General features: G+C 36.8%; 4 protein-coding genes across 8 annotated transcripts; 2 read left to right on the forward strand and 2 right to left on the reverse strand.

The window, feature by feature from the left end:
- Nucleotides 1–27,345: 27,345 nt before the first annotated feature.
- On the reverse strand, nucleotides 27,346–30,941 carry EMC10_1 (ER membrane protein complex subunit 10; the record flags this gene model as incomplete). Of its 2 annotated transcripts, XM_035729476.2 has the most annotated exons (7): nucleotides 27,346–27,447; nucleotides 30,185–30,281; nucleotides 30,312–30,496; nucleotides 30,528–30,608; nucleotides 30,639–30,748; nucleotides 30,781–30,826; nucleotides 30,861–30,941. In XM_035729476.2, coding segments are annotated over 7 exons (702 nt in total), but the record flags the coding sequence as incomplete, so codon positions are not given. The 2 variants fall into 2 exon arrangements, with proteins under 2 accessions (XP_035586577.1, XP_051069924.1); XM_051213904.1 differs by lacking the exon at nucleotides 27,346–27,447 and having other exon boundaries at nucleotides 30,639–30,941.
- Nucleotides 30,942–43,437: 12,496 nt separating this feature from the next.
- EEA1_1 (early endosome antigen 1) lies at nucleotides 43,438–76,875 on the forward strand. Of its 2 annotated transcripts, XM_051213906.1 has the most exons (15): nucleotides 43,438–43,694; nucleotides 43,726–43,826; nucleotides 47,218–47,260; nucleotides 47,299–47,384; nucleotides 48,796–48,854; nucleotides 53,923–54,001; nucleotides 57,067–57,144; nucleotides 57,209–57,286; nucleotides 59,879–59,989; nucleotides 62,610–62,894; nucleotides 67,155–67,326; nucleotides 70,001–70,046; nucleotides 71,292–71,412; nucleotides 72,052–72,150; nucleotides 76,300–76,875. In XM_051213906.1, exons 1-15 carry the CDS (start codon nucleotides 43,682–43,684, stop codon nucleotides 76,432–76,434), a joined length of 1,506 nt encoding a protein of 501 aa, XP_051069926.1. In that variant the 5' UTR covers nucleotides 43,438–43,681; the 3' UTR covers nucleotides 76,435–76,875. The 2 variants fall into 2 exon arrangements, with proteins under 2 accessions (XP_051069926.1, XP_051069925.1); XM_051213905.1 differs by having other exon boundaries at nucleotides 53,923–57,286; nucleotides 71,292–76,875.
- Nucleotides 76,876–81,056: 4,181 nt separating this feature from the next.
- On the reverse strand, nucleotides 81,057–83,112 carry MS3_00000146 (uncharacterized protein; the record flags this gene model as incomplete). Its single annotated transcript, XM_051208031.1, has 1 exon — nucleotides 81,057–83,112. A coding segment is annotated over one exon (621 nt), but the record flags the coding sequence as incomplete, so codon positions are not given.
- A 4,683-nt stretch (nucleotides 83,113–87,795) lies between these two features.
- POLR2J_1 (DNA-directed RNA polymerase II subunit RPB11-a) lies at nucleotides 87,796–110,879 on the forward strand. 3 transcript variants are annotated; one of them, XM_051213910.1, is made up of 5 exons: nucleotides 87,796–88,110; nucleotides 90,313–90,487; nucleotides 101,599–101,799; nucleotides 109,281–109,365; nucleotides 109,477–110,879. In XM_051213910.1, exons 1-3 carry the CDS (start codon nucleotides 88,058–88,060, stop codon nucleotides 101,767–101,769), a joined length of 399 nt encoding a protein of 132 aa, XP_051069929.1. In that variant the 5' UTR covers nucleotides 87,796–88,057; the 3' UTR covers nucleotides 101,770–101,799; nucleotides 109,281–109,365; nucleotides 109,477–110,879. The 3 variants fall into 3 exon arrangements, with proteins under 3 accessions (XP_051069929.1, XP_051069928.1, XP_051069930.1); XM_051213909.1 differs by lacking the exons at nucleotides 101,599–101,799; nucleotides 109,281–109,365; nucleotides 109,477–110,879 and adding exons at nucleotides 88,142–88,231; nucleotides 90,526–96,778; XM_051213911.1 differs by lacking the exons at nucleotides 109,281–109,365; nucleotides 109,477–110,879 and adding an exon at nucleotides 88,142–88,231 and having other exon boundaries at nucleotides 88,036–88,110.
- Nucleotides 110,880–115,807: the final 4,928 nt, after the last annotated feature.

Raw genomic sequence — 115,807 nt, forward strand, 5'->3', positions numbered from 1 at the left:
GATACCATCATTAACAGCTTACTGTAAGAGAGGACAAACCAGCTTCCAGAAGAGGAGGAAATTAGGAAAAGATGTTGAAAGTGGATAGGACATACATTTAGGAAATATTTCATAACGAGGCAAGTGCTAACTTTAATTCCTGAGTGGAAACGTAAAAGAGGAAGACCAAAGAACTCACTATGTTGGGAATTGGAAGTAGACATGAAAAGAATGAATAGCAACCGGAAACAAGTAGAAAGGGTTGCACAGGACAGGATTGGATGGAGAATGCTGGTGAGCAGCTTATGCTCCTCTGCGATGATTAGATATGTATATAAGTAAGTTGTTATTTAGTAAACAGTGATTTCATTTTGTTTATTTCAACTTAGATCCAGTATGAGATGTTTGATTGCCATAGATTTAACAAATCTAATAAAACTAATGTTTGATTGTCGATTAATTAACTCAAAATATTTCGATTCATCAGAATGATAACTTGTGTCAAAAAGAGATTTCTTGAACTCACATTTATGAAATCTTTGAATTCGTTTATTCTAATATCAATCAGCCATAAGTTTTTTTTAGAATCGAGCATAGATCTTTCTGTTTTTCGATCAGTGTAACTACATTAAAAGATTTATTTACACCATTGCTAAGAACAATTGCTAATACAATCGAGGCAATTTTAAGTGAAGTATAGAGTTCACAGAATACAAAACGATTGTTAAAATACTTCCATTATACTACAAATTTCCTTTCATACACATAGTTCCGTTTATCATTTTGAAAAGAGCAAGAACAAACATTCTAACAGAATAACATGAATTCATTTTTATTTCGTCTGGTTCTCGTCAGTTGCTTACAACCTGTGATATTTAAAATCATAATTACATAATGGGTTGAAATGACTTACATGAAAGAGTTTGATTGGAAGTTATATTAAAGACATATTCGTATAGTATAGCAAGGGTGTAAATAAATTTAATAGACTGATTATTGTAAATATATACCTTGTGTGAAAGTACATTCTACAACATTGATTGTGACTACTGTTCAGAGGGCTAGAAACAAGTGATTTCATAAAGAGTAAACATTGATAGGAATAAAATGAGTAGAATTCAGTTGATAAAATATGATTATTAATTTGGAAGATAGTTGGAATAAAACTCAATGATGTAATAAATGTGAGAAAGAGTCTAAAGAAAAAGAAAAAAACTCAGCGAAAGAGTATTTGTCACCAAGGCAAGGAAAGATTAATAACCATCTCCTATTGAACACATAAATCAGGTTCATGCTATTCTGCTAGAATGTTTGTTCTTGCTCTTTTCAAAAATGATAAAGGGAACTATGTGTATGAAAAGTTTTAATTTACCAATCCTTGGGATATTTTGATGTCATATTCATTATTTATTCAATCTGTAGAGTATTTTGTTGAATTATCATAGATTCGTGCCTATGAATTACTGACTATTATCCAACCCCTCAAACATTTTGGACTGTATGTATGTTCTGAGGCTTTTTGAACAAGAGAAAGAAAGACTCTAAATAGTGCAATCACCAAACATCTCCTTGATACAGGATATCAGGTCGATACCCTACAATCATTCAAGGTGATTAGTAAGCAGCCAAACTCCAGTCTTCTGAAGTTTCCTGAAGTAGTTTCTATCAAACGCCGAAAACCTGATTTATGTGTTCAAAAGGAGATGGTTATTAATCTTTCCTTGCCTTATTTATTTATTTATTTGAACACATAAATATTGGTACAAGAGTGCGCCAAATATATATGCGCTACACAAAACAATGAGAATTTAAAGAGAAGGAAAAAAGGTAAGGAGCGTAAAACGAAAATGGAGAACAATAACGAAGAGATTGGTGTAAGGTAGTGTAATAATAATAATAGCAATAATGGGGGAACATCATTGAGTTTTTATTTCAATTATTTTTCAGCTTAGTAATCTTATCTTGTTAAGTGAGCTCCACTCATTTCATTCTTATCAACATTAACTCCTGGCCGTTTGAACTGTTGTCACAATCAATGTTGTAAAATGTTCTTTCGCATAAGGTATATATTTACAATATTCAATCTAGTCAATTTATTTACATTCTTGCTATACTATACGAATATGTCTTCAATATAACTTCTAACCAAACTCTTTCATGTAAGTCATTTCAACCCATTATGTAATTATGATTTTAAATATCACAGGTTGTAAGCAACTGACGAGAACCAGACGAAATAAAAATGAATTCATGCTATTCTGCTAAAATCTTTTGTTCTTGCTCTTTTCAAAATTTCCTTTCATCATCTTATGGCAAACTATATTTTAAAGCAATTAGTCCCTTCGATAAACTTCGATAATATAATAAGAAGACGAAGTTTATCAGAACTATGTGATGGTATATTAGCGCAATACATTTCGAATAATCTGATCCCTCATAATATACTTCTTCAGAACATTTATATATAAAAATAAAAGATCATCTAGACTAGAAATGGAGGGTAAGAAGACATAAGGATATTAAGGAAAGTAATAATGTTAACACAATTTTGAAACTTAATCACTTTGGATAATAAGCCAATATTACCAGGGTAGGTTTAAGATGAGAACAAACGGGTTTTGAATACACAAAGGGAGTTTAAATTTTCTTATGGCTATGTCTTAAATAAACCTTAGTATACTCCCTTTTACACTTTAGTACAACACTACAAAAGTCGAATTAAGATCAATCTTATGACCCGTTTCAATTGTGTTTGGTAATAGAGGATGATGGATGTTTATCCTCTGCTCTTATTGGGTCATTTGATTCTATTTCTTTTTGTAACTATTTAGGTACATAAATAAATAATATATTTGTAATATCCCAATGAGTAGAAAAACTAGATTTTCTGACGTTTCGTGACAAAGAAAAGAGAGTAGCTGAAGCGTTTCATTTAATGCTTAACCTTAATGCTCTCAATAGAAGAGAAGGCTTTACCATAAATCCTACTTGGACTATCTATTCTAGCCTTCTAGTTTGATAGTATTTACAATTCACATTATTATCTTACAAATTAAACTCTATCCTTTCTCACCATAAAGGTCATACATCTTTCATCCTTAACAATGCACAAATACATACACACTAATTTACATACATGTCGCTTATGAATCACCTTGACGGAAATGACATGACATTAATTTATTTAGACCTTTTTTGATTGATCACACATAATATTCTTGTTGTTCCGTTGTATTATTTAAACTTGGATTAATTTTAAATTCACTTGGTATGGTTTTGCTTTTATCTTCCCATTGAGGTTTTAAGACTGCAATTGATCAGTCTGTTATTGGCATATGTGCATACTGTCCCAGAGTGAACATCAACTCTGTGATGCAGGTACATCCAGCTAACGAGTCTCAAATGGAACGAAACGCGCGTCTTGGATTCCGCTGCTAACCACTATCCATCTTTGCTTGGATTAATTTTGATTTGGTTATTTATTTACTCTGAAGAAGTGGCTTACACTGAGTTACGAAACGTCTGAAAATCTAATTTTTCTACTCAGGATATTACAAATATATTTATTTATTTATGACAATCTACGCAATGCTTAATTTATTCGAAATTTTCAAGTCAAATCTTGATAATGATATCTAGGTATATGTTCGCACGCTCTAATTTTGAGATCACGATTACTGTCCCCTATGTACGTGTGACCATACACACAGTTAAATCGGTAGACACAGTGGGATATGACACTATCATTTTCTTATCTTTTAGGTTTTCCATGAAGCATGAACCTTGTTCTTTCCTCGATAATGACTTTCACAACTCATTCCTTGTATCCTCTTATCCACCATTTCTAGTCTAGTTGACTTTTATTTTTACATATAAATGTTCTTACCAAGTATATTTTATGTGATCAGATTGTTCGAAATATATTGCGTTGATATATCATCACACAGTTCTGATAATCTTCGTCTTCATATTACATTATTAGAACTATCTGGATTTTTTTCAATTTAGTGAGAAGCAGAGACCAGTGGAGTTCAACCGGGTCAGTTGTGAGATAGTAACTCAATGATGACAACGGTGGATGTGTCGCTCAATTTCGTGGATTAGATGCAGTTAGACATTAACACCGTTGGATGCCGGCCGGCTCGGTGGTCTAGTTGGTTAAGCGCCTGGTGCGAGGCCGATAGGTCGTGGGTTGGAATCCCGTAAGACGGGATCGTGGATGCACACTGCTGAGGAGTCCCACAATAGAATGGAACGGCCGTCCAGTGCCTAAAGGTTTTCCATGGTGGTCTAGCTTCAGTTGACTCATGATCTCAACTGTTGAAATTACTACAATCTCCACAAAACTCCTTCTGATACTTTTCAATTTATATCAGTGAATACATTCGCATTTTTCTTTTACGCTAAATTCAGGAACTTCTTATGAACATTTTATAACTCGTCCCACAAGTCGTCTCACATTTTTTCAATATTCTTTTCTTGGGCCGAGTTTATTATATTTCAATTGTTATATTTCTCATCAACCGTGTTAACCGGGCCTGTACATGGGTTACATTATATCCCTTTTAAATTTTAAAATCATTTGAATCGCCTTTAACACTTCTCAATTAACCCATCATAGTCGTCATTGCTATACGTATTTGGGTTTATGAACTGGTCTATCATACTGGTCAATTATAAAAGACGTACATAGATTTAGATACTATTGTAATAAACAAGAACACGAATGGCAACAACCGAATGTGTTTGAGCATGAAAATTACAGAACATCTCAGTAAAATCTGATAACCACACAGTAAATAGTTAATTTGCAAAATATCAATCAATTGTCTCAAAGTTGACTGTTCCTCTTGCAAACATCAATCCATCGTCTCAGATTTCATTGTTCATGCATTTTCATACCAACTGCTCTTCGTTTCCGTTCTTTCCCTCTCGATCTTCCACTGAAGTATATTCAATGTCTGATCATCGTTATATACTACTTATATGAATATAAGTAGCTCACACCACACTATTATATTGCACTAGTACAATAACTAAACGACCAGATAATTGTTGATCAAACAAACATAATGGAAAAAGCATTTATAGCGGAAGTATAATTTCATTTCATCTTCTCGTATTTTAAACAACCTTATGATATCTAAACACCATTTTGAGATCTCATAATGCTTGTACCATCGGAGACTCTTTGATAAACACAGTGTCGAAGGTCAATTATCTTGGTGTTACATTTTCCTCTGATCTCTCTTGGCCTTCCGACGTTTTATTGTTATCGAAGAAGGTTTTCCGCCTGACTTACTACATAAAAAGACTGCATGCTCTTGGGATTATTTGTCACTTACTCTTACAATTTGTTAATTCTTGCATATTACCTATTATTCTTTACTGTTCTCCATTATTCTTTCCCGGGCTTTTGAGAAAAGACTTTGCTGTATTGCGGAGAGTGCTGAAGGCAGATAGCAAGGTGTGTAGCGAATTTTTCGAGGTCATAATTATTATGGTTGTGGATAGACACCTAAAGTGATGCAAACTCCTGACAGGTGTTATTTTATCAGATACTAACCATCCAATTCACTCTTATCTTTCTCCTTGTATATCTTCTGGTAGAACGAGACGTAGTTACATTAAAATCCATGCACGCAAGCAAAAGTGTAAAAGTTCTATAATACCTTACCTAGCAAATATACTTTGTGATGAACAGGTTGTTAGAGTTAACCTAGTCAACAACCTGCATTCTTAAAATGTCTCTAACTTGAAAAGTTGCACAGTTTTTCGGTTTTTTAAACCTTTTTTCCCCTTTTTTGTCTTTGTTTCTGTTTTCTTTGTGTAAGAAACTTGTTGAAATACCCTGTGCTGAGAATTCTATATTGTACCAAAATACAATATTGAATAAAGCGATTAATAATAATAATAATCTGAACTTCTCAGATCACCTACCACTTTTATCCCACACACACCAACAAATTCAAGTGAAGACAGCCAGTGCAACAGACGCCTCTACATCAGTAGGCTTCAACACACGCAAAGGAAAAAGCGATATCATGAAATATAAGACAATGAACACCAACCCAATCACATTTGATGGGAATGCTCTGTAAGAGATAGAAAGCTTTACTTACCTCAGCAGTAGTATCATCGATAAACATGGAGGATCCAATGCAGACGTAAAGGCAAAGATTGGCAAAACATGGGCCTCATTCTTACAGCTGAATAACATATGCAACTGAAAACAATTGTCTGAAAGCCAACATCCAGTCAGAATATTCAATAAGAATGTCAACACAGTTCTACTACATGGAACTATCACAACCATTATAAAAAATGTACAAATATTTATAAACAATTGTCTACGTAAGATATTGAATGTCTTTTGGCCGGATACCATCAGCAACAGCCTACTGTGGGAGGGAATAGATTAGATTCTGGTTGAAGTGGGAATTAGTAAAAGACGTTGTAGGTGAACAGGAAACACATTGAAGAAATCATAAAACTGCATCACGAGGCAAGCTGTAACTTGGAATGGTGAAAGGAAATGAAAAAGAGAAAGACCAAAGAACACACTGTGCCGAAAATTAGAAACATACATGAAAAGGATTGTCCAGGACAGGGTTGGTTGGAGAATGCTGGTGGTTGGCCTTTGCACCTCGACGAGGTGTTGCAGGCGTAAGTAATAAGTATGGATAAACAATATTTCATAGTTCATATCCATACAGTTTTCAGATATTTTTCACCCTTTTCCTTTCTTTGTTGTTGTTGTTGGGTTTTTTTGTAAAAGAAACTTGTTGAAATACCCTGTGCTGAGAATTCTATATTGTACCAAAATATAATATTGAATAAAGCGATTAATAATAATCTAACCATTTGAATTGGTGATTACGTTTTTTTGTTTTTGGTATAGTTGTCAAGTTACTAATAGTTTTATTATAAATTACTGTTAAATTATGTTTAGTTTCCCGGGTGTTTTTTTCGGGGGGGGTTAAATTTTACAAATTGCATTCTCAGTCATAAATAGTATTATCAATTATAATCATTAATATTTTGACAGTATCATGTGAGTAATGAATATCTATGTATATCTATATCTATCTATCTATCTATCTATCTATCTATATATATATATATATATATATATATATATATATATATATATATAGTATAAAGTATATTCAGAATTTATCAATATTGTACTCATTTCCCCAACATATTAAACTAATGGTTGATAATATTAACTCCAAAATGTTATTTCTCCTTTTATATATGATATCATGGTAATATGTGTCAACTGTGGGGTTACTTTTTCTTTCTCTTTACACATTAGTAATTCTGTTGTTTGTTTTTTGTTGCTACGGCAAATCTGTATAATTTTCAAATTGGGTTTCTTTTTGTTGTTTTCGTTGTCGTTGTTGCTTTCGTGATAGTTTTTCTCGAATTTTTTTAACACAGTAATAAAAGGGAAAACTAAACAAAGTATAATATAAATGCTTTACGAATATTTTTGTTTTTGATTGAGATCATGAACCGATTGAGGTTAGACCACCATTGAAAACCTGGAAGCACTGGACGGCCGTTTCGTCCCATTGCGGGACTCCTCAGCACTGTGCATCCATGATTCAATGGAAACCGCCAAAAAATTTTAGGAATCAAACGGATTATTATTATTATTATTATTATTATTATTACAAGGACTTGATAAAACATTATTATAAAAGTATTGGTCTTGAACAAAAACCAATTCGGCAATATAAAGTGAATCGTAGATGAAATGAGAAGAACAAAACACGATAATTTGGAAAATCAAAAAAAAAAAATAATTGATTTATGTTTTTGATTGAGATAATGAACTTATTGATGTTAGATTACTATTAAAAACCCTGGAAGCATTGGATGGTTGTTTCGTTCTATTGTGGGATTCCTCAGTAGTACGCATCCATGATTCCAGTCCAGGGCCTTCGGTCTCATGCGCGAACTCTTAAACTCTAGACAATTGAATCGGCATCCAACGGTGTTCAAGTCTAACGTCAACCAATCCACGGACTTGCGCGACCATCGTCAATTTTACTGACGAAGATACCTGTATTTACGTGACACGGGTTAGTTTACTTTTCTCTTCCTATAGGTTTCAGTTGAGGGTTATCGAATTCTAAAATTTACATCATGGACCGATGTTTGTTAGACAATCATTGGAAACACAAAAATGCTGGACAAGCGTTCTGTCAACGTTTTAGACTACCCAGAAATTTGAAACCATATAACTACTAGGGATCGAACTCAAGAATTTTAGGTCACCCTAGGTGCTCTTAATCTTCAGAGCATTAGTTTACTAGCCAATAGTTTATGTGTTTAATTTCAGTCAATTCATGTCATTACTCAAGAGTCTTTGAATGTCCTTGATAGGTAAGTAGCTAGCTGCCTTCTGAATTGTTATAAGACTTTCTCTGTGATGTAAAAGCCTTTTACAAATACATAGAATTTAATGATACGCTAACTTTGAAAGCATCTAACATCTAAATATTGTACACATAATATCTCAGGAATTAGAGTGTGGATCACATTTTAACTTGATTGACCGAATTCAATCATCATTGAGGACTATACAAGTATTTGTCTACTATATAAATCATTTCAAATTATTATACTATTTGTTATTATGAGTGTAGATGCATCAAGACATGTGAAATGTCAAACAAAGAGGTTTTTGGTCGGTTAGTTTGTATTTAAAAGATGATTTGAATAAATCATACTTGTAAATTCATAGTTGTTTTGGATGCATTTTTTTAACTGTGCCAAAAACATATAGATAATTGGGAAGCTTCTATTTTATTCTTAGACGATATCGTCAGATCAACTCTAAAGTATAACTCATTTTGTCGTTGATAAATAAAAAATGAACGATTTTCAACCAAAATAATCTAATTCAAAGAACATAACAATCTATTATATTATATCTAGAACTTAATTTCTTATTATACCATGTACAACTTGAGCACTCGAACACTAGAACCCTCCCAAGTTGGAACTGAAAAGACAGAAGACAAGTGAAAGGAATGCTTTACCCAAACAGTATCAATTATGGTACAAAACTGTCAGGTATTTATACTTTTCAGTAAAAACAAAATCATCATTATAGTTATCCAATCTGCCTACAATCTGTTATTAGGGAGAGAGTATAGGTTATGGGCGACCTTTGGGCGCCGACAAAGTGACTCTGAGAGTGTCTACCTACTTACTAGGACTAAATAAGGGTTATAAAGCAGTTTGAAGAATAAGGATTATGATTTACAGTTGATTGTTAGGGTTAGGAATTAGATATAGGGTTTTCATCACGAACTAATATCACCTATAATGCCAAGACTCTATTTGGCTAAATGAGTGAATAAATTTCGTGCCAAAAACCTAAGACCTCTTATTGAAAATCTGATTGATTCGTTCATAAATTATAGTCTCACCGTTATCACCATTTGTCCAATAGGAAACCTACACTTTGAGATTTTGGAATGTTCTTCCAAATGATGATTGGATAGAATATCTTCAGCTGTTTCTGAACTTCTTAAAGTTTCTTTGAGTTCACCTGTGGGCTATCCATATATCACTGTCATTTTAAAATATAATGATAGAATTGCTCTATAGTTGAATAGTGCTTCAGTTTTATTCTCTAATGAGATTTTTTTTCTATTTAAAGAAAAATAAATATGACATTAGAAATATGAAAACTGTCTTATGTCTTATGATCCGACGGTATGTTTAACTACTATAATGAAACATTGAAATTTATCATTTCACAATTCAAGTAAGAAAATAATTAAATTGCCCAAAAATTGCGTGTTAATTATTCACCCAGAAAATTTCTCACCGTTTTTAATTTAATTTTTATTCATAATTTCAATGGATTACATAATAATATTCTAAGTTAGTATCAGAAGGGGTTTTGTGGAGATTGTAGTAATTTCAACAGTTGAGATCATGAGTCAATTGAAGCTAGACCACTACCATGGAAAACCCGGAAGCACTGGACGGCCGTTTTGTCCTATTGTGGGACTGACAGTTCCTGGGTTCGAATCCCGCAAGGCGGGGTCGTGGATGAGGAGTCCCACAATGGGATGAAACAGTCGGCCAGTACTTCCAGGTTTTCAATAGTGGTCTAAAATCAATCAGTTCATGATCTTAATCAAAAACTTAATAATCTCCACAATCGTATACTGATAAAAACTTAAGCTTGTTTACTGAAACAATGGAACGAACTGTGGATTGATTTAATTAGTACTAAATCAGATCATTTATTTACATATGTACTTATTAGACTTTTTCAAAGATATCTTTATTATTGATAAAGTGTATGTAAAATGTATCATTTTCAAGTAATAAACAATACCTGTCAACACTTCACTCTGAGGTAATTTATTCCTTTATGTATATTAAAAGGCGCATTCATGATAAAGTTTGATGTAGTAAATAAGCCGAAACTGCTGTCCAGTGCATCCAAGTTTTCCATGGTAATAGTCTAGCCTCAATTGACTTATGAATTCAACGATATGAAATTAATAAAATCTCCACAAAACCCCTTTTGATAATAATATACATTTGTCAATATGTGATATAATATAGTTATCGAATAATATTGTTATGGTGATGTTTTAATTTCAGCATGATGACTCCACAGTTCATTTGTAGTGGCTTTGCTTCGTTAATCGATTACCCTTGTTACCGTTATGATATAAACCTCAACGGTGTTTGAAATCAGAAGGCAAAGAGAAGCAAGAACTACAGCTTATTAGTGGATAGCACAGACTACAAAGCTATAAGCACATCGAGCGTATTTGAAGTGGAGAGGCGAATGTGTATATGTGAACAATTTATAGTCAAATCGAATAAGAGCTCAGCAAGGCAAGGCAAGGACTATTAATAGGATTTTAGTACATATGTATATGAGGAAGAGGATGAATGATCGAGTGATATTTAAGCAGCCAGCATTTAAGCTAAAGTCTGTTATGTGCTCTAGTGATCGTTGCGGTACAAAGAAACATGCGAATTGTTATTGTTCAAATAATATTGTTTGTGAAGTAAGTTAATAATATGACTTAGCCAAAACTGACCATAGTCGAAATTGGTTGTAGAATAGTTGCTATACATCACCTCGTACCAATATGATAAGCAAACTATTTCAAATCTGATTAAGATGGTTTAATGATTTAATCTTATTTTGTTTTGTATGTACATACTACCAAGGTGTCTCAAACTATGTAGAAGATGTACAGTACTCCACAGTTCTGAATAACTTTCCAGATGATAATCTGTAATGTAAACTATTATTTCTAAATAAATTAATCTACTCAAATTATGTAACTAATATTTTCCTTTCATTGAATATAAAGTATCCTAGAACAAATTCTAAATCTTCATGAGATCAATTTCAATATCAAAACTCAGTGGGTTTCTTAGTTTTCCTGTCAAGCTTGCCATAGCGAATACCAGAATCAAAACTTACGTAACATTAACTACAAAATTCAAAAGATTAGCCGAGTAAAATGAATAATGTTCAAGTGAAATCTAAAAATAAAAAAACGGGTAGAAAATTGAAGGGATGAGAAAAGGTGTTAAATAGCTAAGTGTTTTGGGAGAAAGAACAAACCAGATCCCAACGGAGGAAGAAATTAGGAAGAAGCGCTGGAAGTGGATAGGACACACATTGAGGAAAGTACCCAATTGCGTTACAAGACAAGCCCTCACATGGAATTCTCAAGGCCAAAGGAAAAAAGGAAGACCAAAGAACACATTACGCCGAGAAATGGAGATAGACATGAGAAAAATGAATAAGAATTGGATGAAGTTAGAAAAGAAGGCGGAGGACAGAGTGGGTTGGAGAATGCTGGTCGGCGGCCTATGTTCCATTAGGAGTAACAGGAATAAGTAAGTAAGTAAGCTAAGTGTTTTGATAGTGGAAGTAAGCAAGGAAATGTAGAATTGACAATAATCAATTTTTGAATAAACACATTCGGTTTAAGAATTTAAATAACTTTAGTTACAGCAAAATGCAAATTCATTTGAAGTCACTTGTCAGAATTGATTGGTCATTGGGTGGTGATTACTGTCATGTGTGTCATGTCCTTATTTAGTGCAGGTCGAATGTTGTCGACCATGTTGCAATGTGGCCTGGGAGCACCAATTCCCTCAAGATTACAGACACACCTTGCTGACGAGTGCCAAGTAGCACGAAACTCGGGTCCAGGGTTTCCTGTCGACTACTTCCAACCACCATCTGAAGTCACTTGTTTATAGATTATTCTGAAAGACATTAAAATGTCAACAAGATGTCCATTATCAGGCAAATGATTTGCAACCATATTGTTGAAAGCAAGTTGAAGACTTAGTTTTAATTACTATGATATAAGCTCGGAGCATTAACTCTTCATACTATCTCTCTAATTTATGTACATACAGACTGGTAAACCAATTTGGAGGTGATATGTGGCAGATATATGTCCACTAATGACTATCTTATTGAATAATTTATCGAGGTACGTTACGTCGGTCAAATAGATAGAAGAGTTTATCTTAATTTTTTCTAATATGTTCTAACAAGCCTTCGTTCAAGAGGATCAAGTACATTAAGTGGCATAGTTTTTTTTGACATCTACCAAACACAAGACACCATGAAACAATCTATCTCTAGCCTTGCAAAATTTATTGCCATAAAACCTTCGATGCTTGTTTTAATTATCTAAAACAAGGGAACAATTATCCATTTCACTTCAGTCTGGTAACATAATTTCCATTTAATTACATCATTTTTTCAACTCTTTGGCTCATTTGATCATTTTTTAAAGTCATTTTATTTTTTTGTCCACCATTCGTTAAAACTAATTTATGTTTAGTTACCTGTTTCATTCGTCTTATTTCTAAATGTCATTAGGGTTTGTACATTGCATAACTACTATTCAGAATTTTCTTCAGGATATTCTCTGGATCTTTGCCACACTATGCTAATATGTGTTTGTATTATCTTGGGACTGAATTACTGTCTCACATAAAGAGTTGTGGACACTGTCGAATTTTGTTGAGGTCACGACTCAGTTTGAATTAAAGCATCACTGAATTCCTGAAAGCAGTAGACAGTTGTTTCATTCTAGAATGGGACTTATCAGTATTGGAAATCCACGACTCCGTTACCAGAGACTAAACTCAGAACTTTAGGTATCGCGCGCAAACGTTTACTCCCTAGACCACTGAGCCAAGATCTAGTAGTGTACATTCTAGAATTTAAGTGTCCACTCATGAGCTCGAAGGTTCATGCTTCAGTCCATAGGGTTGGGATCGTGAATGCACACTATTCAGGAGTTCCATCTTTGGACGAAACTGCTTTACAGCAATTCCAAGTTCTCAATAATTCTCTAAATTGTATCGCGTAAATAACATAATCAGTTCAAACATTATTCTCATATACAGTGATTATGAATAATATTTGGTTTAGATAAATGTATTTCACAACATATGTCCACAAAGTGAAATAATTCAATCTTCCTATCGTTTTAGTAGCCCTTTGATAAATATTCTGACTGAACGTTTGAATTGGTTGTCTAAGCTTTTCTAATAAGCTCAGACTAAATCTACACGATAACTTGAACTCGACAGAAAAGGCGCGAAATATGCAAAGAACGCTTTAATCCAAGGTTAGTTTATGTACATATGACCTTGGGCTTCTGCAAAGTTCTGGAACTATATTGAACATAACATCGGGATAGGTAATCATCCAATCAGAAATATGACACGTGACGTTTTACTCTCTAGGTGTTTCTGAAAAACTTCTACTGAATGCTAATTGGATAAAATGTTTTCCAGCGTTTTCAGGCCCCATCTGGGCTTTTTTGAGGAATATTCTGGATCTCTTCAACACATTTCTTTTTACATTGGATCAAATTTGAGTTACCTTTGTTAAATATTGTCTCATTTAAGATAAAGGAATAAACATGACACCTGCTTGTGTGTTGAATAAACTCTAAATGCGATTATTATGAAGATATATTTTCTGAACTAATATTCTGGATGCTACTGAACAAGTTAATAGGCCGGTGACACTTCTATCAAACAAACTAACTAGTTTTTGACATTTTAACAGGTTGAGACAAATTCATACGTCACAGAATTGTCAAGAATGATTTTTTTCACTCATTGAGTTCTTAGAAACTGATAGCGATCGAATAGATAATCAAATGTAATATCATTCAAAAAACGTTGTCGATTCCAATAAATACTCATGACATATCAGGAAGTGTTACTGTATAGCAGTTGTTTAAGTATCTTCACTCTTCATCAAAGATAATCGTGATCTGCAATTAAGGGTGGGTGAACACATACCTAAATGGCTACAGAAACAAATGAATTACAATGATCAAGTAAGATCACAGGATAGACATCATCCTTCATTGAGAAACATTTGATTGAGACTAGTCATAAGGTTGACATCAAGTCAGCATTTGTAATGTTGTACAAAAACTTTCAAGAGCGCATACTAAGGTTTATTGAAGCCTTGGCTATACGGAAACTGAAACCCTTTTTATGTGTTCAAAATACTGATTTATCATCCAAAGTGGTTATCACATTATTTTTGTGTACTTTATTATTATGTAATAAATAATATAAATATTAATTTATTCTGTCTTTAATCAATAATGGAAGTGGATAGGACATACACTACGGAAATTACCAAACTGCATCATGAGACAAGCACTAATTTGGAATCCTGTAGGGAAGCGGAAAAGAGAAAGGCCAAATAATACATTACGTCAGGAAATAGAAGCAGATATGAAAAGGATAAATAACAAGTGAAAAGAACTGGAGGGGATTGCTCAGAACAGGCTTGGATGGAGAGTGTTGGTGGTCGGCCTATGCTCCTCCACGAGGAGTAACAGACAGAAGTAAGTTAGTGAATAAATTATTAGATAAACTGAAGTACAAAATATTATTGTTTGACTTATTACTGTTCACTACTAAACGGATTCGATTCTTGCTAAGATCGAAAATTGTATAGAACTTCCTGAAAATTATGTCACTAATGATCCAAACCGATTCACCTGGTAGATTTGCTTCAAAAAAACTGGTCTCACAATCGCTTGATCACCAGTTTCATATCTGAAGAGAATGACCCGAGAACATTGTGATAATAATAATTTTTAATTCATACAACAGATATGACTGCTTACAAAGGCGTATTATGAAAAGTATTTTATTTGCAGAGGCTATTAGTCACTAGTTAACATCAATTGAAGTACAGTTGAAAACTAAGAAGCACTGGATAGTAGTGCCCATTCAAGGCAAAAACTGTGGTCATATCCATATCCTTCAGTTCCCATTTGAATATCAGATAACTGACCTGGCATCCAAATGTCCAATCAGTTCGTCATATCTTACAACCATAACCCACTGGGACTGATAATACTTATCTAACCATCAACATATTTTAATTACACATTTCACAACTTTTCTCTAGAGTATCGGGAACTCATCTCAAATGTTTATTTTACCAGGAAAATATATCATCGAGATCACGAAACTACGTAAGTAGGGGAACCGGTGGAAAGAAGTAAGTACTGATTATGGGCTTCGTATCATTACGGGGCTCCTCAGCAGTGCAAATCCACGATCCTAATAGGACTAAACACAGAAACGTTGTCTTGCAGCAAGTGCTTAATATTTGGACCACCAACCCAGTCTTCAGTGATTCACATATATACTGTTATGCAACCATCCCTAGTCATCTTAAGCGGGTAAGTGCATAACACCATACTCCACTGTTTAGAACATCCCGAAAGATTTGTGAGTGCGCACTGCCGAGGAGTTTCGTTCTCGGGCAAAGCTGTTGTTTAGTACTTCCTGCTTTTCAACGATTTTCTAACATAGTTTGATTTATAATTCCAATAATATTCAACGGTTTTCACAATTCACCCTAGTGAAAACAATAATTGTCAAAGCTCAAAGTGTTATTCTATTATTACTCCAATAAATATTGTTATTTCTAAACATTCACTATCATTTCACTACTCAGCACTGAAAGATGATGCAGGAATCATATATTAATGTTTAGAAGTTATAAAACTTATTGTTCATGTATCTTGAAATTTAGGGATATGCATCCAAATTTAATGAATATAGTGAATACATGTCAGAAAACATTTAAATTTCATAGATAACTGAATTACGTCCATGTTCAAGTGTGGGTTTACTGAGTAGTATGCATCCTCATATCCTTCCAGAATTAAATTACTTACTTACTTATGCCTGTTGCTCCTCATGAAGGAGCATGGGCCGTTCACCAGCATTCTCCATCCAACCCTGTCCTAGGCAATCCTTTCCAGCTCTTTCCAGTTGCTATTCATCCTTTTCATATCTACTTCTATTTCCTGACGTAATGTATTATTTGGCATTCCTCTTTTCCGCTTCCCTTCAGGATTCCAAGTTAGGGCTTACCTCGTGATGCAGTTTGATGATTTGCGCAATGTATGTCCTATCCATTTCCATCGTCTTTTCCTAATTTCTTCTTCAGCTAGCTGGAAGCTGGTTTGTTCTCTCCCACAGAAGGCTGTTGCTGATGGATGAATAAAATTATTATGGAAACCAAGTTAACCTCAGTAATATGAATAGTCTTTATTTGTCAATGTTGAACGTCCGTTAATTCTTGATAATTCATAAATTATACCGCATACTATTAGCCATCCATTCTTGTCAACTAAACAATAGACCACTAGATGAAATATAGAAATTGATTAGATAAACCGTTCATTACAAATATACCTTAAATCTTAAAGATAATAACTGAACTAACTAATTCACTGACTCACTGATTTGCGAAATATCTAAAGAATTACTTCGAAAATTCTGTATTAAATTACCATTGTAAAATTAAAATTATCATTTAGGAATTTTACTAGTTGAGATCATGAGTCAATTGAAGCTAGACCACCACCATGGAAAACCTGGAAGTAATTTACGGCCGTTTCATCCTATTGTGGAACTCGTCATCAGTGCGCATCCACGATCCTGCCTAGCGAGATTGCAGCCCAGGACCTATCGGTCTCGCACGCGAACGCGAGGATTTTATGTATATTTAAACCACCCTCTTCACTTATACATTCCCACTCACTCAGTTCTCTTAAATTATGTTGCATTCATCAAATCTTGTTTAATTATTATGTAACCCGTCTTACCAGTTACATAATTTCAAGAATCTTGTGCAAACCCTTCATTACCTCTATAATTATCAGACAATTGATCTTATCTGTCTCTCAAACTCACTCAATTATTATATCACTCACCCTTCAGTGTTTTTTGATTCCGACACCAAATGACCTCCGACCTGTTCTTGGACACACACATATATATGGTTATTATTGATAACCTTTATCATTCTAATTCTTTGCATTCATTTATGTCAATTGTTTCACACTATATCTTATCTCGATGTAAAATTTCAATGCATATTTGGTTGCAATCAGCTAATGAGAAATCACGATCTATAATGAATTCACATTATTCTTAATCCAGGTTCGTTCTTTACTTATTTAATTCCTCTAAATGACTGATTTCACAAATTGTGGAATTCTAATACAGCACCAAGAAATACATCTCAAATCCAATTACTAATTATTTATCAACATCAATAAAAGGCATAAGGCCTTACTCGTTAACCATGATATAAGAAAAAGTACATCAAAGATCAACTAATCATTTGCTTTATATTTCTTTGTAAATAAAATCACATTTATATTCAGTTTTAATAATCACTGACGCCTTTTAAAAATAGACATTGTGTTAAGAAATTAGGCACAGGAAAAACGTCAGACCCTTTCAAAGCTGCCCGCCGTTCCGTTTCAACGATCTTGAACGGCCTCACAAGAGGCGGTCATTCCGTATTTCAAATGTTGTGGGTTTGTTGGGTATCCGTTGGGTTGCACGAATACCAAGTGTTCTCATATTTAAGTGGTCTTTCGCTGCGGAAAAACCAAAAAATCATTGTGGAGACCATTAATTAAGCTCTCTATGTCTTGTAGTGCACACGTTGGATCGATTGTTACTTCATAACTTTCCAATCCCCCCATTTTAGGGAAAATTTTGCCCGATTTCGGTAAATTTTGGGGATAATTCTGGTCGAGGGCGTCCTGTTCTGTTTGCCCGGAAGCAAAACTTTTGCAAGTAGATGTAACCTGAATCGTGGATAAATTGGGACATACGGTGTCCTTGCTGTCATATTCTTCCGGGATACATAAGAAGACGAACTCTTCTAGGCAAGCTCGATCAATTACGAAATATAAACTGTATAGTTCATCATATTCTTAAACATTGCAGTCGATGGAGGATAGATAACACTTACATCTTCCATAATAAGAACAATTCCACCACCAAGACGAAGCAAACCGTATGTACAGATTCGAGGAAGCCTATTTTTGCTTACGAATCACCAATAAGTAGGTAAGACTGTGGTTTCTCTAACTCTTGTCTTCGTGAAGTATTCTTTACGATATAAAATATGGATCGGAATACAACAGGGTGTGGAGAGGTGACAGGAACTGTTTATTAAAAGATTTTTTTGTAATAGTATTTTTAACTTAACTATATATCCAACTTGTAAACTGATTTTTCTATATCAAATGTTGCTCTTCCTGTACCAGTAATAATGATGCATCAATAAACTTTTACCCAATTTTTATCTTCATCTTCTCCGTAGTATCATAGGAAGATATACTGATAATCTTAACGGGTAACTGTTTATGAGAATTAAAAACAACTAAGTGTTTGCTTTATAAGTACCTGTGTTGTTAGGAAAACTTGTAGTACTGCATGAGTTTAGACGCTTCGCTAGAATGTTGTGTTGTATAAATGAGTTTCTTCACTGTGATAGTGTATTCGGATGGATACTTGTGGTGGATAGAACTGTTTATGGCTTTATATCAACAAGTTATATAACATAAATAGTTTAACGCTTCATTGCTTCAACCTACATTTTATAAACAACTACCAACATCCATGTTCATCACCACCATAATTAGGGATCAAAGGTCTTAGAGCTCAGTTTTGCATAAAACTCTGATTGTGGTATATTTTTGGCTTGTTAATTGGTGAATTTCACTTGCCCGAGTTTGTATTGTTACAAATAACCTCATTAAACTGACTAAACATTCATCCAGGTTGTAAGCAACAAATACGTTAAACTACTAGTAAGCTAGAATAAAAGCCATGTAACAAGCACAAACATTACGAAAATTGACGTGTGACCGAAAAAATGCTGTTAATAGCTGATGAATAACGACATCCTAAAATCCTCGACAATATGTAACATATGCGCGAGAACTTATGGCTTAACGTTCTGACAGTGCCAAGACGTCATAAAACATCAGTTTATAACTGGCTCCTTAAAATTAGTTTTATTCATCAAGAAATTTTGTTTTTCTTGACTTTTTTTGTGATTATTTTCATAGATGTGTAAAAAGCAAGCCGATTGAAATTTATAAGTAATGTAAATAGTTACATTGATATCTATAATAACTCTAGTTCCAGTTTACTTGAATTACTGATTTCAGCAACCAAAGTTGTCTTAATTGACACTGGTTTGTAGTGTGGAGTCAAGTCGCGTTTGACTATGATCACCACTACAAGAAGATTGCGTACCAGAACAGGCTAAACCTCCGAATAAACCAGAAAGCAGAAGGCGATTGAAGGTTGTAGTAAGATATATTTGTTGGCAATCTCGTGATATCAAAATAATATCGAGATCGTGCAGAAAGAGTACAAGTGGAACTACTGAGCAAACGTAAGTTCGTGCAAGGTCACAAGCAAAGGGAGAGTGTCTGTCTTTAGTATAGTTAAACAAACAAGTACGGTAAAACAATCGCTGGTACAACTGGTTATAATAATAATTGTTTCAATTATACCAATCGCGTTCCCTTGATAAAAGTAGGTCACTACAAGTTATATGTAGGTGAAAAACATTTAACTGATGTATTTTATATAGAAATATATGGAAATATAAATCCCTACATGAAGATGAAGAACAGTAGGGTTATTCCGACTGATCTGACTTGATTTATTTTGATATAAAGCCTCAGCGAATGTTTACTTTAATGGAGTGTGATTATAATCACTCATCCCTAAATGGGGTATTGCATCACATCCATTTTTTTAAAGGTATATAATCCTTTCAGTAAAATGAATAAACACATAAATGACATTCTATTCAATAATTTAAACATTCATCTATACTATCTAGAATTTCGTGCTCAAACCATTCAAATAAGTTACATCACCGGTATAATATTCACTATCTATTCCACCCAATAATAATAATAATAATGCATCACCAACTCTGCCTTTGTCATTACTAGAAATTCAAGTTTAGTTAATAGGAGAATATAATTTGAACAAAATAACACACCTATTCAGTACACATGATGAATGGCATTACAGACTAAATGGTGAGTAACAGTATGTATGTTTTCTAGTAATCGATTTAATTAAATAATTTGAGAAGACAAACGAAAACTACTGATCGGGTTATCCATCAAATCACATGAAATTTGATCGACAGGATATAGTCATATTGCCGAGACTATAATTTATGAATGAATCAATCAGATTTACGATAATAGGTCCTGAATTTTGGAGCGAAATTAATTCATTCATTTGGTTAAATAGAGTCAGTTCTTGATGAAAATCTTATATCTAATTCCTAACCCTAACAATCAACTGTAAATACTAATCCTAATTCTTCACATTGGTTTATAACCCTCATATAGCCGTAGTATATAGGTGGACATTCTCAAGGTGCCTAACTTCAACATCATGAAATGAGAAGTCAAAATATGAACAGATATGGGATAATGTATTTCAAGTGGATCAGAAAAGTGAATAAGACAGAGACAACAATGCAGCGTTAAAAATAAGCCGGAACTAAGTTAACATCCAATAAAGTAACAAACGAATAAAAAAGTGTATATTTATCAAAAGTTCAACTGTATATTTATGAGTACGTAAAATAAGGCTGCAACAATTGTATAGAAACCAAAAACGGTATTTACTGACTAAACCTACCTTGATAAGTAACTAAAAAAATATTCCCAATAGACAAGATCTCAAAGGAACCATTTGATATATCAAGAATGTAATAAGATAAGATGGATTCAGCTATTCAATAGTTGTTCCTATAAGTTTAATGTAAATTATGCTTTGTTTAAATAGATTGATGGTTGAAATGTTGGTGGCATTTTTAAAAGTATTTCACAAATTAGAAGATAATTGCTTGATTTTAATATCGAATACAATTAGGTATAGTAAATAATTTAGTAGAAATTATATTTGTTTGGAGAAGCGCTGGAAGTGGATAGGACACACATTGAGGAAAGCACCCAATTGCGTCACAAGACTAGCCCTCACATGGAATCCACAAGGTCAAAGGAAAAGAGGAAGACGGAAGAAGACATTACGCCGGGAAATGGTGATAGACATGAGAAGAATAAACAAGAATTGGATGGAACTAGAAAAGAAGGCCCAGGACTGAGTGAGTTGGAGAATGCTGGTTGGCGGCTTATGCTCCATTAGGAGTAACAGGCCTTAGAAATAGAATAGAAAATATTTGTTTGAATAATTTAAATATATTGAAACATATTTTGAAACAATGGGATTACAAAGCTTGCAAAATAAGATCTTGTCCAACCACATTTGTAAACAATGTATTCACTCCGTTTGTTGTATTAGATGACATATCAAGTACGCCATTCCATTGTAAATTGGTTATTATGTTACTTGATTGAACTTCACCAAATGTTTAGTTCTTGGTTGTTATGGAACCAATCTGTAGCAGTAATTAAATCCCCCAAATCAATAGCTTTGTAAATCTTCGATATTTGATGCTGACCACATTAGTTTTAATGGACTCACCTAGCTGAAGGTACTCAGTCGTGCTTCCTCACCCGATCACGTGTGGGTACTCTGTGCTCAACTTATCCTACGATCGCTAGCCAGTTTAGATCGGTCACTTTTCGATAAATCGATAACCTATCAAATATATCTTCGAAGCTATTCACTTCTGACTTCACTGGGTTGACACGTTTTGATTATAGGTTTTACTGATTAAGGTGTTGTCAAACTCCACATACTTGTGAAATCTTTGAATCTATTTAATTGAAATAATATTGTATATTATTTACTCATATGAACATCAATAATACTTCAATAACCCGTAACATTTCAACTTAAAGTTGGAAACACTGAATGTAGTCCCGTTAGGTTGATGTGATGTTGAACTTATATGATCATTGTAAGTCTGGAACCAATGAATTTAGAAGCAATAAAATTATCATTTTCTAAATTATATTATTACAGTTCAAATTAATGTCCAATTAACTGAACTACTTATATGTGTATATATTAGTTAATTATCCCTTCTCAACTTAAATCAGAAGTATAAACTGATATTTATTCTCAGAAGAGGGGTTTTGTGGATATTTTAGTAATTTCAATTGTTGCCGGCCCACTGATCTAGTGGTCAAGTGCTTGCGAGAGAGACCAGTAGGTCCTGGGTTCGAACCCCGAGGGACGGGATCGTGGATGCGCAATACTGAGGAGTTCCATAATAGGACGAAACGGCCGTCCAATGCTTCCAGGTTTTCCATGGTGGTGGTCTAGCTTCAATTGACTCATGATCTCAACAATTGATATTTATTCATTCGTACATAAAATATTCCGTTGACAAAACATGATAAAACATTTCATGAATAACAAAATAATGTTGCATTTTCAAGGATGGTTTGAAAGCAAATACTATTATATCTTTACTGGGGCTAACTCACAGATCATCAATATGATGTAGTTTAGACATAAATTTCGGGAGTAATATAGATACGAAGTAATCCCAATCGTTGACTTTAGTGATACTGAACACTGTTTCTTTCGTAGTTACCTTACATAGATCGTTAAATCCAGTTCAACTATGTTTCAGATCCAACCAGTATAGGGTAAACAGTACATCATTTTATTTTCTCATTCGACTAGTTTAAGCCAAAATGGCTTATTATACTTCACTTGGTGTTATCTGACCACGAGTAATCAACCATGATATTTAAACAGAATTCCTCACACTATTATAATATCGATGCACCAATAGCGTCAATTAAATCTTCTCAACAGATCGAAATTGTACTATTTCTTGCACAATCTTCAGAAGCCATGAAACAAAAATGAACAACTGGAATATGTATTGAGCCATTTCCTAAAGATTTGTTATTCCTATTAACTTGATATTATATTCTCCTTAAATTAATGAATTGTCATTTATGATCAATCAGCACAATTTGTTGTTGTTCCACTCTACGTTGATATGAAATGTAAAGATACATACTTCCGTGAACTTGTATACAAGTTTAGACTATGCATGTGATTATTAAGTGTAATGACTAAATTCTATGGGTTATCTTGATCCCAGTTATGTGATTAGTTCTAAGTCTTTTTCTATGTACCTGCCCGTCTATCTTATTTCTCTAGTTTATTAATATTCGAAATACTTAAATTACTGAACATATTTCAGTAGGTTACACTTCCATTCAGATTATACTCGCCTAATATAATTCCAGATTGATTTCATCACATTATCACTGCTTGTAATTGTAGTACTTGTCATTATAATTAAAGTACGGTTATGAGGTCTAATTCTAGTGTTAAGCAAATACTATCATTACTGCAGTATGGTCTAGTGTCCATTCGTTCTCATTACACTTCAGTTCTGTACATTATTGATGTACACGTCAGTTAGCTTAATTATATAAATATGCATTCAGTAATACTGTTAAATTCTAATCTATTTCTCATCGAATTGTTATCAAGTTTAATTTAGTGATAATTATTGTTTGAGATCGCTTAAAGAATATTTTGGGGTCACTTTAAATCTAAATAACAATGCTCTAGGATGCAATAACTTGGGATAATTAATAAGTATAAGCTCCTGTCATTATTTTCTTACTTTTACGAACTTGAGGATATCAATTTTCTAGACGAAATTTAGTGGTTGTGAACAATGAATCAAACATTCTAGCAACTTAATCACTGAGAAATGAACAGTATTATGAAAGCAAACAAATTAGAGCTAGTTAAGTTACAAGAAATGAAGAGGGTTGGTTTCATGATAGAATCCAAGAGAAACATTTTACGATTGATATTTGTCGATATTCTCTACACTAGTCAGTGTACACTTTTTAGTAGCTTTACATTGCATGGACTGAACATTTTAATGAACTCTGTACAGTCATTAAGTTAAACAGACTACTTTAAGATGGTGGAGAAGATTTGTAGCTCAGGTGGATGATTTTGGTGGAGTTTCGTTCTCTGAGCTGGATGGTTTGGTCGTGGAGCTTTCATCATCACCAATCAGAAAAATCATGCACAAACATAAGAACAAAAATCAAAACAATGGGAAACACAACCAAAACAAAGAAGTAAACAACGACAAATTTAAGGTCAATAAGAACCAATCAACGTCGAGATGCACAGAACAAGCTTTGAGACACATATGGAGAAATTCAAACACTTCACTCCTATCTGAAGTTTGTGCTGATGATGTCGTTCAGAAGAACGATGAAAGCTCCCCGACCAAACCATCCAGCTCAGAGAACGAAACTCCACCAAAAGACTACTTTAACTTGTCTGTACTATAGCCTTTTTCACGTACAACTGAACATTTAATCTAATAACGTACTCGACGTATGTCTTGAATGTATACACTGCTTCCGCCTGTTTTAAATTCGATCTGCTGATTGGTTGTAACTGAAATAAATCATTTCACGAAGCCTCGTACCTGGCTTTACGACACCACGCTGTTAACAATGGTTGATTTAACAGCGGCTTTAACCTGGGAAGACGATCAAAATTAGTCGGGACCTTTCACCTTTGGATTCAAGTTAGATCGTCGATACGAAAACTCCCTTTGAATTAAATCCTCCTGGTACAATAATATCTGATAAAACCAGTCTCACTAAGGTGATGAGTGAAACTGAACTTGCTGCGGGCACTCCTGTTGCGTAACATGATGTCGACAATGTTTCAAAATGGCACTTGGTAGACTAGATGATTTCCCGTGAAACATGAAATTAAATCCTCACTGAGCTCTTGAAAACCCATGTCTACAGACTAGGCAGGAAGAAAATCGTCCACAGATTTTTAAAGTAAGTATACTTCTCAGTTTTTTGTTTATCTATGTATATGTATCCTTAATTATGAGATGTTGTGGCTATTAATAGCGTATCCGTGCTAGTAACTAGAACGAGCACAATTATTGGGGTAGCTATCCATAACTCTTCCTATTTGTCAAGTGATGAATACCAGACGAGCATAAATGGACAACTTGTGGGTTGGACACTATCATGTTATGCTGACTTTCGTTGCTTTAGGCTTATTACGGTTCCAACAGCTCCGATCAGAATTAATATGTACATATCTAATGTCCGATTTAGGCTGTTGCTGGATGATCCACAAAAAGTTGTGGATGTGTGACCGAGTACCTCGTGAGTGTTCCTTTCATAATTCTCCTCAAACACTGCAAGTGACTTGGTCAACTTACACCTGTGTCAGATCCATTCTTTATAATTAGCTGACATGCTAAGAAATTATTGCTGAGTACATTACCTCCACAACTGATTTTGGGTGTTTTATTAGTGACTATAAACAGATAAATATCACTATGTCCCCAAAGCGTTCACCTTATTTTCACTCATCTTCGCAAGCGCCCGTGTCAGAAAATACGTTACAACTACTTTGACTGACTTTAAAAGCACCAAAAGTGTCTTTATGAATCAACTTTTACAAAAACGACGGAGCAGAAAGGGGATGTAACCAAACAAGTTTAGACAAATTGGAGAATAAAATGATACAGTTAAAGCAAGATACAGTGGAGGGACCATAATTTATGGACGAACCAATCAGGTCTTGGATTTTGGCGCGAAATTCGTTCATCCGTTTGCCTAAATAGCATTTTGGCATTATAGCTTATGTCAGCTTATGATGAAAAACCCCATTTACTTATTTGAACACATAAATATTGGTACAAGGCGGCACCAGATATATATGCGCCACACAAAACAATGAGAATGGGAAGATAAAAAGAATTTAGGGTGCGTATAAGAAAAAAAGAGAGAACAATAAGGACTACAGGTTAGTGTATGGAAATGAAATAACAATAATAATAGTGGGGGAAACGGGAAGGTACAACCAGAAGAATTATTTCAGTTAGGGGAGTTACAAACACTTTTTACGAAGAAAGTAAAAGAAGGTTACAGCACGATAGCCACTGGATTCTATTCTGAGCCATATCTGATAACGTTCCTAGCCAATGTGTTGCACCATCTCTCGGACCCCAGCCAGGGAGTCATGAACGACCAACAGAAGCCACTCCTTTGCAGCTTTCTTTCATACTACGACACCATGTCATACACTGACCACCTCTTCGATTTTTCCAACCAGTCCCAGAGTCGCCAAATAATGCACGACGTGGAATTCTATGGGACGACGTTCGTAGAACATGTCCAAGCCACCAAAGTCAATGTTTCAGGATGGTGACACCAATTGCATTATCATCTCTGTGCCCGAACACACGATGCCGAACTTCTGCATTACTAACATGGTGTTGCCACTGGATGTCAGCAATCCTTCGGAGACAACGATAATCGAACACGGAGTCGTCTGACATCCTCAACTCGGAGAGGCCAGGTTTCACAAGCATAGAGCAAAACTGCTCTCACCGACGCGTCGTAGATCCGGCCTTTTACAGCCAGACTAACATCACGAAGGTGCCAAAGGTGGCGCAGATTGGCATAAGCCGCTCTGGCTTTCACTATATGTGAATCGATCTCATCATCTCATCTCAAGAAAAACCCCAAATCTAACGTACAAGTGTAAATCCTAGTAAGTAGGTGGATATTTTAAAGGTCACTTAATTATCGTTTTAAGGTTGTCCATAAATCAGCCTCACCAATATTATATGTAAAAGACGTTGAATCAATGTTAACTTAACACAATCAACTTGAACACCTGACTCTCGAACACACATTCCTATCTCTCTTTTGAAAAACGACAATTATTTATAAATATTAAGTCTGATAGAACGCAACATTGAATTATTTTGTTTTTTAGGATATCTACAAAAGTAATCGGCGATATAACCGGGCAAATTACAAGTATTTTATGTAAACATTCAAAAGAAATAAATTCCAAATTAGAATTCATTATCAACAAAATGAAAAATAACATATAAAATAAACATACAAGTATTGTTAAAACCAAATATAATTTACAAAATACTTAAACAGTATTATGGGTTGATATCTATTAAGTTTTCGTCTACTGTTGATTACCACCCCCAATATTTCCTCCAGCTGCATTAGGATCTTGCATACTGGAGAACAGGATGAATAAGAAAACTGCTGGAATAATGTAGGTCCACTGGAATCAATGAGAAAAATAGGAAGTATTGCAAATTAATTACTAATCAATCATTTAACTGGATGAAAAAAATGAAGCTTCATTTATCTTGATTCCATTATTAAATTTACAATTATTTTAAACTAAAAGTTCGATGGCATAACTGAGTGTAATCGTTATCAACGAGTAACTACTAACGTTTGAATAACATACAGATTACCGAGCTAATGGAGAAGGTCGTTCAGCCTGCAATTTTTTAACATTTATCTCATTTGAAGTGATCTGTGGATTTTTAGTCATCTTGATCCATACCTTTGATAGTCTGTAGAAAACGGGACACTGAAAAATTACTAATTGATCAGCTATAAGCAACGTAAAATCTGGAAAACATGTTTACCGGTTCAAATTGTGACACAATATCACAATGATGTGAAATTATCAAGATTATTAACAACAAGGGTTTAAACCCTTGTCACTAAATCTCTTCAATCAGTTCGGTTAAAGTTTGATTTATAATATGTTTCTAGACTTGAGTATATTCTGCCGGTTTGTAGAAATCTGCCACATTTAGAATTATACTACTGGTATTTCCTCAGTATTTTGCTAGATCCACTGAATTTCAATTATAAGTCCTAGAGTCTGTGTTGTGGTTGATTTTACTGTCTGATATAGACCTCGTGTAAATAAGCACAGATCGTCAAACAAGGTAAAAAATCAACTAGACGTAATAATCTTGGTGTCTACAGTCGATCTAATTCTTAGATCAATTAGTCGAGTCTAAACACTACAACAGCTGATTCATAGTCAGTGAAATGAAATTCAGACGAAAGGCCAGTGAATCTATATGTTTAAGATAATAAACTCAACGAACTCTTATTTTATAGTGAGGGGGCGTTTGGAGCAGATAGTGTTAACCAATAAAAGAATGATAAGATGAATTTCAATCATAATGCAGTTAGAGTGATAAAAAGTAAATTGTACGGAAAGTACTTGTAAATGAACTGAAGTCTGATAGCCCCGATTTAAAGAAACACCGACAGGAATGGCTGACTAAACGAGACATCACATACGATAACAAAAAAATAAAACTTCAACGGGTTTTAGGATAACCAAACTTTGGGAACTAATGATGCTGAAACCTGTGTAAACACGTCATTTGGATACAAAGCTTGTATACGGCTTTTGAACATATGTTTGTAGTCTTAGATTTAATTCTGTGAACCAGAGTGGTCATTGGACGTGTTATGTTCAGCCGATGTAGTCATGACTGAGACGTGTATTATACGTGAACTTGGAAAAACTATGAAGTTGTCGGGATAAAGCCATATGCTGCATGACAGAAGCAGATCAGCTAAGGGAGCTTATTATTAGTATCTGTCTTTATATGGTTAATTTAATTGTAAACACCATGAACCCTTAATTTGTGACGCCTTTGGTAGTGAGCACAGGCTTATTGGTTGAGCAACTGTAATTCGTGTTATTTTTTGTGGCTTGACTATCGAATTCATATAGAGTCAAACTAAAAAACATCCAAGCACTCATTGCAAGTTGAGATCTTGAAACTTTGTTGCAGGCCACTATAAACAATACCTACTATACAGGTGCAAAGCAGAGAAAGTTCAAGAGAGAAACAGTTACCTAGGACGTGTCAAAACGAAGTTTAAATAAGTTGAAATAAGTGAAAGACTAGAAACAAAGAAGTCATGTATGACAATGAATTAATTCCACCGAGAGTAACCTAGATAATGAAACATTTTTGAAACAATAAACAGTGAAGGTATTTACTACATCAAACCACATTTTCGACTATAATGCTATCTTAGTAACGAAAATCCTTTCGTGTTTAAAAAATGTGAACATTGGATTGGTTTTTGAACTGCTTTAATGTGTGGACGCAAGCACCACTAATCACAAAACAAACTTGGCTATCCACTTTCTTATTTCATAGTTTACAATGAGCATCTTAGGATATTCTCAGAAACTTTAGGGATCGGAACCGAATTGTTTACGTCTGAAGATCTAATTATTCTAATTGGCGGTGACCCACAAGGGTTTCTTGCTAACAAATATAGCACTGGCACTCTATATTGATGACTACATGGAGCTAGATCACTAGCACTAAAAATTTCAAAAATTAATATCCGCAATATGGTCTCTTCATTATTACTGGAATAAAATATCCATTTCAATAGAAGTTACATTTAATGAAAAAAAAACTATCTTTCAACTTTTGGTCAACATTTTAAACGTTTTTCATTATGAGACTTTAATTGATCTCTGGCCTAAACAACAAAATGCACAGCTGAGATCCAGTACAATCACTTACCATTGGAGTAGAAACGTTTCGGTCACTACAGTCAGGCTTACCGTTTACTATGATCATGGATTTGATATGCAGCACTTAACTTTGTCGGAGCTTACTTTCTAATTCACAGGATAGCAAAACTTTGACAAATTTATACACATGAACAAATGGTTGGACAGGTTGTCTAACCCAAGAATCGTGGAGAGTAGATAAAAAAGATCAGAATGACTCTAGTTACAGTGCACCTACAGATAAGATTCTGAACTAGATACGATGACAAGACAGTATGCAGAAACTATGTGTGACATTCTGTAGAAAAAGTAAAAAGTCTTAGTTCCTTTCGTCTGAAACAAATAACAACGAAAACCGTTAGAGGATCTAGTAACAGAGGATGTGCTAAAAACATCTCAGGAAATTCGAGTCCATAGGAAGTATAACCACCAAAATACTTACATATTTAGCAAAGAAAGAACGATTGTCACTTTGCTCAGCACGAGCCATTTCTTCGCGTTGCTTCTCGAGTTTCTCTAGATACTTTGCAGTTTCAGGACTAAAGAGTAAATATTGACATAATCAATACCTTGGTCCTAATTTTGGTTTTTGCAATGCTAAACTGATAGATAAATCTGGGAGGTTCATAAAACTCTCAGAAATGTCATATGAGCAATCGTACTTCGGAGTGCTCATATGTATTGCAATTGGGTCCCCGGCGTCATTAACGCTAACTGTGAGCTTTAGTCTCATCCTAGAAGCAATAATTTGGCACTTGAACATGCTAGATGAGAAATTCTGTTACCGAACGAATCGAAGCTTCGATATATTCTTCGTTTTTAGCAGGCATACGAACGCTATACATGTACCCGGCCCTTGCAGACTCCTTGAAAGTTTAGAAATAGAAAGTACATACCTGCAGCTGCTGTTTTTCATCAGTTGAAAAGACGTGACCGCCGGAAACTAAAGTTAGAACTCCAGATGATGATTTAATCGAAGTTCCATCCATTTGACTGAAAGCCCCATCTACTAAATATAAACTAAGGTACAGAACCTACTCTCCCTGAACCTATGTTCAAGCGTGTAACCAGAGATATCTAAAGCCTTTTGAATTTAAAACTAAGTTATTATATCGTACTGAAACTGGCGACAATAAAAACGAAAGTATGAGGATTAACATTGGGCACGACCTTGAGAAGATAAATCTCCCACGCAAATTCTATTCTTCAGTAAATAGTTCAAGTGGTTCTGGATAGAATGGAAGGCTTCGTTGAATGGGCTTTCGTATCTACAAGCAGTGGATCACCAAGGCCTCTGTGTATTAGCCTAGGTATATTAAAGGTAAAAAAATGTTGGTGTATCATAGTAAGATGTTGTCATTAGTCTGAAGATGCCACATGTGGTTCAAATAGTTCAAATGGTTGTGGACGGAATAGAAGAAGCTTTCGCCTAACAGGCTTCCGTGTCTAGTAGCAGGGGATCACCAAATCTTCCAGGCAGGAACCTAGGTATGTTAACAATAAAAGAGGAAAAGAAATTGGTAAATCATAGTGTGATGCTGTCCTTAGTCCTTAAGAATAGGTCAAGTTACCTATGGAAGGATTCCTCAAAATTGTTAAACTCGAGGTTGTGAACTTGGTTCACCTCCAAGCAAGAGCTTATGTATATGGCTACTCCACCCTCAATTCCTGTTTTTCTGTCGTTGCGGAACAAAGTCATCCCAGGTAATGCTAACTCTTGGTCCGAGAACTGAGAAGATATTCAGGTTTCAGATATTCCTATCAGACGGGCCTTATTAGCGTTACTAAGTTCACGTAATTCGTCCAGTTTGTTTGGTAGACTTGCGGCGTTCATATATAAGCAGTTTATGCTTTCAAATTGGAACGCGTGAGCTTCGTCCTGTTTTTCTGTATGAGCCTTATGTGAATGGACAGGTAGCCCACCTATATGAGGTTTGCCGTGGTGGTAGGCCCTGTCCTTTACACGTTTTTTTATCATTTAGACAGTCCACAAGTGGAATGGTCAGCTCCAACTTGCCTTTGTGCTTGGTCCTAGCTTCATATGGCCTATCCGGGTGCATGTGGATTCCAGGTGGCAATCGGCGTCTGTTGGCACGAAATGCTTCCAGAACTGCAGCCGTCATGTGGGAAGATGGGAAGGTTATCTTCATTAGACGGAGTCTAAGATCACCGTCCTTCTTGGCTAGTCTCGTCACATGCTGAGTCAGTATGTGTTTGAGCCTCAAGGACTGTTTTATGAATTTCCATTCCCTGATGTCAGAATTTGATTGAGTAGGGTCTGTATTTTCCGGTATACCTTGCACAATTATGTTTCTTCCGCGGAAGAACTTCTCGCGAGATTCTTTAGGGATGTTCTGTATGATATTGCGCTCAGAGTACGGTATGTCTGGCAATATTCTTACGTTACCACCGGATTTCAGCAAGTGACTTGCTAGCAAGACGTCCTCTACGTCGGTAGCATTCTTACGTGATACTCGGAGAAGCCTCGGGTGATTTAGATGCTTTATTATTTCAAGCGAATTGAGCGAAGCAAACAAATAAAGAGTCAGAATTTAAGGTTTCTTTGTTTTTTAATGCAGGCAGATGGCGAGAGAAATATCACTGTGCAAGGTATGCCAGAAAACTCGGGTCCTGATCATACAAACTTTGATATTGGGGAATGGAAATTCATCAAGCAGTCCTTGAATCCCAAAAACATGTTGGTGAAACCAGCTAAGAAGGAAGGGAATTCTACACATCATCTGATGAAGATAATGTAAATAATACTCTCTTGATAGGAATATCTGAAACGTGGACACGTCAAATTACGGACTAGGAGCTAGTGATACACGGGATGTCTTTATCCTGCAACAATACTAAAACAGGAATGGGGGTGGAGTGGCCTTATACCTACGATCTTGTTTGGTACACCTTAGAGTTTATCAATCTCGATGAATCCGTATAGTGCCCAGTAACATTGTCTAACACCTCGAGGTGTCTAGTTGGAGTCATCTACTGTAAGCCGATTGTTGACACCGAATGTGACAATCGCATGCTGGAAGGATTATCCCACTCTAATCGTTTCGGATACGCTCATAATCTGATTCCAGGAGACTTCACTCCTTCCAACGTCAACTTCGCTGAACACACGTATATTGGAAGTGACTATCCTACTGAATCTCCGTTCTTCAACCCCATGGATGATCTAGGATTATTCGAAAACCTGAAGTTAGCAACACGCCAGAGAATTAGTCAGACGCCGTCAGACTTAGATCGCACTTTTACAAACGAGGAATTCTTAATAGACAGCCTCTCAATCCTGGCTCCCCTGAGTAAAGGTGGTCGTGTCGTCATAGCCTTCAATTTTATCAGCAAAACTGAACTAAAACATCTAACCAACAACAGGCGTTGAAATTCCAAACGGTTGGATGTGTTAACTTCACAGGTCAATCTACAACAGGTGGACTGGGAAGCTCACCCTAAACTTGATGTGGACTCTCATTGGGACTTCTTACTGCACAAAATCTTACATGCTACAAAGTAGTCTGTCCCACAAACGATCCCCAAACATTACACGCAACCTATAGTCATCAAGAATCTCACTTTTTGATTACCAAGACATTAAAGACACTGCTGGGGGGAATATAGACGAACTAGTGACAAAAGTACATATGAGAAATTCAAACAAGCAAGGAACCAATGCAAAAAAGCAGTAAAAGAGGACAGACTTCGGTATCAAACAAAGCTAATCGATCACTTTGTCTCCAGTCCCAAAAGCGTGTTCTGTGGTGCAGCCTCTACTCGACAAGCTAAGACCGCAGTTTCTCAACTGTTAGTTTCTAATCGCCCAACTAATAACTGACCGCGACGCCGCTGAATGTCTGGCAGAACATTAATGCCGTGCATTCCAAACGACCTACACTAACTATATTAATGTGAGCTTGACCTGAAACCCCAAAAGTCCTTCGGAATCGAGCGTGGGTGCTGACTTGGTATACCGGAAACTGAAGCACCTAAAAAAGAAACTTCTACCCGGATATGGTTCACTCCGCTATATCAGGTGAAGCAAGTTCAATCTTGGCTACACTGCCCAGAGTGATGTTCTCACATTCACCAAGCCTAGGCAGATTACCAGAACAAGGGAGGCTGGCTCACACCACTTTTCATAGGAGGTCGACTAAACGGACCTTCAAGCTACCGACCTGTGGCACTGCTCTTTATACCCTCAAAAATTGTAGAGCCCCTGATATGCTACGATCCACACGACTACTTAATATCCATAAACTTCTTATCCCGACAGCACGATTTCAGGAAGGGTCGTTCTTGTATAACCAACCTGCTAAGTGTGGTGGACAGAAGGACAGCTATCCTTGATATCACGGGAAAAGTTGACATCATGTGTCTTGACTTCTCAAAAGCTTTTGATATGGTCAACCATATATGTTTTGTCAACAAGCTCAAACTGTGTCTGTTCCTTTTCGGGATTTTATATATCATTGCCTTGTTTTAGTTTTTTATACATTGTGATAATTTTTCCCGTGTTTTCGGATATATATATATATATCACTCGTTCATTCTCGTACTTGATATTTCAGTATGACTGAACAGACACCGAAGGTACTAAAACTAAAGACTATGTTCCCATCTTCGTTCCAACTGATGCCCTTCTGGCCAGACAACATCGAAGCCTGGTTCTGCTACGCAGAAGCCGACTTCTCCGAGCATAACGTGAACGACGCACGAGCACAATTTCTCGCAGTAGTCAAGGCACTACCGTGCGAGTTCAACAGGTATGTAACACCTAGTATGTTTAGTAGTGGTGTTTCTGGACCCTACGAAACACTTAAGCGAGCTATCCTTAAACGTGGAGACCTGATCGATAGACAAAGGCTAGACCAAATCCTTAGTACCATCTACCTGCAACACGGTTCTCCGACAGACATGTTGCAAAGATTGAAAGAGGTCATCGGCCAAAAAACCTTCGATGAAGGCCTATTCAAACAACCTTTCTTATCCAAACTTCCTCAACAGGTACAAGCTGTGTTGGTCTCGTTTCATAACTACGCCTTAGACGAGCTGGCTGCATCAGCTGACCGCACCTCAGAAATCACCAAATCATTTAACGTCGAGATTTTTCAGTCAAAGAAAAGCCTCAAACGACCCAGAATGACATTACAGAGTTATATCATACACTCACAAGTTATCTTAAATTTCGTAACGACCGTAAACGGTCACACACCCTGTGAAGAAGCACTTCACGTGGGCGATCTCTCTCTAGACCACGAGAGACTGATAACCTCGGCTGGTGCTGGTATCATAACCAGTATGGAAAGTCCTCCAGAAATTGCGGAAAACCCTGCAATTTTCTCGAGTCAACATCGACCGACACGAAAAACAATTCGGGAAACTTCCGAGCCGGCACGCGTTAATGGCAACTGTAACCGGTGAACATATACGTCGCACATGTGATAACGAGAGTTCGATACCTCGTCGATACGGGCGCAGAAGTTAGCGTTCTACCTGCAAATTCCAACGACCGGCTTCGTGAATCAGTTTTAAACTTACAGGCGGGAAACAGAAAGCCAATCGCCACATATGGTGAAATGTACATTTACCTTAACGTGGGTTTACGCAAACCCATACACTGCATCTTTGTTGTTGAAGATGTTTCCATACCAATCATTGGTATGAACCTACTACAGCACCACAATTCAATCATCGATACGCACAAACGGAGGCTAGTAGACGGAAACACTAATTTATCTGTTTGTGTAACTTCTTTTTCCGGTTGCAGATTATCTTCAGCCACAATTAAGCACACGGCAGACCCATTCTATCAATCAATACTCGATAAGTATTCTGGGATATACCAAAAACAACCGAAATTTCCGTGTGTAACCAGCAACGTTATACACCACATCACGCCGACTGGCTCCCGAAAAGCTAAGGTTGGCGAAGAACGAATTTGACCACATGATAGACTTGGGTATCATAAGACCGTCAAACAGCCCATAGGACAGAAACGATTGGCGTCCAACTGGTGACTATCGGCGGTTGAATGCCAAAAAACCATCCCTGATCGTCGCCCGTTGCCTCACATTCACGACTTGACAGCTACCTTGAAAGGTACAATTGTCTTTTCTAAAATCGACTTGGTTAAAGCGTATGACCAAATTCCTATGACTACTGAAGATATTCCGAAAACAGCTCATATAACTCCTTTCGGACTGTACGAATTTTTGTGAATGCCTTTCGGTCTAAGAAACGCTACCCAAACTTTCCAAAGATTCATCGACGACGTTTCTCGAGGTCTCAACTTCGTAAATGCGTATGTTGACGACTGCCTAATAGCAAGTCCGGACAGAATGGCATCTTCATCATCTAGATCTTGTTTTCTTCCGACTACAGAAACACAGAATTACTGTAAACATTCAGAAATGACAAACCGGAACCGACTCATTAGACTTTCTGTGCTCAAGGCATTAGACTCCTTAGAATCAAAGTGGCGGCCATTCTGGATTACCCAGAACCAACCATGATCAAGCAGTTACGAACGTTTAACGGCCTTGTAAGTTTCTATAGACGATTCATACTGAAATGCACGTAAATTATGAAATCTCTTACCGACCAACTTCGTGGAAATGCGAAATCCATCAATCTAGACGACACCGCACGAAAAGCATTCTCCACAGTTAAGGAACTTATCGCTAAAGCAACAATGCTTCCACATCAGGACACTCAAGCACCCATTAGTATCGCAGTAGACGCATCCGACTCAGCAATCGGAGGAGTCTCGCAACAATGGGTTAACCACTCCCGGCAATCTTCTGCATTTTTCTCTAGACGGCTGCTAGACACTGGATCGAGGTACAGCACATTCGGTAGGGAAATCCTAGCTATGTATTGTGCTGTACGGCATTTTCAACACTATATCAAAGGCCATGAATTTGTAGAACTATGGTCTACTATGATATTAGTACCGCTCTAATAATAGACCTAATCCTAAATTTGTAGATTTGTCATGATACAACTGCCTAATTAATAAGATCTTACGTGGAAGTCACACCATCGACTACACCAACTCACTGTATCGTATCAATTACCGATACATGATGTAGAACAAGGTTAGGCTAGAGAAAGAACAATATACTTAATATGAATAGAAGATATAAGGTAACATTCGGCAGAGACCACGCCTGCATGGCCGAGCCATGCCACTCGATCAACTCCAGTCCATTCAATTCATTGTTCGCGCCTTCTCCATCGTTAGGTATTACCCCGCGTTAAATATTGAATATCTATTTTCCGAGTAGTCTTGTGTTCAGCTTTGAAGATTGTGTGGTTATGGTCTAATGCCACTACAAATTCACCCTTTTCACTGACCATAAGCCTCTTACTTTCTTTTTAAGCTCCTCTTCAGACGAGTACTCACTTCGTGAGTCTCGACAACTGGACTACATTTCGCAGTTTACTTCAGACATTCAACACATTGCTGGAGCAAACAATGTGTTCACAGACGCCTTGTCTCGCATAACTTTCTAGAATAGTTTCCAAGGAATTTACCTCCTGAAACTCGCCCAGCTTCAAAAAGAAGACAATGATCTTCAACACGAGTTATCGTCTACAACCCTTAAGCTGCGCATTAAACAGATGGGAACAGGTAAGGAAACCTTACTTTTTGATACACCTACAGGTAGGGATCGTCCAATCGTGCCGAATAATTATCGACGCAACGTCTTCAATACGTTGCACAAACTTTCTCATCCAGGAGTTCGTGTAACCATTAAGCTTATAGCAGAACGGTTTTGCTGGCCTGGGATGGATGAAGACGTGAGGCAGTGGGCATGCTCCTGTGAAAGCTGCCAAAAATCTAAGGTTATCAGACACAATAAATGTCCCTTAAGCTCTTTCAAAACTCCGGACTCTCGTTTCGACCATGTTCATCTGGATTTGGTAGGACCTTTACCAGATTCAAATGGATACTCTTATCTCTTAACCTGCGTTGACTGTTTCACTCGATGGACAGAAGTATTGCCTATCAGGAACATCACTGCTGAAACAGTGGCCCGCGCCTTTGTCGAACGATGGATAGCAAACGTTCGCTGCCCTTCTACTATCACTACAGATCGTGGGCGTCAGTTCGAATCTGAACTTTTCCGTTGCACTATTAAGAATCACTCGCTTCCGAAGGACCGCCTACCACCTACAAGCAAACGGGTTAGTGGAACGCTTTCACCGACAACTAAAAGCTTCACTATCAACTTCAAACATTTCTTAGTGGACTGACGCTCTTCCATTCGTCTTACTAGGTATTCGCAATGCAGTGAAAGCTGACATTGAATACATTGCAGCTCAACTCGTTTATGGAATAACACCTCAACTTCAAGGAGTATTCGTGGATCCTTCCTCCTCTTCAATGAACATGGATCTAACCTCCTGTACGAACAGGCTTACAAGTTCAGTTAAACCTGTTTCCAGTCGACCTCAGTCAACTGGTGTTTTTGTTCAACCTGACATACGATATAGTAAACACGTCTTCGGACATCGAGATTCGCATCGACAACCTTACGAATCAGCATACGAAGGACCTTTCAAAGTTCTTCAACGCGAACCGAAGTACTATACAATCGATAATAACGGAAACAACGATAGCATCAGCATCGACAGCAACAAAGCAGTGTAGTTAGAAGGAAGTCCTATTCACATCGATTTTCCTTCGGCGCAATCGCACGACACGACTCCTACACTTATAATATCTGAACCGACGGGCAACACACACGATCATACTTCGGAAGCATCAGAAAATAAACTTAAAACAACGCGTTCTGGAAGAAGATTAAGATTTCCAGAACATTTGAACGATTATTGCACGTAGAATACTAGTTGTCATTCTATATCATCTCGATTTTTCTTTGTACTATATGTAATAAAAAACGATAATTTTAATATGCTTATATATTCATATTTTTATCTCGCAAAAACAAAACAAAACAAAACCGTATTATCAGGATCCTTTTTACGCTATTACGTGTGCATGAGTTTATTTTTCTTTTTTCACCCGCTTTGTGTTTTTACGCGCGTACGTGTGTATTTCGCCATGCACTTACATATATATTTTTCCAGGACGGCTGGAAAAGACGATAGAAAGAATGATAAAGGTTACGGGGAACCGAAATTTTCATCGTACTTTTTCTTTTTTACTATATTATACTTCATGGTCCTGTAGTGTGGCGTCGAGTTTCGGTTGACTATGATCACCACTACAGGAAGACTCCGTGCCAGTTAACCGATAGGATCTCCCGTAGGCCAAATATCAGAAGGCAGTTGATGGCTGTAGTCGAGATGTATTTGTTAGCGATCTCGTGGTATCGAAAGAATACCGAAGTCGTGCCAGGTTACAAGTGTGGTTACAAAGCAAACCTAAGTTCGTGCAAGGTCACAATCAACGGAGGGAAGAATAATGGATGTCTTTAGTGCAGTTAAACAGACAAGTACGGCAAAACAATCACTGGTACAGTTGGTCATAGTAATAATTGTTTCCATTACACCATTCGCGTTCTCTTGATAAAAGCAGGTCACTACAGTCCCTTGTAGTAAGGAAAGATTACCAGACGCTGCTAAACCTAGCAAGCTATCAGAAGAGTGTCTACCGACGACAAACTCGCTGGGTTTAAACTTCTGGCTGGCCACGTCTTAGGGTCATTACTACCCCCTAGGGAGGGTGAGTGCGAAAAATAGATCTCCGAAATAAATAGCTCTGTAAGTTTTCGACATTGGATGCCGACCACATTACTTTTAATGGACTCACCTGGCTGAAGGCACTCGGTCATGCATCCGCACCAGATCACGAGTGGGAACGCCGTGCTCAACAACCTCTACAATCACTAGCCATATTAGATCAGACCATCCTTGATATATTGATAGCCTGTCAAATATATTTTTGAACCTCCTCGCTTCCGTCTTTTGATTTCACTTGGTGGGTACGATTCATATTAAGAGGTGCTACTGGTTAAAGAGTTGCCAAACTTCGAACCGCGCGCTTTTCGAACGGGAAGTTTAGTCCTAACGTGATTTGCATTTATCAAACTTTTGCTATGTTCTTACGCAACAAAAGTACCATTTCAGTTCTTAAGAATCTATCCTGAGCTATACGTTCGGTAGATTACTTTTTTTTGAGTTTCACCATATTTAATAGTTACCTGTGGTTTTGCCTCAGCTTACTATTCGTTTTTTTTCACATATAGACTAGTTTCAGGTTATATCACTCGTTTTATCCACTTTTGTCCGTTTTCAGTGTGCTCACTGTGGCTCACTCGAGGAAAGGATTCTAAGCATCTAAATCACCCGAGGCTTCTCCGAGTATTACGTAAGAATGCTACCGACGTAGAGGACGTCTTGCTAGCAAGTCACTTGCTGAAATCCGATGGTAACGTAAGAATATTGCCAGACATACCGTACTCTGAGCGCAATATCATACAGAACATCCCTAAAGAATCTCGCGAGAAGTTCTTCCGCGGAAGAAACATAATTGTGCAAGGTATACCGGAAAATACAGACCCTACTCAATCAAATTCTGACATCAGGGAATGGAAATTCATAAAACAGTCCTTGAGGCTCAAACACATACTGACTCAGCATGTGACGAGACTAGCCAAGAAGGACGGTGATCTTAGACTCCGTCTAATGAAGATAACCTTCCCATCTTCCCACATGACGGCTGCAGTTCTGGAAGCATTTCGTGCCAACAGACGCCGATTGCCACCTGGAATCCACATGCACCCGGATAGGCCATATGAAGCTAGGACCAAGCACAAAGGCAAGTTGGAGCTGACCATTCCACTTGTGGACTGTCTAAATGATAAAAAAACGTGTAAAGGACAGGGCCTACCACCACGGCAAACCTCATATAGGTGGGCTACCTGTCCATTCACATAAGGCTCATACAGAAAAACAGGACGAAGCTCACGCGTTCCAATTTGAAAGCATAAACTGCTTATATATGAACGCCGCAAGTCTACCAAACAAACTGGACGAATTACGTGAACTTAGTAACGCTAATAAGGCCCGTCTGATAGGAATATCTGAAACCTGAATATCTTCTCAGTTCTCGGACCAAGAGTTAGCATTACCTGGGATGACTTTGTTCCGCAACGACAGAAAAACAGGAATTGAGGGTGGAGTAGCCATATACATAAGCTCTTGCTTGGAGGTGAACCAAGTTCACAACCTCGAGTTTAACAATCTTGAGTAATCCATATGGTGCTCTGTTAGATTGTCTAGTACTTCGAGGTGTCTAGTTGGAGTCAATTACAGGAAGCCAACTTCCGACATCGAGTACGATAGTCGTATGCTGGAAAGACTATCCCGCTCTACCCGTCTCGGTTTCACACACATCCTGATTCTAGGGGACTTTAATCTCCCTAGAGTCAACTTCGCGGAACACACGTACACTGGAGGCAATAACTCAATTGAAGCTCGGTTCTTCAACCTCATCGATGACTTGGGCTTATATGAAAATGTGAGGTCGGCAACTCGTTGGAGAAACAGTCAGACACCATCACGCTTAGACTGTGTATTCACAAACGAAAAATTCCTAGTTGACAACCTCTCAATCCTGGCTCCTCTGGGAAAGAGCGATCATGCCGTCATAGCCTTCAGTTTTGTCATTAAAACTAAGCTAAGGTATCCCAACAATAATTTACGTTGGAATTTTAAACAGCTGAATGTGCCAGCTCTACATGACTATCTACAACGGGTGGTTTGGGATGTTCACCCTCAACTCGATGTGGACGGTCATTGGGACTTCTTACTGCACACGCTCTCATGTGCCACAAACCATTCAGTTCCTCAAACGGTTCCCAAAAGCTGCAAGCCACCTACAATAATCAAGAACCGTACCCTTCGCCTGCTTAGTCGCAAAAGGCACTGTAGGGCGGAATACATACGAACTGATGACGATGGAGCGTATAGACAATATAAACATATCAGGAACATATGCACGAAGGCTATAAGAGAAGACAGGCTTCAGTACCAGACAAAGCTTATGGACAAATTTGCCTCTAACCCTAGAAGCTTATTCCGTTATGCAGCCTCTCTTCGTCAAGCCAAAACAGGAGTTTCTCAACTGCTAGGTCTTAACGGCCAGACCAACAACGATGGCGACGCCGCTAACCTTCTGGCGGCACATTACTCTCAAACATTTCAACCGGCTGACATAAACTTTATTGACGACAGTTTCATCTGCAATTCCACAGGACTCTCCGAAGTGGACCTAAGCGCTGACTTGGTGTTCCGTAAATTGCAGCACTTAAGACTAGATACTTCTCCTGGCCCGAATATGGTTCATCCTGCCTTACTGAGGGAGGCAGCCTCAATCCTGGCAACGCCGCTTAGCGTGATGTACTCACACTCGCCAAGCCGAGGAAAACAACAGGAAAATTGGAGGCTGGCTCACATCACACCAATTTTCACAGGAGGTCGACGCAGCGAACCTTCAAGTTATCGGCCGGTGGCCACTACACTGTCATTACCTTCAAAACTCATGGAGTCCCTGATATGCGACGGTTTAAACGACTATCTACTGTCCTTAAATTTCTTCTCACCCCAATATCATGGTTTCAGGAAGGGTTACTCTTGTATTACCAACCTGCTGACTGCGGTGGACAGATGGACAAGCATCCTCGATCGCAAGGGAAAGGTTGATATCATCTACCTAGATTTCTCAAAAGCTTTTGATAAGGTTAACCATTTGCGTCTTATCAATAAGCTCAAACAACTAAGTATCAAACCACCTCTAATCGATTGGCTTACTTCATATCTAAAAAATCGACACTTTAAGGTTAGAGTTAATTTCACTTTATCTCAGGCTATGGAATGTCCTAGTGGGGTCCCCCAGGGCTCAGTACTAGGTCCTCTTCTCTTCTTGATCTACATAAATGATCTTCCTCAACAGGTAACGTCAGACTTATTACTTTTTGCCGACGACGTGAAACTTTGGAGAGAGATACGCAACCAAGACGATATACAGGCACTTCAGGAGAATCTGACTCGACTTCAAAGTTGGGCAGACGATAACGGACTTACCTTTAACACTTCAAAGTGTAAAGTAGTCCATCTGCGACATGTCGCAAACTACAGTTACAACTTAGGAAACTCCTCTCTAGTAGCATCCCAAGTCGAAAAAGATTTAGGAGTCCTGGTGCCCCATGATTTGAAGTCTTACGCTAACTGTGACAAAAATGCCTTCCGAGCAAACCTTGCACTGGTAACGTTGAAGCGCATTTTTGGACAGTTTGACGGACGAACTTTCCATACAATCTTCAATAGTTTCATCCGTCCCCATTTAGAGTACGGAAACATAAAACTCCCCCTCACTCCAAAAGGACAAGGTCACTTTGGAGCGTATCCAACGGCGAGCCACGAAATCAGTTCGAGGACTCAAATCTAAGCCTTACGAAGAACGCCTCCGTTCACTAGACCTTTACCCACTAGAATATAGGCGTCTTAGAGGTGGTTTACTAATGGCTTATAGTATTCTTAACACTTCTGGACATCCTCTTAAACACCTACTTAAGCTTAGTTCGAATAATAACCTAAGGGGTAACACCCAGAAACTGGAAACACAACATAGCAAGACGGAATGTAGACACAACCTCTACTCCCTAAGAGTTGTCAAAAGCTGGAATTCGCTGCCGGCCGAGCTAGTCCAAGCGACTTCTCAGGAGTCCTTCAAGAGGCAACTTGACCTATTCTTAAGGACTAAGGACAGCATCACACTATGATTTAACAAATTTCTTTTCCTCTTTTATTGTTAACATACCTAGGTTCCTGCCTGGAAGATTTGGTGATCCCCTGCTACTAGACACGGAAGCCTGTTAGGCGAAAGCTTCTTCTATTCCGTCCACAACCATTTGAACCATTTGAACCACTTGTTATCTCTTCAAGGTCAACCCAAGGTCGTATGTCGGCTGAAAGTATGTTTCTCATCTTCTATAATTTGCTTAGACAACGCAGTATCTGGCTTCGTTTGCCCTGAGTGTCTGGAGTCTTTCTCAAATTCAGACTCACTTATGGTGCATTTCGAATCGTCACATGAAAGTCTGTCTGTAAGTTTCGTAATCACCAGATTCAGAATTGAGATTATAATTTATGAGATAACTCGCCGATCCAGATTTTCGGATTTGCCTATCGAGAACAGAAAGCCTATAGCCTGTGCCAGTCTTCTTCTAGTAATCTCCCGAAATTGTCAATTTTTTTGTTGAATGAGTCTATTTAAGGGGCAGACGTCTGTGGTGTACACCACTTCGCTTAACAGGTCCCAAGAATTAATGACTTACTGTGAAAGCCTGTGTACCACGCGTATTTTGCTCTCCCTTGAATTTTGTACTCGCCTGCTGTGCCTAGGTCATCATGATCTTAAATCTTATATAGTAGGAAGGAAAAAGAGGATATATTAGTTCCGAACTCATTTTATAGTATTCTGTACATTAAAATCAAATCACCCCTCAATCTGTGATAGGACAGGATAAAGAAGCCTAGCTTCTCAAGCCTCTCTGCAGATGGCAAACCTCGGTGCTGTGGAGTTTCACGGGTGGCTGCACTTTGTACTTTTTCCAAGATTCCAGAGTCACATTTTAACCAGGAGCTTGCATTTTGAACGCAGTTCCTAAGTCTAGACCTAATCCAGGTTGTGTGTATTGTGTTGGAAATATTAGCATCCAACTTGGTATATGTCCGCCTTAAGGCTCATAGGGCCCTGAACTCCTTATCTGCGACCGCGCGTCAGTGGGGCGTGGTCCTAAGATCATGACTCAGTCTTCAGTAATAAGGATAGTAGGTTGATGAACCTGTGTTAATCCTGACACATTGCTTTCCAGTGAAGGTCCAGCTTTTCCTTGAAAGTATTCACTGATGGGTCTGATACCACTTGTTCGGATAAGGCGTTCCAATGATTGACTACTCGATGAGAAAAACGGGACCCCACTTTAAGTTTATTAGATCGTGGTTTATGAACCTTCTTGCTATGACCTCGGAGATTATTAGTGTTGGAGGGAGCAAAAAGATCAGACATATTAACACCCAAATCATAATTAAAGATACGAAATGCCAATATAAGGTCACCTCGTGTCCTACGATACGACAAGGGGAAAAGATTTAGGCGTTTTAAATGCTCATCGTAAGGGAGTTTAGAAAAACCCTTCACTAATTTCGTTCCCACACGCTGGACACGCTCAAGGGAGTTAGTATCCTTTACCAGACACGGGCTAGCTGCTTGGATACAGTACTCTAAATGTGGTCTAACATATATGGGATATAAAATTCGAAACGTTTCCTCGTCAAAAGATTTGAACGCTCGGCGAAGTGACCATAACGCTCGAAAACCTTTGACAACGGCTGCTTTGCAATGCGTAGCTGTTTTTAAATCATGACTTAATACTACTCCCAAGTCTTTATGCTCTTGAACGCATGGAAGTGGTTTACCCTCAATAGTGTAACGGTAACTATTACCGTGACCGATGTGCATTAGTACACTCTTCCTAGCATTGATTTCTAAGCCCCACTCTCGAGCCCATCTAACTAAATCGTCTAAGTCAGCTTGAAGATCCAGATGATCAGCCGCACTTTTTATTGTTCTCTAGATTTTTACGTCATCCTCAAACAATACTGTCGACGACCTAAGTAACAGCGGTAACTCATTAACGTTGAGAAGGAAGAGCAGAGGGCCTAAGATGGTGCCTTGGGGTACACCACTTTTGACCGGCTTCCAATTGGATAGCGTTCCGTTGACCCTAACTCTCTGTCTGCGGTCACATAAGAAATTTCCTATCCACTCATGTACAGTACCTATTATTCCGAAGCTCGTGAGCTTCTGCATAAGACCTACGTGTGAAACCTTTTCAAATGCTTTGCTAAAATCTATGAATATCACATCGACAGACAGACCGTTATCTAGGGCTGCTGTCCAATCCTCCCTGTCTTAGTGAACGTGGAATCTCTATTTACACAGAAATGACCGTTCTTTTTATTCTTTGTGACTGTTCAAGGCATAAATGGCTGAATTGCTTGATTGTACAACCGCCATAAATAATAGGTGGTGGGGACGTTATTTGACTAGCACCATTATGTGTAAAGACTAAGTTCAAGAGATACGAGGAGTTTCGTATCTTGTGGGATCTCTAATGTGCTGAGGTAAAGCTAGGGCGATTGTGGTTCCTAACAATTTGTAATCAAACGACGTTCTCGATGCTCCTACTTCTAAGCTACCCCAATTTATAGAGAGTGCATTAAAGTCACCTACCATAAGGCTGCTACACCTGTTTGACTAGGATTTAAGTTTATTCAAGGGGAAGTAATCCATTAAACATTCTGGACTGCGCTATACTGCAGCAAATTCAATGTCTTGCCCTTTACATTCCAACCAGTGGTGCTCTATTTCTCACTTCCCTGAGTCGCGTGCCATTGTCTGGGGAGCTCGTATGGTTAGGGCGCTTTCCATATACAGGATAACCCCACCACCCCTACAGTTTAGTCTGTTAGGCCTACAAAGTAAGAAACCAAGTAATTGAATTTCACTATCATGCACTACTGACATTAACCATGTTTCTGAGATAAAATCAGTTTTTTGTGTCCACCATGTCATGGTTAAAAAATCCTCACTGCAGTGGGGATTTTATTTCACGTTATGTTATCCCTCCGTTTTCATCAGGAAACTGTTAAATGTGAATTCATGAACATATAACCTCACTTTATGGTCTTGTTTCACTTATCAACGAACCGAGTACACTGTGGCATGTGTTAAGTTTTTAAGTTCAATCAACTGCTTCATCTTTAAGTTCCTTGACACTCAACCATTAATTTGCAAATGTGTGTGCGATATACACACTTTGCGGCAAATAGATATTACTGCAATCAAATAATAGGTGGTTTAAAGCCTAGCACATGAATCTGTTTTGTATATTTCTCGGCTACAGTAGAATCAAATTCAATCCTTACTGTTTATGCAGAATCATCACCTACTTCTTTATTGCAAAAATATATTCACGTCTAAAAGAGTAACTGAAAATGAAATAACTGCCACAATTCGTTGACACTTAGTGGAATTGGGCCTTCTGGGAAAGTGTAAAAGTACTTACTAGGATTTTAATGAATCCTGACGTTGGTGAATTAAGACTTCTAGCCACGTGGACCGACGTTTTTTATGGTAGATTATATGTAGTATTCCTTGATATTCATCAAGACTTTGAATTTTCTGTTGACTTATGTTGTTTTTTACATGTTCGTTCCGATGTTTTCCTGTGTTCATTGATTATATCTATCTATTCAGCTACCTAGCATAGCATTTGTAATTAATTAGCTGTTACGCTAAACATTCATGTCATTAGACACAGCCTAGATTTATATCTTTTGACTCAGAAAACCTTTGTAGTAACCTCTTATTGGATGTCCGCACTATGCTTTGCAGTAAAAACTGTTAGTTTCCATTTGTTTCTTCCTCAGAATGATATTAAAAAATCTCTTTCAAAAGATAATCGTAATGATGGTACGTTCTGTGGGTTTCATATATTTTCTTCGACAAAGACTCTGATAAGTTCAATTCCTATGAAAACTTGGTAGAAGAACTATCTACGCATAACTTAAATCTATTAAACCGAATCTCAGACCTTGTAAGTTTTTATTTTTATATCATTCATTTCCTGATGGGTATGTTTCCCGCGATTTTATACCATTTAGGTCGTGAAAAATGTGTAATATAACGAAAGTTTTATGTTCAGCCCATTTAATAGTTGATATGACTCGGGTTTCATGTATTAAATAATGAGAACTTAATTAAGAGTGAGAATTCACCTAATGATTGACTTAGTTTATTTAACTCACTTAAGCTGATCTTGATGTGGATAGGTGAAAATTAACATAAAATCCAATATATGCCTTCTACATACGTATCGGTCCTACAGTCTGAACAAATCAATATCTAGTCAGTGGGTTTCAACAATGTGAACAATCTTCATATATTGCTAGAATTGATGTTCATCGCTGAATATTTATAACATTTTGTAAGATATGGTTTTTTTAAAATCCTGTACAGTAGAATACACATTTATACTATACTGGCCCACTTCGAAATGTTATTTGTGCTTATTCAGCACTATCATCTCTAAGCTGTCTGTACGCAAAGGTATCAAAAAGCTAGGGGCTCTCTTTGTTTTAGTTACCTAAACAGATTCAAAATATTTCCTGTCTACAGAAACTAAACTCATGTTTTGTGGTTTTGTATCTCTGATTACAAGATGAACTTGGGCATTTGAGTAGGCTTAATTTATTGTTCATTCAAACCTCTACCATTTAACAACACAGAGATGTCACAACTGAGCTAGGGATGTTCACGTATATTGATTCCACCACGAAAAAGGAATAATTTAAAGTCATCTGTTTTCAGCTACCTGAAATCTATCAGTATATGATACTTTGTCTCATATTGGATGAACAAGTGTCCTAATATTTAATTTGTTGTATATTGTAAACGAAATTTTTCTGTCTCGTAAGTTTGAATTGTAATGTACTCCAGCGAAAGGTATGTTCCTTAGCAGGAGCATAAAAATTCATCGATATTTAAGATAAAATGCAGATTATTTCTATAGTGTTAAGTTCGCTACTTGATTAACGCAGAATACGGTTTACGACTACGACACTCGAACATCGGAACTTCACCGTCTCATACCAGAAGACAGAAGAAAAGCTGGAGAAGTGTTTATTTGGTAAGAATCGAAATGTACAGAAAATCACGCGTATTTATAGATATTAGCATTTATTAAATCAACATTATAATTTGCCCAATCCTCAACGAGACATATTATGCTACTATCCAATCGTAGCATGCCACATCGATATTCTAGAAAGCTTCATCATGTTCTGATTGGATGAAAACTCTTCGACTCCTTTAGGGCCTCTGGAGGCTCCGTTGTAGTTCTCGGAAGCCGACTCAACATTTAGTCTTACTCATTTTGCATTTAATATTGATAAAAAACGTGATAATTCAACTTATACCATTTTAAATAAAAATATTTTTTTTCGCAGGAAGCTGTTATTCATCTCTTTCTGAATGAACCTCCTTTGGTAAATCCTTTAACTATAAAGTATGTCTATCATGGAATTTATTTGTCTACTGATCTGTTTAATTCTGAGTTTTTGTTATATATTTATTCTAATAATGCTTTTGATGTAGTTTTTCGGATACTTTAGTTGACCGCTATTAGATTGAAGATGTAACACTTATTCATAATGTTCTTAAACTTGTCTCAAAAATTATAATTACCATTAGCTTCATAACGTCTAAGTACAACAGTCGTGGTTAGTCGTCTTTTGATAGTAACCGGAAGTACCTTTGTGTTTATCATCCATGACTAATGAAAAGTAATTATGCAACTTTTCCCTTCACAAATATAATCAAAATAAAAATCACAATTTGGTAATTCGACGAAGATTACTGAAGGAACTCATTTTAGTAGATCAATGGAATCTAGAACATTGGCAAGAATAACCATCAATTTTCTAAATTCCGTCAAGTTGTTAAACTGGTTCATTCTCAGAGATCTTTGTCCAATGACTAAGTCTTATTCTCCAAATGTTATCATTCTTATTTCTTGATAACCAATCAATATGAATTAAACTGAATAAAAATTTGTGGTTTTCAAGTTCATATTGTAGTTAACAAGAAAATCAGTGGGGACAATCGAATGTATTTGAGTACAAGATTACAGAGCATCTCAATAAAATCTGAGAACAATATGGTAAATCGTTAATTTGCAAAATATCAATCCATCATCTTAAACTTGACTGTTCCTGCTGCAAATATCAATCCATTGTCTCAGATTTGATTGTTCATGCGTTTTCATACTAATTGCGTTCCGTTTCCGTTCTTTCCTCATCGACCTTCTACTGAAATACATTCTATGCCTGACCACCGTCATGAGTGTCACATTTTATTGAACAATGAAAACACTACCACGAATGTGGTGTGGGTTACTTGTATCCATAGAAATTTAATTTTACAAACCGAAGAGTTATCAATGTAAAGCTGTAATATATTAATTATATGAAAGAGAAACAAAAAGATCTTTTTATTGTCTTCAGTTTCAAAAATAGTATCGTTAATCTGTAATTTTTTCGCTGGAAATTCCTTAAAATCTATGTGCACTACTATACACAAGGTAGTCAGTAGTTTTATCTATTTTAGTGATGTCTTATTCAATCTTATTTAACTGAATACTAACTAGCTTAATTCACAAGGTGTTCATAATACAACTGTCATTGATTTAACTGTTTTGAACATTAGTTTTCTTTTAGTTAATTCGGGTATAGTGCGATAAAATGGCAACTGTTTTTAATCATTATTTAAAATTCTAAACTTTTGCTTATTTATTTCATATTCCTTTCTGTTACATCCAAAATTGACAATGATTTTAATTTTGACTGTAATGATTAGAGTTCTCCAGTTGGTATATATGCATTCTTTGCGAATCGCATCGATATAGTTATTATGCCACAGGCTTTTTACAAGTCGAGATGCGCGTCTTAAATTCCACTGCTGGTCATGTGGTGGATGCTACTTATATCGACATAAGTAATATATAACATCAATCAGAAGAGGAATACCTGGTAGCAGAAGGTTGGGAAGATTGAATCGAAGGGAACGGGATGAGTGAGTAATTGTTGTGGCAATGAAAGAACGATAACGTTTGAGACAATTGATGGGATACTTACAAATGGAGTATTTTATGTATGGTTCTTATATTTTACCAAGATACTTTGTAATTTTGTATCAAAATACGGTCGATTGTCCACCACTTGTGTTCTCGTTCACTACAGTCATATTCTAACTATTCGATAAAGGACTTTTGACTACGATTTTGTTGTTTAGTCATCTTATAATCTTTAATACCACTGAATGGACTTGTATTTGTTGCATTCTAGTTTTTTTTATATCTTCATTATATAGTCTGTTTGTTTATGCTATTGAATTTCTAGATGCAAATATGTATAAACGTTTGGTATATCTCATTAATTTTTAGTCTCGAAGAAGTTGACGAAAAGGTTTAAATTACCTGTATTTGTGATTTACAACCAACCTAACAAGTTGATACGTGATAAATGAATTTGTTTTCTCTTGATGGACTCATGGAATAGAAGTCTTCACACCTTTCCCAGTTATTAATTCACAGATAGTTTTGGTTCATAAATCAAAATCTCATGAGCGAATTTGTTGACTTCGAACGATAGCATTATGACCATTAACCTGTCTTATAAGCAGAGATGGATGGTGGAAAGCAGGAGATAAATAGTGTCGAGAAGAATGAGAAGCTGGAGCGTATCGTTAATAGGTAAAGAGCAATGTAGGAGACTTAAGCCATGTGCATTAGCTGTCCACACCATAGGAGTGCACATGATAGAAGTGTTGGGGGTGTCCAGCAGTGTCGTAAAAGTGGGTGATGCTGAGATAAATTTTCCGTTCGTGGCAACCATAAGCTTATCCAGACCGATATTAGGAGCAGATTTCCTAAAAGAAGTAGAAGCGATAGTTGACCTAAAAAGCAGTAAGGTGGTCACAAAGTACGGTTCGATGCCAATACACGAAAGTAGCAAAGTGACTGAAATAAGAGTGGCAACGGACGTTCCGACGAAGAAACCAGACATTAACGGGTTGTGCAAAAAGTATGTATTGTGCAATGCCAATAGTGGTGGAAACACTAGATCGGTTACAGAATGCTACGGTGTTTACAGTGCTGGATTTACGGTCAGGTTATTGGCAACTGCCTATAAAAGATAGCGATCGAAGCAAGACAGCATTTGCTGTACGTGATAAACAGTATCAATTTAAACGAATGCCGTTCGGGTTGGCAAGTGCACCGTTTACGCTACTGCCCAAAGATCTAAGCAACGTCCAGGTATATGGCGACGATGTAGTTGTGTACAGTCAGACAGAAACAGATCACGTCAAGCATATGGAAGCAGTCTTAAAGCGAATTGACGAATTTGGATTTCGAATTAATAAGGATAAGTCGCAGATAACGAAAAGTAGCGTCACGTTGTTGGGACAGAAAGTGGAAAATAAAGAAATAAAACCATTGCCGGGAAAAATTCTTACGATAAAGAATATTTCAGTACCTAATTCGAAAAGGAAGTTGAGACAGTTCCTGGAAAGGACTGATGCCGCCGAACAAAGGTTCAACCGAATCAAAAACATGCTAGACGACCGTCGGATGACGCTCAGACTGCCTGAACCCAAGAAACCGTTTACAGTGGCCACAGACGCAAGTGATCATGGTATAGGTGTTGTCTTGAGTCAGTCTGATAGAGTGGTGGAATACGCGAGTCGCGTTCTCACACCCGCCGAACACAAGTATTCAACGATCGAAAAGGAGTGTTTAGCAATCGCGCGGGCAGTAGACAAATGGAGACCGTACCTTTTAGGTAGACGATTCCACATTGAGACTGACCATAAACCCCTACAGTGGTTGAAAACAGCAAGAGACCCCCGAGGGAAGTTAGCGCAATGGATGATACTTCTGAAAGAGTACGACTTCAGTATCGGCCATGTTCCAGGAATTGGAAACGTAATGGCAGATTACTTGTCAAGACCAGACATGGAAGCCGAGCTTCCATTGACAGCATACGCGGTGAATAGTTTAGAGGGAGACCCATTAGAACTCGTCCGGCAGCAGAAAGCTGACCCTAACCTTCGAGAGGTAATCAGAGTGATAAGAGAGGGAGCAGACGTCGACAAACGAACAATGGACAAGGAGATAATAATGCTGCTTCGGCAAAAAGAATGACTGAGAGTGAACGCAGATGGAGTCCTGACCTGGCAGGACGATGACCAGAATTGGATGGCTGTGATCCCGAAAGACCGGCGGCGTAAGATGATACACGAGTGTCACCAGGTAGCACATACAGGCATCGCAAGAACGACGGATTTACTACGACAAATTGCATACTGGCCAGGCATGAGAGACGATGTGGCTCAATACGTGTTAACTTGCCATCAGTGTCAACTAATGAAAAGTGGTCGATACGCACAACCACCATTACAGTCAATCCCAGTAACCGCAGTCGGTGATCTATGGTCGGTGGATGTGATGGGACCGTTTCCACAGACGGCGAGCGGTAACCAGTACCTGCTAGTGATGACGGAACATGCTACACGTTGGGTAGATGCCGTACCCATTGCAGACCGGCGGGCAAAAAAAGTGACCGAAGTGGTAATCCGGCATATTGTAGCGTGTCACGGAATACCGAAGATGATATTAACTGACCAGGGTCCTTGTTTTGGAAGTGACGAGTTTAAAGCCCGTCTAAAGCAGTTTGGTATCAAGAGGATACGAACTAAACCGTATCATCCTCAGACAAACGGGCTTACAGAGAGAAACAATCGGACGTTAAAGGAATGGTTAGCATCTAAAGGAGGAACTTGAGAGAAAGAGTTACCATTGATTTTGCTGACGCATCGTTCCTCCATACAAGGAACAACCAAGAAGTCACCTTTCTTGCTCATGTATGGCAGACAGCCACGACTTCCAATGCATAATAAGACCTGGCCACAACAACAGAAGTGGACGACAACAAGGTTAAGGAATGAGGGGAGGTATGCAGTAAGGAACCTGGAAAAGAAACAAATATCAGACATAAAGAAGGCGCAACAACAGAGGAGAACATGGAAACCTTTTGCAGTGGGGGACCTAGCAAAGTGTAGAGGACGGAAAAGTAACATAGCGGGGGGATCAGGGTCGGGAAAGCTGATCCCAAAATGGGAAGGACTGTACGTTATCACGGAGAGACGTGGCTCGGTTTACACGATCTGGAGAGAAGACAAGCAGAAGCGCGTAAATGCCAGTCAACTTCAGATATGGTTTCAAGATCATTATGAGTGTGACTCACGAACAGCACTAAAGAAGACAGCTGTACGGCGATCAGAAAGACTACGAAGATACTGTCATTTTGACCAATAGACTCTAAAGTGTACGGAAAACAAAACTTGATATTCTTCACGATTATATGATTACTTAATTACGTATTGTACGTTGGTGTTAAACAACGAATACCTTATTCCACTGCGGTGAATATTTAATCAGCATACAACATTTATTTAATCCACTAACGAAAAGATAGTTTCGCTGACATATATTTGCATTCTTATTATATATATAGGGATGATGAACTGCGACAGAAAGTGATCAGTTTTCTGGACTATCAAACACAGTTAGTACAAAGTTATTCATCCACTAAGGTTAGTCTTGTTAATCTATAGCTGTTTTTGAAAGGGAGAGTGTGGATAGAGGTTAATATTATCTTTTAAATCATGAACTGAAAATCTAGAAGCACTGGACAGCCGTTTTGCCATAATATGGGAATCCTTAGAAGTGCGCGTCCACGACCTTGCTCGTGAGAATCGAACTCAGGACCCTTGGTCTCCGACACAGTAGCGTGGAGGCTAAGCGTTGGCGTGTGGGACTTAGGGTCCTGGGTTTAATTCTCACATGCGAGTTCGTGGATACGCACTTCTGAGAAGTCACATGCTAGGATGAAACAGCCATCAGTGCTTCTAGATTTTCAATAGTGGTCTAACTTAGATCGGTTCGTGATATCAATGAAATTCAACGATCTCCACAACCTGTTACCGAAAATTGGAATATCTTGTTAGAACATAATTCCCGATTCTCTTTTTTCTAGGTGAAACGGCTATGTTGTGACTTACAAAAGATGTTTTGTAGCTCAACTACTAATGTTTGTTAGTGTCTTACTGTTTTATGCCCTTTAAATTCTCCAATTATCTGAAGTGCTTCAAGCATTTTGCATTGAAACTATCATAGTCTCTCTCTCTGAATATGTTTGTTTTTACGAATTCGGCTATGAAAATTAATTCATACAAGTGGTTCAAAATAAGGGCTATCCAGCCTGATATTAGACTTAGCATGAATATCTCAGTGTCATTTAATATTCAATTTCTCAATATCTTTGTTATGAGCTTTTAAAAACCGATAGGTTATTGTTTCGGTACAGTTCCAGGTATTTGGTAATGTCCAGTGGGTGTTAGCCTAGTCACTCCGTTGCACTAATTCTAATCAGTTTGACGGTTATTTTTGGATTTGTTTATCTTGTAATTTGAGTAAGTGCATTTGTTCCATTGTAGTAGCGTTTCTGGATACCAGGAGTAATCACATTATGGGATTTAAAGTTAGTTGGTTTCAATGTAAAAATAATAAAGTGATTATTCCAGTGCTAATGGAAGACGATTGCTTCAAGAATAAAAAAAGTTAATTTATTGGTATTGCAGACAGTGTGAGAAGACGGAATTGAAAGAATAAGAGGGTAGGCGGAGATGATACAAAGAGAGGTAGGAAGTAGTTACCAATATGCGGTAATGAAAACGTAGTAATTTATGAGACATGCATGAGACAACTTGTCCAAGAAGGAGATTATAATCCATGAGTGAGTACGTGTTTGTCAAGTCTCCTCTTAAAGCTTTTATTTGAGGAGGCTGTGGTCACTTCGGCTGAGAGAACATTTTAGATGGGGCAGGTCTAAATGAGAAAAGGTGAGGGCTTACCCGGGTGTCCACTCTTTGTACTCGATATATCTGGCTTTACAATAGGTACAAAATCTCTATTTAGTTACTACATTGTACCATCAATCGTGTTTTCTATTTTATGCCACACAGCTATAACACTTATTTCCACAGCACAGCTACTGTATGATTATTTATATCAATTACAAGACCGCAACGCATCGTAGTTAAAAATTTCAGGTAAATTATTGGTCAAATGTTATCCATAAACAATGAGAGATATATTAACGGTTAGTGAGTTAGATGAAAGCTTACAATTAAGACAATATTAAGATAACGCAAACCAATTACTTATTGAATATATATATAACCAAAGCATTTGATCTGTGTCCATGATTGTTGGCCTACTCGAGTTGGATGGGAATAGTGTGATCTCCTAGCTTACTTAGAAGTCACACCTAGCTGTTAATACTTAACGTGGATTACGCTATCGTGATAATCAGGTAGATTGGCTTTCTAATTGTCTGGCTAGGATAAATAATTTCATTAGGCAACTGCATTTATTTGTTTCAAAAAGTTACAGAAGTACAATGAGTAACCACTACCAAAAGTGCCTGTCCATGACTTGCAATTGATTGTCCTTGGGTCTGACTAGAATCGGGAAAATTTTTGACATTCAGTAGTTTACCTGCTGGATGATTTGGTTAGGGCTCAGTGACATTACTCCAGCCCTATATATATACCGAAGGCGAGTTTTCAAAGTTTTGTCTCTTACAATTTTTCCCCTTTTTTCAACACGAATCATTCCACAAAACTTAGTATATGTGACTCGTTTAAGTAAGACCTTGTTAAGAAAGAGATTAACATTAAAACGGTTATTGTTTATTGTTCTTTACCTGTGGCGATAGATTTTGAGAATATGATCATAAATATTTAAAAAATGGTGATTGGTTATCGAAATGTGTGCTCAATATATCTAGGTGAATTCTTTGCACCGCTCCCAAGAAGTATACAAAAATATAACATGTTTCCGAATAAATTATCGTTAGCTGTGATCACATTCAAAATTAGATCTAAACTGGCGATTGTGTAATACCTAGCATTCATTGTTATTAAAAACTGAATCATCGCACAAGTTATTGGCCTTGATATTCGTTATATCTAGAACTTGGATTTTTGATATACCGCATACAATTTTAGCATTCGAACGCTAGAACCCTCCAAGTCGCAAGTCAGGAGACAGAAGACGAGTGGGAAGGAACCTTATTCCAAACACTGTTAAATATGGTACAAACCACTCAGGTATTTATAGATTTTGATAATAACGAATTCATCATTATAGCCATCCAATCTTCATTCAGTGGTTTTTCTCATTTGTCCAATCGGCAAGCTACGCATCGAGATTATGGAATATTCTTCCAAACGATGATTGCATGGAATGTCCTCGACTCTTTCAACAATACTACACGATTATGCCATTTTCAAAATAATTGATATTTGCCGAGATATTTGGGAAGTGGAAGCTGGAAATTGTTGATTACTGTAGGAGGAGGCTGTGAATAATAAATTCAAACCACAGCTGTTTTAATATTATCCGTAATAAGAAAAAATAAGGCGAACAAAATAATACTGGCTTTATTATTACCAGTATTGCTGCTATTTTTATTATTATTAATAATATTTCAGTCTTGAAACAACAGGCTCACAAATCAGAAAAGCTTTATTTGTTATCTTCAGCATAAGTACATGATGCATCCAAGTTTCATCATTTGTTTTCCATATTTCAGCCAGCTGAAGAAGATCTAAAGGAGAAGGATGAAACAATTGATTTGTTAAAAAAACAACTAGATGAACTCCAAACCAAAGTGAATTATATCAATTTTTAATGCATTAACATGATGTATTCATTTTTGTTCTGTTCAATTATAGGAAGAGATTATGAAGACAAATGTAAGCACTTACACTTATATTGACACTAGAAGTGTTCAATCACAATATGTTTCAGAGGTAAGAATAGTGTTTCTTCAGATTCTTTCTTTCAATAAGTGTTTTATTATTTATTTGAACATAAACTTTGGTACATGGAGGTACCAAATACATATGCACCACATAAATCATTCGATTTGTGTTTGGGGCTGGAAGACTGCTCGGGTGCTCAAACCGAAGCAGGTGGTTTCCCTAGGGGGCTACTCCCAGAGCTTTTGATCTGAAGATTTAGTCCACAAGGAAGTGGGGCGACATCAGGAGATGCAGTCCCATGGTAGCCAGTGACCAACAATAGGTTCATAATACATTTGTTCCCTCAAGATCCTGCAGCCCACGTGCATTATTGGTTTGGAATCAGGGTTTTCCAACTCTCCTATGTGGACTCTTCGTGTCCATCAACCCGGTTAAAGCGCCGGACATTTGGTTTTCATCCTCTCAATTTCTTAAGAAACACTCCCGCCGCGATAAGGCAGTTAGTAGGGCTTTCCTCACAGTGGCTGTATACTCGTGGCCATGTCAGAGTATTTGGAGAGAGCTGACTTTCTCCACACTCGACCATACCATGGCATTCGTGGTTAATGTTTTATTATCAAATATACATGCTTAATACCTAAAATAAGTTGATTAGGAAATAGCGAAATAGAGTGAATGCTGACTAAATTTTTTATGTTTGTAAGTATCGATGCCAAGGATCAACTTAATAGTTTCTAATATACTGAGCGTTGGGTAGACGGATAATATTAAGTATATTTTTTTGTGATGTCCCAATGAGTAGAAAATCGTATTTCTGACGTGTTGGGCCTTAATGTAAGTCAATTTAGAGTAAATAAAAATGTGACTTCACTGAGGCACAATTCATCAGAAATACAATTTTCTACTCATTGGGATATCAAAATACTACTTATGTCGACAGACATAAGTAGCATACACCACACATGAATCAAAAATAGCATTTTTGATTATGATAACCATGGTCTCCTAGGCTATCCTGGTATTCAACATTTATTTTACCCAAGTAGTTTGTGTAGATTATTTTGATTTGAAAATGACTGTCAATCAAAGGGTTGCGGAGATAGTTAAATTTCATTGAAATCATGATCCGTTCTAAGTCAGATTGTAGTGGCTAGTCCTTTATCGAGCCCACATAACTTATTCCGGATTCTGGACAAACCAACTTATCTATTATTTTCAAACCACATTTTTACCTTGTCACTTATTCGCTTATTAATCCTGACTATTTTTTATATAAGCGTATGTAGGTTTATTTCTTATTCTGCTCATCACACGTCTGTAGCTTATTTTTATCTGGCTATAAATATTGATTAACGCTTGATTAAATAGTGTCGACTCACATTCCTCCTCCACTACTCGTCATTTCGCTTCTTTCTTTACTCTTTGCTTCATCCGTCTGATTGTCTACCCAGATCGATGAGTATATAAAATATAACTCATTTAATTCCGTTATTCACTAACACGATTTAAGTCGATAATTTCATACGAGGAATGACGACATATATACTTCGACAGCAATCATTCAATAACGATCATTTATCTTGTCTAACTGGAGTCAGATCCCGGACCACTAAAAGATCACCATTAAAAACCTAAAAGCAATGGACGTTTCATGATTTTGATGGAGATACTGACAGATAACATGTGCTCACTGGTGACTAGCTTTGAGAGGAAATTCCCAGATTTCCAGTAAGAAACCTCGATCAGTAGAGTTAATCCTTGTGGGGTGTGAGGGAGTTATTCACTGAATAAAATGGAAGTTGCTCGCTCAATATGGTGGATAGATTGAAGTTAAATATTAAAACTATTGGATACCGACTCATTGGTTTAGAGATGAAGTGTCCTCTTGGAACCGAAGGTCCTGGTATCAATTCTCACTTGTGGAATCGTGGATACTCACTGCTAAAGAGTTCCATACTAGGATAAGGCGGCCGTTCAGTGCATCCAGATTTTCAATAATGGTCTAACTTAGATCGGTTCATGATTTCGATTGGAAATAATTCTAATTGTAGACCAACATCAGCTATAATCAATTAAAATAAAACAATTGTTTGTTTCTTCCATTCAGTGATTTTTCAGTTAATGTAAGTGTTGGAGAAATCCAGAAAACTCCGAAAAAAACCCAAGAATTGCTCTGAAAACACTGAGAAGCATCTTATCCAATCAGTATTCACTAAAAGTTATGCCAGAAACAGCTAGAAAGTGAAAAGCCACATATCGAGTTTCTGATTGGATGGTTATCTATACTGCTACTATGTTTAGTTCCAAATTTTTCGGGAAACCCAAGGATATCTAAAATACTATAAAAGTCCTAGATTTCCTGTATACAAACGAACTTTTGGAGTAAAGCATTTTCTTCCGTATTTTGTACCTTTCCTATCGTGTTCAAATCGCTGTGTATATTTAGCCTGGGGGTTACGAGAATAGTTTAGGAACCGAATCTAACTTTCAATTAGAGGACTTATCAATAAGGCTACCTTCATACGTTAGCTATAAGAATTACTTCTATACTTTTTCACATCAGAAATTGTGACAAAGTGAATCCATCTATACTATACTTTATTATTATTATTATTATTATTATTATTCAATTTCCCTTAGGGATTAACAGAGAACAACCTACCTGGAAATACAACAAATCTGTTGACTGAGGATAGTTTGTCATTAGAAGAAAAATTGAAATCTCTCTCATCTGAAAATAATTCTTTAAAAGTAAGATTATTATTACTATTGTTCTTAAAAAGCAATTCATAAATAATTTTAGTAGTTGACATCATGAGTCAATTGAAGCTACACCACCATGGAAAACCTGGAAGCACTGGGCGGCCGTTTCGTCCCACTGTGGGACTCCTCATCAGTGCGCATCCATGACCCTACCCCGCGGGATTCGAACCCAGGATTATCAAATAAAAAAAGGGAACTTGTTGAAATACTGTGTACTGAGAATTCTATATTGTACCAAAAATATAATGTCGAGTCAAGTCATAAATAATGCTAATAATAATAATAGTATTCTGGTTAATTCTTAAGCGAAGAAATTGATTGTGTAAATACTTAAGATAATAATCATGAATATCTACTTAAAAATTGTAAGATATAATTCATTCGTCTATTTTAAACGGTGGCTAACAGTGGAATCTAAGATTCTCGTTTCGTGAGTTGAGTGGATGTACATTAATCACAGTGGTAATGTATAGCACCTCCCCCACACTTAAGTTTGTTTACGATGAATCTTGTCAAGCACTTCAGTTAACATATTTAACAGTGTTATTCGAACAGTTATAATTTGTATATCTTGGTATTATTATCATATCTGTGTGAGTATGTACGTTTAAACACAAGTGACCGCCTATGTACATACCCCTCTCTCTAGCCTAAATGTCAGCTACTTAAAGTCACTTGATAAATCATTTGCTTTGCCATATATATGAGTTTAATCTTATTAATTTATTTGACTCGGAGTTCACCTCTTTATTCGCTCGCTCGAACGTATCAGCTTTTCTACTCAAATTCGTTTGGTATGCTTGTAACTTTGCAATCTGCTCTATCCAATAAACTATAGTTAATTCCTAGTGTTGCCTTCTGAATTCATAAGGCGCTGGAATTAAAAAACATAACAATTATTGGGATGATTGATATACGAAGCCTAAGGAATTATATCGAAGCCAAGCCACCACAAATATTCCTATTAAATATCAGACTATACAGTCATGATAACTATCACACTTATCCAACTAGTATGATGTATTATTCTCGTTGTAAAGGTATGAAAACTTCTATTATTTATCAAACTTCAATCATAGGCATAAGGACACTTCAAATGGAATTGTCCGAAATCAACTCAAACTAGGTAGATCTATTCTGAGAATATCTAGAAGATTCCCGTATCATGGTGTTTTTTTCTATCAATCTACAATGAACTGTGTTAGTACAGTTTTAATTTAAAAATAAGGAAATCATGTACCCAGTTTATGCTCTTATGAGCAACATTAAATTTGACATAAAAATACTTTATCCCATTGTTTTTCTAGCTGGATTCATGAGTAACTTAAAGCTAGATCACCATGGGAAACCTAGAAGCACTGGACAGTCATCACCGTATGCTTACTAGTGACGGTCTCCAAGAGGTATTTCCTGGGGTTCTAGTGAGAAGCCATGACCAGTGAAGTTCAACCGGGTCTGTTATGAAATAGTAACTCACTGATGACAATGGTGGACGGTGGCGCAACTTCGTGGATTGATTGAAGTTAGATATTAACACTGTTGGATGCCGACCAGCTCAGTGGTCTAGAGGTTAAGCGTTCGTGCTCTAGACTGATAGATCCTGAGTTCGAGTCTGGCGAGGCGGGTTCGTGAATGCGCACTGCTGAGAAGTCCCGTACTAGATTGAAACGGCCTTCCAGTGCTTCCAGTTTTTTATGGTGGTGGTCTAGCATCAATTGACTCATGATCTCAACCATTGAAATTACTATAATATCCACAAAAACCCTTCTGATAATAAATATATATTTGGTTATATACTAATGAGTAGAAAAATTGTATTTCTGACGTTTCGTAACCTAGTGTAGGTCACTTCTTCAGAGTAAATAAGTAATCGAATTAAATTAACGCAGTACTCAATTTATTTAAAACTATTGGATCCAACTTTGACATTGATAATACCTATCCTATATACACTGTCTAGTTATTGATAAATTTTCATTTCGAAATGGTAGAGAAGATTTATAGCTCAGGTAGATGATTTTGATAGAGTACTTCTCCTTGAAGTTTGTGCTAATGATATTGTTCACAAGAATAATGAAAGCTCCACAACTAAACCATCTATCTTAAAGAACAAAACTCCATCAACAATTTACATTACCTTTGTATGATAATGTGACGACGGACCACGGGTGAACTCGAGGAAGCTGTAAGAGGCTCAGAAGGAGCTGAAGATGTTCCATCCAATTACCTTTCGGAAAAATATCCTAGAATTCATACGTGTAGCTTCACGATTGGACAATGCTAATAGCCCCCTGTATGCGGATTGGAGGACTGTAATGATGATTTCGTTCTTACTAAAAACTATAAATACCTGACAATTTTGTACTATAATTGACACTGTTCGGAATAATATTCCTTTCATCAGTCTCCTGTCTTTTTATTGCGACTTGGAAGGGTTTTGGTGTTCTAGTGCTGCTCTGTTATACGCGGTATATCAAGAGATCAACATTCAAGATATAACATTTGGCGATGGGGATGGGATTCGAACCCACACGGGGAAACCCCAATAGATTACCAAATAATATCTATCATTACTTATTTATTTATCTTTATTTCCTTTAATTTATAGACAGAATTATCATCAGTGAAACATGAATTGAATAATATCACTATTAAATTCAATGAATTTAATGATTCTAAAAAAGCTGAACTAAATAAATATGAAACTGAATTAACAAATCGTTCTACTCAATTATCAATTCTTGAAAGACAATTAAAAGAGTTAAAATTAATGAATAAAAAACTTACTGAAGATTCATCTATACTTATCCATTCAAACGAGAATATACAATCTGAATTGAAAACAATTAAAAGTGAATTAGATATTCAACAAAAACAATATGGAAATAATATTGTAAGTCAATTATATTATCAAGTATTTTATGTAGAAATAGTTGCTATGACATTTCAGTTAACTAGTTCGAAATTAAAATGAAGAGAAAAGGAAAGTAAGATATTTGTCTCTGCCTGACACGGATTAGTTTCACTGGTCATGGCTTCTCACTAGAACTTTGAGAATTCCCTCACGAAGCTAGTTACTAGTGAGTATATGGTAATTATCAGTATAGGGTTGTAGAGATTATTAAGTTTTTGATTGAGATCATATACCGATTGACAGGTAGAGATACCTCAGTACAATGGAGGATGGTCGCGAAATTTCGCGGATTGGTTGAGGTTAGACATTAACACCGTTGGATACCAACTCAGTGGTTTAGAGGTTAGCCGTCCAGGATTGAAATCTTAGGAGGCGGGTTCGTGGGTGTGCACTGGTGGGGAGTCCCACAATAAGATGAAACGGCTGTCCAGTGCTCCCAGGTTTTCAATGGTGATCTAACATCAATCGGTTCATGATCTCAACCAAAAACTTAATCTCCACAACCTTATATAGATCTATTAATCTGTTCTACTGGTTACTCTCTGCCTGTGCAATGGAAAATATTACTACGTATAAACTCGTCCTTTTGAATATACATTTTCCATATTCTCAAACCTTTAAAGGAACGAAAACAGATTTTTAAGAGTCTGTACATTATTTCTATTTAGGGTTTGGTATTTGTGGTTATGATGAAGGGTTTAAGACTAGGATTTCATCAGTAAGTGATATAATCTATAATCCAAAAGTACTCTGCAGCCATATGGATGAATAAATTTTACTCATAAATTCAAAAAGCGCTATCCAGTTAGTTTGTTCATGAAGTTTAGTGCCGTCAGGTTAAGATTTGTGTCAGGATAAACGGTTTATGGTCAGGATTTTGGTATGGTGTCATTTTATTTGTTATATACAATCTAAAGAAACGTAATTAGACATTTGATACATTTAACAGTATTTTTTTTGGCTTCAAAACATTTTTCTCTACCATTTCAAACGTTTTAAGCAGTATTAAAAGGTTTTTCTATTGATCATTCTGCATAATATCTGAATTTCTCACAAGAACTCAGAGGTCATATTCTCGATAATGATTAATTTGTCCCTAATACATAATTTTACTGGAACCTCTCATGTGTTCTCAGTCCATCCGACAACACTGACTTGTTAAAAATGAACAGATCAGTGTATTTCGATGTGGGCTTTGTTTTGTTTTCCAACTGTGAGTAATTTACACATGGTGACATTATTTTAGATGTATTCAACCTGCAGCTTATGGATTTGTGAGCTTAATCCGTTTAGTAACAATGTATAATTTGAATTGCAAATCCTTGATATACACTTTATGTGGGAACTAGTGATACTTACCACTTGAGAAAAATGATCTGATTAGGACGGAGCTTGAAGCAGTAACGTAACGGTTAAAACTCAATTCCTTTGACTAATAAACTACCAGCTTACTTTTCCTAGTGGTTGACGGCAATTGATAGAGTAGTTCGTTTGACCAGGTTTTATGTTTGGTTGACGCCTATGATCAATGCTTTTCTCCCTCAGAAAATCTAACTTGCATCACTTAGTGCTGTAATCAATGACCATAAATCCATTTGATTCATTGACCGTATTTGATATAATCCTCAATTCGATAAGACAATATTTAATAAAAGTGTAATCTTTCATCAAGTCAAGCGACTAGATTATGTGTTGAAGTTGTCTAGATAATAGCTATTATAGCATAGAACGCTAGATATTATGAAAATACAATGAAAGTAAGATAGGAATGGGCCAATAAAGACAAGGCATCAATTCATAAAGTCATTATTTATTGATTTGAGCTACGTTGTTAGATTCTGAATTCCTAGTTATTAGGGTCTGTATGATAATTATAATTTATAGTTAGAGATTTTGAATGATATGCAGCAGTCTCTGCATCAGTAGGCCTCAGCATACACAAGGGGAAAACCAAGGTCCTCAAGTTTTAAAGCGAAGAACAGTAATCCAATCACTCTTGATGGCGAAACTCTGGAAGATGTAGAATCCTTCACATACCTGGGAAGCATCATCGATGAACAAGGAGGTTATGATGCAGACGTAAAGGCGAGGATTAGAAAAGCAAGGACAGCATTCCTACAATTGAAGAACATATGGGACTCAAAACAACTTTCAACCAATATCAAAGTGAGAATCTTCAATACGAATGTCAAGGCAGTTCTACTGTATGGAGCTGAAACTTGAAGAACTACAACAACCAGCATCAAGAAGGTACAATTATTTATAAATAGCTGTCTTCGCAAGATACTCAACATCCATTGGCCGGATGCCATCAGCGACGGCCTTCTGTGGGAGAGAACAAACCAGCTTCCAGCTGAAGAGGAAATTAAAAAAAGACGATGGAAATGGATAGGACATACATTACGCAAATCATCAAACTGCATCACGAGTCAAGCCCTAACTTCGAATCGTGAAGGAAGGCGGAAAAGAGGAAGGCCAAAGAACACACTACGTCGTGAAATAAAAGCAGATATGAAAAGGATGAATAACAACTGGAAGGAGCTGGAAAGGATTGGCCAGGACAGGGTTGGATGGCGAATGCTGGTGGTTGGCCTATGTTCCTTCACGAGGAGTAACAGGCGAGCGAAGCGACCACAAAATCAGTTGTTTTTACCCAAACGTCTTTTTTCTTTATCTTCCTTTAAATCACGAATTCATATAGTATTTCATACACTTTACAGTCCCCGATTTTATTTGTTGCGTTTAGACTTGATCTCATATTTTCGAAATTCCAGATATGATATAATAATCCTGAGGTCATATGCGCCTAAACATTTTTATTGAAGGACTCCATAGACATGGATCACATATATGTAGTGCTTATTTATCTGTTTAAACACATAAACATTGGTACAAGGAGGCACTATATATGCGTCTTACAAATCGTTCGATTTGCATGAGGGGTAGAAATACTTCCCGGGTGCCCAAATTGAAGTAGTTAATTTTTTTAGAGGACCTATCCTCGAGTATTTGACCTAGAGGTCTTATCCACAAGTCAGTGCAGCAACGTTAGGAGATGCAGTCCAATGGTAGCCGATGACCAACAATAGGTTCATGGGCCATTTGTTCCCTTAGGAAAGTGAAGTCCACGTTCAAGATGTTTACGATTGTGACGACTAGAATCCAATTAATACTATATGTTTAAAGAGTTCATTCAAGGTGTTGTCAGCCTCCACATCTATTAGTTTTATAATGAAGATCAAAATTATCTGGTTCAATATAGTATTCAACAATCTAAAGTATGTTGCAAACTTCTTGATTAGTTCACGGTGAGGCTCCTTTATGTGGATATTTTTTTCTACTTTAAATGGCAAAGAACTCAGAAACTAATTTTGAAGTCATTATTAGTTATACTTTCAAGGATTTAACTAGATCAAGTATTTTAACTGAGAATTATAAACAGGATTTCTTTTTGAGATGATATGGAATATTTGTAATTCAAGATGAAGATTTTATGTCCTCTGGTCTGATTGTCTTAATCTTGAATCATTCATTTTTTCCACTGGCCAACATTATTTCTTTGAAGTATGTGCTCATAACGTCTGGAGGAACAATAAAAGCTTCACAATTAAAACATCCATACCAGTGGCCAAGGCACCTTCAATGCGTTTCTTTTCCTTTATATTTGAACTCCATTTATCAACTGCATTTGTGCATGTTGTTAATGAAGACTAATGGACAATCTGTGACAAATACTTAACGTTGTGAGTGATACTTACTCCTGTAACCCCTCATAGGACATAAGCTGCCGATTAGGATCCTCCAGACTACTTTGTCCTCTACTCTCTTTTAACGGTTGTTGCCGAGTGCCTTTCACTTTTTTGATCTCTATCTTCAGTTCTCGGCGGCATATCTACTTTGGTCTGCCTCTTTTCCTTTCCCCTTGAGAATTTCAATTTAGGACAGGCTTTGTGATGCCCCATCCACCCACATCGTCTTTTCCCAATTTCCACTTCACCTGGAAGCTGGCTTGTTCTATGCCACAGTAGATCGTTGCTGATCGTATCCGACCAACGGACATTGAATATCTTGCGTAAACAACTGTTTATAAATACCTGTACTTTTGTGATGATGATTGTAGTAGTTCTCGAATTTTCAGCTCCGTACAGTAGAACTGTCTTGATGTTTGTATTGAAAATTCCTTAAACTTTGCATTAAAAAAACTATTAGGTTATAAAATATATGTTTCTTCCATTACAGAATCGACTAACTGATGAATTGACCGAATCAAAAAATTTAAATTCTACTCTTCAAGCAAAATGTCATCAACTTCAAATTGAAGCTGATGATGCTGTAAAATCAAATCAAATCTGTCAAGAGAAATTAATTAGTTTAGAGAAGAATCTTGAAAGTATTCGTTCAGAGTCACAAAGTAATCAAATATGAGTTTTTATCATTTTTTAAGTATGAAAGTGAATGTAAAGTTGTTTTTTGTTTTCGGTTTCCGGTTGGTAACTAAACTGTACATTATTTCTTTCTGTCAAATACTACTTTGTCCAAAAATGTGCGAACTGATGTCATAAGTTTATTTCACAATATCTTAAGTAAATCACTCTTAACCTTTTGATATTTATCATCATTCCCGTTTCTCTTATTCAAAATATCTTGGAAAAGTTTTGCAAATTATGCTCTTCTCTAAGGTCTCTACATCATTCTGATTCTCGCTTCTTGGTATACTATTTAAGCTTTAAAGCGAATATAAACACCATGAAATGCCAAGTTTTGTTAGTTAAAGTGTGATTAAGCATGGTTGTCAGAATCCCATTGATAATGACAACTATATTAGTAGTTTAGTTTGCGTGTTTATTGCGTATGCAAGGAAATTACATCTTTCATCTATCAGTAGCTGAATAGAATACTTAATATGATAGAGACTGATGACTTATTTCACGATTTATACGAGCCTAATACAAATTGACGATATATAAGGAAGTTATGCGCAATAAGAGGTAGAAAACTAGTCTTTTACAAGAGTAGTTTATTTAGTAATTACTAGTTTTATGTACTGAGCTTTGAGCTACATTATTTATGTGAATGCTAGTAACCCATTCTGACTACCTAAATTGATGTAAATGGAGTAGGATTCGGACCTCTGACCTATTGTTTAAAATCTGATTGCTTTATTTATCAAGTTATCATTCTATTTCTGTAATAATTTACACTATCTCCAAAACGCAAGCATGGTTAAACAACATATGTAGTTATATAATTAATGAATGACTGTGAACTATAGTGGCTGGTACTATGTCGAGCCCACATAGGTTTTTCTAGCTCCTGAATCGAGCAATTTTTTTCATTCTTACCTTTTAACCTTGTCACTTATTCTCTTGTTAACTCTGTTTGTTTTTATATGCTCGTATGTGTGCTAATTACTTACCTTATTCATCATGTGTCTGTAATTTATTTTTGTCTGAATATAAAAATTGAGTTCCTCTTTATCAAATTAAGTTGGCTCACATACCTCCCTCGGTCCGTTGCGCTTCGTCTCTCTAATCGTCTGTTTGGATCAACGATTGTATGAAATATATGTATTCAAACCTCATTCTCACATTTGACTTATTCTAATTTCGCTATTCACTAACTCGATTTGAGCCGACGATTATATACGAGGGTAGCCAGGATATATATTTCTATGATATTCAGCGAACAATCCAACTGGAGTCAGATACATGGTCACTTAAGGACAGCCCTATACCGAAAACCAACCTTTAAAGACTAATCACATCATAAATTGGAACATCAATACTTTCCGTAAAGCATACCATATAATGATCATTCTTCTCACATACTTTATATTATTCCTGATTCTTTATGTGATAAAAAGCAGATCACACCATAATATTACATAACTGGTTTTCTAATGAGTACAATTTTAGAATACTCGATTTTTAACAAAAAATAAGCTCTATGAAAAATCTTGTTTTATTTTCATCTAATCTACTTTACTATGACTTACATTTTGTGCTATACATTTACATATTCACTCTCTATTGAATTAATTTATTCAAGAATTATTTCTCATATTCATAACTTGTGACCGCCGATTAGAGGGCAGTGACTTATCGATCGGACCAAGGACGCGTAAAACACGCGCGAGCAGTCTAGAGTATTGATTGGCCCTGCTTTCCGCCTAGCCCAGCCAGTTAAATCCAGAACACAAGTCTCAGCCGCTGCGATATGAATCATTATATTTCAAACATACTGAGTTTATATACCAATCAAGCAGACCACAACGTACCAATAAAATATGAAACAACATTTGTACAAGAATTAGCTAGATGTGGCTGTGAATGTGGAGATAGTAATTAATATACTGGGTATAACTCAAGAATGGTAAAACGTATAATAATAGTTTATGGGTCAAAATAAAGCTTATAATAAGAGGAATATGAATATGCATAGTTTAGTTACTTAATAATTATACAATAGAAATATACGTTTAGTATTGGTCCATCAACAGATCCCAAAAGTTGCCATTCATTATTCTTGTCGAGACATAACAACACCAATAATGTTTTTATATTGAATATCTTGAAGGTACACTTTTCTTTATAAAATTTGATGTTGGTCAACAACAACAACAAGAAAATAATCGAAGATTATTGATTACTAAATAAGTTGTCTTATTCCATGTCACTTAGTGATAAATCCCTCGAGGCTGGAAGAAGAATTTCACCAATCATCTATAGATAACATAGGACTTCAAATAAATATGTGTAGGTCGAAATTGTCATATCTTACATCAGTACAAGTCGGGGACGAACGAAAAAAAGAAAACGAATGAGGAGATTAATGAAACAACGAAACACAAATAGTGAAAGCTAAATAGTAATGGAAATATAAATGTAATACATATAATCTAGAAGAAAGGATTCAGTCTTTCTGAGTATCATTGTTACTACTATTATTTCAACTCGTTTGCCATTCATGATGTCGTTCTGATGTGGGGTAACAAAACAATTTAAGTTCACGCGTATATTTTTCCCAGACTCTAATATTGATTATGACTAACTGGTTTCCTTACTTTTATTCTTTTTAATTTATAGCCGAATCAAAATTATCCAAGAAAGAAATTGATTCTCTCATGGAAAAGTAGGTTTTAATCAATGTTATTTTTCTTGGCACAAAATATGGTGGCTATCAGAACTCAGTAGCTGAGTGGATAACGCGATGGCGTTTGAAGCGAGTGGTACTGGGTTCGAGTCCCACAGTGAACATCAACTCTGAGATGCAGGTACATCCAGCCGACGAGTCCCAAATGGGACGAAACGCGCGTCCTGGATTCCACTGCTAGCCAATATCCATCATTGCTTACAAATAGCTTGTGAATTAAGGTAATATCGAGGCATACTCACAGTATGCACCTGTGCCAATAACAGAATGATCAATTACAGTCTTAAACCTCAATGGGAAGATACAAGCCAAACAATGCTAAGTGAATTCAAATATGGTTATTGTTTATAGTGTAGTGAACGAGAACACGAATGTGGACAATCAAATGTATTTCAGTACAACGTTACAGAATATCTTGGTAAAATCTGAGAACCATACAGTAAATACTTCATTTGCAAAATACCCATCAATTGTCTCAAATCTTATTGTTCCTTCGTTCCTATGCCAATCACTCTCTGTTCTCATTCTCTCCAATTTTCTTCAATCTTCTGCCACTAGGCATTCCCCTTTCAATTGGTGATACATACTACTTATATCTGTCGACATCAATAGTACACGCGACATACACATAAATTATAACATTGAAATTGACTAGAAAGTTTACACTTATTGTCTTACAGTAATCTAATAAATCATAACTAGTATACATCCACTTGTTCACAAGGTTCTAATTGAAAGTTGATCACTTTATATGTTTATTTGATAGTTTATGTTAACGACTGTTGGCTATGTTTAATATAGACCTACGCTACCAAGCAGAATAACTTATAGAGGTGTAGATAGTGACAACAGCTATGCGGCGGTTATTTCGACTTTATCGACTAATAAACACTCCCGATCTTATCAATTAATCTTTCATATTTACCTGATATTTAACGTGTACTACTATCATTACTCATTTGATAGTTTTGTCTATTTTGAACATTGCTTACTACAGTCTATTCCTCTGTTAATATTTACGCTGAAAACGTTCAGTGGATATATGGGAGTGGTTTACATGAGAATTTTGCTTAAATCACATATTTTTTAACTAAAATTACAACATTACTAGTCTACTTATATAACTCTGTATGTTTTATTCATTCCATATATTTCAAGCTTACAAAACATAACAGTTTATTTATGAGTTGTTGTTTTTCTTCTTTAATCATTAATTATTTACAGATTAATTAAAGCTGAAGATGCAAGTTCAAATCTTCGAAATGAATTAAATTCTAAATTGAAAGAACTTAAAGAATTACAAATAGCTGTTGTTGAATTAGGTAGAGAAAATCAAATACTTCAGGTAATATTAATAATTTTAATAGTTGAGATCATAAGTTCATTGAAGCTAGACCACCATGGAAAACCTGAAAGCACTTGATGGCTGTTTCAATCTAGTATGGGACTCCTCAGCAGTGCTCATCAACCATCTCACACACAAGACTAGAACCCAGGACCCTCGGTCTTACGCGTGAACATTTGACCTATAGACCACTGAATCGGCATACGACGGTGTTAGTGTTTCGTCCTATTGTGAGACTCCTCAGCACTGCGCATTCACGATCCCGCCTCGCCAGACTCGGACTCAGGATCTATCAGTCTAGAGCACGAACACTTAACCTCTAGACCACTGAGCTGGTCGGCATCCAACAGTGTTAATGTCTAACTTCAATCAATCCACGAAGTTGTGCCACCGTCCATCATTGTCATCAGTGAGTTACTATTTCATAACAGACCCGGTTGAACTCCACTGGTCATAGCTTCTCACTAGAACTCCAGCAAATACCTATTGAAGCCAGTCACTAGTGATCATATGTTGATTAATATCAGAAGGAGTTCAATTGACTCATGATCTCAACTATTAAAATTACTATAATATTCACAAAAAACCCTTCTATTAATAATAATAATAATTCAAACTATTACTTCTAAACTTCACTAGGTTTTACGCGATCGTTTAACTAATCGCCAATGGACTAAAGATGATGAAGCTTTAACATGTTTCGGTTGTGATCGTGAATTCTCTATCAGTACACGAAGGGTATGATTTTTTTTTTTCATTTGTTCTAGCTAATATAAACAATATGGTTTCTCATTGTTTTAATCATTAATTGTAGTACGTATTCTCCGATTACTCTTTAATTGAACTAATTTATATGTGTATAATGAGTTTTACTACTGAATAAAGTTTACTGATTTATTAAGTGGCGTTAGATGAATGGATGCATTATACTTAAGTTTCTTACTCGTTGATACTTGTCAGCAAGGCATATCTGTAATCTCGAAGAAACTGATACTTCGTGTAAAAATTAGACCGATGTGGTGCTAGATTCAAAAATGTTACTACTGAAGTATTTGGGTTGGACAGCATTCCCACTGTTGAAGGACATATAAAGCTCAAAATAATTATCTGTCAGACAATATCAAAGTTAGAATCTTCAATACGATCATCAAAAGAGTTCTACTGTACGGAGCTGAAACTTCGAGAACTACAACCACCATCAAAAAGCACGAATATTTATAAACAGTTGTCTACTCAAGATACTCAATGTCCGTTGATCGGATACCATCAGCAACGACCTACTGTGGCAGAGAACAAATCAACTTTCAATTGAAGAGGAAATTAGAAAAAGACGCTGGAAGTGGACAGGACACATATTGCAGAAATCATTGAACTGAATCACGAGGCAAGCCCTAACTTGGAATCCTGAATAGAAACGGAAAATAGGAAGTCTAAAGAACACACTGTTTAGGGAATTGGAAGCAGATATGAAACGGATGAATAGCAACTGGAAAAACCTGGGAAAGATAGCCCAAGACATAGTTGGATGGAGAATGCTGGTGGGAAGTCTATAATCCTCCATGAGGGATAAGAAGCGTAAGTAAGTGACGTTCTTCAGGACAATAACCAGTTCAGATAACTCGATATCATGTACACTGTGTTTTTAGTTTGATAGACCACCGTTGTAAAAGCATCTTTTTCCGTATTTTCTGACTCCTTACAAATTAAGTATTTAATGGCCAGGAATTTGCTAATTGTTCTATATTTTATGATGAAATCTTCCAATGTAGACTAACATATCGTATTAAATGAAGTGTGTACATTAACTGAAGCAGTGACTTAGAGGCTAAATCGCTCGACCTTCCATCAATGTTTCTGAAGTTTGAGTTTTGCTCCGCCCTTCACTCGGTTTGATCAGCTGGATAGTATCACAAGCTCTTATAGATACAATGTTAGCTTAAAGCACAGCCCATGAATCTATACCTGATAATGGAGTCACTAATTGTTATTCGAATTGAATGAAATATTGTTTTTCTGAAGATTGTAAATGCTTTCGTTCTTTCATTTGGATCAACTTGTTGACGTGAGAATTGATAAACTGATCAATAAACTCATTTATCTTAACTGGTAAATGGGCATTTTTTAGTTCTCCTTACACTTTCATCAGCACAACTAACTTGTCTATTATTAAACCACATCTTATAATTCGTACCCCACAATCATTCATCTTGGAAATAAACTTTCATTTCTATAAACCACCAAATTCTTTCTTTGATGTGATTTGATGTCTGTCATATACTGAATTTGATTTTCACATTCCGTTACTTATTATGACTGATCTTGTTTAGTTAGAATGAAATTTCGATACAATATATCGGCCATAAGACTTATATTTTTGAATATGTGTCTAGTTCATGGTTTATAATAGTTTAAACTTGTGAGTGCTAATGAATAGTTCAGGAGTCTATCAGTTACTATAAAGGGTTGTAATTTCTGTATATTGAACTTCATCTCAGTGTATCTAAAGATTCTCTTTCCCGAATTAACTTGGTTAATCAGTTGATGAGGTTGTGAATTTTCATCAACTGAGGTGGTTAGGTCACGTGTTACGTATTCTTGAACTCCGATCACCACTACGCGCAATGCTGACTAGTGTTGGGGGGATGGCTGGAAGAAATTTAGGGGCAGCCAAATCAAAACGTGGCATCAGCGCTTGAAGTCACTAACTTCAGTCTTAGCCATGATGGTAGATGCAGACTACTTGGTTTGGGTCCGCGTGACTGTCGTAACCAATGGTTGGAGACTCTGGGTGACATGGCTCAGAATCGGTCGCTATGACGTAGGTGTATACACTCTCCCTCTTCTCTTAAACTATGAGATTAAAATCGTTTCATATCTTTCTTTCTACGAAGTAATTCTTTCTTCCTGTACTAATTCCTTATGTGCAATCTTTCTTTTATATATTACCACCACTGAATTAACTACTTTTATCAATCCGATGTTCATCTTGTTGTGTTAATGAGGTATGGCAACTTGGACCGATGCATATATGTGCCTGGTCCTAGGTCGTAGCTGACTGACTGACTTAACTTTCTGACTAGTAATTAATATGTCATAAACTTCTTTGTCTTCCGTCGTTTGATTAATTTTGTATCTAGTAACACGGATATTTTTAAAATTCAGTTTCCCTACAAACATATCCATGTCATATTAAATAATTTGATTCTTTGTTTTAAATGAAATGCTGTAAATATGATACTACAGTGTAAAGACCGAAAAATCTAATATTACTTGATGTCATTTCAAAATTCAATTAATGTTAGAGATATACTTTTAGTTTTTGTATATTGAAGTCCAGGTTTGTGATGATCGACCAATTCATTTCAGTCAAAATCACACTCTTCTTAGCGATTGACCCAATCAGTTGGGTTACAGCGAAAAGATAAAGAATATTTAGAAAACTTTACTGTGATGGCCGAGTGAATATATTTATAGATCATCCACATAAATCCATACTGTTAGCATGAACCAGATGAAGCTAGGTAAAATAATTCATTTAGCTATAAAGGTTTGTCTATACCGTATGGCCTTGAAACAGTACTCAATCGGTCTGGAATCATGCGGCTTATCAGAATGTCAGTAATTCTGGTTTGTGGCTCAATTACATAGACTACTTGCACAACGGGTTTTGACAGAATGCTTGGACTAAACATACAATACGTGAATTTCGCCTTGCATATATTTGTATTTTATATCCTTACACGTTTTGTCCCCGACAAGAACCAGACACAGGTTACAGTGCGATTCTCATGGACATTTCCATCCTACTCGGGAGTTTGGCATATAAGTTACACCGTTTTAAGTTCATTTGATAAAAATTAAATTAATGTGCTTTCCCAAAATTCCTTATTTTTGTTCGGATTTTGTTTTTCTGTGAAACTTTAAGTTATCAAAAGCTTGCTTTATCTAGAAATTTTTATGTCGTTTCATTATAAGACCCACCACCCTTAAAATAACCAACCCAATGGGTTGGAAAACCCGGATTTCAACTCAATGGTGCACATTGGGTTCATGTTCGTGAAGGAACAAACGGCGTATGAACCTATGATTGGTCACCAGGTACCATGGAACCGCATCAACTAACGTTGCCCCATTGCCTTGCAGATTAGACTTTTTGGTCAAATTCTCTGGGACTTGCCCTCTAAGAAAACTAGCTGCTTCAGTTTTGGCACCCGGGAAGTATCCTAACCCACGTATGAATTCAGTGAATTGCGTTGCGCATACATATTTTGATGACCTTTACATTATTGTTTATGTGTTTAAATAAATAAAGTGACTGATTTTTACATTCATGACTTTAACATTTAATCAAGTGTATCGATTTGTGAACAGTTTAGTTTCGATTTTTGGTAATTCTTATTCAACCTTGATCGTTAGTACATGTTTGGAATATTACAATTTATTTGTTATTCATACTTTGGTTTCTGTCAATAATGGTCGCCCAAAATCGTGGATTTATTGAGTCAGACATTAACGCCGTTGGATGTAGACTCATTGATTTAGAGATTACGCGACCATACGCGAGACCGAAGGTCCTGGGTTTGATTACCGCGTGTGAAATAGTAGATGTACTTTATTGAAGAGTACTATACAGTTGTTTCGTTAGTTCTAGGTTTTCAGTCCTGGTCACACTTAGATCAGTTCATAATTTCAATGAAATCCAACCAGCTCTACAATCTTATACTAAAAATAACCGATGTCTTGAAGGTTCGTATTAAGTAAGTAAAACTCTCTATTATATTTCATGTATCTAAAGTGATGTTGACACACTTTAATCCAGTGTATTTTTAATACTTACTTGATAAGTAATTACGAATGATGACACCCATTTTCTTTTTCCATATATAGCATCATTGTAGAAATTGTGGCGGTATATTTTGCCAAAACTGTTCTTCTAATCGGGCTTCTACAACGTTTAGTAAAGATCCAGTTCGTGTGTGCCAAATGTGTTATGAAGAGTTAACTAGTAATGCTATCAATTAATCAGTCATGGATATTGACTATCTAAGAAGCTAAATGAGTAAATTATTTGTATATATATATATAAGTGATTTTTTCCTAATAAGCTTACTATTCCTTCTATATATAAATGGCTTTGTGTGCATTTTGCCGTTACGTTCTATGTTATTAAAACGCACTTTTGATTTTCGTGTCATTTACATTTTTTTGCATTACGAATACTATTACTCATTTCTGTTTATTTTACAAATCTCGTGGCTGACTTTATGTATACTTTCACACTTAATCAACCAAATATTTCTCTCATTGTAGTCTGTGTTTTCGATATATTGAAAATGGTTCGTGATTTCTAGTAATTCGTTTGTCGTTATTTGTATTCATCGTATTCGCTGGTCTCCACTCTTCCTGTTAAGGGAGGATGAAATGTGGGTCTTATTCGGGCTGTAAATGTGTCAAGATAATAACTGGGAAGAGTTAGATGGTTTAGCTAACTATCAAGAGAATGAAGACCGTGTGGTAGTTTTGAGCTTTTTTGGGTCTTCTCTTGATGAGTAAATGAAATGCCTTAATAAAGTAGTACTTAGTCATATGTAACTTGGAACCTGGCATATATGTGCATCGGCCTATGTTGCCACATCACAACGCGAGTATATATATATATATATCAGCGTCTTCACCAAACAGGACTATGTCATCTGCGTATTCTAAGTCTATAAGTGAACCTCCTGGTAGGAGATTAATTCCTGAAAATATAGTTGACGTGAACGTTATTTCCAGCAGTAGATCTATGATGAAGTTGAACAAAAATGAAGATGGTGGACAGCCTTGATGGACGCCACTTAAGGTTGCAAAAGCAGATGACAGTTTGCCATAAGCTCTGACTCGACTGGTAGTGTTCGGGTAAAGAGCCTTCACAAGGTTTATGTACTTCTGAGGTACGCCTTTCAATGACAGGCACTGCCAAAGAACCTGTCGATCTACAGAGTCGAATGCTGCTTTAAAGTCAAGAAAGATCACCATTATCGGACGCCGATAAGTATGCCTGTGTTCTGTAACGTGACGACTGGTGAATATGTGGTCGATGCATTCACAACCAGGTCTGAACCCAGCTTGATTCTCTCCTGTTTGCAGTTCACTGGTCTTAGTTAGGTGTCTGATAATTATCGAGGCCAGTATTTTGGATGTTATGTTAGTCAAACTAATCCCTCTATGGTTTTCATAGAATTATTTTGACCCTTTCTTATATATTGGGACGATAAATGATTGCAACCAATCAGATGGGATAACGTCTAACTCCCAGATCTTAGCTAAAATATTAGTCAACCTAATCGCTAAAATTGGACCACCATCCTTAAAGACCTCTGGAGCCAATCCATCTGGACCAGCTGCCCTTCCTCTTTTCAGATTAACTATAACCTTTTGAACTTCAGCTGGAGTCGGGGGACCTACTCCAATGTTCCATTCAGGCTGTTTGGGAATGGAGGGCAATTGTAGAGCAGCTGAACTGTTCTCCAAAGTGTTCCGCCCACCGTTCTAAACGTCTGGACTGGGAGCAGTTGAGAGTGTCGTCTTTTTCCGAAATGGTCTCACTTACACGACTTATTAACTCCAGTTTCTTTTATTAGTCTGTGGAGCTATCTTGTGTTCCCTAAAGCCGCCGTCTTTTCCATCTCTTTTGCTTTCGTTGCCCACCACTGCTCACGGTCGTTTCTTAGACTTTTTCTTGACCTAGATCTGATTTGTTGTCGCTCTTCATCATGTTCGGAACCTGATGGGACGAGTTTGCGAGAATCCATCAGTGCAATAGACCTTGAAGAAATCTATTGGCTTTTTGTAACCCTGTGGTTTAAATCACTAATAGATGTCGCTCATGTTTCTCCCACGAAAAATACCTCAGTAACGGTCAAATATTCACTAATAATAAATACATTTGGTGAAAACTAGTTTCGTGGCTATGTACCAACTTACGTCGACTGGTAACTGAACTACAACTCAGAGTCCTCCTAAGGCTACTCTCGGTCCTAAGCCTAAATAAAGTAGGGTAAGGTATAGGACTAGCGGCGCCACCACGTAGAAAATAATAGTAATTATTATTATTCACAAACATCTTATGGATACATAAGTGTTGTGAAGAAACCATTTCGGGTTTCGTCAAAAATACAATAATACGAGTTTCAATATTTTATATTTTCCATATTTGAAAAAGAGAAGATATAATAATGATAATGGGATATTAACAAATCAGGATACGTGTAATTGAGAAGAATATTGAATTGATTTTAAAGAATGAAATAGAGAAAATAAGGCAATAGAAATAAGGGAGACATGAAATACCCAAATAGTTAGATAGGCGTGTTTATGAACACAGAACAAGAATAAATGACTATGTTTGTGTCTTCAAATTAGTAACACGAATAAAATAGAAAATAATCAAAGAAAAATAACATTACTGCAGTAAGATATGACGTTAGATTAAGTGTTTGTGTAGTCATAGTTTGGAGTGATGCTATGAAAGTCTCAATTAAGTGCAAAGGACAACCAAATATCAATATGCGTAAGTCATAAATGCATAATGAAGATAAAGCGAGTCTGAGAAGTTAATTTAAGTGTGATATAAGTTGTCGTTTTAACTACAAACTTCGGAATCTTAATAATATTTATTTAGGTGGAAAAAAGAGAAAAAATAAATGAACACCTAGTGGAAGTGTTCAACCATGATAATAATAATTGTGTAGTCAATATCAACCTCTGAAGTAAACCAACAATTTAAAAAATAAAAATCCTTTAGTGCACTTGGATAAATATATGTAGATTTGTGTAATAGTATATAGAGTGAAACTGGATATCAGCATAAAAATTTGTGAAATAATAATTTAGAACGACGCTACGAAAGTCACAATTAATCTTTCTAGAAGGACGCTAGCTAGAAAAAATTATTTAAAACATTTAGAATCTGCCTTGAGAGTTTAAAGACCTTCATTTGTAAGCGTTGTGACGCCTTATAAGGAAGCTCAATATTTGTTGTAACTAACGAGACTGATAACTGTTCTGACAACATGAGCAACAATTAACAGAGGTACATGGAATGTGCGGACAATTTGGGAGACTTGTAGGACTACTTAAGTATCTGAGGAAAGGTGTGGACAAAACATTTGGGTTTTCGGGATAAGGAGAACATATTCGACCCAATCATGACAGATGAAGTTAGCTTTTAGTGAGGTATCGGTGTTGTAGCTCAGTGGTAGAGCGCTCGCTCGAGATAGATCGGGAAGCCCCCAAATGCCTTGGTACAGACGAGGGTGGGGAGAGTCAGCTCCCTCTCGTGAAATGCTCCCACATGGCCACGCGTATACAGCTACTTCCAGGGAAGTCTACCCACTTCCTTATCGCACTGGGGGTGTTATTTACGAAACTGATAGGACAATGCCTGACACTTCAACCGGGTTAGTAGATATGGTGGCTCTACCTAGGAGTTGAAAATCTCTGATTCCAAACCAATGGTGGACATAGGTTTCATGGTTCTGAGAGACAAATGGCACCGGCTACCATGGGACTGCATCTCCTAACGTTGCTGCACTGTCTTTTGAATTAGTCTCTCAGATAATAGGCTCGGAGAGTGACTCCTCTAAGAAGACGAAAACTATCCGCTTCGGTTTGGGCACCCGAGCAGTATTATAGCCCATATACAAGTCAAGTGACATGTATGGTGCACATGTATTCAGTGCCCCTTTGCTCCAATATTTATGTGATCAAATAAATAAATATTAGAGAGGTGCTTTTGTGTCTTGATCATGAAGAAGATCCCACACATATAAGTGGTTACTTTGATGCTCCCTGTAAAAACGCGAATCTTACGGGTTCAGGACCGTCAAAGTATTTTTTCAAAACAAAGAACGAAGGGGATAAAGTGTATTCCAGTGCTATACACTTGTCAGTGATCAGTTTTTTGAAGGCATAGAGTTAATCGTATAGGAGTGCTCACAAACAAACCTGACAATCTAGACTGAATGTCAGGGTCTATAACGACTGCCAAGGAAACTAAAGTGCCGATATTATTGGTCCTGGAGCGGTAAATAAATCCCCAAAATTAATAGCTCTGTGAGTTTTCGACATTGGATGCTTACCATATTAGTTTTAATGGACTCACCTGGCTGAAGGCACTCGGTCATGCATCCGCACCAGATCACGAGTAGGAACGCCGTGCTCAACAACCTCTACAATCGCTAGCCAGATTAGATCAGGCGATCCTCGATATATTGATAACCTATCAAATACATTTTTGAACCTCCTCGCCTCTGTCTTTTGATTTCACTTGATGGGTACGATTCATATTAAGAAGTTCTACTGGTTAAAGCGTCGCCAAACTCCGAATACCTGTGGCATCTTCAATCCTGTTTGGTCATGATAACATTTAGCTTTATGTCTTCAGCATCTCCATATTATAGTCTCGTTCGTGGTTTGATTTTAGAATCGGTGTGAATGTATAACGAAAGTACGAATGACGCTTATTCTTATTACTGTTCGTAAGACAGGTGTTATTAATATTTTACAATGTTATTATAACAGTGAACCAGTTTGCTGCAATTTTTGAATAAACAGATTTCTCTTTGAGTGTTTGTTCACTAACTCTGGTTTAAAAGTTTGGGGTGGCCTATTACGTCGTACCTCATTCTCGATATCAAACTCCAATCACGACACAAATTATAAGTTTATCATGGACGACATGGACTGGGAAAAAGGAATGAAAGTGTTGAGGGATTAGCAAGTAAAATTATGATGATTAGGAATATTTGAATTGTAGTACAAACTAAGAATCCCAGAAATAAGGCAATTAGATCAAGAAGTACTAGGTAAGCACAAACGAATGTACTAGGATTCGTATCATAGATTTCACGACATTCTTCAGCACAATCCCCGTAGATGGTCGAAGATCATTTCCACGATAATATGTAACTTCAGGGGACTCCAAACATCTCATATTCGACCGAAGAATTCTTCCTTTTAATAGCTTTGATGGAGTTTTTTTCGTTACCGAATGTCTGTCATTTCCATATTGCAGTAGAAAGGTATCTACTCCCCTCTCCAGCTCATTGACTGTTGACGCGGCAATAGAATCAATAGCAATTTCCAATGTCCTGACAAAATTTTCTGCCTGATTATTAGAACAAGGATGTCTGGGAGCAGTAAACAGATGTTTGAAACCTATACCGTTCAACCAGGTGGTGACTGCATCCGCAGCAAAATGAGAGCCAATATCGGTCATCAGCACCATGGGAACCCCTTTTCGACCAAACACTTTTCTTAATGCTTGGATTTCGAGGTCAGAATTTGGTGAAGTTGTGAAAAAAAATCAAGCCATTTCGAAAAAGAATCAATGACTACAAGTGCATAGTATTTGCCAAGAAACGGACCACAATAGTATGCATGAATTTTCTGCCAGGCCCCAGACGATACTGGCCATGGAGTCCACTTCGAAGGATGACTTTTCAACTGATGACATTTCTCACAGTTGTTCGCTGTACAACAGATATCTGCATTTATCTCTGGCCACCAATATGTGAGCCTTGACAAGGACTTCATTTTCTCAACACCTGAATGTCGACTATGAAGATCTTCAAGGACAGATTTACGCAATGAAGGAGGAATAACAACACAACCATTTAAACACAAAATACCTTCGGGAGTGGTGGATAGCTCATTCCGCTTTGAAAAATAGACAGGGAATCTACGTTTTAGATTAGCATTCCAACCTTTCCATATAGCCCTGAGTATACATCCAAAGTATCTACGAGTTCCTCTAATGAGATCTGGTAAAGGATGCACTAACAAACAGTCTGAAGTATTAGCAGATCTATCCTGTAATGATTGTCGAGAAATGTAGTCAACATGTTAAATCTGTTTGGCACTTTTGTGCTGAACCGTATAATCATATGCACTCAAAGCAATACTCCAACATTGAACCATAGCAGCTGAGGAACGTGCTAATGATTTTTCAGGATGATAAATCAACTTTAAAGCTGCATGATAAATAACAACAGTGAACTTCTTTCCGAATAGATATTTATGAAGTCTTTTGACAGCTCAAAACACAGCTAATGCTTCCCGCTGAGTCTGTGAATAACCTTGTTCAGTAATAGTAAGTTTGCGTGAAACACAAATAACTGGTCTACCTTCCTGCTCCAAAACTGCACCATTACCCACAGGTGATGCATCAGTAATAAGCACAGAATGTACACTAGGGGAGTAAGTTCGAAGAACAGCATCACTTCGAAGAAACTTTAGTAGACTTCGTAAGCATGACTCCTGTTCCTCACCCCATTTGAATGAATTGGATGTCAAAATATTAAATAAACAATTTGCACGACAAGAAAAATTAGGAATAAAACGGGAATAGTATTGAAGAGCACCCACTAGTGAACGTAATTCTGTAAGATTTTTCGGAGACGGTGCATTAGTCAGTGGAGCTAGTCGTTTCATATCTGGTCTTAAACCATTACCATCATCTAGGTATCCAAGACATTCAAAAATAGATGCATAAAATGAACACTTATTTGGATTCACTGTAATATTCTTCTCAATTAAACAACGTAATAAAGCAATAAGTCTCTTATCATGAATTACCTTATCAAAACCATGAACAATAAGATCATCTTGATAAACTTCAACACCTTCAAGCTCACTAACTACTTTATTCATAACTTCCTGAAATACGGATGGAGAACAACTTAGACCAAATGGAAGGAAGTTGTATTTGAACAGACCAAAATAAGTGTTAATTGTCGTCAAACTAGATAAAGGTTGATCTAAAAGATTCGAAGATAGGCATCTTTTAGGTGGACTTTCGAGAACACTTTAGAACCATGAAGTCGATTTGGAATATCTGCAGCCTCTACCGTCGTGCACGTTTGCTTCAACAAACGGGCGTTCAGAGTTAATCTATAATCACCACAAATTCTAGGGGTCTTGCCGTCCGACTTCAGTGGCGTAACGATAGGAGTACCCCATGCTGAAGACTGAATTGGTTCAATTATGCCTTTCGCAAACAAATCATTTAATGTCTTATGTACTGCTTCTCGAAGACCACAAGGAATTATTCGTCTTTTAAGAAAGACTGGATCACCGTGTACTTGAAGTTTTATAGGCTGAATTTTCATACCTCCACCGCACTTGGCACACATAGCAATCAGATCTTTGAGTAAAGTATCAGAATTTTCTTTAGAAACTAGGAAGGACAACTCCACCTTAAGCCTTTTCGGAGAGACTCTAATTTACGGACGAGCCAACCAGAAGCGCTTCAGAAGTTTCAAGGTTACGGCGCCAACTTCAGTGCTTAATCCTAACGTACGATCGGTTCACAGGGAATTTTGTACAAAACGTGATAATTGGGTGGCTATAACAAATAAAACGGCGAGACCATAATTTGTGGACGAATCAGTCAGGTATAAGATAATAGATCTCGGATTTTAACGCGAAAGCCTATCATGCACTTGGCTAAATAAATTTCTGGCATTATAGCTGATGTCAGTTCGTGATGAAAACCCCATATATAATTCCTAACCAAGGCAAATTACGACAATTATTGCGAACCGGATAATTAAAGCACCAGTAACACTGGCTGCAGCCAGGTACTACAGTATGTACGGGTGATTGGAGGGCGTACAGACTCCTATATTGGCTTGGTTATGTGCATCGTGTCGTTATCCGAAAGTAGCTTTTGTGCACTCAACAACCGGAGTGCACATAAACAATATTGAAACTATGTGGTCGAGGCTGAAAGAGTTTTTGGGACTTTATCATGGCTGCAGAGGCTGACTATTCTGTAGACATGTGGAGGATTTCCTCTACTGCATGCATTACGATTTTAGGACCTCCGAACCTCTTTCTAACCCTGACAAGTTTTTGAAACACGCATAAGAAGTGTACCCAATTTATTTCCTTGCCCAGGACAGGGTTGGATGGAGAATAATGGTGAGCGCCCTATACTCCTCCACGAGGAGTAACAGGTGTAAGTAAGTAAGTCCTTAAGAGTTGCATAAAGAAGTGAGATAGGTTTTTCTGGATGTGCCAAATTTTTTACTAATCTACACTCCTCTCTTTCGATGAATGTCAGGAAATGTGCCACGATTTTATCACCTTTAACATCTTTCTTAGTCATGCGCCAGATTTCAAACCTTTCTAGATAATCCTCAAAAGCTTCAGAAGTTGAGTGAATGTATAACTGTTTCGTCGCAGGCTCCATCGCGACGCCAGTATGATGATTAGGAGTATTTGATTTATAGTACAAATTAAGAATCCCAGAAATAACGCAATTGGATCGAGAAGTACTAGATAAGCACGAACGAATGTACTGTATTTGGGGTTCGAAATCGACCATTCAACAAGTACAAAGGAATCATTAGTTCACTCAAAAACGACAAAAATGATAATAGGTGGCGCTATAATCCACCAAAAATGCTAAAACAAAGCTCATTACGGTTCACCGAACCACATTAGAGACATCGCTCATATTTATATCAATATTTAATTCGGAAGGTTCACTGATGTCATAAGGACAAAAAAGGGGTTGACACGGCTTCAGATTATCACTCAATCGTGTGCAAGCTGAAAACAGAGCTTAAAAATCCGTGAAAAAATAATATAACATTATGTATTAACGTCTTCTTTTAAGGTATTGACGTATGAATTCTAGATAACACATGGCGACAGTATTCAAGCCCTAGGAGATCTGCTAAAATAAGAGGAAACTACTCAAACAACTCGAAAGGAACGAAGGAAACAATTATTTTTATATGTCAGGGGGAGAACTGAGCTGCAAGAAGTATCGTCGAAATAATGGGACTCCGTTAATAGCCTGTGTTTAGCTTTGGAGGTTGTATGGTTAGGGCTCAATGCTGCTACAGGCCTAAGGTCTATGTTATTCCTTTTCTAGTATGCTTTTGTGTGTCCAGTCTTCTCTCGGATGAGTCAGTTGAAGGTGCGTATATCACTACTTCGGGCAGCAGGTTCAAAGTATTGATGACTCGGTGTGGGAACCTGTATGCCATGGGTAATTTGTTCGTTCTTGGCTTTTATACTAGCCTGCGATGTCCTCTGAGATGTTCCGATCTAATGGGAAGAAAAAGAGAGTAAGTTAGGTCCAAGATCATTTCTTAGTATTCTGTACATCAAAATTAGATCTCTTAGTCTGCGGTAGGACAGAGTAAAGAGGTTCAGACTTTCAAGCTGCTCTTTGTATGGTAAATCCCGTGATTCTGAACTTGCACGGGTAACTGCCATCCGTACTTTTTCCAGTATATTCGAGTCACCTTTCAAAACAGGGACTTGAAGCCTGAACACAGTTCTCAAGCTTAGTTCTCACTGACGTGTATGCTATAGTGAACATGGTAGTATCTAACTTACTGAATGTTCGTTTTAAAGCCCAGTGGGTTCTAAACCCCTTAACTGAGACCTCCCGGCGATGGGCCGTCGTCTTAAGATCATGACTCACTGTTACCCCAAGATCTTTATGAGACCGGACCACTGGTACTGGAACTTCCCTTAAACTGTATCTATTATTGTTTGTATCACCAAAGTGCATGTAGACACACTTTGCAGCAGTAATAGGCATTAGCTACTCTTTAGACCAGTTAACCATATTATTTAAGTCTGCCTGAAGTGCGTATGAGTTTGCGTCTCCACTTATTACTCGCCAGATTTTTACATCGTCAGTGTATAATAACATTGGGGACTGTACTATACTTAGGAGATCATTTACATACAGTATAAGAAGTAAAGGACCTAGGACGGAACCTCGAGATACTCCACGAAGTACTGGTCTCCAGATGGAGCACTTGGAATTTATTCTTTCTTTCTGTCTACGACCTACTAGGAAATCTTCAAGTAATTTTAATAGAGGTCCGGCAATACCAGGATTTTCTAACTTCAATAGCAGTCTATTAATTGGCACTTTATCAAAAGCCTTAGTGAAGTGTATGTAGACAACATTCACCGAGTTTTCGTTGTCTACTGTCTTTATCCAAAATTCCCCTGCTATAAGAAGGTTAGTTGTACAAGATAAACCCTTTCTAAAACCATGTTGTTATCTGTTTAACAAGTTATTGGTCCCCATAAATGCCATTATTGTCCTTTTGACTATTCTTTCCAATATTTTAACTACAACACTGGCGAAACTTTCAGGTCTGTAGTTCGACGGAAGTTGTCTTCGTCCTTTTTTATGTATGGGAGTGACGATTGCGTCCTTCCAGTCCATAAGTAGCACACCTTGGTCAAGTGACGTGTTGAGTATCACAGTCAGTGGGACCGCGATATATTTTGCAATATATCTCAAGATTTTGGGGTGTAGTTCATCTGGTCCTGTTGACTTTTACATGTTCAAGATGCTAAAGGCCTTAAGTACATAGTCTTGATAGAGGTCCACGTTGAGCAGGTGGTTTGTTGACTCTTTATTTTGGTCTGGTTCTTTGTCTAGAGGAGGTTCCTGAGTGAAAACTGCCAAAAGTAGTCAGCCATAGCCTTTGCTTTTTCCTGATCTTCAATTCAGACTCCCTCCCTTCTTTAGTTAGGTTGGGAGTCCAATGATGCATCCTTGTTCCGTAGTTTATGTACGAGAATATTCTCTCAGGCTGCTTGAGTGCAGATTGTGCCAACCGCATTTCATATTTTCTTCGAGCTTACCAAATATTAATTATACACGTGTTTCTTCTCGATCTGTAGCGTTCCATCGTACCTGTTGTGCGAAGGCTGATTGCAATATTCAGCCTGACGGATCATTTGTCTGGGGCTCGTGGCGTTTCACTAGTTCTAAGTGTGTTGCTGACAGCAGCCTTGTCAAGCACTGCATAGCTATGCCATGTTTGCTTTCCAAAGAAACCCTAACGACCATTTTATTCCTGCACGTACTAATGGAGATTATTATATATCACTAATCGATCACTTATTAACTTAATTATTATTACCTTGTAGTGTCAGTCATTGTTTTAAGCCCATATATCTTATTCTAGTTTTTGGACAAACCATTCCATTCATTCTACTTGAGTCATATTTTGACCTTGTCAATTATTCGCTTGTCAGTCTTGACTGTTTTTATATGAGCGTATATGTGTGTGCCCTTCTTATCCAATGGATCACATGTCTGTATCTTTATTTTGTCTGACTATAAATATTGAGTAACGCTTGACTAAAATGGAGTTGGCTTCCCAGCCATCCTCCCTGCGCGTCATTTTGCTCTGTTCTATTACATTCACTTTACATACAAAATATATGTATTCAAAGGCCATTCTCGTTAATTGACTTATCTGAATTCCGTTATTGACTAACGTGATTTAAGTCGACGATGATATACGAGAATAGCCGATAGCGAACATCCATACGATCTTGGAGTCAGATCCACGGGCCACTAAAATGGTGAGCCCTTCAACGAACATCGTCCGACCTAAACAACGACAAAATCAAACTACGGGCCTCCACAAAAACCTCCAGTTATTAGCAGGAATGCAACAAGATTAAAATATCTTTTTAACCAAGAACTCATTCACGCTATCCAGAAAAAGATTCCAAGGAACAAACAGCACACATCCTCCTAGGCGAAGTCAAAAGTCAAAGTCTGGAGGTCGTACCTTTACCCGCACTTACGAAGTTGTGAGTTACTATGAATGCTCCTGCTTCGTTCGAACCATTCCTGCTTGCCGATGGTGAGAAGAAGTGAGTCTTTGACACATTATTATACTTGCAGGATCTCCTTCGAAAAGGACACTCAGGTTCCAAATGCTGCCATTTTTACCCTAAATCGAGAGGATCACACTGTTGGAAATATGATAACATGGTGTGTTTTTTAATAGTATATTGAGTACATATATGCTTCTTAAAATGACTGCTATGTGTTGCACGAAGTTTACTGATTATTCGATCTCGGTAGAGTTCTCAATGCAGTTAGCTGAACTTTATTTTCCGGGGTATGGTTAAGTGTGGTATGTGAAGATAGCTACTTAGTCATGTTATTATTCATAAAATTCCAAGCTTCGGTAGTGAATACATATTAAACTAAACTTTAGTGGTATGGACTGTGAAGTACCAATTATCCGAGCCGAATAATTCCGTGGTTGTTTCGTTTCTACACCCATGAAGTTTTTGTGTTTATTTGGTTCATTTCAGTAGTCAGAACTTTCTGGTATTCTTATTATCAGTAATTCCTCTGTTCAACTTTATTTGTAAGTGTTTCAGTCCAAGCGTAAGTACCATACAGACGTTTTGATTTTATTGTCTACCAAGCAGATTGGAATTTTACCAATGTTTACACGTTATTCGGACTCACTTTCGTTTTGCTGCCTTTCTTAAAAGTGGTTTGTAGAAATAATTGCTTTCGCCAGGTATACGGCTAATTTTAGTGCATCATTTTCACCATAAGTGGGATATAAACCATCGGTAGTATAATAAGTTAGTGATTAGGTCGACCAACTCCCGGTTACTGAATTGCATGTTCAAACTTCGTCCCGCTTAGCCCCGTTCTGGCATCCAGATATACTTACTATTCATCATACAGAGTGTAGTTTAGAGTTGAGCATGTGAATTCGCATTTGATTACTGAGTTTCAACAAGATTACTTTTGTGTGAATGTATGTTTTATGAATATTATTATCTACGTTATACTCACAATCGCAGAGGAGATAGGTTATTTCATCGATTAGGTTTTGGACTTGTATCAAATGTCACCACGCTGAAACATGCTACTACTAAATAAAGTCACTAACCATTGGTGTTAAATGTGTCATAGAGTGTAAATTGTCAATGCAGTCCTTCCCTATCTGTTCATTTTAATATCTTCCTGTCTTCTCTTTGCGTTGAGAAGCTTGGCAACTTAAAGTGATTTTCGTTATGCGGTGCTTTATGACATATCTGTTTTTCTGTATATAGTACTATACATAATTCAGCATTCCATACTATCCTTAAATCCAGGCAGTATGACACTTTTTACTCGCTTTTATGAATCACTAGTTATTAGATCCTTATTTAGTCGAGTAAAACAACATATTTGGGGAAAGTAATTACTGATAATAGTTGATAGGCTGGAGATCCATTTTACTTTATCTGTAAGCAAACAAGTTAGTTCCTATAGAGTTATCATCAAGCTAGTACAGTCCGACTACACCTTCAAAATAACTGTTAACTTTGAGTTGTTATGAGAACGGTGATGAAAACGATGATAGAATCTCCGCCAACTCCTGTTTAAAACCATATCTGACTACGTCTCAAGTGCCACGATCTTTAGGACTATAACTGAAGAGCCATGGTAAACTAACAAACACCAGTGCAGTTCAGAATAAAGTTAGTGGATTTTAAAGGATTTGTATGAGGCATCTAATTGACTTTCTAATTCTATTATGGCACAAGTTATGTAAAGTATAAGGTCATCCAGAATTCATACAAAGATCACGAGCAAACATAATGCCATAAAACTGTGAAGTGACTAGATTAAAACTAATATTAGACTTAAGTATCCAAGCTGAAGGGTATAGGTTTGATAAAAGGAAGGTACAAGGCTTTAGTCGTTCATGCACAAATTAATTAATTTTATGTGTGCATATTAGTCTTATTCTTCCATAAATTTCAGGCAGTTCTCTACTCACTGTCTTTTCTTTAACCACTTTTGGTCTTCATCTTATTCATTTTACCGTTTAACGCTTGACTTTTACTTTGCTGCTAAAAATAATGCAACTACCATCATTCTACCTATCACTCTTTTGTTTCTATTGAGATGCCAGTGTCACCGCCCATAACAAAAGGTCGCTATTTTACTCTTTAGTTTCTACTGTCTCCCACTAGTTACGGTGGATATTCCGGAATTATTTTATTTCTTGAATTAAACATTCTTTCAAACTTGTCCTTTTTTCTGTTTTCCTAATTTAGCCAGTTACTAAAAGATCCAAGAGTATTATTTGCAGGATACAAAGCTCCTCATCCATTGGAGCACAAAATCGTCATTCGAGTACATACAGCTCATCCGGCGACACCTGTAGATGTTTTCGTTTCTGCTCTGAAAGATCTTATAAGTGAGATCTCGAATATAGAAGAGCAGTTCAGAGTAAGCGACCATTTTTTCATTAATCTTATTCTGTTTAGATGGCGACAAAATGAAACATTGCATTTGTACATATTATTTATTTATATATTCATAACGATAAAATGAAAATGCTTGTCCTGCAAACTTTTGTCTTTCGATTAATCCATTCCTTTTTACCTTGTTGAAATGTAAAGTTAAGGAAGTTGAAAGCATAATGATGTCGGGTTATATAGGACTGGTTTGCTGTAAACATTTTCGGGTGATTTTTCTGAGGATTTTATTTCCTCACTGTAGCTAGTATCACCTGATGGCATACAGAAATCCCGTGTATGTGAAGTGAAAGATACTCGTTTCTTTAAGATCTATATTTCTTTTAATATTCCATACATGTCCTAAATACCTCATTGATTTAAAACAGCTTCGAGATGCCATCCGTAAATGACTGCGTTTTATAGCGGACGATTTCGAAATTGTGGACTACTTAACTGCATATCTGACATGTTCATCAAACAAATTCAAAACATTAGGTTTAGTAGAATTTAAAATTGACTTAGTGGAGACAGACTGCTAATGCAATATCGTTTCGCTCAGTCGGTCAACTTCACCGGGGCCATCTCATCGTTCTAAATTATTAAATCTATTTTTTATTCTGTTGTTATCAGCAGAGATTCACTTAGTTAGGAGCACAAACTAACCTCCTGGACTCAGTTTTTTTATTTATAATGGTTGGTCTATTTATTTATTTGAACATATAAATATTGGTACAAAGGAGCACCAGATACATATGCATCACACAATAATAATGAGAATGTGAAGAGATAGAGAATGTAAGGTGTGTATAAGAAAAAGGGGAACAATAACGAACAGACATTAGTGAAATAGTAATGGAAGAGGCAGTTCAGTTTACAAAAGTACAGCCAGGGAGAATTCTTCCAGTCAAAAAAGTTACGTCCTTTTTTATGAAGAAAGTAAAATAACGTTAGAACAGAGTCGCCACTGGTTCCTATTTTGAGCCGCATCTGATAACTTCTCTAGCCACTGTGTTGCACCATCTCTCGAACCCCAGCCAGGGAAACGTGAAGGACCAACAGGAGCCAACTCTTTGCAGCTTTCTTTCATACCACGACACCATGTCATACACTGGCCATCTCTCCGCTATCTTCCAACCAGTCCCAATGTCGGCAAATAGTGCACGAAGAGGAATTTTCTGGGACGACATTCGTAGTACATGTCCAAGACACTGAAGTCGATGTTTCAAGATAGTGACACCAATCGAATTATCGTCGCTGTGCCTGAACACACGATGCCGAACCTCTGCATTACTAACATGGTGTTGCCACTGGATGTCAGCAATCCTTCGGAGACAGCGATGATCAAACACAACCGTCTAACATCCTCAACTAGAAGGGGTCAGGTTTTACAAGCATAGAGCAAAACTACTCTCACCGACGCGTTTTAGGTCCGACGTTTTACAGCCAGACTAACATTACGAAGATGCCAAAGGTGGCCCAGATTGGCATAAGCCGCTCACTATCCAGGGTGAGTGCAGGGTCAAGGTCCTGCTAGTCTTGTAGAAGTACTTTGCACTTCGAAGGTGCGAAGCAAATACCATACTTACGGACACTGATTGCCAACTGATTAAGTGCGGATTGCATGCCTTGGGCATTATCGCACAGTAAGACAATATTATCCGCATACTCAAGATCGAGAAGTCTTTCTCCAGGCAACAGATCCACACCTCCATTACTTACATCCATCAGAGCTGTTTCCAGGACGTCGATAGTAAGGTTGAAGAGGAATGGTGAAATTGGGCAACCCTGCTTAACCCCATTGCTTGCATGGAACAATGGAGAGGTGATTGTATGCCCTCATTCTGTCTGAGGTGTTTGTATATAGAGCTTTTAAGGTGTTAATAAACTTCTCAGGCACACCCTTCTTCAATAGACAATTCCAGAGAACAATCCTGTCCAACGAATCGAAGGCAGCCCAGATGTCAAGAAACACTGCGATTGTTGGCCTTTGATAAGTATGGCAGTGTTCTAACATTTGGCGGAGGGTGAAGATGTGATCAATACATCCTCGACCAGAACGAAACCCAGCCTGCTCCTCGCGAGGCAATCTTTCTCGGGTTTTGAACAACATACGAAGTATGACGGAAGCCAATAGCTTGGACGCAATCGGAAGTAGACTTATCCCCCTATAGTTGTTACAGGAACGACGTGAACCCTTTTTAAAGATAGGGACAACTATCGACTCATTCCATGACGTTGGTACACTCTCTAGTTCCCAGACCTTTGCAAACAACGTCGTCAATTCTTTAGTCAAAAAGTCACCACCATCTTTAAAAAGAGCCGGATGTAAGTCATCTAGGCCAGGTGATTTGTAACGCTTCAAGAGTTGGAGTTCCTTGCGGACTTCCGCCTCATTTGGTGGATCAATCGTCACCGGCCATGGAGGGCAGGACAGTCTGACCGATGTTGTCGGAGCAGCAGACCAGTTAAACTGCCCGTCGTCCAAGAAGTCGATAGATGTTAGTGATTGGCATCCCTTCATCTTCACGGTTTGTTTTGCTTACGTCAAACTTCTTGCTCCCAATGGCTCTTTATTTATTTTGAACATAAATATTGGTACAAGGGGGCACCAGATACATCTGAGCCACACCGTAGTATATAAAAAAATAGTAATAATAATAATGAGTGTTATCAAGTGAATGTGGAATGTCTAAATTCTAATTGTAGTGAGCATAGTACTTCCTGAAATGATTGTCATCTCAGGTGGTTTTCTTAGGGGGCCACACTACGAGCCTTCGACCGAAAGGTCTGATCCCCAAGGCAGTGGAGCATCATAAAGAGATGCAGTCCCGTGGTAGCCGGTGACCAAAATTTGGTTCATACGCAGTTTGTTCCTTCGGGATACTGAAGCCTATGTGCACCATTGGTTTGGAATAAGGGTTTCCCAACTCCCCCAGGTGAACCCAGTTAAAATGCTGGAATTCCGCTTTTCGTCCTCTGAATTTCTTAAACAACAGTAATGCCGCGATAAGGCAGTGGATGTATGCACGTGGCCATGTGAGAGCATTTCGAAAGGGGGGCGCGGCCCTCCACACTCGGCCATACCAGGACATTTGGAGGTATGACAATGGCTCGGATGAATTGAAAGAGCTTCCGGCAGTTACCAGATGTAGCTGCTGCTTCTAAGTCATTGGCACGCCCCGACTGCCAGGCTTCACGGTCCTTACGTAAGCCTTGCTCAATTTCATTGCGTAACAGTCGTCGTTTGTGGTCAAACTCGTGGTCACCCTGAGTAGACCGACGGGCTTCAATTAGTTGTAAGGAGCTAGAAGAAACCCAGTGTTTATAGGCGGGACGTTTCGCGAAGCCGCGAGCGACTTAACTCGCCATTTTCGTGGCGTCATGCAATTGCAACCAGTGCTCATCTATACTTTACGATGGGATGTTAGCTAGCCTTGAACCCAGCTCGGTTTGATATTTAGTTGCAACAGAAGCTGCAACCAATTTACTGACATTGATCCGTTTAGGACGATGAATTTGTTAGCCACTGAAAAGTAAGGTTAGATTAGCGCAAACAAGGGCATGATCAGAGTTCATACAGGTACTCCAAAAGGAGCGACAGTCTTGTACAGTCACGCTAGCGGTAGCTGATTGCGATGTGATCAATCTGAGTTCAGGCTTGAGATGCAGAGGGAGGACGCCAAGTGGCACATCGGCAATGACTGTACCGGTAGTTAGTGCTAACCAGAAACAGGTTGTGGTCTGTGCACAGTTGCAGTAGACGGTTCCCGTTATCTGACCTGCGACCAACAAATCCCCATCGGCCACTTGAATCATAAGATGCATATTGCTGTCATTGATAAGTAGTACATGAAAGTCATAGACATTTCGAGAAAGTGTCATCACTACAACTTTATGTCCATTTTGGAGTGATAGATGCCATATCTTGACCATGACAAGTAAACAGCATGTGCTAATGTTTAAGGCTCGTTTAATTTTCAGGAGATAACCGCTATTACTGAACTAGCATTGCTGTACTAAGGTCCAATTAAGGTATTGCATTATATTCAAGTCTGTATTATTTATTCTTCTTTTTAGCTGTAAAAAATGACATTGTTTAATGAAACTAGAGAATAAACCTGGTTTTGGGATCTAACATTTTTTGGTTTAGAAGACCGAAAATCAACTTTACAGAGGTAGAATAAGTGGTGTAGTGTTAGATAATTCTGGTCTAGTTACAAAGTTTATATTCTTATATATGTTGTAACCGTGAAGACTGCTGAATAATTGTTCAATAACAGCGATCAATGATTGGACACTGGGTGACATGGTTCAATCGTTCATTATGATGCAGATATATTCACTCTCTATTTTTCTATCGATAGTGAACTCCAGTATTCCTTCATACATACTTCTTTCTACTCTGTTTTTTAGAACTCTATCCTCAATGCTTAGTTTTCCTCATTATAATTTCTACTACATTATTTCAATCTCTCTTGTTATATATCTTGTTAATTTCATCTCGTCTTACTAACACAGTATGGCAAATTGGCTTGTAGATCACCAACGTAGATTATCTATGTCGAAAATGATTGGAGGCCTACTCGAGCTAGACGTGAATTGTGTGACAAACTGGCTAAAGTCGAAGTCACACCTCGTGGTCAGCACCTTACGTGGACTACCCCATTGACGTATTAAGGTACCATAGATGCTTTGAAGACTGTACAACACAGAGGACGTTATTACAGAAATATATTAGTTAAAGTAGATACAAGCGAAAGTAAGACCACTGTCCCATGGGCCAGTCCATAGCATACGATTAACTGATTCGTGTTGGTTGTCCCTGACCCTGACGAGGATCGATATTCAATGACCCAACTGCCGGATGATTTGACTAGGACTTAGTGACATTTCGCTGGCCCTTCAGGCTCAATCCACGTCTATGCCAGGCTCTATGTTAATGCTGACTGAATATTTGTAGCAGGAAAACCAACATTATTTCTAAACGATTGATTGCTTTGATCAGAGAACCACTGTGATATACACTATGCAAATAAAAAGACAAACTGACTATAGAGGCAGATTTATTTCACAATCTGAAATAAATCAACTACTTTAGCCAGAAACATTCTTTTTTATATTAATTTTACACTTGACGTTTGGTTAAAAAATGTGTCATAAAAGGAAACTACAAAACGGGTACTACAAAGAGTCCATGCTGTGTGTCATACTGAACTAAGTTCACATTAATTCAATTCAAAAACTAGTGTCCTGAGTAATTATCACACTGAAATAAAAATCAATCTTATACTAAACAAAATATCACTGAAAATAAAACGAACGTTATACTGAGGAGTTATAAGTCTGAATAAGAAACGGAAGTAATATTGGATCACAACTACTTCAAGCTGAGGTGCAATTCCGCTGTTTTATTCTATCCTAAAAGAAGAAAACAGCAAGAAATGAAGGATTGTTACGACAAATATATTTTTATGCATACTTAAGACTTTGGTTTAACAAACTGGTTTATGGAAAGCATTTTCTAAACTCCAGTGCTTCGAAACATCTGTCGAACAAGTTCTGAGTGTTTCTCCTTCATATTATATTATTTACACAATGATATATTCTCTACTATCAACTCTAAAGGCTTTATAGATGGTATTTTTTACTACGTTATTCGTTAGCTAATGGTAGTTAGTACTGAGTCAGTCTTTGTGGATTACTTTTTAAGGTTCGGAATGTAGACGATAGAGATCCAGCTTAATAATCTGAAGATTGAGATATTTACTTGATAATATGAAAGTTCTAAAGATCGTCATTGGCATAACAAAATAGCTTTCCAACAAGTATTTCACTAATACGAAGCAAAATGCAGTTTACAACCATGAGTGACTAGTTATACAACTGTTAAAAACAAAGAATCTTTGGACAATTGTTTCATCTTCGTATGGAAGTCTCTGCTTATTGATTCATGATCTTTTCTTGCAACAGAAAGTAAAACATTCAGGCTATATAAAGACGTCATTAACCTAGATCACTAAGTTGGGATTCAATTGTCTACATTGTGAATTCATACATAGATTTCTTTTAAAAATCACCAAAAGTTGGTCAATCCATTAACATGAACCAATAAATAAATAAATTGTTTATTGTTATATCCCGACAAGAATAATGAATGGTAACTTTTGGGATCTATTGATGGACCAATACTAAACGTATATTTCTATTGTATAATTATTAAGTAACTAAGCTATGCATATTCATATTCCTCTTATTATAAGCTTTATTTTGACCCATAAACTATTATTATACGTTTTACCATTCTTGAGTTATACCCTAATCTTCCCGATTACTGCTTATACTCTTGCTACCTCTACCACTACGGGATTTGAATCGACAACTGCATCTCTGTGCTAAGGTGGTGTGGCAACTCGAACTGATGTACGTACGTACGAAGTTCTACGTTGTTACTGACTGACTGACTACCTCCCACATTCACAGCCACATTTGGCTAATTCTTGTACAAATGTTGTTTCATATTTTATTGGTACGTTGTGGCCTGTTTGATTGGTATATAAACTCAGTATGTTTGAAATAAACAATTTCATTTTGCAGAGGCTGCTGATATTGGTTTTCTGGACTTAACTGGCTAGGTTAGGCAGGAAGCAGGACCAATAAACAAGGACTTCTAGACTACTCGTACGGGTTTTACGTGTCATTGGTCCATTCGATAATTCACTGCTTCCTAATTGGCGGTATTGTTACGACGTTATACATTAGCAGGGCACATAAGCTATAACATTTATATATTGAGGAAAAAACTTCTTTTGTCTCCTTCTGACAAAAGAATGTCATTTTCTAATTTATGTTAAATGTCATTTATTTTAACGTTAAGTAATTTATAAGAAGTTTTTTTTAAAAAAAAGGATAAACAAAATGTTTTAATTAGATCACGTTCAGTTTTTATGTAATAATAATAATAATCCTAGGGAAAATCATATTTTAAATGATTAGTTGCTACCAAGTGTATATGCTTGTAAGATATTATTATTATTATTATTAATAACTGTTACCATGGCAATCACTGTCATAAACACAATTTACTTTTAAGTTATCTTGTCAATTTCAATTTGTAAAAAGAAAACAAAAACATTTTACCTAAATAAATGAATCACTATGTATTTTGTAAACTTGACAATAATATAATATATCCTTAATTTGTTTTACTTTATTTCTTAACTTATTCAAAATGTGTTTTATTTTCAATTGTTGTATTTATTCATTGAATATTTGAGAATAAATGAAGTGTAATTTAAGTTAATTAATCTCTATGAGGGAATTTTCGGAGTTCTAGTGAGAAGTCGTGACCAGTGGAGCTAATCCGTGTCGGGTAGAGACAAGTATCTACTTCAGTACAATGAAAGATGGTCATACAGTCTCATGAATTGGTTGAGGTTAGACATGAACATTGTTGGATGCCGACTACTTCAGTGGTTTAGAGGTTAAGCGTTCACGCGCGAGAGTGAAGATCCTGGGTTCGAGTTCCACAATGTGGGGTCGTGGATGCGGGTTTCTGAGGAGTCCCACAATAGGACGAAACGACCGTTCAATGCTTCCAGGTTTTCAATGGTGGTCTAACATCAATCGATTCGTGTTCTAAATCAAAAATTTAATGAAATAGTTTTGTTATACATGTAAAATAGTCAAGTAAAAGTGATGGTATGTAGGGAAATAGTAGTAGAAGAGATTTATTTGCAAGTGACCTCATTTTCCCCTTTTTTACAAGGTAGCTTTTCTACATCAAACAAAAGAAATCAACAGATAAGTCTTAGCAGTTTACATCCAAATGTTTGTAGAAGCAAGCAAAACAAATAATGAGCAGAGATGAATGGTGGATAGCACTGGGAACCAGGACGCGCGTCTCATCCTATTTGAGACTCGTTAGCTAGATGTACGTGCATTCATGAGGTCAAAGTTCACTACGCGACTCAAACACAATACCTTTCGGTTCAAATTCCATCACATCCATTAAGCTATTAAGTTCAGATAGCAACTAGCTTGTGCAATGTGGTGAAGTTTAATTCATTTTGTATTGGTTGTATAGATTTGAAATTGATCAGTCTCGTATTGGCTTATATGCATACTGTGCGAATCGCCTCGGTATTGCTTCAAGTCATAAGCATTATAAGCATAGATAGTGATATTGAATTCTTTTTTACCGATACAAATTAACAAATATATCTATGAAATAAACCATTGATCTGTTAAATAGTGACTAATGTTATGTTGTCTAGCTCTCAGTAGTGATTTTATTTTATTGATTAATTAACAATGTGGTCAGTAGACTAAATAACTTAACCTCGTGGAGGATTATGTTTAATTCCTAGTATTTTGTAACTGATATTGAAGCCTTGGATCTAGGTTTTGAGGATTTAATATTGCAGATATTCCCAACTGATAATTGCTGATTGGCACAAACATGGGTTTAGAGCTTCTTACTAGCTGATTTCAACTATCTAACATCTTCATGAACTAATAGTTATATCGTAATGATTTATAGATGTTACTGCGTAAGGAAATTGTATGTTGAGCAAACCATGGTCTATGGAATTTATTTTCATAATAACCTGGCGATTTGCATGAGCTACCGACTCACACAAATAGTGGCTATAATAAATTTATAATCCCAATTACTGTAGAAATTGGAGCAGCCATGGTTGACACAACGTTACACGAGTACAAAAAGCTCGTTCGGCCCTTGGCACCTTTCATGACCTATGGCATAGGTAACGTAACCGTTTGACAGTCAAGAGGCGAGTATTTTAGCGTTTCGCTTCCTTTCTATTTAGGGCTGTGAAACATGGCCATTCTTATTTGATGGAGAACTTTGTAAGACTGAGGTCTGGCATAAAAAAGTAGGTATACATGAAAAATCGGTTGATGAGATATGATTATTACAAGTGTTCGAATTATTGTATCAACTAGGAATTCCTGAAACAGTGCAGTTTAAGCTGGATAGAACTAGGTGGGCACAACCGGACGTATTGCATTTAGGATTAATTACAAAGAATCACTAGTTCGTACAAGCGCAACCGCCATAGCTTAAATTTGAATTGAAATTTCTGTAATCGATTGTGCATCTTCTTAGCTTCATTGTGTGTCTGTCATACTGTGTATTGGATGTAGACTTTGATCTAGAATGTATTCATTAGTATTAAGATTAACAACCGAAATTGGAACAGACTCACCCGGTTCCTTTTAACGCATTCGGTTGTTGTGACTGACTCGCATACGAACCACAGATTTATTGACCTGTTTTAGCAGACCTATAGATTGTGGGAAGGCGGTTCTTCCGCAAGGATTTTTTCCTTAAGTAGTTTCATCATTGTTTTTCGCACGGTCTAGTAATTCTTAATTAAGTGACTATCTGCTCTCCTCTCCCGGTCTTTTAACTTTGCAGCGGTAGTAGAATTGACATTTGCTTTTCAGGTTTTGAAATGTCTTGTTTGCACATGAAAACGAGGGGACTTTTAAGTCGAGCGTAACTTTCTGCACTTCGATCCCGTAGTTAGTAAGTTATGCACATCATTAGAACCATTTCCAGTGGTCAATAAAGAAAGTCAACCCTGAAGCATTCTTTAACTTTATAGACCTAGTATAGACGGTTCACGCTCAGTGATGAGAAATCCACAATTTATATTGAAGATTTATCATCTCGGACTAATAGATTACATCACCCAAGAACAGAAAGTTCATACCCAGTAAACTCGGAATGGAAACTCTGGTAGGCATAATTGTAGCAGGATTTAATGACTTCAACTTCCCAACCGAAATGATAGACCTAATGCTGCTAATGTCAACAATAAAATCGTGAAAACCATCACTGGACAGATATAATCGTTTTTAAATATGGAGTGAATCATTAGAAGTTGTAAATAAGGATAATATATGAATATTCGAATAACCCAAGTTAATAGGATCTGAATGACAGAGCTCAGTTTTGCCTGCGGTGAATTGCACAGTAGTTTTACAAACCGACTGGATGTGCCTAATTATATCACATATAAAGCATTTAGCATTACGAAATACACATGAATTACGTGAGTGAAATTAACCACAGGACAGACATTTACTAAACTTGAGCTCACCTTTGTGACGCACTTTGCAATTTCTCGATGAAATGTTATCTGCATGACTTTGAGTACGTATTGGACTGGGATAACTAAGTAATGTAGTGAGATTCCTGATGTCCTGGAAGTCAATTTCATGCATTCCCTCGTGATTAATACACGTAGTTCTAACATCTTGGAAAGTCTAAGCAAACATCTTAATAGGTCAGTTCACGTATTTACTGGATTGTTCACATTATAAATAAACTAAAGAATATGTCACCAGTTGAAATCATGAGTCAATTAAAGATAGACCACCATCGAAAACCTAGAAGCACTGGACGCCCGTTTCCTTGTAGTGTGGGACTCCCCAGCAGTGCGTATCCACGATCCCGCCTCCCGCGTGATTCGAACCCATAACCTATCGGTCTCGCGCGCGAGCGCTTAACCACTAGACCATTAAGCTGATCAGCATCCGACTGTGTTAATGTCTAACTTCAACCAATCTACGATAATGCGCTACCGTACACCATTGTCTTCAGTGAGCTGATATCTCATAACAGACCTGGTTGAACTCCACTGGTAACGACTTTTCACTAGAACTCCAGGAAATGTCTCTTGAAGTCAGTCACTAGCGAGCAGATGATTATTATCAGAAGGTGTTTTGTGAAATGTTTTAGAAATTTCACAGATTGAAATCATGAGTCAATTAAAGCTAGACCACCATGGAAAACCTGGAAGCACTGTTGAGGAGTTCCATACTAGAACGAAACAACCGTCCAGTACTTCCAGGTTTTCCATGGTGGTCTAGCTTCAATTGGCTCATGATTTTAGCTGGTGAAATTTCTAAAATCTCCACAAAACTACTTCTAATAAAGAATATGTACTTCTTATATTGCAATGAAATAAATCTAGTGATTACTCATCGTCAAACACCATATATATTTTCCTTAATCAAAACTTTTTCTTTCATATATTTTTGTTATTATTATTTTATTTTTCTTCTTTATAGCTGTTTTTATTCTATCTGACACTAAATGTATTTATTCCCACGACCAAACCATCCAGCGCAGAGAACAAAACTCCACCAAAATCCCAGTCAAGTGTTGTAACCACCTTATTCATCATTGTAATTTTTACTTTGATAATCTTGTCAAAAATTAGTTTCTCAACAGATTACTAATAAAGAGTAGTTACCTACCGCTTTTTTTTGGTGAGAATGTTTCTTTGTTTTTTTTCATTTATTAGACAATAGCTATTTTGCGGATATACAAATATGTTAAGTATATATTAATGAGTAAATGTATGTTTATGTCAAATGGATAGAAATGAAGATAAAGTGAAAATGATAGAAGTATGACATAATCATGTAGATTTCATAGAATAAATAAATAATTATCAATGAATGACATTAATGTCTAATGAATAGAATCAACATAGTAATCAGTGCCTCCTTCGGGCATACAAAACAAACAAACAAAACAACAACATCTTAAGACAAAAATTCATTTGTAATTACGAAAATTTATTTTATTTCATTGATACAGCTCTGTATTTATACATTTTGAAACAACCTAAAATAATAATATGAAAATCCGTGTCGGATAGAGACAGGTATCTATTTCAGTACAATGAAAGTTGGTCATACAGTTTCATGAATTGGTTGAGGTTAGACATGAACATCGTTGGATGCCGACTACTTCAGTGGTTTAAAGGTTAAGTGTTCACGCGCGAGAGTGAAGATCTTGAGTTCGAACCCCACAGGGTGGGATGGTGGATGCAAATAGCTGAGGAGTCCTACAATAGGATGAAATGGCCGTTCAACGCTTCCAGGTTTTCAATGGTGGTCTAACACTTGTCGGTTCATAATCTCAATCAAAAACTTAATAATCTCCACAACTTACTTATTTACTTACGCCTGTTACTCCTCGTGAAGGAGCATAGGCCAACCACCAGCATTCTCCATCCAACCATGTCCTGGGCAATCTCTTCCAGCTCCTTCCAGTTGTTATTCATCCTTTTCATATCTGCTTCTATTTCACGACGTAATGTGTTCTTTGGCCTTCCTCTTTTCCGCTTCCCTTCAGGATCCCAAGTTAGGGCTCGACTCGTGATGCAGTTTGGCGACTTGCTTAATATATGTCCTATCCATTTCCATCGTCTTTTACTAATATCTTCCTCAGCTGGAAGTTGGTTTGTTCTCTCCCACAGAAGGCTATTGCTGATGGTATCCGGCCAATGGATGTTGAGTATCTTGCGAAGACAACTATTTATAAATACTTCTACCTTCTCGAAGATAGTTGTAGTAGATCTCCAAGTTTCAGCTCCGTACAGCAGAACTGACTGCCTTGACATTTGTATTGAAGATTCTCACTTTGATATTGGTTGAACGTTGTTTTGAGTTCCGTATGTTCTTCAATTGTAGGAATGCGGCCCTTGCTTTGCCAATCCTCGCCTTTACGTCTGCATCTGAACCTCTCTGTTCATCGATGATGCTTCCCAGGTATGTGAAGGATTCTACATCTTCCAGAGTTTCGCCATCAAGAGTGATTGAATTTGAGGACCTTGGTTTTCCCTTTGTGTATTCTGAGGCCTACTGATGCAGAGACTACTGCTACACTGGCTGTCTTTATCTGCATCTGTTCGTGTGTATGCGATAGGAGGGCTAGGTCATCTGCAAAGTCCAAATCGTCTAATTGGTTCTGAGCTGTCTATTGTATTCCGTGTTTTCCCTCGGAAGTCGAGGTCCTCATAATCCAGTCGACCACCAGAAGAAAGAGAAAGGGAGAGAGTAGACAGTTTTGTCTGACTCCATTCCTTACTTGGAATGCATCTGTCAGCTGTCCTCTATGCACGACCTTGCACTGTAGTCCGCCATATGAGTTCCGTATAATGTTGACAATCTTCTCAGGAACTCCGTAGTGTCGAAGAAGTTTCCATAATGTCCTCCTATCTACACTGTCGAATGACTTTTCATAATCAATTAAGTTGATGTATAGTGACGAGTTCCACTCAACTGATTGTTCGACGATGATCCGTAGTGTTGCAATTTGGTCTGTGCACAACCGATCCTTACGGAATCCAGCTTGTTGATCTCGAAGTCGGATGTCTACTGCATCCTTCATCAGGTTCAGCAGCACTCTGTTAAAGACTTTCCCTTGTATTGACAGTAGTGTAATGCATCTGTAGTTCTCACATTTGCTCAGATCTCCTTTCTTTGGAATTTTGACGAGGTGCCCTTCTTTCCAATCCATCGGGACTTGTTCCTCCTCCCAAATCTTTTTGAATAGAGAGTGAAGCATGCTTGTAGTTACTTCGATGTCTGACTTCAGTGCTTCAGCTGGTATGTTGTCGGGTCCTGCTGCTTTCCCGTTCTGGATTTGTCTGATGGCCATTCTGATTTCTTCCGTCGTTGGTGGATTGACATCTATAGGAAGATCTGTGTGCGCTGCTTCGATGTCCGGTGGATTCATTGGAGCCGGCCTATTCAGGAGTTCCTCGAAGTATTCTACCCATCTGTTCCACTGTTGTTGAATTTCGGCGATTAGCTTGCCTTCTTTGTCTTTGACCGGTCTCTCTGGTTTACTATATTTCCCAGTTAGTTTCTTCGTTGTATCGTAAAGCTGTTTCATATTTCCTTCTCTTGCAGCTTTTTCCGCTGTCAATGCTAGTTCTTCCACTTATTTCTTCTTGTCGGCTCTAATGCTTTTCTTCACTTGCTTGTTTGCTTCTATGTATTCAGCTTGTGCTTGGACTTTCTCTGCTCGTGTTCGGCTGTTGTTAATTGCTGTCTTCTTGTTCTTCCTTTCTTTGATCTTGTCCAGTATTTCTATAGAGATCCACTCCTTATGATGGTGTTTCTTTAGGCCCAGAACCTCTTGACACGTTGAAGTTAATGCTTCTTTGATACCTTTCCAGTTGTCCTCCATAGTAGTTTCTTATTCCTTCAGTAGATCTTGTAAGGCTTGGAACCTGTTGTTGAGAGCTATCTTGAATTCATTGAGTCTGTTAGTATCTCGAAGGAAGGCTGTATTGAACCTTTGTATTGCTGTTTGTCCAGTTGTCCAGTCCTTTTTTAGCTTCAGTTTTAAATTGGCTACAACTAGGTGGTGGTATGAAGCTATTTGAGCTCCTCTCCTGGTTCTCACAACTTCCATTGTCCTTCCGAACCTTTTATTGATGCAAATATGATCTATCTGGTTCTCTGTAGTGTAGTCCGGTGAGAATCATGTAGCCTTGTGTATACGTTTGTGTGTAAATATTGTGCCTCCTATGACCAATTTGTTGAGTGCACACAGATTTGCGAATCTCTCCCAAATTTCGTTTCTCTCTCCCAGTCAATCCATATCGTCCCATGATATCTTCATATCCGGTGTTGTCTATTCCGACTTTGGCATTTAGATCTCCCATTAGAAAGGTTAGGTCCTTTCTTGGGCATTTCTCTATGATTGACTGCAGCCACTCGTAGAATTGATCTTTAATGTCGTCGTTGCTATCATTGGTGGGTGCATAACATTGGGTAATATCCATTGTGATCCCCTCCTTCTTTGTTTTGAATGATGCTCTGACGATTCTGGATCCGTGAGATTCCCATCCTACAAGTGCATTTCGTGCTACTTTGGACAGCATTAGAGCGACCCCCTGAGTGTGTGGAGCATTTTCCTCTTCGTAGCCGGAGTATAGCAACATCTCTCCCGTAGCTAGCCTTTGTTGTCCAGCTTGGATCCGATGAGTTTCGCTGATTCCGAGTACTTCCAAGTTGTATCTCCTCATTTCCGTTGCTGTTTGTCTGGTATTCCCGGTCTTCCACATTTTCCGAACGTTCCATATACCTATAAAAATTGTTGCTCTGGTTGTTAGAAGGGACATCGGCCTCGTGGCTTCCGAAGGAACTCGGTTTTCACCATGAAGCGTCATAATTGTTCTAAATGAAGACCTTGTAACTCCCAGGGCAGAGTTTAAATGGTTTGAATTATTTTTTCTGGTAAGCGTTTTTTAGCGAGTTAGTTTTCTACGGGATGGGGACGCTAACCCCATGCCCAACCCTCCTCCTTTACCCGGGCTTGGGACCGGCAGTAACTCTAGAAGAGCTACAGGCGGAGTTAATCTCCACAATCCTATACTGATAATATGAAAATTATTGAATAGTTTATTCTGATTAGCCCAATAATAATATCAGATTGTCCAATAAGATAATCAAGACTACATAAGAGCATAAACGTGTATCTGAAATAGTGGTTTTAAAGGTGAGACTTTAATTTACGGACGACCTTTGAGTGACGTTAAAATGGCCTTGAGGGTGTCCGCCTACTTGGTAGGGCTAAATGGGAGTTATAAACCTGTGTGATGCATAAGGTTCATAATTTGCAGTTGATGGTTAGGGTTATGAATTAGATTTAAAATTTTCATCACGTACTGACATCAGCTAAAATTCTAACACGCTCTTTAACCAAATGGATGAATGAATTTCACGCCAAGATCCAAGACATGTTATCCTATATCTTATTGGTTCGTCCATAAAATTATAGTCTCACAGTTTTAAATGTTAATATTTATATGAAATCATCTGTCAAAATATAATTTGTCTTGAATATTCTTTTAAAGGTAGATGTTATTGACAATTGCTGGTAGGTGGCCTATGCTCCTCCACGAAGAGTAACAGGCGTAAGTAAGTAGTAAGTTATTGACAATAGAATTCTTTAATTTGTTCTCATCATTATAAATCGACTTATTTATTACAACATTAAAACTGTTATCCTTTAGTTAAGTTCATATTGATAACCGTATTTATTTTTCACTATAAATGTGATTACTAATTCAAATACCACTATATAGTGATTAAATCAGTGAACTTCCTGACATGTGACTACAGACTCATATCATGTCTTATTTAAACATCTAAATGGTATCTTAAATTGTCACACTAAAGTTGGACACATAAACATTGAACTTGGTGAATAATTAATTGAATTATTATTATTATTATTATTATTATCAGGAGGGGATTCTGTAGAGATTTTAGTAATTTTATAATTGAATCCATGAGTCAATTGAAGCTAGGCAACCATGGAAAATATGGAAGCATTGGACAGCCGTTTTGTCTTACTGTGAGACTCATCAGCAGTGAGCATCCATGTAACCAACACCTACCGGTCTCAGACCCAAGCTTCTAGCCTCTAGACCACTGAGCCCGCATTACTGTCATTATTATGTATAACAGTGTCTATAATAATCACTTTAAGCAAGTATTTATTCTGATAACTCTAGAAACACTTACTTCTTCAACAACACATTATCAATAAATCTAAGCGTTCGAACCCTGTTTATTTCTCTTTTTTTTCCAATACTCCTATATAGGCGATATGATATTAAAAAAAGCTGTGCTATTTTTCTTTGTAGCACTTATAATCATTTATCGGTATCGGTTGAGTAGTTGATTAGTCTGATCTCTACCAACCAGTTTACCGCTCACATTAGTTGATGGGAAAAGTTCCACTATTCAGGAGGCACGATGAGGACGTGTGATTCGGGCTTTACCCCACCATCCCATATGATATAATAGTTAATAAGTGAATATCATATAATGTACATATTAAATAGTTATTCTATTAATAATTTTTCAATGTCTCATAGCAAAGCTTATAATTGATGTGTAACATACATACATAAATATATAACAGGAAGAAATGATTAATGGTTTATTATCTTTCAAAATGAAAACCAACATATATATTACCAAATCAATACCATTTTATTATATTTTGCAGTATATTCTTTGCATTTACCACTCACTCTTTCCTATTACCATGCCTACATATTCTTACACACACACATACACAGAACTTCTAACATATGTAATCCTTATATTTTATTATAGAAAGATAGTTGACATGCTGAGGATAAGATCATCCATTTATTTTGTTACTGTCACTACTCTTATCACTAATGATACTTTAGTAATAATAATAATTATTACCATTAATATTATAATGATGATGATGATGATGATCACTGTTACCAAAAAGAAATGTATTAGGATGAGAGTAATATCAGTCAGTGATTGAATGATTGATCGTTTTATTTATTTATTTATTTCAACAAGTTGAAATGTGTGTACTTCATTCTCTTCTTCTTCTTCTTCTTAAAATGTTTCCAATTCTTGTACAATCTTCAATTGTACAGACTAGATAAATAATGAGGGGAAAAAAGAGGTAGTAAATAGTAAAAGTGTAAAAGAATAAAAAAATAATGAAAACATGAACTAAAGGGATAGATAACCAATTATTCGACTTGTGAATTACTACATATGTATATATACAATTCGAAATGAAATGGAAACGTGTTCCACTGGACAACTGAATAAGTGTCAGATAGAAAAGTGAGAATTGACTAATAATAATAACAATTATCATCAAGAGAAAAGTATTCTGTTGTTGACTACATTTGATTAATGTAAATAATGTGAAACATTCAACCTTTATTTTCCCTTTGTTTAATATATTTATGTGTGTAATATATATTATTCAATAGAGATTGATCAGCTATGTATTTTATTTGAATAAAATGTATAAACAAAGAGCTGTTGATTAGACTGAGAATTGGTAAATTTTTCCTCTAAAATAAAAGAGCTTCTTGTTCTGTTTACATTTTTTTGACAGAGTAACTTAATGGATTGAAGGACTATAGCTTTGAAAACTATCATTGATAGTTTCATTGTATGATTAGTTACTTACTTACTTACGCCTATCACCCTCAATCGAGCATAGGTCGCCGACCAGCATTCTCCAACCCACTCTATCCTGGGCCTACCTTTCTAGTTCTATCCAATTCTTGTTCATTCTTCTCATGTCTGTCTCCGTTTCTCGGTGTAATGTGTTCTTTCGACTTCCTCTTCTCCTTTGGCCTTGAGGGTTCCAAGTGAGGGGTTACTTTGTGACGCAGTTGGGTGCTTTCCTCAATGTGTGTCCTACCCACTTCCAGCACTTCTTCCTCATTTCTTCCTCCACTGGAATCTGGTTTGTTCTTTCACATAGCAGGTTGTTGTTTATAGGGTCTGGCTAACGGATCCGAAATATTTTGCGTAGGCAACTCTTAATAAACACTTGTATTTTCTGGATGATGGCTTTCGTATTTCTCCAAGTTTCCGCACCATACAGTAGAACTGTCTTGACAGTTATATTGAAAATTCTGACTTTGATGTTGGCTGACGGACAGTTGTTTTGAGTTTTATATATTCTTCAGTTGTAGGAATATGGTCAGTGTTGTCAATCCTCGACTTTACGTCTGAATACGATCCTCCTTGTTCATCGATATGGTACTATTCTACTACTATTCCTGGTAAACAGAGTCATCCTTTAAGGAGAATGAACTTGAACAAATATGATACTTTGATATCTATTCTCTTTAAAAACAAAAAAATTCTATTTTCCTAAATAATATTCTTAAGCAGTAATTTTATGCATTATTGAATCTCGCAGAGGGCGACGTCGTGGATGCGCACTGCTGAGGAGTCCCACAATAGGACGAAACGACCGTCCAGTGCTTCCAGGTTTTCCATGGTGGTCTAGCTTCAACTGACTCATGATCTTAACCATTGAAATTACTATGATATCCACAAAACCTATCTGACATTATTGAATAGTTTATAATTTATAATAGTTTATATGAGTTATGAATCTGTTAATTTCAATCAAGTGTTCAACAAATGGGAAATCGAAAGAAAAACTTAGACATTAATTGAATGGGAAAAAATCTTATTCTGGTTTGGAACTACATTAATGTGAGTAAATTATTTCAACTAACTCTATTATGAAGAATAACATATTGATAACAAGAATATCATGAAATTGTTATCGGAACATTAATTCTCATTTATATTATTTTTCTTTAGTTTGTTAGTAATGAACAAGATGCCATCAACAATAGCCTACTATGGGAGAGAACAAATCAGCTTTTAGTTGAAAAGGAAATTAGGAAAAGACATTAGAAGTGGATAAGATATACAAATTGAAAAAATAGTCAAACTGCATCATGAGGCAAGCCCAAACTTGGAATTTTGAAAGGAAATCGAAAAGTGAAAGACTAAGAGACACATAGCGTTGGCAATTACAGGCAGATGTCAAAAGAATAAATAGCATTCGTAAACAATTGTAGAAGAGAGTCAATAACCGAGTTTGATGGAGAATGCTGGTGGGCAGCTTATGATCCTCCATCAGAGGTAACAGGCGTAAGTAAGTAAGTAATGAACAACTTCGAGCTGTATACAAATAATCATTAATTCAAGGTGCCAAATTTTACGCAATAATACTGAAAAAAAACCCAGTGTGAACAAACGAACACTAACAATATAGTTTAAAACAAAAAAATCAGATCAAGAAAAAACTTCGAAGATAAGAAGCAACTGGATCTGCAATGTTCTGACTACTTTTGAGATACAGGTTTTAAAATATAAGATTTAGCCATAGATTATGGTTATCACAAGAAAGCCAACCTACAAAGTTTTATAGAATAAATCGATATCATTGTTATAATCAATACTCATCAGCTAGTACTATGGCAACACTCCTACAATTAATTTTGATCACGGTTAATTTTTGACAAACCCTTTTATTAACTTATTTCACAGATATTGTTGTTCGAACAGTAACAATTTGTCTATTTCTTTGTACTATTATGATCATCATTATGTTGATATAAACGTGTACGCTTAATCACATGTGACAGCCTACGCACATATCTCTAGCTTAAATGTTAATCGCTTAAATATCGCTCGATAATCATTTTTTCCCATGTCTATATGAGCTCGAATCCTATTAAACAGTCTCTGCCTTGCTTCACTGCGCCTTGATCCGACTTGACTGTAAATTTACCTCTGTATTCGCTCACTTGTACACATTAGCTTCTCTGCTCCAAATTCGCTCGATGTGCTTGTAACTTTGTTATTTGTGCTATCCGCTAATAAACTGTAGTCTCCTTTTCTTATTGACTTCTGATTTCAAAAACCGTTGTAGAATTTTAGGATAATGGTTGATTAACGAATTTAAGCTATTACAATACCACAATGTTAACGATCACATTGAGACTTAAACCCAGTATCTTTTTTATTTCAAAGAACTAATCTGAATTACTAAGTTCATTTTATCACTGACTTTTTCATGAAGACAAAATATGCGTCCTGGATTGCATCGGTAGCCATAATCCATCTGCTTTCGAACATTTTTTGACAAAATGGTTAATACAGGAGCCATTCACATAGAATGTCCATATTGCCAACAGAAACTAATTACAATTTAATCGAGAATATCAGCAAACAGATAATTCAAACCCACATTCATCATGACATAAACTAAGAAGTCTTGTAATCGTCTACACGGTTCTGAATAACATCAACCGTTTTTATGCTTTAGTTTGAAGCTTTTTTTAAAATCTAAAAATGAACTAACATTCTTAAATTATAGAATATCATTCTCTTCACAATTAATCAACTTTGTATTTGTACATAATTTGGCAAAAAATAAAAATGCAGTGACCAGTGGAATTCGACCGGGTCTGTTGTGAGTAAGTAGCTCACTGATGACAATGGTCGATGTGTCGCTCAACTTCGCGGATTGGTTGAAGTTAGACATTAACATTATTAGATGCCGGCCGGCTCGGTAGTCTAGTGGTTCAGCACTCGCGCACGAGACTGATAGGTCCGTGGTTCGAGTCCCACGAGTCGAGGTCGTGGATCTAGCTTCAATTGACTCATGAATATTATAGTAATTTTAATAGTTGAAAAACCTGGAAGTACTGGACGGCCGTTTCGTCCTAATATAGGACTCCTTATCAGTGCACATCTACGATGCTGCCCCGCCCCCGCGAGATTCGAACCCAGGACCTATCAGTCTCGTGCGCGAGACGGAATGGATGCCTACTGCTAAGGAGTCCTACAATAAAACGGAACGGCCATCCAGTGCTTCCAGTTTTTCCATGGTGGTCTAACTTCAATTGACTCATTATTTCAACTGTTGAAATTAATTAAAATCTCCACAAAACCCCTTCTGATATTAATTATTCATTAAATTTTCACAAGATACTAGTAATATTATCAATACTTATTGACATAATAAAGTAGAATTAAACTACTTTTAACTATTTTAATTATACATTGATAATATAATAATGACAATGTTCATCTTAATTAAGTAGTATATATATATATACTTAATTTTTTTCTAAATAATTTCTTAGTTCAATACTTTATATTCTCTTAACTTTTCCCTAATTTCTCAACAACAACAAGAAAATAAAAAAAGTAAAAAAAAATAAAAAAACTTTATTCTTTCTTTCTTTCTTTTTATTTATTTATTTATTATATTAAAAATTAATTAATTTAGAAGATAATCAACATATGGTTTATAAATTAAAAGGGATTATTTACGGGTATGTTTATTTGTATTAATGATGGTGGTTTATTAAAGGAAGAAATATAATCGTTGAAGCATTTATTTATATCATTTGTATGTATATGGAAAATTTTAAAAAAATATATCACTAATCTGAAGGGAACAGAATCACTTGTTTCTATGATAGTGTAGCGGTAAATAAATCCCCAAAATTTAGATGGTGTTTGGAGGTAGTCGATAGGAAACCCTGGACCCAGGTTTCGTGCTACTTGGCACTCGTCAGCAAGGTGTACCTGTAATATTGAGGGAACCGGTGCTCCCTGTTGGATCCGATCTCGTGTCACCCAGCTTCACAGTCAGAGATGTTACCATTGAGCTATCCGAGCCGCGACTGACCTCCTGTAGGACTGAGGTGTAATCACAATTGATTGATCACCACCCAGTGATCAATCGATTGTGAAATCCCCAAAGTAAATAGCTGTGTAAGTTTTCGACATTGGATGCTGATCACATTATTTTTATTGAACTCACCTAGCTGAAGGCGCTCGGTCATGCATCCGCACCAGATCATGAGTGGGAACGCCGTGCTCAACAACCGCTACAGTCGCTAGCCAGATTAGATCAAACGATCCTCGCTATATTGATAGCCTATCAAATATATCTTCGAACCTTCACGCTTTTGTCTTTTGTGATTTCACTTGGTGGGTACGATTCATATTAGAAGGTGTTACTGGTTAAAGCGTTGTCAAACTCTGAATACCTGTGGCATCTTCAATAGGTACTTGTTGTTGATGATGATGATGATGAGTAGTTATGAAATATAACTTCCAAGTTTGTTGATGATATTCACGTTGTGACTTAAAGCCCATCTAGTTATCATGTGAATTATTCGCCAATCAAAATATGATTTATTCAATCATGGTATTGTACTAAAGCAAATGACATTCGACCGGTATGAGCAACCTAGCATACTTATTCATCCTTTATTTGTCTAACCCATCCAATTAAGTCCACAACACCAATAACAGTTTCCATTATGCAAATCGTATATTTCAAACATACTTGGTTTATATATCAGCCAAACAGACCACATCACATCATAAAACACGAGATAATATTTATACAAGATCAAACCAAATAGTGGCTGTGAATGTGAGAAACTTTGATCAAATAACTGAGTATAATTTAAGATCAGTAAATCGTATAATAATAATAATCTACAGGTCGAAATGAAGCTTATAATAAGAGGAATACAGATATACATAATCCAGTTACTGAACTAAGGATATATGTAATATTAATCGATTCATAGCACTCAGAAGTTACCCGTAATTTATTCTTCACTAGGATATAACAGTTCACCGATGGAGGTGTGAACTAGTTAAAGAGATTATCGTTGACTGAACTGATTTGAAGTGGAGGACTTTTTTTGAAAATCAATGAGCACTGGATTAATGTTTTATTCTACTTTGATAAATTGTTTTGTGTGCACTTTTGGCCTCGTACAGAATCAAACTTATTAGGTTTTAAAGGAAAGTGTGATAGGTTTTGTTATGATTTGACTGCGGCTAGACAAATCAAAATATAGTAGTGAAGGCAACAGTGAATTCAATATTTTTAAGAAAATTTAAGCTCCTGATTTAACGGTACACCCTGTGGGGTAAAAAAAATTTACAATGGTAGTTATTCATAAAACCTATTTTAAGAAGATTCTAGTTGAATATTTTGGAAATAATAATGTACTTTCTAACGTATTCAAATCGCCAAGTTAAAATAATGCTGCCTCTCAAATTTAGCTACGTTATTAAATACCGTGACAATTGTTCATTACTGATGTTCCGTATCCATTCTCCTCAAGAAATGATTTAACACTATCAATTATGATTTTTTGTTATAACTATGGAGATTATTGCAGAAGTTATTAACCAATGAACACGAGATTATCATGTGTACAACTGGTTTGTAGATAGTAAGTCAAGATGGAAATAGTTTTTTTTTTGACATGGGTTGATATTAATTAGACACTTCTGAAGAAATTCTAATTAGGCTGGAACAGTTGTATAGTCCTTTAACTGTTAAAATAAGTTTGTGCATAGTTCAACTGAATCAGTATTTACAAGCTTATTCGAGAGTTAACGTCTAAGAATGTTATTAGTACAAAACGTATATGATTTACGAGTACACAGCTTGCAGAATGGAATTGTCGACTCTGGCTCTTTAATTAAAGATTATTCTTACATTCATTTGATCGTTGTAGTGGTGTCGTGTTCTTTGAACTAGATTGTTTAACCGCTTAGTTTTTATTGTTTCACGGGACAACATCATCCACTCCTACTTATTTACGATTGACAACGAAAGCATGTATGATCTACGATTTATATATGATCTTTATAATTTTTCTGTCAATCATCCAAATTTAATTAGTTTATATCACATAGGTCACAATTTAGTTTTCATATGACGTTACAAATGGACTTGATTTTTGAATGTATCCGTTTTAGGTTGGAGGTAGTTTTTACGCCTGAATTATCATAAAAATGTCAGAAGAATTTAATAGTATTTTCGTCTTGATGATGGGACATACAATTAAAAATTTCAATATCAGTTAAGTTATGTGTGTCATGCTTTCAGTGTTCTTGTTAAATTTGTGCTTTTCAAAGTTTATTATTAGAATAGAGGTTTGTGGTAACTGTACTGATTTTAATAGTTGAATTCATGAACCGATCTAAGCTAGATCACTATACTAGAACGAAATGGACATCCAGTGCTTTCACGTTGTTAATGATGAATTCAGTCAGTCAGTCAGTCAGTCGGTCAGCTACAACGTAGGATCAGACACATATATGCATCGGTTCAAGTTGCCACAACTTATTAGCACAACAAGATGAGCACCAAATTCATAAGAGTAATCACTTCAATGGTAGTTAGATATAGATTAAAGATTGTGTATAAGGATATAATACAGGAAGAAAGAATTAGTTTATAGAAATAAATGTATAAATCAATTGTAATCCCATAGTTTAAGGGAAGACAGAGATTGTATACACCTACGTCATCGTGATCGATTCTGAACCATGTCAATCAGAGTCTCCAACGATTGGTTATAATAGTCATGCGGATCCTAACCAAGTAATCTGCATCTACCAACATGACTCAGACCAGAATTTAGTGATAATACCAAAAGTTTAATTGAATAATATGCTGTCTATCTGGGTAATTGATTGTGCATTTATGGATAATCATATTATGATGTGTGCTACTAATGTTTGTAGATATAAGTAGTATGTTACACCAATCGGAAGTGGAATGTCTGCCAGTGGAACGTTGAGAAGATTGAAATAAAGAAAAGAGAGAAGAAAACTGAAAATCATCAAGATAACAACATGAATGAAGGAATAATGAAAGTTGTAAGAGACAACCACTGTACAATTTTCCATTCTGTTTTAGTGTTTATTCAGTATAATTTAAATTGTTCGTCTATGTAAAAATTAAGGGACACTTATCTTTCAAAAATCTTAACGTTACTCATTGAATTAGTGCTTGCTTCTAAAAACTGCCTTTGTTTAGTAATTGAACCGCAATTTTCTTGATTCATGTAAGTAACCTAAGTGAACTGTGTTATTTTAAGATTAAGTTAACTAAACAGATTCAAATATAAAATACGATAATTCACTATTACTAGTTATTTAGACTGGAACTTATTAATATCCTGTGTGGATTACGATGATTATGTTTGTAGATCACCAACGTAGATGATCTATGTCGAAAATGATCGGAGGCCTACTCGAGTTAGACGAGAATGATGTGACAAACTAGCTAACATCGAAGTCACACCTC

Source organism: Schistosoma haematobium, chromosome 3 (assembly GCF_000699445.3).
Source record: "Schistosoma haematobium chromosome 3, whole genome shotgun sequence".
NCBI classification, from domain to species: Eukaryota; Metazoa; Platyhelminthes; class Trematoda; order Strigeidida; family Schistosomatidae; genus Schistosoma; species Schistosoma haematobium.

Bases quoted from the DNA above. Each gene is read 5' to 3' on its own strand.
- POLR2J_1 (XM_051213911.1), top strand. From the start codon at position 88,058: ATGAATGCTCCTGCTTCGTTCGAACCATTCCTGCTTGCCGATGGTGAG. The intron at 88,111-88,141 runs GTGAGTCTTTGA...TTATACTTGCAG, and splicing joins CTTGCCGATGGTGAGAAGAA to GATCTCCTTCGAAAAGGACA. The intron at 90,488-101,598 runs GTAAGCGACCAT...TCTTCTTTATAG, and splicing joins ATATAGAAGAGCAGTTCAGA to CTGTTTTTATTCTATCTGAC.
- EEA1_1 (XM_051213906.1), top strand. The intron at 59,990-62,609 runs GTAAGATTATTA...TTTAATTTATAG, and splicing joins CTGAAAATAATTCTTTAAAA to ACAGAATTATCATCAGTGAA. The intron at 71,413-72,051 runs GTAATATTAATA...AAACTTCACTAG, and splicing joins GAGAAAATCAAATACTTCAG to GTTTTACGCGATCGTTTAAC.